Source organism: Gymnogyps californianus, chromosome 9 (assembly GCF_018139145.2).
Source record: "Gymnogyps californianus isolate 813 chromosome 9, ASM1813914v2, whole genome shotgun sequence".
Taxonomy (NCBI): Eukaryota; Metazoa; Chordata; class Aves; order Accipitriformes; family Cathartidae; genus Gymnogyps; species Gymnogyps californianus.
In genome coordinates this window covers 17,235,395-17,368,925 of record NC_059479.1, presented here as the reverse complement: position 1 = coordinate 17,368,925, position 133,531 = coordinate 17,235,395, and the positions used below count along the sequence as shown (strand labels likewise).

At 40.7% G+C, this 133,531-nt stretch overlaps 4 protein-coding genes across 5 annotated transcripts; 2 read left to right on the top strand and 2 right to left on the bottom strand.

Annotated features, from left to right (window-relative positions):
* Positions 1-22,533: 22,533 nt before the first annotated feature.
* On the top strand, positions 22,534-51,865 carry KIAA1210 (KIAA1210 ortholog). 2 transcript variants are annotated; one of them, XM_050901980.1, is made up of 11 exons: positions 22,534-22,605; positions 27,544-27,712; positions 32,405-32,534; positions 35,023-35,181; positions 36,240-36,305; positions 40,182-40,394; positions 41,513-41,615; positions 42,691-44,286; positions 45,050-45,201; positions 45,893-45,998; positions 49,720-51,865. In XM_050901980.1, exons 1-11 carry the CDS (start codon positions 22,539-22,541, stop codon positions 49,890-49,892), a joined length of 2,934 nt encoding a protein of 977 aa, XP_050757937.1. In that variant the 5' UTR covers positions 22,534-22,538; the 3' UTR covers positions 49,893-51,865. The 2 variants fall into 2 exon arrangements, with proteins under 2 accessions (XP_050757937.1, XP_050757938.1); XM_050901981.1 differs by lacking the exon at positions 49,720-51,865 and adding an exon at positions 47,281-47,360.
* A 16,864-nt stretch (positions 51,866-68,729) lies between these two features.
* LONRF3 (LON peptidase N-terminal domain and ring finger 3) lies at positions 68,730-89,796 on the bottom strand. Its single transcript, XM_050901510.1, has 12 exons — positions 89,157-89,796; positions 87,802-87,920; positions 87,081-87,203; positions 84,742-84,897; positions 83,099-83,342; positions 82,315-82,405; positions 78,981-79,095; positions 78,431-78,552; positions 77,609-77,767; positions 76,391-76,553; positions 75,388-75,537; positions 68,730-74,652 (listed from the first exon to the last, which is right to left on the bottom strand). The coding sequence occupies exons 1-12, from the start codon at positions 89,794-89,796 to the stop codon at positions 74,494-74,496; spliced, it is 2,241 nt and encodes a 746-aa protein (XP_050757467.1). The 3' UTR covers positions 68,730-74,493.
* A 6,849-nt stretch (positions 89,797-96,645) lies between these two features.
* On the bottom strand, positions 96,646-114,502 carry COMMD5 (COMM domain containing 5). The gene is made up of 7 exons (XM_050901658.1): positions 114,331-114,502; positions 110,897-111,057; positions 109,738-109,766; positions 105,740-105,790; positions 101,654-101,749; positions 99,737-99,812; positions 96,646-97,158 (listed from the first exon to the last, which is right to left on the bottom strand). Exons 1-7 carry the CDS (start codon positions 114,500-114,502, stop codon positions 97,057-97,059), a joined length of 687 nt encoding a protein of 228 aa, XP_050757615.1. The 3' UTR covers positions 96,646-97,056.
* A 296-nt stretch (positions 114,503-114,798) lies between these two features.
* Positions 114,799-124,295, top strand: FAM199X (family with sequence similarity 199, X-linked). Its single transcript, XM_050901956.1, has 6 exons — positions 114,799-114,995; positions 117,948-118,167; positions 119,945-120,094; positions 120,435-120,596; positions 121,722-121,982; positions 122,883-124,295. The coding sequence occupies exons 1-6, from the start codon at positions 114,808-114,810 to the stop codon at positions 123,051-123,053; spliced, it is 1,152 nt and encodes a 383-aa protein (XP_050757913.1). The 5' UTR covers positions 114,799-114,807; the 3' UTR covers positions 123,054-124,295.
* The last annotated feature ends 9,236 nt before the right edge of the window (positions 124,296-133,531 follow it).

Sequence of the window (133,531 nt, the reverse complement as noted above, 5' to 3'; positions counted from 1 at the left end):
GAGCAATAAAGCCTGCAGGCAGGACGTTCTGGGACCTCACTGCCCTTCTCTGAAGGTTAATGGTCACTTTATCTTTAGCCTTGTGTTTGCAGGCACTGGAGTCAGACAGCCTTTTCCCCAGAGCTGCGCTTCCGTGATTTCCCGTATTATTACTTCAGCCGACAGCCAGTGAGATGGTATCAGAGATGACCTCCGCTTTTGAATTTTTATTTCAGTTGCAGTTAAAATTCAGGATGTTGATGGTTTTAGGAATATTATTCCAGATGTGTGAGTCCCTGGTTCTTCTCTTGCTTATACCTGTACAAACAAATAGGGAATAATTCTGCTGAAGAGGTGGGCCTACATTAGTGCAAAACTAATATACATGGGAAGTCATTAAACTTGATTGCTATTCACAGCACAAGCATTAGTGGCAGTGTCAGTCTGATCTGTCTCCAAGGGAGCTTGGCCAGAGTGTTGCAAGGACATTGACTGAATCTATCCCTAGAGGGGAATTTGGGAAGAATGGGGTGTAGAAAACTCAATTCGTTATTCACATCATCTCAGGATATTTGTGTAGACTCAGGAACTGTTACCTCTGATGTTCGACATCTAGACTAGGCACTGGTCCATGTGCCTGTAGCTACATACTGTGTTCTCACATTTCTTTCCAGATGGTCTTGTATATTGGTGCCTGCCTGGACACTGAGAAGGAAAAGTTGTGTTGTTGGAACTTAATATTTTTTAACATGGTATTTTCTTAAGTCAGAATGTGTAGAAATAGAGCTCCTTTGTTCAGCTTCTGCACTACCCTGCCTTAGACAAAAGAACCACAGTTTCCCAGTATATAAAATATTGACCGTGCTAGTATTTTCACAGGAAATACCAAGCTCTTCCACTGCGTCAAAAATAATCTGCTTTTCATTCAGACTCATTAAAATCTTAGATTTTAGATTTATGATCTTGGATGAAAAAAGCAGATAAGTGAGAGGCAGCACATCCTGGCTATATTGTCTATGTATACAGCGATGCTGTTACTTTCTCTATAAATAAATTACATATTTAGATGCAAATCAATCCTTGTAGATTTGTAAAATGTCGAACAAACACTTCTATCTCTTTATCTGTATTATTTGTTTGGCAATTAATATTTTTTGTGACACTGAAGTCTGAGGTTACAGCTGTGATCCTGTTGCAAATCTAGGGGAAATTACCTTTTGAATGACACATGGCCTGACCTTCATCTTCAGATAATCCAGGAAGAGTTCACGTTTGACTGTGGGGACACAAAGAACAGATTTAGCATACCAGTATCTTTTTGGCCATATTTTAGAATTCAGTAATGCACTGGATACCAAGTGTTTATCTTCACTCTTTCCTCAGAGGTGAAGACAGTGTATTTGTGGTAAACTGCAAGAAATGATTCAGACTCAGAATTACCAAACACTGGAATCAAAGAGATTATATATATTGCTGCTTTCTTTGAAATATTCTTTTTATTGAAGGAGGTTGCAGGAATTCCTCTAACAGGGAATAACAACAACAAAAATCCCCCAAATCCCACACATTGTACACAAAGTGTAAAAATAGACGTAATTAGAGCAACATCCAGTAATTAGACTCCAGATCAAGTATCATGGCAAATTCTTCAGGCTTATATGCACGAATAAAAAGCTGATAGAGTGCATAGTTAGAGGCTCCTGACTACACTCTCTACTTTCAGTGTCAGAGGTAGGCTTTGACCCTCATTTTCCTCCTAATATTAATCACAGATGGATGTATAAACTCTACAAGACAAAAATCCTCTTATCTCCACTTCTTTGTTTTCTGCAGAGTACTGTGTTTGATTCCAAACCCTGTTTGTTTAAAGCTCTGATACTGCAGCTTTTAAGAGTGATGCATGTTTAGTTGTTTCTTTAGTACTGAAGGATTTTCACTGAAAATTTCCAAGCCAGACCCATTTGCCAGCCTGGGAATCTCACTTGTAAGAAAGCTGAATCCATTTCTGCTTCAGGAAAGTGTTTCCTGAGAGTCACGTTTATGTTAGCACATAGGTAAACAATCCACATGCCAAATGCAGAGAGAATGGTGGTATGGGAAGAGTGACTCGCACTGTTACGGTTAGATTTCTGTGCTGGGTTTATTCCAGGTTATAACGGAAGGAGTGCTTTACATGCAATACAGCTGGAAAGGCACATTTTTATAAATACTTGGGCAAGATCAAGTGCAGCATAAAATCTAGTCTGAAAGTTCTCAATTAACCTAGGCTTCATTGCTCAATGGTAAAGACAGGAGAACTGGAAGCTCGACTTGGATTCTGCTGGATTTGCCCCAAATTCCTCATTTGATGTCCAGACACTGACAGGGTTACTTTTTCAGAGTTAAACAAATGAATAGAAAATGTCAGTTGTCTGAGGGTATGCAGCCCTGCCCTAAAAGGAGGGGAGGGTCTGTGCAGCTGCATAGCTTCAGCTGCATTAGGGGATGCAGGAGGGCACGTGGTGCTCAGGCTGACAGTAGCTGGGAAAGGTGGAGAGAGGCAAAATAACTGAAAAGTGCAAAATGTTGCTAGGGGTACAAACGCAATGCAAATGTAAGAAATACACCGAATCTTCATTATATAGAATCCAAGTGCATATATGTCAGTATATGACAGCTCATCCCATTGCAGTGGTGATAGGGGGAGCTGCAAACCTCCTTCAGTGAATTCTCACCTGATCGACACTGTTTTTCGCAACAGCAAAACTTACCAGAGGAAGGCAGTCAAAATGTGACTTTGTTACAGTGACTAGGAGAGAGGGAAGTAGACTGGATTTTGGTAGAGGCTAAAGGCTAAAAATGACAGACCAAAGTCTGCCTTGTTAACAAGAAGTCAGTTCAGAGACATCAAAATATACAGGAAATCTGAAATGCTACGGTCTATCAGTTTGCTGTAGGATTTCTGCTCCTACGCTTACATTTGTTTGGTGAAAAATTCACATGAAACTTTTGTCCCTTTCTGAAAATAAATAAATATCAATAAAACGTCCATGTTTAAAGACAGTTTGTGAATCATGGGATTTCCTGACTGTGTGACATCTGGTCCATCCCTGCTGCTTTGCACTGTGTATGTGTCCTGATTGCATGCAAGCCAGCTTTGAATGGACATTTTGCGAAGTGTGAAGTGTTCACAATCTGAGAGCCGAGGAGGCAAGGACATGGTTAGCCGTTAGAGATCTAGTTGCAAGAGGCTGCAAGAAAAGCAGTAGATCTGTCGGACATGAAACATATTTTCAATTACTGGTTGTGTGTGTAGCTCCTGACACGTCTGCTGTCAGGCTGCTAGCATGTACCCTGTGTACGTGTACATGTGTAGGAAGTGACTGTGGAAACATGCCAGTGTTTTTTAGCGCTCTCTGAGTTTTTTTCCCCCATTGGATTACTAGTTGCTGTTGGTTATTTATGTTGAAGAGGTCTTTTTTGCAATGACACAGGTGAAAGTGCCTGTGAAACAAATAACTCGCTGATTTTAGGAGCTATATTTTGGTGAAAGCATTTCTCAACGATTGGGTTGCTGGGCCTTGCTCAGACTTGCCTCCCTCATTCCCTTTGGAGAAATTAAGAAACTTGTTGGGAAGTTTACCAGGCGCTGGGAGCTCTACTGCTACCTCTTTATCGCTGCCAGTACCACTGCGGGAGGGCAGCTTGCCACCTGGACTGCTTGTTCTGCCTGCACACTCTGGAGATGAAGCGAGGCGGATGTGGATGTGCAGTGATCACAGGAGGGTGGTGCAGTGTTGGGCTGTTGAGGGAAAGCAGTGACAGTGAGTTTGAAAAAGTCAATGGGGAAGGCCATAATTTTCAAATGAAAGTGGGCCTAGACTGGGCTATTTCAATCAAGCCAAGCCACAAACTTTAGAGGAAATCCGGATCTGATTCAACTTCCAGGTGTTTAAACTTGCTGTCTTCCCTATCTTTAAAGAACCATCTTTATTTTGCCAAAGTATGTATTCTGTGGTTATTTGGTGTTCATCTGCTTTCCAAGCTGAAAACAGCTTTAATTAATTAACTGGCAGTAGAGCAGCCCATTTGCTTTAGCACTTGACAAGTGAAGAGCTAATGTCAGGGCAGCGACTGTTCGGCTGTCAGACCTGGGGTACAGTGCATAACTGCTTACTTGCACTGATTTACCTGTGGACATAGAGCCATGATGTTTATCAACATATAAGATTTCAGATCTGTACCTAAAAAGCTCAGTGTGTAGCCATTTGGAGCTGTGCTAGTGATAAAGAGGCAGAGCAGTGAATAATAAATGCTACCATGAAGTGGCTTGGAGACTGATATGAAGATAGAGAATCAAAAAGGATTAAGTCCTGAGGTAGGGTAATTATTTTTAATGACTGTTTACTAGTCTGTGCTTCTTGGAAAGTAAGGGGGTTTCTGGATGGTGCAATGTGTGTTGCTAAACTGCCAGTTCCTGGGAACAGGAGTATGTTTGACCTAAATGGAACCCAACAGATGAAGATTTGCATGTTCAAGTAAGTAACTTCAAGACAAAAATACATGAAAGAAAAAAGAATAATGAAAGGAAACATATTCTGAAGGCAAACCATCTGAGGAGGTTAGGAGGCAGGGAATCTGCTTCATGTTAGCAAAAAATCTGAGCTTTTGAAGCTTGTGGGCTGTATTCTACACCAGTTAAAGTGATGAAATTCTTCCAAAGCCATCAGGATTACACCCTTCTACTGGCTTTAGGGATTGGGCCTTCCCACTGGAAGGCCATTTGATCTTTCTTGCTTTTAAATACAAATGTGAATTTCTCATGAGGTCTCCTTCATTTCTTACTATGTTTCCATTGGCAGCATTTTCTGAACTAAATGCCAGGCAGATTTCAGATGCAATCCTACATCCAAGGTTTTGTACATTAAGCCAGTCAGAAGGTTTCTCCAGTAATCTCCAGGAATTCCTTCTTGGTGGTTGCTACCCAATAACCAGAGCCTTCATTTTGACTTTTTTTTTCTGTGGGCTTTCTCTGATGGGTGGAGACTAATGCTCTCTAGCTAGCCTTTTTCTCTTAGGATTAGGAGTTCAGCGCGAAGTCATCGTGACAAATGCAGTAATTTAGGACAACAGCAAAACTCATTTTGGTAAAACTTCAACTAGTGTTACTGTATTTTTGCTTTTAGTTTGTCTTTTCCCAAGAGAGAGAAAGTGTATCTGCTTGAGGACAGGTTTGATTTGCAGTTCTTCTGTGGATGGCGTTGAAGTTGGCTGCTTGTAGAGGCTTTCTCTTCCCTGCTAAGTGGGAAACTAGACTAGAATATGATTTGGTTCCTGTTTGTGATGGCCCTTGCACTTGCTGTCATTTAGTATTTGTGTCATGGCTTTCCTTTGTGTAGGGGGCTTTATAGAAAATAGAGAAATGGAGTTGTGCTTTGATAGATTTCAAAGTTCTGCACCGTAATGAAACTGCTGTAGCCGAGTCAGTTATGGGACTCCTCAGCAGAGGTGCATTTCTCAAACTTCATGTCTCTCTTGTGGGAAAAGTGTTAAAATAAAATATTTTTTTCCTAGTATTCCAGAAGAACTGCTCCACCTTAGATCTGGTCTTGCTGCTCAACACCTTTAAGAGGAACTTGTATAGAAACACTCAGATAGTACTCCCTCTTACTGGCTTGCCAGACCCAAGTATTCAAATATTATATACTAGCTGAGAAATACATATAAATGTGGTTTTCTTCTGATCCTTTAGGAATGAGTGTAAATCTTTCTTTTGCAATTATGAGAGTTATGAACTTACTACATTTAAGTATGCATGCAGGTTTTTTTAATCAAGAGCTGAGGTTCTTACCAAGACATGCCACTCCAGGAACAGGCTAACGCTTTGTTACTGGCTGCTGATACTCCCTAGTTGTGTGCAGGCAGCACAAGCAATGTCTTGCCTCACCTCTCTGCTTTTACCTCAACAGAGATCATTGACAGCCATGATGCAGGTTCATTTCCATATGAATTTAATGCAATGTAATGTCAGAAATGTGTGCAGCTATGTTGTCCCCAGGGCTTGGGTCACCCCTGTGAATGAAGCTGCTTGAGGTTTATGTTCCCCAGCATTAAACCATAGCCATTTTCCTCCTTCTACACCCAGTGAGGGCCTCCTTAGTTGTGGTAGTGAGTAACAACTGTTAGTGTATTGTCAGAGGGCATCACCAGGCAGTATTTTTCTCATATGGGTGTGCTGGCTACTTTAAACTCCAGAGCTTTTTGCCTGACCTTGCAATATTGCATGGATGTTTGGGTTTTTTTTTTCCTTCCCCTTCTGTTAATGTGCAGAATAGCTTGTTACAATAGATTGTGATTTACAGTGAGATGGGATAATGCCTGTTCTGGAAGGTCCCATGCACCCCTTAAGTGCTGGAGAATGACTACAGTTTTTAGTGGTTATTTCAAAGATGTTGCAAGTATTTTCTGTAGCCTTTCTGTGTCTAAAAAATAACAATAACCATTAATCTCCTCAGGGCTTCTTCACATCCTAATTACAACCAAGCCTCTCATTAGTCCCACAGGGAGACAGAATCGAATGCCATATGGTATTTTACACTTAGGATGCTGTGCTTACCAAGAGCTGGAAGGAGACAGGAAAAGGGGGAGTTAACAATTCATAACCATTTATGGAACAGGCACAGCCCTCCTTGGACCCAGTTCAGCAGAGTCTGAGGGCCTCAGATCAGGAACTTTATCTGGCTAGTAATTGCATCGGCATGCTGGCTTTCTTGTGTGCGTGTGTGGGCATTTGGTGAGCAGGATACGAAGCTACAGAATCTTTGTGCTGGCATCCACACACAAGGATGAATTAAATGCACACACGCCTGCCGGGAAGGACCATGGCTGGATTTTACGGTTGCCTGAAAAGTAAAAAGTAAGTGCCATGCTGAGCCCTCCCCTCCACCTTTCCAAAGTGAGCTAAATCTAGTGGGTACTTTGAAATTCTTTGTTGTATTTCAGCAGCAGCACTGAACAAAATGCTTATGCCTTGAGACTGAAGTGCCATTCTTTGTACAAAAGTGCAAAAAATCAATCCTGGCTGAAATACCAAATCGGTGAAAATTGGTCATGTTTTTTCCCTTCAGAGGTATAAACATGAAATATTGAACAAGGAATTAAGAACCTTTTCCTGTCTAATTATAGCAAGAGGAAAAATGTCCTCTCCTTATTGATTAGCTGTATTGTTTATATATTAACACATAAAAATGAGACATACAGAAATGCACATTGGCTTTTAAAAAATGTTCAGCTAGAAATCTGGCAGTGAATGCTCTTTGAGAAATTTATGTGCTCAGTTTTTGTATAAGCAACCTGAGGTTTGTTTCTGTAATCGCTCCCTGTTGAGACATTTGGTGGTATTTAAAATAAATATTTTTTTATTGCTTCACTGACATATTCTGTTGGAGCAGACTATAAAGGGAGAAGAGAATGGGACAATGCATGTTAGTATTTTTGCTTTAAACCACCTTGAAGATACATTCTGTTTTTCCTTTGACATTCTCCCTGCTAAGGAATGGAACAAAATTTTCTACTGCAAAAACTTAACAGTGGTTTAGTTAGCAGACTGTAGAGGGCTCTATTCCTGTATACAACATGGGATTACAGAAAGTGAAAATGCAGTGAAAGGTAAGCAAAGTTGTATTCTTGAGGCTTAAGATGTGAGTGCTGATAGTTAAATGTATGGGTAAGTCCTGGTTAGCAGAGGGGGAAAAAAATAGTTCAAAAGGGAAGCTGGCAATTCACTCTTTCTCCTTTTCCCTCTCCTAAAGGTTGTATCCCTCATACCAACAGTTTGTCTCACATTACTCTGGTGGAAATGTGCATTTTCAAAGGTACACGATTCCTGTTGGATTTCAGTTAGCTTTTGCATCCCATATTGACTCTTTTCCTCCTTTGAAATTTGTAACAGTGTCTATGAGAGGGAATTAATATTTGGAAAGTAAGTCTGCCTTAGGTAAAGGGGGAGGATGTGATGAGAACTAGCAAAAGGGCTAAGAGTGAGTCCTGATGAAGGTAGGAGGATTGGCACTTGAATTGACAAAAAAAATCAGTTTACATTGTTTGATTTATGCTAAGTTGTTTTCCCCTCAAATCCTGCAGCATCTAATGCAGTTAAAACAAACTGGGAAGTCTGAGAGAGGCTATAAAGGCTGGGCAGATGAAGCTTCTTTCATGTGGCATATGATCTCTGCTTTCCTGGTGGATCTCCACCTGATTTATGAGGAACAGGTTTTTTTTTCTTCAACAAATTCTTCTTTCTTGTTACTCTTCAGTTAGGTCTCTACACTTGGTATATATACAGATTACATTCCTCAACCTGTTATTTCAACCCTGTGATGTGTTCCCAAGTGGATTAGTGCAACTATTAATACTTTGCAGTCTTTACAGATTTTATATGCTGCTTTGGCTGTGATTATTGGCAGTTAAAAAGAGTCTAAGACACCAATTGCAGTAACAGTGACGTTTTTAGCCTGAGATTACTTTTGGATGAAATTTGTTTGGAGTTTGACATGAAGTGTTTGTCTTTCTGGACAAATGGGTCATTGGAACGGCTTCCCCAAATCCTCACGTGGTCATTCGACCTGTAGGAGTTAGTTTGCTTTCTGAATGAAAGCTATTTTGGAATGAAATGACTTCTATGTTTTAAACAATTGCCTTGGGTGCCGGTAGGGATTTAGTCAAAGCAGCATAGAGCTCAGTGCAGGCCATAAAACCTGCCAGTGATCCTGGGAACGGAGTCCATCCAGGGCTTTGAGCCGCTGGGTCCAGCTAAAGCACCTGGGCTCTTTTAAAAGCTGCTTTGGGTAGTGCTGTCCTGTGCTGCTGTCACATTTACCCTCACTCCCCCACATTTTGCAAGGGGAAGCAAAGGCTGTGCCTTGGTACACTGTGATAATGTATGGCTGAATCTGATATTTGTGCAGAGTCCTGACCCTGTGCTTTGTTAATGTTCTTTTATGAGATGTCACATCAAAAAAAAAAACCCCAAAGCCTAATCCAGGTAATTCTTCATCACAGCCCCAATCTTGGCTGCTATTCCACTGAAATAAAAGTTGTAGATTGCTTTCATGTTTCTCTTTAACCAGCATCTGCAACCTGAATAATCTTAAATTGTTCTTCCAGTAAGTTTATAGCTCATCATCCTTGTTGCAAAGTTTTGTTGTGCTTGGTCCTAGTATGGTGTCAGAAAAAAATATTAGACCTGGACAGATATGATGAAGTTTTCTAAAGCCCGTGGAGGAATCTTTTCATACGTCTCTTGGTTTTTGGTACTAGCCAAATACATAGTTATGAGCTGAAAATGTGGTTGCTTGAATAGTAAGGTTCACTGATGGTCAATGCAAACTGCCAATTTCCAAAGACAAATATGGTGTGTTAGAAGCTATATAAAATATTTGGCTGAAGACTTTGCATGTCAGCTCAGAACTGGTTTCTATAACAGACTATAAGGAAATGTATTTAACTGGGCTGTACTTAATGTGGTCACTCAGGATTTCATGGTGCCTTTCACAAGCAATCCTGGAATTATGGACATATTTCAGTTTGAATGTCTTCTGCTATGCCAAGCTCTGCACTTCCAGTGGGATATCGTGGTTTTTTCTTATAGTCCGAAATTGTCAAAAAATGCTGATGTGCACTCTTATCCTGCAAAGAAGTTCAGCATTTGGGTAAAGTAAGTTGATCAAGGGATGCACCAGTATAATTTTCAATATATTTTTAGGTTGTTTGAGATGAAAGTCATTGCAAATGTAAAATGACGTTATGACCATGAAATCGAGTAAAATATGTTTTCTGGATTAGGTGCTGTTGCTCTCTTGCTGTAGCTTGCATTGTTGCCTGTTCAGATGAGTGTCAGGAAGATTTTGGTGTTCACTGGGATTATTGCAAAGATGGCATAGTGCTGTCCACCTGATGGATACCCAGCTAAGCTGAGACGTCTGTTCACTGCCTCCCGCACCTTCGCCCCAAGCCCTCTTGTTGGAGAGGCTCATAGGGGACAGTGGAAGGAATGCCAGAAGTCCCTTCATCCTTGGTGCGTAATACACTTTTTACACCTTTTATATCTGTGTGGGGTCCTTAGAGCCTTTGGTTCCCCATCCACAGCAAGCAGCTGCTGTTTTAGCTTGGACACTAGCAAGTGAATTGGAAGTGGTTTAAAGCTCCACCAGCTGCTACTGAAGTAGCAACTTGGCACTGTGGGGAACGGGGCAGTTTAAAACCGTTGGCTCTTCTCTGTCAGCAGCTCATTCGCCTCCTATGGCCTCTCTCGCTTTTTGGAGGCATGTAATTGCCGCGGGGTCTAAGTAGCTGTGTTTACGGACTGTCCACAGTACATGACGCATGACACTTTGCTCTTTGGCACGATTTTAGACATGGAGCATCTCTCCAGGACTCCAGGCTGTTTAAAGTGAGACACTGAGTTGCCTGGCCGTCCCTGCCTGTGGCATCCCCCAGCATACCTGGGCTCGGCTCGGCTCAGCAGCGGTCCATAGCCTCAGTGGGGCTGGCAGCTGTCTGGAGGCCGTGTGGCTTCGGAGTCAGTGCGTGCTGCCTGGGAGCTGTGGCAGAGCTGTGCCGCAGTCCTGCGGTGATCTGGGGGGTCTGTCTGTGTGGCCGATGAATTCTGGTGAGGTGAAATGCTTCCCGTGAACACTTTGGTATCCTGAAACATGTTTGTTTACCTGTCTATTGTACACCACTTTAACATAGTATTTCCCAACAAGGGCAAGAATCACTCAGTTTTTCAGTGGTTTTTTTGAGATGAAAACATCTGAGGATGAAAGGTGGTTCCTGCCCAGCAAAGCAAGTTCACCAGTGCAGAGACAATCCCTGGATCCACACAGGGGTGACAATACTGGGTTTCAAGAAAGAGCTTACGGAGGGTGCAAGAGGCAAAACATCGAACAGGAGAAGGGATGTGCTTTTGTGGAAAGTGGAGAGCTCTCCCAGCTGGGGCCAAGTCAGAGAGGGTGAGCTGAGGTGAAAGGACTCCCTGGGCATCATGAGTCTCTCAGGGGAATCTTTCAATACACAACCTACGAGCATGTTCCTGTACATGGCAATTATACAGAGTATTTGGACGTTTGTGAGCATTTTGTCTTCAGCTGACAGGGATCGTTCAGTGCTATGCCGGTATTAAATGTGTGGAGGCTTAAGTCCTATTTTCTTACTCAAGAATAGTAGAGAGGGTGAACAAAAGCAGTCAGGAGGTGGCAGAGCCATGGCACTGCAGGCAGTTGAGCACAGAGTACAATGGTGCTGTATTATTAAAAAAAAGATCAATTATTTCTCTTTGTTGATTCATTCCATTTGACTCATCTCTGTGCAAGAAGTTCAGTTCTGGCTTAATACACCAGTGAGTCACTCTACATCTCCCAGTCCTCCTCATACTGTTCATGCTTCTCTCTGGATGGTGTTTGTTTTAGCAGCCACAATGATGCGGTGCATTTGCTGGCTGTAGGCAGAGGAATTCCAAGCAGGCATGCCTGTTTCTTTGGTTTCAGCAGAACAGTCCTTTCCTTATCACCAAGGTGCTGAGTATTTGACAGATGTGCACCTCTAATGCTGCCTGTCCTACTTCTCTTGCACTGGAGCAAAAGCTTCTTGGTTTGGGACAATCTGCTGAATGTGATTCTCACTCTTCTGCACCATTTGGCTGTCAGGTTTTTTGTCTGCATTATTTTGCCAGACTGAGCCATGAAGGCATCTTATCATAATTTTGCCTTGTGTTCTCTTCTTATACAGAAACTTCTGCTGCTCAAGGTGTCTAGCAGCTTTGTACCCTTACAGCCAACTGGAGAGATTAATTTGTCATTTCCTCCTTGTACAGAGGTCTAGAAAGTTTCATAGCTGTGATGTGAAGGTCTAGAATTGGCTTTAGAAGCTGAAATCTGGCTATAGATATGTGGGACAAAAATGTAGTAGGTCCAAGCTGTACTTCCAGTAGATAACCTACATGAGCTGGTATAGGGCAGCTAGAGCTGATTACCAGCCAAACTTGGGAAAATCTGAGATAAGTCTGTCTGTGGGGAAACAGGAAAAAGACCCCAAGGTAATTCCAAGGTTGATTCTCCCCCCCCTTCCCTTTCTTTTCCCCCCAAATTTCTCCTAAGGGTTGCTGCTGTAAGAAAACAGTTGAGCACAAGGTGCTCTACTCTAACGTGATCCGAGCTTATAGTTCTGCATTAAATCTGTTGTAGTTTCAAGGTTGGTAAAACTATTACGGATCAAGGAGTTTTAAGCAGTATTTTGAATACAGCAAATACTAACTGCAGACTTTTTGATTTTTTTTTTTTTTTTTTTTGGTATCTTGTTGTTATATTATTCATAATTATTTGTATCAAGATAGCAGGTGGCCCTCCAAGGCTCCATTGTGGGAGTCACTGTTTAAACAACAAAAAAAGTCACTCGGTTGATATCCTGTCTGATATTGCTTGCAGATGCTGAGCTGTCACTGTTCATCGCTGTGTTAACAGTCAGGATTGTGCTCAACATTTCCAACACGATGTACATGAAAAAGCTGAGACCTGGGCCACACACATCATTATTCATTTTTTAACTGTATCATTATACTGGTGTGTGCTGCTCATTCATATAGGTGTACAGGTGCCAAGGTATTCTGCGGTCTATCGTATCCTGTCACCATGCTATAGCACGTTGGTATCTTTGTGACTGTTACAGGGGGTTGTAGCACTCTCAGTCAGAGCAGGGTAACTTGGCTGTGCAGACAAAGCCGCCTGATTTTGCTTTTTAACCATCTAGCCAGAGCTAAGGCAGCATTCCAGCTTCAAATTTTTGTGGTGGTTGTTTCTTTTGGCCTCCGAGTTTCAAGGATCTGGTGCTAATTAGTGAACTAAATGTTTGACTTTTATTCATGATGAATTCATTTATGCTTATTCATTCTCAGAAATATGTAACTGCGCGCTTTTGCCAGAGCTTGTAAGTATCACTCATCTAACAACACAGTTCTGATCCACACAGTAGTTCAGATGCAAATGGGATGTATTTGAATGCTCTAGCTCAGAATTATGATGCAGACATCGTGTTAATCATCAAGCTGTCTGTGTACGTGGAAAAATACAGATCTGACAGAGGTGCAAAGGAATTGTTTGCGGGTTCACTCTAGCAGTCACACTGCTTTTCATCATCTCAGTTTAGTGAAAAGAATGTTCCAGAAGTTGAAATTTCATTGCTTTCCCTTAAAAAATGCAAATTGTCGTATTGCTTCCTTTCTTGCAGCCTTGGTGTGTGTAGACCTTACAGAATGTCTGACCCTATCTGATTCCACCCCCCGCCCCTCCTACTTGTCAATACTGCATGTTTCAGTCCTTGTTGTCTTTGGTGTCACCCTCCTGGCTTTTTCTACTGTCATGTACCCTCTCTGCTCCCTGATGCTACCGTACCGCCTTCTTCAAAACACAGTTGAATACAGCTTGATATTCCATTGGTGCAAAACAGCATTAGCTCAGATAATCTTATTTTAGATGATCCTATTTTAGAGAAGTATTTGTGTCTGGAATCCCGGAGAAGTAGGATCCCTTTTTAGTGGTTACTCATACTAAAGAGAAAAGTCAGTAGATGCCCTTGGGACAGAAATGGCTCAGGGACTGCTTTAAGCACATGCATGATCTTGCCTTGGCTCTAACAGTTCTGCATGTGCTTCAAGACCAAGTGTACTTCAGAAGCTGCCTAACTTGAGGCTCCAGAGAGAGCAGCCAGGAGGGAAGAGCAGGGACGGCAGGAGGGTTCCTTTAGAGCAAAAGAAGGGAGACCCTCAAAGTTCACACACAGCTCCAGAAGAGCTCCTTCTGCAAGCGTGGAAGCTGCCCCAGGCCTTCCTTGATCAGGAGCCAAAATGGGGTCTGAATTCCAGAAATACCTACGGGCAGTGGGAACTCAGGGGGTTTAGTCAGCCAGAGACAGTATGTTTCAACATAGGAAGGAGCTGGCCTTGTTTTTAGTTTTGTGTGTGTACAGGCAGTAGATGTTGCCCCTGCTAGGTTTTGGGATTTCACATGAAGAGAGATTTCCTGAGCTTCCTGCCAAAGGCAGCCTCCGAGACCACAAAGCCTGCATTTTATTTGCTCTCTTATAGCCAAAAGATGGCTGACTGTTTTTATGACAGTTCGATCCTCAGAGTGAAAATTTGTAACACAGTTCGCCATGGAAATTTCTGTTAGCTTCTCCTTTTTTTCAGTGCACTTTGAATTCTTGGCCATTAAATACCTGTATTATCTGCTCTTGGAAGAAATGTGTCCTGGGAAGTTTGATCTAGCTGAAGATTTTTTTTATTTTTTCCCATCCTTAAGCTGCTCTTTAACCCACAAATTGAGGGATAAGTGACTGTTTTGGAAAAAACTTTAAAAAAAAGAAAGCTTTAGACATAGCCTAAAGTTGCATGTTTCAGTTCTGCCGTTCAGTTCGCTATTGTTTCAGCCTCATTTCCCCTGCAATATTCAGACAGCTTAATTTGGTAACAATGTCTCCAGACACTTTCTTTCAGGCCCAGGATGTAATGATTCTTCACATTTTGTGAGAATAAGATCTTGGAAATCAGTGTGAGACTCAAATACAGGGGCATGGCAGATATGCAGGCTACTCTTGTGAAATTTTATGGGGTTTGTTGTTTATCTTTTGTGTAGTGGTAGCCCTTGATAGCAGTGTCAATTGGTACGATTCCAGCATGCTGGCCTCCCATAGTGGAGGTACTGCTTAGCTCCTCCACAGGGCTTGTTAAGCTTTCCAGGCGTTCAGTGTGACCATCTCAATTCCACAGGTAAAGAAACTCAAGACTGAGCGATAAGTAACTCGGCTACTGTCAGCAATCCAGTAATTTGCCCTGTTATCCAGTGATAGAGCCAGGAAAATCAGCCAATTCTCCCAAGTCCCAGCACAGTAGTCTCTGTCTACTAGGATATGTTTAAAAGATGAGCTCTGTCTCAAAGATTTTTCTGTCTAAACTAATAATTGTCACCTTCACAGTTTGCAGATATTGGCAATTTCCATGGAGTTTTCTCAGACACACAGTTTTTCAAGCCCCTGTAGAGCATGTTGAAGCCAGCTGATGGTAAACTCCTTTCCTTAATTACCTTTTGCTGATCCCCGCAAAGCAGCCCATGGACTCCCAGGGCTCTGCATACTACAGGTCAGATATCAGTCATCTAACTTTAAGCTGGGAGGCCACAGGTGGAACAAAATTAATTAGGAGTTTGGAGAGGGGGTAAAAAGCACACACACAAGCTAGAAAACAGTGGCCAAATGTGCTCACCCCCCAGGGCTGGGATGGAAGATTATGCATATTTGTTGAATTTGCCACATGGAGAGGAAGAGACAGTAAGCTTTACTTCTATTCCCATACTTGACTGACATCTTGACTCTGCTAGCATGAGGCATGTCTGCTGTTTAGTGATAGTGGCTTGACATTTCCTGTTGCTTTGCTCTTGAAACTGTTTCCAAAGGCAGTAATGCTTACTGGGTGTAGCTCCCTAACTGGCAAAGGCAGCCTTTGGTTATACCCTTGTTGATTTTTTAAATGCACATTCCCCCTCCTTCCCAACTACTCCAAATGTATCCATGTCCAGTAGATCTGAGAGCGTCTCCTACTGCTGGCCATGTACGAGCTCTTAGCACGGTTGCTGGATGACTCTGCTGCTTCTTTTACTTCTTCTTAGGAAGAGTGGAAGAAGATCCTCATTCCAGCTGTTTCCTGAAATTTCCCCCGTGTGGTAGTGTGAAGAAAAATTACTACATGGGAAAAGCACTGACTTATTCCTATGCTAATACCAAATGGTACAATTCCACTGGGTTATTTAATGTACATTCCTTTAAAATGGAGGCAGTCTGGGCCCAAAATATTGGCTGAGCTCTTGTGTGTGCTTAGATCATGACTATGTTAGTGCCGGTCTTGATTTGAGCAAAGTTCTGTCACGTTTCGCCTGATTGATGCAGACCAGAAAATGCACTGGAAAAACTATGTGATAAATTATTATCAGTGATGAGCTATTCAGAAACATTTTACTTAGCTTTTGGCAAACAGGTAAATATTTGCTCTATTGTCTGAGCAGATACAAACTTGCAGTGGAGATCCTTGCACTGACAGCAACTACGCAAGGTCATGCTAATAAGCACTGCAGAGTAATTAGGTGTATGAGGGCGGCTTGAAGTGGCATGTCCAGAACAGGTTAATCTGTCTGGTATGGGTGCCAAGTGTTGCAAAGCTATGGTAGCTTGGACTTCAGTTTGGCCTCTTGAGCTGAATACAAACTAACAGCTGCTCTGCTACTGGTACCTGCCTCAGGTTTAAGGTAACACAGGTCTGTGTATGTATGCTGCAGTCGTGTCCCCTCGTGCAGGGAGACCATTCTGCAGTGATTTAGCAAATGGCATGACTGCTGAGAGGGAGGGAGTCTGGGGAGATGAGGCAGCACGCAGGGGACAGAGGCATTTACTCTCTCAGTTCCTGGACTGGTTACAGAGTGCGTTTCCACTGTTTTCTGTAGTAGCTTATGAATGTTTTTGTCTCATTTGCCCTTCCCCCTTCTTATCCTTTTGGCTTCTCACACAATTACAGACTGAGCCTATGTGACTGTATGAAAGGCATTTCCTCCTGTTACTTTTTTTTTTAAGTCTGCTTCAGCCCACCAGCTGCTTTCCATTAGTGTTACACACACACTCAGTAGGAAGGCAGCACATAATGCTTCAGGCACTGCTGAATAGCAGAAATCCTTCAGAATCGCTGTCAGACAGAGGCTTCTCAAAGCAGATTGTAGGTAAAAAGAGTTCAGCACATTGGGACCTGTCTTCTGGCAAGCCTTCTCGGAGAAGCCAAGGTGTGGGGAGAGAGGGTGGTGAGGGGGTGTTGTCTGAATGCAAAGTGTGAAAGCTGTGAATAGATCTCTTCATGTGAACGGTTGTTTGCTCTGGATAGCTCGTCAAGGGTAGGAGTTGAATGTTGTCTGTTGCTATGGGGAATTATGACCCCCCTACCTGATCCTGGGAGAATATTGTATTGATATTAAATATTATCTAGTTGCTTATCCAGACTTCCTGATGGCTACTATTGCTGTATTATTTGTGATCCTTGGAAAAGGACCTTAAACTTTCTTAAACTCTCCCTGCTTCCGTGAAAATTACAAAAGCAATATTCATTAACTTTGTAAACTCCTCCCCTCAATGTTATCAGTGGAGGCAGTAGCAAGAGTCCTAACGTAAACTGCTGTTTGTGCTATTCTCTTATGCCTACCTAAAACAGTCACGGTCTGGCTAGGGACATAGCAGCTAGGAGCTGGCAAAAAAACCTGGGAATTTTGTCCTAGAAATACTACACTCTAGAAGAGTACAATGGGATCAGCTGTGCAAGGTCAGATCCCAGTTCCTGCTGTCATGTTGGGTCATACTCTGTTTCAGCAAAGTTGTTTGTGGGATCCCACACTATTCAGCATGTTCCCTGACTGCGGACCTTGAAGTGCAGTTCGCTCGGCTCATTGCATGGAGAGCAAAGGGAGCTTTGTTTGTTGAGTTTCTGATACGCTCAGGGGATGTGAAAATTGAATAGAAATCTTGCTGGCTCTGCTATTGCTTTATGATTGGCTCTGAAATCCTGTTCCGTGGAGTTGCAGAGGGTAAACTTTACTTCACTTAACTGTCGTTGGATTAATGAGTTCATTCATAGTTAGCTTGTAGGGTTCCCAGAGAGGAAAGCAATCAACCACATTTTGTCAGAACAAAGTCCTCTAATGTGCTTTAGTAAGACAGAGTAAAAATTTAACCTGTCAGTCACCTTTTGCTGCAGAATGTAATCTGAATACTAAAGCATCCTGCATTCTGTGTTTTTTTGAAACTCGGTGCTCAGGAGAAATAGAGGGGCTTTCTCTGAGGTCCTGCAGTAGCTTGAAGTGTGTTCTGGGGGGAGGCTGGCTGCAGGGTGGTGGCCTAGAGGACCAGATGAGGGGCATGCATTTCCCTATGCTGATCCATCTTGCTGTGCAAAGTGTGTGTCGTGAAATCTGGAGCATAAGCTTGATTTCAAATAATTTTTGTAGCATGAAGGAAATTGGTCTTGAAAAGCTCCAGGCAAAAATTTCACCTCTTTCTCTTGGCTGCTTGCCATTGTCTGTCTTCTATAGGCTATGAAGATGCTAACTGAATGCAGTGCCTCATATTCTTGAGTCTTTATTTCCTCAAGCATTTATTTGATAGGAAAGAGGCTGTTCAGGGTTCAGCATCTCCTTTGATCTCTCTGTCATAAGGCCTTCCGGAATGCTTATACAGAAGCATGGGACTGAAGCTGAAGAAACACTAAAGGTGGGGTAGGAGCTTGCTTGCTGTGCAGTCTCCAAGTCTTCTGCTCCACTGGAGAGACAGCAAGGAGGCTGTGTCCCTTTTCTGAGGCTGAGCAGAAAGCATTTCTGTTTGTCTTGGGCCTTTGTTAAATGCAGGAAACTTGAGTCCTCTACCATGTTGACTTCCCAGGAGTCCTTGAATACACAAACCAAGCAGTGAAAGGGAATTGTCTTTTCTTCTTTTAGCATTTCCCGCCCCTCCCATATGATATACATGTTCAGTAATGCACTCAGCTGGGAAAAGGGAATGGTCGGAACACCACCCTGGGACTTTATTTCTTTTGCCCTGTCACTGCCCTCCCATCGAGCACTCCAAATATCTGTCCAGTTGCCTCAGTTTGTAAAAGGGAGACAAGGATATTTCTCCTGTTCCTGGAGATTTCTTTTTTCTCTTAAGACTCATTAGTTCCTTTAATGAATTGTAGAGCTCCAAGTGAATGCAACACAGTAGGGTTATTAATGGAAGTTTTGTATGGGATAGCAGGGAGCCTAGAGCTAAACCATCAAACCAGGTGAGGGTAGTGACGATTGCTAACTAGGTCCCGTTACGTGCTTTGAATGTAAGGCAAGCCCTGCAACTTTGTAGGAGTTTTACTGCTTTAAAATACACCCTGGCAATGCAAATAGGGTCTAGTAATGTCAGGTTTATTGTTGTGATTGAATCTGTATAGGAAGCCACTTCACTGTTTGCAAGTAATTCATTAATTCATAGGTGTAATAATCCAGCCCATCACCCTGTGCAAGGAGAGGCAAACACCATGTAGTCAATCCTTGCTGCTCTCGGTAAACTTTCAGTCTTTTCCATGGCCTTACACAGGAATTGCTGCAGTGGACTTACTGGGCCGGGCCAGGCCTGGCTTTTAAGGTGTCTAGCAGAGACTCAGCATCTTGTTTGTACTGTACCTCTACAGCAGGAGGCCTGTGCATATGCAGGGATTGCAAATGCTGTTTGAGAGAGGATTAAGAACATGATTAGAAAGTTGTAGACTGGGGAAATGTGCCCACTGTTCCACTTCTAGTGGGAAGCAAACAGTAGCTGGACTTGACAACTCTACTGCCTTGGCCGGCAGCTATCAGTCTGTCGCTGCTCTGCCTTGACTGCCCCCTCACTGAGGAGACAGTCTCCTTTATCCCTCTGCGAGCTCCTTCTCCCAGCTGTCCTCTAGCATCTCCTAGCCTGAACAGCGTCAGAAATACTGCTCTAAAGGCCATTTATTTAACCTGATATTTTTATCACTAAAAATCAATACGTACAGTATTTGTTTAAAACTTTGTCTCTAATGGCGTGATGCTCTGGGAAGGCTCACAGGGTGCACGCACATGGTTAGTACAGCTGATTGAACTGAGCATACATGGTATTGATACATCCTGACACTGCGTCTGTCAGCTGTTATTAAGGCCTGGAAGTGGTGAATGTCTGAAGGTTCGATCAGTTAATGCCTGTGCATGCATATGTATTTGTATTGATGGGTTTTTGACATCTTTTTCTCCATTACATTGATCCCCCGGCTAGGGTTTGTTGCTCAGAACATTTGCTAGCTGTTCTCTGTAAAGTACAACTCACTGCCACCAGAATTTGAATTCTAAGTGTTGTCTAATTGCTAACTTTCCTTCAGGTATGTCATCAAGCTTTTAATGATGGAACTTACACTTTGCTGTCAATTTTTTTTTTTTTTTTTTTTTTTTTTGTCATTTAGATAATTGCTAACTTAAAGCTTGGAAAAATCTGTGATGATTTCCCTCACCTCAAGTCACTGTTCAGTTCACTGGAAAAAGATGATACTGTGATGAGGTATACAAAGGCACCAAACCATTAGGTCCTAAATGGGGCACATTTGCAAACAACCGATGCACCCTTGCAATTGACACTTGATCTCCATATGCCCCAGAGAACTCGGCTATAAAATTGAGTTAATGCTGGAGCTGATTTGACTGTGAAGAGACTGCCTCGGAGCTGAACTGCTTTGCAATTATAGTTCTACTTGTATAAAAGAGAAACCAATTGGAAATAAATGCTTGCAGTTATAATAAACACAGCAGTCAAAATATCTCCAAAGGCTGGAAGGATTATGAGTGAGCAGCTGAGATGATCAAGTAATTTAAATAAATGTAGAGCCGGTGAAAACAAAGCTGGATCTGAAAGCAGCATTTTCTCTTGCTTTGATTTTATTGAAGGTGGGTAAAGCAGAAGTTAGAGGTCTAAATGAGCCAAATGTCAGGCCCACTTACATTCTGTGAAAATAAGTTCAAGTCTGGGAACTTGCCAGTTTGTCCTTGTAAATTTGTTGAGTGCTTTCTTGATGTTTTATTTCAAATGTGTTTCTCTTTCCCTCAAGAAAAATCTAACATAATCAATATGCATAGTGTATAAAGTTGAGGGGAAAAATTGGAACCAAATTTCTTTTTAATACAGAGTCTATGAGAAAGTCTGCTGATGACCACTTTAATCAAAGTATCCAGGAAATGCAGACATTTTCATGGATAATTGATGAGACATGGGGGAAAAAAAGGAGAAGAGTTGAATGGTTATGATCATCCAAAAGGGAAAATCTTAAGAGTCTTATTTTTTGTTGCTTCTCAATATTGTCTAACAATTGTTTCAAAAACATCCTCAGTGCATCTTATTTAGAAAAGGTATAATCAGTCCTGGTTGCTGCAATGACTTTTTCATTGATTTTTAGCAAGTTGAGATGAGATTGTTTGGAACTACAGTGTGTTAATGCACTCCTGTGTTCACTGCTCACAGGTGATCTGTTATAAAACAGAAGAAAACTGCAGTCTGTGTCCTCCGTTTCTACCTACAGTTCAGCAGCATGGCAGTCTGCATATCTGTGTGGCTAGTACAGAGAAAACTTACTCCGCGGTCTGTTCTTTTGCAGGAGCCCTGCCTCTTTTACCTCCATGGTCTGCTCCCCCCCCCCCCCTTTTTTTTTTTTAACAGTCCCATTGCCTCTGCCTCTGATTTTGTGCACCTTATCTTTTAAGGTTATCTGAGGACGTGGGCTCATGGGAAAGTCCCAGTGCTTTTGGGCATGACAGATTATAGAATGTGTGGGTGATACAGAAGAAATAGAATAGTTCACTGATTGGCCAAATTAGTATAGAATCATAATCTTGCTTGCTGTTGAGATACTTAACTTGACAGTATTGTTGTACTACTTTGAGGTGGAAAATTGTTAGATGAGGTCTATGCAGAAAAGGGAGCAGGATTTGTTTCTGGGTATTTTCATTTGCTTGTAAAGATTTCTTACTCTATAAGTCCTGACACAACATATTGGAACTGCTAACTATGTAAATGTATCACCTAGATATCTTCTGTAACAAAGGACAGTATTTATGAGCTGCCCTGCTAAACTGTCACATTTCCATTGTTGCTTGACATTTGTACTGTAACTCTTGTGGTCTGCTGCTTAATTCCTTTGTCTCTGACAGACAGCCATTTAGGAGTCTTGGAAAATACAAAGTGGAGCCAGTTAACATTGAATGATCTTAAAACTAGGCTGAACTTTTGTTTTCATCGGGGAGGAAGATGATGCCATCAGCTAATTTGGTTGATCAATAGCCCTGCTTGCGATAAGGTTTCAAAGCTTGTGGCTAAAAGCTGATTGCACTGGATCCAAAATAAATTTGATCTATTGGTTTCCACAAATGTAGCATAGCCCAGGATGATGCTTCAGTGCTGATGCTTAACTAATTTTAATAATGCTGACAGACTAGCCTGGTGCCTGCTGTGAGGACACTGTAATACATGAACCCTCGCAGCAGAGCACTTACTTAAGATGTTTTTTACAGTAGCATGGAGCTGTCACTCTCTAGCAAAGAGCAATCATAAAGGTTCATTATTCTGAGACTGGGAAGCATTACAGTCTTTGCTGAGCAAATTTAATGACATCTTTAATTAATGGAAACTTTGATCCTGGTTTCCTAAAAAGAGAGAGGTACTGGCAAGAAATTAGACTGGTTTGTTAGTTTTGGCTGGAGAAATAAGTGTTACTGAAAAATGAGGAAAAGTTCTGTGGCCGAAGTGCAAAAAAGTGTGCAAGCCATGTTTGTGATTAGCATTTGGGTATGCAGTTTCATACCTTTCAGAAAGGATCCAGCCATGTTCTTTCTTCATGCTGGGTGGGACCATATTCTACTGGGAAGTTGGACTAAAATTTAAGTGATGCTTTCGTCTTTTTTTTCAGTGACTATATCATGGCTACGGGGCCAACAGAGGTCACACAGTCACCTGAAACAGGAGAGACAGTTGAAGAGTGCACAGGTAAGCAGTTGTTCTCTGAATGTATAGCTGATTTGGAAGTCAAGATTTATTTTCTTCAGGTTGAGGGGTCTGTAGTGACTTGTTTTGCTGTGTTGTTTTGTTCTTTGTAGTGTAAAAAAAAAAATTCTGTGTGGCTTTGTCAGCTGGCAATATTATGGAAGGGATCTTTTAATGTGCAGTACTGGAGGGTTGTAACCTGATGGAGGATACTCTTTTCGATTCTGGCTTGGATTTTCAAAAACAGGACGTTAGAGCTTGAAGGGCTGATTGTTGTGCCTGCTTTGATGGATCCTACAGAGGTGGGAGCTGAGCCTGTTAGCCAGCCTCTGTCTGTGGGAGCCGTATCAGTATCCTCACTGCAGCCTCATTCTCTGCTTCTGGCCCCAGACAACCATTTGTTACTTCTTCTTTAATCTAGTGGCATGGGCTGATGCGAACAGCCATGAAGGAATGGAATAATAGGCGAGAAAGGAGGAAAATATCTTTCTTATGCCAAAGAGTTGTCTTAATTAAAGGAAATCCCCTTTGCCAGTGTTCAGACTATTCTTGAGGAGATAGATCAATGTGAAGAATAGCATCATGGCTGAGGCATTTCAGGAGAAGTGGCTGTCATATCACTTGATTTTTTTTTTTTTTCTTTTCTTTGGCTAATGTCTCACAATCATCTTAAATGTTTGAGTTTCAAAGGTCATCTTGCTTTATCCTTTAGAAATACATTTGGCACCATCAGAATATTGGTAGAAGAGAGAAGCAAATGGCAAAGTGACTGTTAGTTGAACTCTGCGTGGCAGATAGATAGGGGTGAAGAAAGTGTAATGATGGATGCTCAGCAGTGGCTGGTTTCTTAAATTTATAATCTGTTGTATCACATAGTCCAGTGCTATCCATGGCACACTGGTGAACTTGTGTGAAACCCACGCATGCAAATTTTGTACTCGGATTCTCTAGAAGATTCAGAAAATGGATCAAATTCTGACCCAGGTGACAGGGAAGGCAGGAGATGGCTTGCTGTCTTAAGTGTTGGCTCTAAACCCACCAGGAATATTTCTGTCTCTAACTGAACCAAAATTTAAAAAAGTTAAAGGCTGCTGCACTATTGCTCAAGTATTCAAGAGACACTTGACTGGACCTGGATAAAGCCATTTTAGGATCTTTTCTTTACTTCCCATGTAATGTAGGATTGCCTCACCTCTTCCTCTTCATAGCTTTAATTGGCTTGTGATGTAGAGGCTCTAGGAGGCTAAAAATGCCAACCTTCACGGTCTAGTCAATTAGATTAATTTCTTGAGGTTTACCTTATTGTATGACTAGTAGTAGAGGGCTTCCAGTGCATGCTGCTGCTTCTTGATGGCAGAAACCAGGTCACTGTCCAAAAACTGTCAGCACCCAATGTTAGCCTTACTGAATTCCATGATTTAATTGCCTTTCTGGCAATATCAGGTATTTTTTATGAAGCTAGAATCATGGTATTTTCTGAGAATCTTGTCTGGGTTTTTTTTTATCCTGTGGTTTTATTGGTGAAAGTATCTAGTCCTTGGAGTTGAGGAAAAAATGGAAAATGTGTCCTGAACACACCTGAGGAAGTCAGAGAGCATAGAAGATCCCCAAATTAACTGTTTAATTTAAATATGATAACTGAAGTCCCAAATCAGATGTTCCCTATGCTTTTTACAGTCTCAATTTGGCACTGGAAAAAGCATCTTTTTGTCTTCTCTCTTGTTATTGGGAAGAACCATGCAAAGAGCAGAAAGACACGCCTTAATTCTCTCTGTGCACAGGAGAAACAATGAAATAGGCAGTACACAAAAAATAAAAAATACAGAATAAACAAACTTTACAGAGAAAGGAAAATGCTTTTCTGTTATAGTGGGCTAAATCATAGTTAGCATAAGCAACTAATTTTTGGGAAAGCTTTTGCTTTTTAGGGCAGTAGCGTTTAAATTTAGTCTTTTATTTTTAATGCCATAAAATTGAAGATTGGTAACCGTAAGAATTCAAAAATCATGAGTCATTATTCATCAGTGGGTGAAGGGGAAATAGGCATAGTTGTCTGAGCTCGGATTTTCTCTCCTTGCTTTGACTGGATTTTTGTTATGCAATGAATTTTTTCCATTTTAAGTAATAAGATCCTCTTGTATATTATTAGTTCAAGTATCATAGAGCACTCTACCAATTCAATGATATGTTGGGCTGCTTCACAGTGCACTGAAATGTAGGCACCTTTAAATTAAATGTGGCATCCTTTTAACGGTGTGTGAAACCAGGGCATAACTGTTCGCAGCAGGAAACGTATATGAACACCGTCTTTCTGAACCATGTCTTCATTGCCAAATGCTCTCACATAGATCAGTCCCACAGTTTTCACCTGCATGCAGCACTAAGCATCTAGTAGTGATTTTATCTTTTTTTGCGTAATAATATGGCAAGTGCCCATCTTCTGGAGCTGCAGGGAAACTTACTGTTTTCTCATTCATCTGAAACAGCTGAAAGCATGCAGCTGAGCAGAGCATGGCTGAAGAGGAATTATTGCTGGAGGAGGCATGCCCTGCACATCAGTAATAAATTAGAGGCTAGAGAAGGCACTGAAGTAACTGATGTGTCCGCATCTGAGGACTCTGTGTTGCACAATGATACCCAAGTGTTGTCCTGTGCCAGCTGAGGTTTACTCACTGGCAGTGTTTGCAGATCCTTTCCATGGGCTCCATTCTAAAGTTAGCACCACTTCTGATCTAAACAAGTATTTGGAACAGTACCTTGGCAATGTTATCCTTTGTGGTAGGACTTCTGTCTGTTTCTCTTACTGTGTTTTGGGTTGTTTTTTTTTTTAAACATTCCCCTGGTTCTCTGGAAATACCAGCATCTAATTAAGCTCATCAGTAATACTTGCACTAGAATCAAACTTGTTTTCTGTCCATTCCACTGTCAGCTGACCAGTGTACGTGACAATGGCCTTGTTTTTCATTTTGACTGCCTTTTAAGTTGCAGAGTTCTCTGCATGTAGCACAGTCTGCCATTTTGTTCTTTGAGTCATTGGACTGTGTTAGCAGACATTGCTGAATTGATAATTTTGGGGCACTGCTTTCATGAAACTTCTAATCTTTTGTTTTGCTCATCTAAAATAAACCAACTCAGCTTTGACAAGTTTCCTGGGAGAATACCATATACGTTGTCTAATTGCTGATATGAATGGCAGTAATGGTAGGGAGGCATTTCTAAAGACTCTCTAATGGACACTCAACATGCTTGTTTTATTTGAGAGGCACTATGGTCTTCAGTTGCTGTGTGACCTGTCTTCTCTTACCAGTTCTTGCTATGAGTACAGCACGCAACTCATTGAGCCCCGTGAGAGTCTTAACAAATCCAAAAGCTTTGGGGTTAGCAGGTAGTCTGGGGCAGGCAATATAACCTGTATGTTTTCTGTGACTATCTCATTCACTTACTGCCTGATAAGCAGCAGTGGAAGATAAAAAGGTCTTCCACTGATAAACCCTCTATAGGAGTGCTGCATCCCATTATTATTCGGATGAGTAGGACTCCATTGATAGTGTTGCTCTGCATGGTTTGAAAGATAATTTGGTCTCACTGACAGCCCAAGTCACTTGAAAAGCAATGTGCAGGTCTTCCCTGGCTGCTACCGCTCTGCAGAGAGGTAGCCGTTTCACCAGTCCGTGCGGACAGTGTAGCAGCGTCCTTGTATGTCCTTACGCATGGTGCTGGCACTGGTCTTGAGAACAGGGAGGAGACAGGGTGAGTAGATCTCAGTATCATTGTTTATTTCTCAAAGTGGCTACTGTCTGATGCAGCTGTGCGGTGGCACAGTTTCAGCCCAGATAAGGCCCATTGGCAGAGATCCCTACACGTACAGGGCACACGTTGAGACAGAGCGTCGCCGACTAAATCATTGCCGGGAGAAGACAATAATTGTGTTGAAATAATGCCTCGCTTATGAAGGAATCCTCCAGCTGTGGGCATTTATTATGCCAACTGCTGTAAAGTATTAATTGAACAATGAATTTGGCTCAGATATGCAGTGATGTTATTGCTCTGTATACATATTTAAGTCAATCACAGGGGTCTTAGTACAATAGTTTGGCCCAAACCACTCCAAACTGACCCTTCAATGTAAGGGTCAGTGACAAAATGCAGCAGTTGTGTGCCGAAAGAAAATATAAATAAGAATGTTAAAGTATCTTAGGTTATTAAAAATGAAAGAAGTCAGTGATGTTTCATATGGTTTATTTTGTTCTTTTTGTATTTCTTTTCATTTGGACAATGGAAAATTGGAAATCAGGTTAACAGTTTTCTAATTGTGTTCTTAGGGCTGCTATGTTTGGGGGTTTCATGTCCTGCAGGGCAGTGTCTTAATTTAAGTTTGCTCCATTGTACTTGGAAGAGGAGTTGATTTTATTTTGGGGCAGTGGCTTAATGTGGAAACAGATATTTTGGTTTTAGAGTTTATAAATTCTTTTGTCAGTTTCACTCTTTTTGCCAAATGTTGAATATCCTTCAGGTGTTGTCTCCTTACAGCACTGAGTAAAGAGAAAGCAGAACTAAACCGAGCTAAGTAAAGAGTAATAAGAGTTAAAGACATTGACATCAATTTTTTTAATTGAAAATATTATCAAGTATGATTGGCATGATCGCTGTTCAGTTGTAGGTAGATACATTCTCTATGTAAGGTGTATTTTTCGTAAACTGGAACCTAAGTAGGCACCACTATTGTCAGCTTAATGCCAGTGTTGCTTTATAGGCAGCAAATGTAAGAATTGCAGCTTCACCTTTCACTGGACTCCAGCACTGAATTATTTACAAAGGAGCTGACTAAAACTGAATGGGCTGCTCTAGCTTTGAGGCTTCCTCCAGAATTTAAGAGATAACATTCTCCAAGCTAAGCAACACCTCCAACTTCCATAAATTTTCATTTTTCTCATGTTGCAGGAAAGAAAAAATCCAAATTTCAGACTTTCAAGAACTTCTTTGCCAAGAAGAAAAGGAAAGAGCCGCCACCTCCCAGGGGGGAGAGTAATTTAAAACCTAGCCAGTCCAGCAGCGATGTCAGCATCTCTGTGCTCGACACTACTGCACTTCATTCACCGAAGGAGGCTGGGTAAGCTGGCGGGGAGGGAAAATAAATAAATAAAAGCGGACCTCTCACAGCAGTAGGATGAAAGCATGAGTTGGCCCCTTAGGAGCAACCTCTGTCCAAGTTTGTGCAAAACAAGCCCTAATGCTGATGAAGGAATTTCAAGAATTTCCTCTTTCTTTGCTAGTGCTTCAAAAGCCAGCCTGGAGAGGAGGGGGAGAGCAGCCAGGGGCAGGGGTGATCCATCCTCTTAGTCTAAAACTGCAGATAGCCCAGATTGTTTTGATTGGTTTTAGTGTTTGAAATCTGTCCTGGAAGGTCTGATCAGCAGGAACTTTACAAGAGGATGATGATTGAGCAGTGCTAGTACAGAGAATACATGTGAAGTTGAGTTGCTGTTTTCTAGCATAAATGGTGCCCTCTGTCATGGCTGGGAAAGGGGAAGAAGTATTTTTGGTGTATTATCAGTATGAGATTGCTGCTTTAACATTCTTACGTAGCCATTTAGGTATAGATAACAACTGAAGGCTTCTAGTTTTGTGTCCGCTACCCCTGAAGGGCTGTGCATGTGAGTGAGGTTTGCAAGTCCTTAAGGTGTGTCCAGAGCAATTCTCAGATCCCTGAATGATGTTAGTTCAAAAACTTGCCTTTTTTCAATTAGTGTAGTACAAGCTATTAGCTTGCACTGCTAACACTGCTTCACTGATAACCTTAGACCGTCAAGCTACACAACACTTCATTGCATGTCTCTGAATCTGGGGTGGGACAACGCTCTGAACATGGTTATGTCTCTTGCCATGTCATGGATCAGTCTCTGGCAACCTATAATTTGGCTGTTTTCCAACTCTCCACCCACCTCATACTCCCCTGTTAGCTACTCAACCAGGCCTCTCTTGGGATTACCCTAGGCCTTGGGTTGTGGAGCTGCAGAATAACAGTGTGACAAAACACTGGCCACATCCTGTGGTTTGCAGTGTTTTGTTGGAGGGGACATTGGACGGGTGTGACACTGGCAGAGGGCATGAATAGGTGACTAGAATGGGACATGCTGAAATCAACATTACTGCTAAATGCTTTGTATCGTCAAGTAAGGCATTTGGTGGAGCTAGACACTACATTTCTTCTGGTGGAACAGCTTATAGATGTTACTTTCTCATGGGTGCTTGTTCCTCCTTGCCCCACCTTTCCCCGCTCTCTCTGTTGTGTTTGTGCAACTGCATCATGGAAATGATCTGTGAATGAAAAACAATCTCTTTAGTTTGTTTGTTAGCGTAACAGCAACAGAGTAACTGACCACACAGCCGGTCCCCTGGGGTAAGGGGAATTAGAGTGACTCAGCTAACCCGGTCCAAAAAGCTTAGGAACAGCTGAGCTTACCCCACCAGCCCATAGGAGGGATCTGGCTTAAAGTCAGCTGTGTGCTCCAGAGGCAGCGTGGGTGCAAACTCTTTTTCTTGCCCTTAACCAAGTACTTCAAGTCCTATTGCTGTTTACCTCAGCACTTATCCTCCAGTGATTATGAACTGTTTCGCAAGATCAGAGATCAGGAAGTGAGTAAAACCCTTCTGTTTTTTCCCTTAGAGATAGGATTAGATGGACTATCCAAAAAAATTAGAGGATATGTTTGTGCTACTTGAAAACCCTATCATGTCCAGACCCTGCATGGCATAAGCATGCTTTGTAAGTACCTAGAGAGACTGAACAACATAATCCTTTGGAAAACCTGATCATGAAAGCCAGTGGAAATACAACTTGTGAAGGGTTTATAGCAGGACCCTAAGCTTTGCAATTTCTGGCATGCAAAATATCAAAACCAATCCTAGAACAATGCTGCTGTTTGTTTGTTCTTAAGGCAGAAGCACTGATATTCTTTTTTTTCCTTCTTTCTTTTTTTTTTTTTAAACTATGTAATCTTTTTAAAATTTAACTTTTCTGAATACTAACCAGAGACCAACCCCCCAGAAGTGCCAAATGCTTCTTGTAACAGCCAAAGGGATGTGCCCAGATGTCAGGGTGCTGTAGGGAATCAATGGGATTGGGCATCTGTGAAGGGGAAGGAAGCATTATGTGCCACTGCTTCTATCTTCCGAGAGGCATGAGTTTTGAATGGAAATGGAAAAACTTTGATGGCAAAGTTAAAGCATGTGCCACGGACTACCTCTTTTCTTTAACATCAAAAGGATAAAAGACCTTACATAGAGGAAAACTGGGTCCCAAATAGTCTTATTCCAGTTAAAAAGCTTTGAGCAGGAAAAACTGCTGGGACAATATGTAAAATTGTCCTGGTCTTTGTAATGAACACTCGCTCCTTTGGCAGGCTGCAGTTGTTTTTGAGAAAGCGGCTGCCTGAAGGAATTGTGTCACCTTTCTTCCCCCTACCTCAAACACTAATAAGAGGAGTGGGGTTGCAGCAATAAGAAGTGGAAGATAGCACAGGCCATGATGAGTTTAGGAGCGGCTTTATTGCTGGCTGTAGAGTCCCATCATTTCCTCAGTCATGGCAGTTCAAATGTTGCTACACATGAATGAATTGAGCATTTGTATAGGGAAATCAGTGTGGAGATACAGTGGCTAAATCATCTCGGGGTTTAGCTAACAGTGCATCTTTAGCTTCAGTGCAAATATAAATACACTGCCTGGAATTATGCATGAATGTATATTTGCATGTAAGAGACTCATCTGTACTAAAGTTGCAGTTAATTCTATATTTAATCCAATGCTTTTTTTGTGACTGCCAGAAGAAAATACAGTAATTCTCTTGCAAACACATATGATACATATGCAGAGAGAGAAAGAAAGAAACAGATCTTGTACTGGCAGTCTCAAGAACAAGGAAACCTCAGCTTTTATTGGTAAAGAATTCCAAGTAAAGGAAGTGAGGAAATCCCCAATTAAAAAGGTTAATACATCCTAATGCACGTGCATTCTTTGCAGTAAATAAAATATGCCAACTAATAATGAATATACATTACAGTAAATAAAAGTTCCATGACACTGTCTTTCTGAATGCAGTAAAATTATGTCTTGCCCTTATAGAGTGTCTTTCATGCTGAAAAGGACTCTAAAATCAAACACACAAAAAGATGGGATGGCTTCATTCACTCTAATGATGAAATAAAGCAAGTGCCTTACTTGTGTGTAGAACTGCTGTCCTATAAACTAACACAGACATTAACTATTACATATAATGGGAGGAAGCACAAACTCTGACCTGTGCTGCGAGAGAAAGAGCTCAGATTGTCTTCGACACAACATAAACATAGAGCAAAATTATTTTGCCCTACTGTGAGACTTGGCATAACTGTATACTGATTGACTACACCTTTGGGGCAACAGGAGGGTTAGTCAAGCAGACAAAGGAGATGATGTCTCTGGAGAGGTAAAGAAGGGAGATGCAGGAGGAAAAAAAAAAAAAAAAAAGAGTCATTTGTTTGGGGGTTTTTACATGGTGTATTTACTTTATGAAAGTTCACAGTCTTTCAGGGCTTTCTTCTAAATAAAGAGAGAATCTGGGGTTAGGCAAATAGCAGAGACCTCTTCTATTTGATTTCCTTGCAGAAGAGTGTTAGACTTACTGGATTTTCCTTGCCAGAGTTCTGTTCCTAATCATCCCCTGTTACCGAGTCAAACTTTCAGAGGCAATAAGCATTGCCTGCATGGCAGCTGAGCCAAGGAATCCTTGTAACTTGTGGGTTATGAGGCTGGCAGCCAACAACATGAGTATTCTCTGTTGTTTTCCAGTTAAGTGCTAGAATGAAATCCTGGTAGAGGCCATCCTTGTGGTCTTTTAGACAAAGTAATCTACAGACAGTGCCTGCCTGTGCTGGTGGAACTTGGTGAATAAAAGGTTTGGAGCCTTCCTTGTCGTTCCACCCAAGTGCAAAATGTGCCCTGCACAACCTAATAGCCCAACCCCAATCAGGCTCAGTTGATTACAACTCAGTTAACAGCCGGTGTGGGAACTCATCAGTGCTTGGCTGGGCTGAACACCCAGTAAGCACAGAAGCAGGGCAGGAATATCTTACCCGAATACTTTAACTTCGCCATGGATAGGTATGTAACTGTGGCCATGGACACTTGTCCCCATCTACATTTTTTAATATGCTTGGCATCTGGTGATGTTCATGAACCAGGTGAACAGAACTGTTTTTATTGTTGGACCTGAGAGGATTTGAGTCAAGTTTGTTAATGTAGTGGAATTACATTTTTTGCTCGCATTTGCAAGAAGGGGAAGAATAATCCACAATCTTTGGCAGGTACGACACACACCAGGCTGCAAAGGTTGTATCCTGAATGTCTTATGCTAGGCACATTGCCACCAAAGGAGGGCAGGGGGACTCCTGTCGCCCCCCCTCTGTGCTGTAGACGTCTCTCAGGGTGGCATGCATCCAACTAAAGCTCAACATCTGAATTAGTCACCCTGGACTCCCTCTCTAGTCCACAGAGACTGGCCTGTGTGTTCAATGCAGATGCTGAGTACATCTGAAAAGAGACACCTGCATTCGATCAGCATCCTAAAAAGTGTTTCTTCCTCCCTTCCGAGTATAAAAGGAGCTAGCAGCGACTACCTTAGACAGCTAACGTGCAGAAATCTGAAGTTAAGTGAGATGCGTCCCACCCTGGCCTCTTTATGATTCCTCTGCCCTGGTGAAGTAGCGCAGGGAAGTGTTGGGAGGGCTGTACCCAGTGCACTGACCACTCTTTCTTCCTTCCCAGGCCCAAAGGAAGCATGGGAAACAAAGCCTTGTCCCATGACAGCGTCTTCATTTTTGAGTCTGCACCAGGAAATGTGGCAGGTGACATGTTGTCTCAGGAAAACATACCTGGAAGAGTGAAAACTTTGCAGGTGAGAACATGTTCCCCTCATTCATGGTACTGCTTTGTATTAGCTGTCTCCTAGGAAACTCTGTTGCTTGATTCCTCTGCTGTGTGCCTTCAGACTTTGTTGACTGAAGTGTCCAAAGCCAGATTTACTACTTTTGGATCTATTCTGCCTCTTGGAAGCTGCGTCTTTGAGCGGTCCTGGTGCTTTCCAGGTCCATGCTCCTGGAGGACTGGAGCATGTCCTCCTCCAGTGGGATTTCCATTCTTCACTTCATAGCTACTGCTTTTGGGTTGAGGCCATTTATTTATACTGTAGCATGTCCCTTACACAGTTATTCTTTATGTATTATTTATATGTTATTCTTTTTGGCAATTCTGGCTGTGATGTTTTCACTGTACATGCTAGCACCAGCAGCTGTGTAAGTGTGTGGGATGATGGATATGTCAGGGCACTCTTAGTGACAGCTTTATTTATATCATTATTCTTCTGATCTCTGCCAGCAAAGGATACTGTATTCTGCTAGGTCATTTCCTTCTTCCAAGGCACATACTGAACCCTCCTTGACAGCTCCCTTATCAACTGTTGGTTATATTAATTGCATTTAAATAACTGCCCAGCTCAGAGCATTGAGATAAAAGTTTAAGGTCTTTCCAGAGCCTGAAAACAAGCTGTTGATAAGGCAGCCAAAGGCCATTGAAATTCTTCCTTTGCTCAGTGTGAGCTTCATGTTGCAAAACACAATTGCATCACATGTTAAGTAATAGAAGATGCACAGAGGGACTTGTTTCTCTATAAGACTGCAAAATAGGCTAAGCTTCAATTCAGGGTATTTTTTGTATAACAATAGGAGTAGCAGGAGAAATCATGTTTATATATGACAGAACTTTGTTGGGGGAAAAAAGCTCTTCTCATGCTATCTCCAGTCCACTGTGCCCTTTCTTCGTCCATCCATCATCCTGCATGGTAACGTGATACTGCCAGCACTATTTTTATAGCCATAAAAGACAGCCTTTTTCTGTGAGCTTGACTCTTGTCAGAATAAAAGCCAAGCACTAATAAAAGCTGTTATTTTCTTAGCAATGTAAATTAACTTCTACCAGTAGAAGACAGACTGTAAATTCAGAGTTTCCCCCACAACACTTTGCTGTCTGCATGTAATAAATTTAATAAATCAAAGATGAGAAGTTGTGAAAAGAGAGAAAAGCAAAATTGACTTTTTCTATTCTCCTTCCCATGAAGTGCACAAGTATGTTGTATGTCTTGTTTTGCCCCTATATCGCAATCTTTGTGCAGTTTGTCATCAGTCCTGCTTTTGCAGATCGTATCGGTGATACTTCTTTGATTGCTGTGGGTAAGAGGGCCAGAAAGCTGTTTGAACTGGGGGACTGGTGGATTAAAGGGTGACATTGTGCTACCATGCGTGGCTGTTAGATCCATAGGAATTACATTCCAAGTGAATCTTGCTGAATAAGAATGGCAGCTATTTAGATCTATTTTGCAGAAATATAAATGAATGCATAGCTTGCAGAAGAGCACAGAATTAGGCCTAAAATTTCCCAATCTGGTTTAATAAGCAAAGAAACAGAAAAAACAGGTCTGCATATTTATCTTGGGAATATTCAGTTGAGACGTTTTTAGTTGAAGGACAAAGTTTCTGTTCAGACCTTGTTTCTATTCCAGCTTTGACATAGCCGACAGACTTAAGCCAAGAATTTTAGTAATGGTGTTTCCTGAGATCTGAACTTTTTTAGTTTGAGGGAACATCTGGCTGCTTGTGAGTTTGCAGACTTTGTTTTATTTTTCTAGGGTCAGGGCCTGCCAGAGCATTCTTTTGTGCAATCTTGGAAAAGAATCCCCGTACTCCTTTACAAACAAAGTTGTTCCTGGCTGCCGCTACCATTCTTGCTGTAGACAGGACCAGGATGTGATGCTGGGGAAAATTAACAAGCAATTCATTAGGGTGGACCAGAAATTGAATTAAATTGTCTTTGTATAAAAAGTGGGACTCAGCTACTTGTGCGGGAGAGGGTGGTGACAAGCTCTCAATATTTGGAAGGGCTTTGTGAAGGAAAACTGACCACATAAACCTGAGGTTGGGAACTGCTGACTGACAGTACTTTGTGTGACTATTTGGGACATCCGGATACATGTAATTATTTAAAGAATAATTAAATCTAGAATTTTTAAGGTTTTAAATTTAAACTGAATTAAACTGCTGTAAAACCAGAAAGAAATGGTGAAATTTCTGTCTTTGGTAACTTACTGAATAAAACTGGTTTTGATTTTAATTTTATACTGAAGCCAGTTCTAATGATGGGTCCTTGATGAATGTAACTAAATAAAATTTTATTAATGGCTATTTTCTGTAAATAGTCTGTTTCTTCAAGTATTTCTGTTAACTAAGAGATTCTGCTTGCCTAATGGGAGCAACTGGGGTAAAAGTGTCCAAAATGTCCCCTATATATAATGCCATTCAAAGTCTATATTCTAAATTTCTTTTCAACCACAGCTTCAGTTGCAGCAGAACATCAGACTTGGATCGCCTCCTCTTGTTATAACTGGAAAGAAACTGGAAGATGCAGGTGCTGTTTCTGAAGATGATGGCTTACCTAGAAGCCCTCCTGAAATTTCAACCCTTCATGAAGTTCTGACAGATTCACCAAGCAAGGTATAATCATTATGTCACTTGAGTGACCACCTGTACAGAAAAGATAAAATCTGCTTGGAGAAGGGGAAGACCTTTTTGCTTGCTTGTGATAAAATCTGATGGTACAGATCAGTCAGAACTAGAACAAATTACCTAGGTGGATTATGGACTTGTCACTGTGAGGGATACCTACGAAGTGGCCTTACAAATACCCCTTCTGAGTACAATTTTTTATGCTTTTAGGTAGACCAGTGCTGGGGCAGTTGTAACCTATATCATTAAGGAAAGAGGAGAGAAATTCAGTTGATATGACAACTCTCAGTGCCTTTGGGCAAGGCAGTTTCTCCTCGCAGGTCCGTATGGCAGAAAGCATAAAAAGTCAATTATTCACGGGTGAGTGTTGTGTTACTGTGACTGTTCCACTTCCAGTCCAAGAACAAGCTGAGGTACTCACACTGCACGAACGAACTTCCCATGTCTTCCAGCTTCAAAGAGCTGGAGAGATTGGTGGTTTCCTGCGCCTGTGAAAGGGGAAGAGGTTTTGGGTATTTTAAAGGTAGTGAGGAAAACAAAAATAATGGGGACTGCAAGAGAATCTTAAACAATTACTGGTTTTGGAATGAAATAGCTCAAAACTAGGGCAATATTAGTTGAATTGACAGAAAAGTGAAAATCCTATGAGTCCGAGGAGAGCAGGTCCTGATGGGACTCAGAGGGGGGTTGGGTTATCTTCTTTCTTAGGAATTGCCTTCTCACAGCAGATGCATGACTTTGGACTTGAGTGAGCATGTGAGCATTTGTAAATTTGAGGATCTTGAAACAATAAGCCAAAATAACTTTATAAAATGTATTGCCTTGTGGTCCACCTTCATGGCATATCTCATAGCAGGATAAAGCTTCCCTACTTTATGTTTGATCCCCAGTGAACAAATGAAACCTGCTCTGTGAGGCAGGGACTCAGTGACTCTTCCTTTATCTTTCCTCTTGTGTTTTCTCATAATTAGCACTGGATATCCGGTCCCAGATAATTCAATGTGATACTTCCCTTGACTTACCCTCTTCCTTATTTTATCCCACAGTCCTCCAACCCTGTTCAGCGTCATAGCTCTTTGAGTTTAGGCGGGACAGACAGTGAAGATGAACAGGTAAATAGCTACTTTTCCTGCTAATAAACTTTCCTGAGACAGCATGTGTGGTGTCTGTATGGAGCCAGTACAATAATCTTTTTTTTTTTTTTTTTTTTTTTAAATCTATTCTGGGTACGGTGTATCCTAGCAAACAATTCATAAACAGTCCTGAGTGATGCAAATGATACTGAAAATGTACCTCTGACAGAGTTTTGAATAAGAACCAAATAAAGAGAGGTAGAAATCTACTGGTAAGTGGTTTGTGTGAACAGCATAGTCAGCTCTGTGACACAGTATGAATCTGTAAAGTTACACAACAGAAAATTGGACAAGGCAAAGCACTTCAATTCCGCTTCCATGTCCCAGTGCCCCAATACCCAACAGCAGTGATAGCTTAATAGCACCTGCCTGACAGCAGTGGCTTATGAGGAATGCCCTGCATCTCTCTTATCATGGGAAATAATTGCAGGATCCGCCCTTCCTGATGCCAGGTATTCCACAGGAAAAGGTCTGTGTTAATTTGCAATTTTCTTTGGATGATAAGTGACCATCAGAAGCAGCAGGTTCTGCTGTCAGACCAACACAGTCTATTCCTTGACCAGCTCAGAAAAATTTACAGAGGTCATATTTTTGGAGAGGAGCCTAGAGGATCTTCCCCTTGACTGTCCCTGCTGCTTGAAGCTGAGCTGAGTTCCTGCCCATCTCACGCTTTCAAGACAGGCCTGCAAGGTTTGCTTATATTGCCTTTCTCCAGTGTTAATATAATGTCTGAAAGACCAGTCAGACCACAGTTACGCCAATGGAGTCTTCGAATGCCAGTGACAAAGGCAGCCACCACTCCAACAGAGCTGATTCGATTCCTGGGATAGCCCTTGCAATTGTATAAGCAAAGTAATCTGCCATTTAGCTGAGAAGGGGAATATTTATGGGTCCAGAACAGCTACGGGCCATTTTGGCCTAAGCTTTGCAGTCCTCTGTATGGAATCCCTGTTTGAGAAGCTCACCAGAGAGAACACAATTTAACCCTTTGTGAAACTGAGAATAATAGCCCATAAGTAAAGGGGAGGTAGCAGGGTACCTAGAAGATTCTTTCCTGATGAAGGGGGCCTTAAGCAGCCAGGGCAGCATCTTGAGGGTCAAACAGTTAGTGCCAACCACACTGCTAAGGAAGCTTTCCCTTTCACTCTCTTTTTGGCCGGCCTTTGAGAAGGGAGAGAGCAACCTTTGGGCAAGACCAGCTCAACTTCCCTGTCCGTGGTTGAGATCAGACGCTCTCCTCCTCAGTCATTCCTAGATCTTTTGCTTTGGAGATAGAATGATAAAGCAATGTCTCCCCCTTGTAGTAGACTACTAGTCACACAACTTTAGAGGCCCAAGTGATGTAGGTAACTTGGATTGTTATTACTTTTAATAACTTCTTGTATATATTTTATCTTTACTTCAATGTACATTTTATTAACTCATCTCCCATTTTATATTTTGACTAAAATGCTTTGTAGGCCTGCATACTGTTTTTTCCTTACAATGCAAAAAGCCCTTTTCTATCCAGTTCTGAAGTCTTTGAGCTCTTTCAGTCTTCCAACCTCATCTCCTATGAGAAAGAAAGACAGGAGAAATTTTTTTCTCTCTTCTGTATTGCACAGAATTCCCCACTTAAAGGCTCTTCCTTTTTCTCCCAACTCACTAGGAATCTGGCCAGCTTCTCTACAGTACTGTGTATGTTCCTTTACCCAAATATTGTTCTTAGTCAGCAGTTTGGCTTAGCAGAAATCTTGCCAATATGTTTATCCAAAATAAAAACCCTTTTCCTAAATAATCGTCATCTTTTCAGTAGCTTTTGAAACTATTTATGTCATACCAGGATTTAAGCTAGCAGAACACAAGTTGTTAAACTGAATAACCTCGTCCCAAAGATGAGGACAATTGTGAAAAGCACGAAGAAATCTTCACCAGTTATTCCATTTAACAATGTTGTATATTTAGTAAAGGGAAAAGAGGATTTGAGTCTAAGCAATCTGAAGTTACACACAGTGTAGTGGTTTACGTTTTACTATTGTATTGATCTTGCTGCAGGTGATAGTTACTTCATTTCTTTGCCCTGTGCTGCTTCACTGGGATTTCCGGGAGCTTCATGCAGCTGTCACCTCTGTGTGAAACCCTGATGTGTCACCCATGTAACTTCGCAGTGCCTTCCACATTTCTAAATACACACTTTCTGACTAATCTAAAGCTAAATGTGAGGCTATCACTCAAAGTGAGCAGCAAGTGACTTCACAGAGACATTAACCAGCATTACCCTGCCTTTGCCAGATAGCCTTTACGGAAATCTAACTTCCTTGTTGGCATCTTCAACCCGGATTGATTAAAAGCAAAACAGGGCCTCAGCTTGTGGGGCTGAGGACAGTGTTTTGGCACAAACACTCTTTAGGAAATGGGCCTCCTAGCTGCAGCATTCTCCTTGTGTAGGCTTCTGCATCTGCCCAATAACCAACAAACACCAAATTTATCTTACACTTAAACACTGATGTGGAAATCTTGTATCTGCCCCACTGTCTTTGAGAGAAGATACCAACTGTCAGTGCTCACAGAAAAAAATATCCTGAATCCTCAGTGGAGTAGGGAGTTTGCCATTTTTGTCCAGCAGGAGCTCAGATACTAGCTTCAGGTGTTTTTATATTAAATAAGCACAACTGTAATTTTATAATTGAAAGGCGGAAGAACTTGTATGTAGAAATGAGTAACAATGTTACTATTTTTGTAAGTTCTAGTGGTCCTTAAAGGTTTATCATTAATCTTGTAGAATTATAACAATAGTTAGCTTATTTACTAGCTGTGTTCTCTTTCATAATGTGTAAATTTTTCACGAGAAGAGTCTGTATCTGTCATAATACATTCTGTTGTGGTTTATTTCAGATCTAGGAACTAAAAAAAATTCAATGGAGAATAAGGAAATTAATTTTAGCTACCTTAAACACAAAGCAATGTACCTGGACGATTTTTGTAGATCAGATGGGAAGATGTTTTCATTATCTTTAAAACTTCATCAGCATACATGTTTTAAATGCTATGTTATATCCTAAGCTTAAACAAAACTAAAATCTGAATGCCAAGCACAGTTAAATGGCTGTGTTTCACCTAGCTTTATGGCCAAAGCCAAAATAACAGGTATGTTATACTGAATGAAGCTTGTTTGGCATGTCTGTGAAATTTTGCAAGTGTTCCAGAAAGCCTGGTCCACATTTCAAAACAGTAACAAAACCAGTCAAACTGCATATTTAGGGGTTTCTCTACAAACACTTCTGTAAGCTCTTTATTTTGATAGCATAATCTAAGGTTACTGCTGTTTAGTTCCCCAGAGCAGCATTGCTGTCTTGAAGATGGTTCTGGGATACTTGTTGGAGGGAAGCATTTGATTTTCCTGGGAGAGTGGATATTAAAAGAGCAAAGCGTCTATGGTAACTTTCTTAGAAATAGAGATAATGAGGAGCAAGCATCCATGCTACTTTTGTGGCTTTTTAATAACGTATTCCTGCAATGTGTCACGTTATTGGGATGAAAAGGCAGCTATAAAAACTGCACCAGTGTCTCCTGCTGGTGCATACATATATTGCAAATGGTTTTTCAGATAAGAACTGAGAAGGGGACAAGCTGAGGCTTTTACTATGGGAGAGGGAGAGACAGGTATTTCTCACTTTTGTGTAATTTACAGCTGAACACACAGAATTGAGTAATCTCTATGCAGAGATTACATTAGGCATGCATTTTAAAGTGAGGATTTATGTCCAAAAATACAGCCATTTCAGGCTTCTGAAATGGAATGAACTAGCAAAAGAATTTTCTCAGAGATGTGGGGAAGCCAAGCAAAATGTATAGTGACATGTTTGTGTTTTACAGATACCTTCTGGAGCTTCCTCCAGGCCCATCAGTCCTTCATCGTCTGCCACTGTGGGGGCCCCCGGTTCACGAGGCAGCAGCTTCCTTCCCGTTGACTTCACCATCCCTGCCAGTCCCCTCGGCTGCCTGGACACCTCAGCAGCCAGGCACAGGATTGCCATAAACCCCCGGAAACAGAAAGGCTTTACCAACAAGAATCAACAAACCCCCCAGGTAAGTGTTTTCTGGAAAAGAATCACTGTGCAGAAGGAAATGGATGTGGATTTTTAATTATTATTTTAAATATTTTTTAATTTTTTTTCTTTCCTATCCACATTCCTTTACTTTTTTTTGTTCTTCCATTGGAAGAAGGGAAATCACCTATTTTCCACCAGCCAACCAACCAGCCAACCAAAAAAGACTTAGAAAACTTCAATATCATGGGAGCTGAAGAAAAGTGCAACTTTTTTTTTTCTTTATTTAGCCAAAAAAGTTGTGGGTTACACTTCATTTGTAAAAACATTCCTGTTGTTTGAAAAACTAGTTTTCAGTTTTAAGGAAGCCTAAGTCTATTTCTGCAAACAATTTCAGATTAGCTTTAACTTAATTTTTTGTATGTCAAAGGAAAGACTGAAGGACTTTGGGAAGGAATGTGGCTCTGCATGTGGGAAATTAGGATGAGACGCTTCTCATCCTGGCTTCTAGGAAACACATTGTGAAGATGAAGTTCACCAGATAGAAAAGGTTGTTGAGCTGGAGTGTGACAGAAATAAGGAGTAACGCTTCTCTACTGCATGTTCCCCTCTCCATCAGAGAATCATGCATGAAAATCTATCCTGGAGTTAGAAGTGCCGTGTCCTAAGAAAGGGAGGGCAGGGGGGAGAAATTCAGGATGAGTGTAATACAGAACGAGGTTTTCTTGGAAACTTGAGCCCTACAGCATCTTTGCTGGATGTTCTTTGTGCTGCAGCTGGTACAACTACAGTGCTGAAAGAGAAAAGCTAGTTGTGGAGTGTCAATCAGAGATAGCAGAAGTGATGATAATGTCTCTGGCTTGGTCTGTTCTATGCCACCAGGTAGCTTGGGTGATGTCTTAAAAACATACTTGTTCACTCAGAATATGTCAATCCCAGAATGTTCAGCTTCAAGAGAAATCAATGGGCTGCCTTTGACATTTTAAACATGAATGATTTCTAGGTTCTTAACTGGAAAAGTACATTACCCACAGTGTTGGTAAATTACAGGATGGGGGTTTTCTGTCTATGTTTTGAGTATTCATAAACATGCGTGTGTATAAAATACAATTTTTGTGCATTGTTGTTTAATTAAAAGATCTTACTGCACCTCATTAGGTGGAACAGCTGGAAAATGAAGCATGTCTTCCTGCAACTCCAGAAAAGAAGGGAAATTCAACAGAATTATTTGAGAGTGACCAGCATAAAGGTGATTGGGAAGGTAATGAAGACTTATGTATTGCTACTTTGGGTGCTTGAACTCTTCTACATAAGGCTGACAGGACCTATTTGAATTGTAAGTCCTTTCAAACTAGGCATCTTTTGGTTTTATATCATAAAACCAATCCTGGCTTGCTAAAGTATGATGGAAAAAGTCATGTACTCCACTCAACACAGTGGTGCTGAAATGGTGAACTTTGAAGGCAGCATTAAAAAATACATGAGGTGAAAGTACCATGTTCAGAAGTATCTGTTCTACACAGTTGGCTAGATCTCATTGACTGGGGATCCGAGTTCCCTGAAACTCAGAAAAACCTTAACCTCAGCATTGTGTCTGTTATGTGTGTAAGGGGACTTTAATTGGCTTGTGTTTACTAGATCTTCCTTTGCCACCTCTCCCCTTATCATTTGAATAATAGCTAATTGGCAGTGGTAACACAGTTGTAAATTGTAAAAACAAATGAAATTTCTCCAAAACAGCACCAAAGACTTTTCTCTTTAGCACTGCATTACAAATGCGCTGGCTGATGGTAATGCTATAGTGTAGTGGGAATGAGGGCAGACTCAGGACCTGATGCTGTCACACATCAGAGTTCCTGTGTGTGCGGACGCATCTAAGCTATCCGGATGTTCAGCAGCCCTGCTGGAGCTAGAGGAGGCAGAGCTACCTGATGCTGAGATGTTCAGATTAAATACAGAAAATCCTCCAGATCATTCTAGACAGCCTTTCTAGGCATACACATGAGGAAATGTCTAGGGAAATCTGGCTAGTAGTCTTACAACTAGGGGTATGCACAGAAAAGAACTAAACAGCAGCTGATTTGGTACACCTTAAGCAGACAACAACTTTCAGTCATTCCTGGGATTAGGTATGTTCAAATTAAAAACTTTATTGGTCTCCTCACTTGGACAGCCCATTTCTAAATACGCTTTTAACAGCCTTATTTATCAGACAACAGTGCCCAGACGTGGGGAGCTCATGCTAAATGACTGCATTGTCTGGAATGAATTACTGATACAGATGGTGCTTGAACTGTAACCTCTAAGTGCATACTCTTCTCCTCTGTTCAATATAGGGTTATCAGCCCAGGTGGGATATTGTGCAAAGGGAGGTGGTTCTAAGGAGACGCCAGGTGTAAAAAGTCCCACTGATGCTGCCTGTGACTCTCATGATTCCACACTTGTGGCAGAAGACTCTTGTGCTTTGCTGCAAGAGAATGCATGCCTTCCAGACGTGGACCATCACTGTAAAGCAGCTGCACCCCTTCTGAGACCTGAGCCTTCTCCAGTGAACCTGGAGGAACACTGCAGTGCAAAAGTGTCGTGCTGTTCAGATGAGTCTGCTGATGAATTGAAATTACATCAGCAAAATACCAATACTGAAGTATCTGCACTTCCAAAATTGCAACAAATTGAAGGAGAAGCTGTTGTGTTTCCAGACATACTAGCAGCTGACTTGCTTAGAAATGGTGTGGAAACAGAGGGCATAGATATATTGGCAGATGTTGCACAAAGGTCCTCAGTAAATTCTGTGGACTCGAACATCAAAGACCAGGAAAAGGGGGATCCACTGTTTATTGGCAAAGTAGAAGCCTGCTGGGGTACTATTAAGAATCAATCCAACCACGCTGTCTCAGATACTGCACCAAGCACTTCACAGGTTGCAGTAGCCGATTCAGAGTCGTCTTCTGACATCAAGACAGTGGCTGTTTTGAAGCCTGAAAACTGTTCAATAACAAGAAATGACAAAGAAGCTTGTGCAATAATGGAATTTCAGTCATCCAAAGGCAATGCAGAAAAAAAAATAGACACTGTTGCATCTGTCTCGGAAGCGGGTTGCATGCTACCTCCCAGTAAATTGGAAGTATGTTTTAAGGCAGAAACTGTTTCTGTTTCAAAGGGTAACCAAGGCAGTCAACAGGCCAACACATCATACGTTTCTGAAAAACTTTCCATTGGATGTCTTGTCTCTTCAAGTTTGGCTGGCTTGAAGAGTAATAGCTCTTCCAACGATGACAGTAAGGAGTACCAGATAAGCAGTACAGCTTCTGACAGAAAACCAGTGGAAGGCAGTCGATCTTCAGATGAAAATGTGAAAAGTCCACTGAAGACTGCTTCTGCTAAACCAGTCAGATTTACCATTGCACCAGCATGGCAAAGATCTCTCTCAGGGGGTTCAAATTCAAAGGAAGATTCCTATAGCAGAAGTTCCCCAACATCCCCTATAAGACCAGAGTTGTTTGAAGGAATGACAAAAGAACACACGCGTTTTGATGCAGTCATCCAGGAATCAGCAAAAACCAACTCAGATAGATTTGATCAAGATTGTAAGGACAGTGATTTGCATTTGAATTCTTCTACGGAGTGGGCTGACCATGAAGCACAAAATGTTGAAAACCCATTTGGGGTTAGACTAAGGAGAACATCTTCTTTACTAAAATACCAGAGTGAAAGCCGTGCTGAGTCTCCAAAGCTGATCCCCTCAGCTGTTCCCATTGCTTCTGCTTCAGTCAAGGAGGATCAGAAATCGGTGGGCACTGGGAAGCCACCTCCAGGCCTTCCTGTCAGCACAAAATCATTTGTTAAAAAAACAGACCTCCTAGAAGACAAAAATCCTCTGAAGACAAGGTCAGAAGAAGTGGCAAAGAAGCAAAATGGTCATAAACCTTCAGGTATTTATGCTGTATTTTTATCTAAACATTGTAGAAAACAGTGGTCATGTAGGAACCTTGGCAGAGTGGCAAACAAAAGATAAAAATCCTCTTGACGAGGACCAAATTCAGCCTTGAGTTCGTCAGCACCATAATTTAATTGGCTTGATGATTTGGCCAGTCAAGAGAATTCTTGGCTTATCTTAATGAGAGGTGTGTTCGAGCAAGAATAACAACAAAGTAATAGCTTAAGGGCCTCTGAAACATTTCTGGTATGACCTACTTGTGCATGTAGTTGGAATTTTAACACAGCTTTTTAAAACTTGCTGCTGTTTTGTAGTTAATTTTCCAGACTGCAGCAGCTGAAACGTTAACTAGGAGTTGCATTAGGTATGATTATTTTTTTTTTTTCTACAGTCACTTCATTTAAAATATTTAAAAAGTGAAAAGGCAGACTGTATTTTACTGCCTACATGAAAAAATAATGGTTATCATACTCATTTAATCTGCAGTGTAAGGATGTTATTTCAAAGGCAAAATCCGGTTCACAATGATCGCAGTGGGAGTTCTGCCATTGACTTAAACGGAAGCAGAGTCAGGTCAAAAGCTCCAGAATAAACAGAAAAACAGTTACTGCCAAGGACAAAATCATCAGGGAAGGTAATCTTATCTCCGCAGTGTTCAAAGGGTATTACAGATGCTGAAGGATTTAAAACACAAAACACTAGCTTTAGACTGACTTGACCTAAATCCCTTCTTTACTTCAAAAATGCTTCTTTTGTAGAAAAAGTCTCCTCTCCACATTTGGAAACTGCTTCCTCTGAACCAGTTTGGGTCTCCGTGGCAAAACTAAAACAAAAGGGTTTCCAGGACCACCCTCTTGCCAAAGAACATAAAGCTGAAGGCAAAGCTTTGACCAAAGTGGATCAAGAGGAGGTAGAGTACCAAGTAATGTTGCATGGGTGTGAATCGTGCACCAGATTGCCTGGGTACTTTTGCAAACTGTTCAACGTAATCTTCATGGGAGGCGCGTTGTGAGCACTACTCAAATAAAGATTTTCAGGACTGGCCTCTAAAATGTATTGAGACAGACAACTGATGCAAGTGAGCAAACACGTGTGACTATACTGTCACAGTGATTCGTTTCAGAGGTGGATCGTCCTATATGTTCCTTTGCACTACTCAAACCTGAACCTTGTCAGAGCTTGCCTGTTGCCCAGAATGTATTTATGTAGCCCAAGAGCTGCTTTGAGTTGCACTAGCTTCCTCACTGTTAATGACCTACAGACCGCATTCACTGCTCTGCTCTGGAGACTGCATACTGAAAGTTTGGCTTTTCCACTGACTCTTGCACAAGTTTCTTGTGCAGCTTGGGCAAGTTCTTCAATTCCCCATCCGTAAGAGAGAGAGGATAACTTGCCTGCATGTGAAGTAACCCTGTATTTGTAGCAGCTGTCTTCCTTCTTGCCTTCTCCCTCCCTCCCACAGGATGTCCCCAATCATCCTTGTCTGGCTTTTGCTGCATTTCCACAGTCAGGTTTAGAGATGTTGCCAGGGCGAGCTTTATGAGTGCCAGTGGCTAGCGGGTTTCTTAGTTGCATTCTTTTCTTCTCTCCTCCTTTTGTAGCAAGGGATCTGTGCTAGTGAGAATGTACTGAAGAAGAATATGCCTTCCAGCTTGAGCTCTCAGGACAAGAAAACGCAAGTGAAGACCAGTGTGTCTGCTGCAGCAGGTATTCTCTTTCTTTACATCTTTACATAGTGGCTACAGTTTACACCAGTTAAGTAGTGTGGGTGGCAGGTAATGGGGGGAGATAACTATGTTTTTGATAATCAGCACACTTTATATAAGGCCTGTTCAGACTATAGTTTGCGTATAAGTCAACATATTGGCTTGCTCACTCAGCAGAGAAAGCAAGTGAGGAACACTTATCTCCACTGCCAGTTCATGGAATGGCATATAAACAGTATGGTGATTTATTACTGGCAAAGGTCAGTACTAAAGAATAGCAGTTGAAGTTGGAGAATGTCCAGAAGAGAGCAGAAAAAGGTCAGGTCTTCTAGACCTCCAGTCAGCCAGGAAATACTGATGGGAGTGGAGTTGTTTAGTCTAGAGAAGACAACTTAATTTGCTGCAGAGGACAAGACTAGTCTTTATGCCCTGTACGAGCTTAAAATGCACAAGGCGAGGTTTAGCTTAGACGTTAGGAAATACTTTCTAACAATAAGAACGGTCAAGTGTGGAGTAGCATAGGTTGCTTACAGAGTGTGTGCAGTTTCCATTGCTCGATGTGTTTAATAAATTATTCTTGATACGTGTTTATCTAGGTAGAGTCAGTTCCACCCTCAGGTGAACACAGAGGCTCGATGGCCCCTCTCCTGCCCTGTTAGCTGTGATGCTCTGTAAGAAGGATGCAGGGGAAGAGTGTGACTCAGACATCGTGACTCACATACCTCTTCCAAGGCTACTGCTGGGCTGCAGCTTATCCCTTCCTGCTTACTCAGTGTGGTGCCAAACCTCAGAGACACGTTCCAGCTAGATATAGATAAACCAGTTCTTCAGCTGTAAAAGCATATTGTGCTAGCTGAAAGCTACTGATTTCAGATACTGCCTAAGAAGATAAGAATGCCCCGCTGTGTCAGAGCGGTGGCTTTTCCATTCCAGGTTCCTGTTGCTGACACTGTCAGTAAGAGATGCTGCCTAGAGAGAGCGCATGCACCTAGCCACTTTCCCCTTATAATCCACCAGCATCCAGAATTGTTGTGTTAGAGATACTAGGGGGTACCTCTGTGTCTGCTCCCTGTAGTAGTTGTTTATAGAGCTGTTATCTGTTTTCGAATCTACAGGTCCTACAAAGTAAGCTTTCTCCCTTACTACAGGTAGCTGACCAACTGAGGCTGTGCACCAACACAGGCTCTGATGTCAGTTGCCAGCCTAACTGTGTGTGTATGATTAAAATACAATAGTTTTTAAAAAGGATTCTGTTACAGGCCTGCTTTGTCTTATGGTTTTAGATGCAAAGTGAGAGATGAAACGTAAACAGGCCAAGATTTTTGCTCAGATTAGAAGGTCTTCCTTTGAAAGGCTGGCACAAACAGGCTGGATTTCTGTGTGTTGAATCATCTAATCCTTGGAAGCTCAGCAGCCTTCAGTTGAAATTCAGAACTCCGCAAAGTACTCTGCTACTCGTTTACTAGAACTTACACCACTTGTGGTCCTTGCAGCAGAATTACAAGTTTTTCTGCATCACCTCTTCCCAAGAATTGGCCTAGTTTCCTGACATCCAATGACTGTTTCCTCCCCTCTAGGGATGCATTTATAGGTATATTCTAGTCTTCTGCTCCTTGAATGTCACAGAGAGCTCTGACCAGTGCTGATGTTTAAGGAAAACACTACTCCTCTACTGCTCAGAAAACGATGCCCTGTTGTTTAGGAAATGTTCAGCACTGTCAGCACATGAGTAGGAAATTGGGAATCACAGATGTAAACTCTCCTCTTCTCTGATTAGGTTCCCATTAGCACAGCCAGCAATTTGTCTAGGTGAAGATGCTGTTGGTGGAAAGGATGTAGATTTAATATCCAGAGGAGTTATTAATTTGGATCGTGCTTTTTGGCTTATGTTAACTGTTAGCAGTTTTCTTGATGGATGGTTGAGGTTTTCTGTGCAATGCATACATCCTGCACAAAACAGCAAGAGCCAGGACAGCTCAAGGTCAGCTAAATTTGGAAGAGAATTCCAAGAAATCAGATCCTTACTTTACTGCGTGTGACTGTTTTGTTACTGCTGCGTGGCAGCCCATGTCATAACCAAGGGAAGATTACTTGGCTTGCCTCTTCTCTCTCCCACTTCACCCTAAGCATGGTGAGGTTTGTCCCAAAGCCTATCTTCCCTCAAATAGGCATGAGCTACTGTTTTGGGGTTTTGTTTTAGCTTGTGCTGTTGAGAGCATGCGAATGGCTTTAGACTCACTTTTGCTTATTTCAAGAAGGAAGTCTCCCAAAATGTGAAAATTCATTTCCAAAATCAAAATTTCAGTAACACTTAAATTCCTACATCACCTTAGATACTTCTGAAAAATTTGCTGTGTAGGTAGAGCTGCAGCCTGGTTTTAATGGATAGTATACTTCCTCTAGTATTCCTAAATATAGCTTGCCTCCTGCAAGAACTACCAATGAGCCAGGATTTTTAAAAGACCAGAGACCTCCTGAGTGGAGATAGGGAACTTCTTTGGCTTTGCTCAGGAGCGTGACTGATGGAGCTGAATCAATTTTCCATTGATTTCAGTGCAAGCAAGATCAAGCTTCTTGTAGTTAACATTGCGTAAGTCCCCATGTGGCCTCTGTTCTTGTGCTGGAGCACAGCAGCCTCATCAGGCCTGCCACATGCCACGCACAGGCTAATGAAGTATGAGAAAAAGTTCGAATTTTCTCAGTTTGCCTTACACACAGAAATGAAGTACTGCCTGGGTTGAAATGTATGGAGAGAGCACGATGTTGAAAGACTTGCGAACCGTGTCTCGAGAAATGAGAGCTGCATCCGTTCAGAGCTGCATTCGGTGAAGCCCCATGCCAGGCTGTCTGCCTGAAGACATTCATCTTGAAAATTTTCAGAAAAGATGGATGGAGGAGGCCTTTTCTAAATAGTAAATCAAAGCCATACAGGGAGTTTATCTGTATTCCTCCATCCTTTGTGAGAATGACAGGCTTGTGTTAGGCTGCATGAAGAGGAACACTTAGCCCACCTTCTTGGCTTACGAGTCCAAGAACATAAAGCACTGGCTTGATCTCTAACTGGTATTTAATAATATTGCTGGAGCAATATTTGTGCCGGCAGTGAAGACTGAAAAAAAAAAAATCTTTAACACTTCTCAGTGTTGAAAAACATACACCAGTTACTTTTAACCCCACAGCAAGCCTGGGGTGATCCTTGCCCTGCAGATATTTTGTTTCCATTTTCCTGTTACTCAGGAGTCTTATTCCTAGATTTTCTTGCACTCACAGAGCAGAATAAGCCTGTGGAACTCCTTGCTGTGCACTGTCATGGAAATTAAGAGTTTGAAAAGATTAAGAAACGAGTTAGCCAAGAATATGAATTAAAAAAATACCTGGGGCCGTAGTCTCTACATGCTTGAAGAACTTTGAAGAACGTCTTCATTTATCAGGGCTTAGACACTTGCTGTTGGGACTGAGAAGAAGATTCTTTTATGGGCAGATTATTCACTAACAGCTTAGTATCAATTTTTCCATTGCAATAGCTAGTCCTAGCCATTGTTGTGGCTGGACCAGATAGTGCTAGCGATACCCAATTTAACAATTCCTCTGACTTATTTTTGAGTCACAGACATTCTGGGCTGTAAAACAATTGCTTTAGAGAGAAGGAAATATTACTGGCAGAAACTGAGTTTTTAACTCTCTAGCCTTCTGATGAGTGATGGATGTCTTGTTGTTGGCAGGTAAAGTTGGACCTATTGCTCAGGAAGCATCTGTGATTCCTGCTGTTGAAAAGGAAGCAAGACACTCCTCTAACCTGCCAATGACACCATGCAGCCCTGCTGAACCACCGTGGCTATCTCTGGCCAAGAAGAAAGCCAAAGCATGGAGTGAAATGCCCCAGATTGTACAATAGCAAATGACATGAGCATCCTTCTTTGTATTGCCAATAGCTGCGTTAACTCCATTTAATCTGTTCTTTACTGTGACCATTTTTTTGATAAATAAGAGCCTTAAAACATTTGATCAGACTGTTGTATGTAAATACACAATGAAGAAATACCATTGCAGGCTTAATTTGAAGTATTAGGAAGCTGAGCATTTCCTACTACCAAATACTAGGAAAACTTGGTCAATTTGTTATATCCTTACACATCTGACAGTGATGTTCTAAGAAGACATGCTTCAGGCTTTTGAAACATTTCCCTTGTTTTTAAAGTCTCCACAGACCATACAGTATTTTGTGCAATGTGGCTTTGGCTAAGAAATTAATGTATGCTATAAAATAGATATAATGCTGGGCACTGACACATCATGACTCACGGGCATTGACGTCATCACACTTAGTTCTCTAATGCTCTGGGACGGGCAGTCTGACTTTGCTTCTCATTGTTAATGGATCTGTTTTGTGATAGCTGTAAGATCTAAAGAGCATTGTGAGTTGGAGTAATTCTGGCTTTTGGGTGATTTGAAGACACAACGCTGTGGGTCTTGTGCTTTGCTCATTGATGCCCGCTGGAATGGCCCAGAGCCACACACATGTTCTTTCCCATGCGCTGGAAAACCACCACACTCTAGCATATAATCTGCTTTTGGTTACACCTTTGGCAATCTGGGATAATTTGGGCATTCTACCAAAAAAAAAGTCCTTTCTTTAATTATGGCAAATAGTGATTTATTTTTTGTGAGATTCCTCAGCCAATTGTCTCTCTTAATGAGTGTGTTGGCGATGGGAACTATTTGCTACCTAGAAGGCGGCATCGTGTTTTCAACAAATGCCACTCTACTCTCCATGTTCATGTGGATGTGTATTTAGTCAGTTGTATTTAATATTAGTGATAAAAGGGGCATCTGCTGTCCTCTTTGCCTCATCAGTCTTCAACCAGTAACTCAACATTAGTCTAAGAATGTGCAGCTGGGAAAGGATTATTCTCTCAGGGCCTGGCCTTGCAGTCACTTAAGTTGACAGAAGTTTTGCTATTGACTTTGAAGGAAGCGGACATTTGAAAAAGAAGCTTTGTAAACTGATGTTAGTGGCTTAAAGGGCAGTGGCACTTACTGGTCCTTTTCAGTTTTTGCAGCATTGCACATTTATGTAGTTTTTGTTTACAGTCAGTGCAAAATTTGAAGGCTGACTTGGCTGATGGACAGTTTTTAGCTGGAAAGTTGGTAGGTATTTTTAAGGGAGATATTATCTATTGATAGGATTAACTGCAAAACAAAAAATCTGGTTTCAGATCACTCAGGCAAGACTTTAATCTGCCAGTCTTGGCCTGAATTTAATATGTAGCTCTTGCAATTTGAAAACAGTATTGATTAGGAGCTAGACTGTGATTTTTTTTTTTTTAATTTTTTTTTTAATATAGGTGAAAACTTACTCACCCAAGTAGGCTCACTGAAGCTATACATACTGTTTCTTTTGTACTAACACCAGAAAGAGTAAGTTTCACGTTGGCTTGGTAATCCATGCCTATTTTACTACTTGTTTTTCTCTATTTTAGGAAGCATATCTTCTCTTACAAAGAACTGAAATATTTGTATTTCTCTGAAACTTTTGAGTGTAATGTAAATGAACATACTCAGCTTTGATTCCTGAAGTTTTGTACAGCTGCCATCCCATCACAAGCTTACTGACCCTGTGTAAAATATGTGCATTTCTATATTCAGCGAACGCTCTTCTCTTTTTATTAGTGTGGATTGTGATCCTTCACCCAAAGTACTGCAAATGATACTATAATCTCTCTTTCCCTGTGTTTGCTTTTGATCTTAATATTGTTTCTGTCTTTTATGTTTGGTATGTATATATGTTTTTGTAATCCTTGTCTTGAAGGAACCCCTTTTGTATTCCATTCCTGTATTTGGTTTACAATTAAATGCTGTTGCCAGTGATGATGGTGATAATTCCTGGGAAAAGAAGAGTGATAGATGGCCCTCATTCATTAAGGAAAAAATAAAAAGAGGTCTTTGGTCAATATAGACTCTATATATGGATATACTACATAGATCTTCTTTTGAGATGATTTTGTGTGGCCTAGGACTGATCAACACAGCTGGTCAGACTAATGAACTTTTCTAAATCTAGCTATTTAAAAGTTTAAAACATCACCAGAGAGCTGATGGCTCTCCTTTTGTTCTGGAGTTATTGCTCCTTCAGTACAGGGTTGGCTTGAAGGCTAGCACTTGTGGTCGCAGGAAGCCTTGTAAATACTCGTTTGAATGTGTTTTGGTATTGCTAGCCAGCTGCTGTAAGACATTTTGGGGTTGCTTTAAAAAAAGAAGAAAAACACATGAGAATCATGATGTTACATTTGAAATTTACTTGCCTTCGGGATTTCTGAAATTGATGTTTTCAAGTTTCTCTCTGCAACCAAGAGAACAAAAAGCATGTAGAGAAAAAATCAAAACTGAGTCTCATGTAATCACAAGAGTTTAGAAGATGGGGTTTTAAGATAAACATTGAAATACCAGTGATTTATTGATGCATTTATAGAAGTTGGTAGCTCTATTAGCATGGCTTTGATTTCCTGTTGTCCTAGTGTAGTTTTTAGGTGTTTGATCAATGCAAATAACTAATATAGTAAGCTCATTTTGGGTGATTATTTCTAGACGCAGTCACTGTCTTTGGAAATAAGCTGTCCTGAAGCGCAGAGTTCATTGCAGAATGTCACTGTGAGGTTTTATGGCTCAGGATCTTTAGTGGAGAATGTAGAAAGCTGTCCCTGAAATTCCCTGTGCACAGTACAGTGCCTGGGGTTTCAGCTGACTTGGTGCTGCTGTGTGACAGCAGAGGGTGCTAGTGCCATCCCCGAGGAGCGCAGAAGGGTTCTCGGTGTTATCAGTATGCATTTATCTGTGCACTACCACAATAAGGAGACCGGAGGCTTTCATTAATGCAGAGAATTATGCATTATGCCATTAATGCAGAGAGGTCAGAAGGAGAGGTGTATTTCTGTTTGTGATTTGATGGAGATTGTGGAGCTACAAAGCATGGAAAAAACCCTTTACCTTGTTGTTACAAGAAGCCCCTGAGAATTGGTGACGACGATGGGGAAAGGTAGGTTACATGGTGAATTCAGTCATGCAGTGGGGCCATGTGGGAAGATACGTGAATGTGTCCAAAAAGAGCATTGCAGTTTGGCATTTTAACTCTGCTGCTTAGAACAACTGCTGCCTCGCTAGAGGTTGATCTTCATCCCAGCCAGATGTAGAATCGGATGATTTTACAGAAGAGATTAGAGAGACAAACAGCAACTTGGTGTGCATGTAGCTGTAGATTACGGAGATTCCTTTTGCTGTAACAGTGAGCTGTAAAGACTTGGACTAAAAGAGAATCTGTTGTCATCTAGCTGGTAATTAAGTGGGTTGGTGGACAAGAGGGAATGAGTCAGTTTAAATGAGGGAAGAAGACTCCAAAATTTCCAAAGCTACACACTTCTGCTCTAGCACAACACTTTTATTACGAGAATCTTGTATATACATCTCCTTAAATAGACCCAAAGAATAAATTCTAAAATTCAGATATAACTGAGGAGCCAATACTCATTTCAATTACCATACTTAAAAGGAAAGTCTTAGAATAGTGAGGAAAGACTAACCATATTGAAAACGCTAAACACTAGCCCTTTTCACATTGGAAAGTTTGGCTAGAGAGGGCCCCCCTAACTGGTATTACATTATGTCTTTTTAAGTGCTGTAGTCTAAAATATTAAATGCAATTTGTTTTGAAGTATTACAGTAGAAGTTCTCCGCTTAGAAAAGCTGTATTTCCTGAGTTTGTGCCACCTGCTCTGTTAAGTGCTTTTGAGATCAATACAGGAAAGATATTAGCCTGTGAAGATACTTTGTCCTTTAGAACCGCTCCTGGAAGGTGATACATCTGAACGATACTGGTAATGAGAGATGTGATTAGCAGCCTAATAAATAAGGCAAACATCTCTCTTTGTCTTTTCCTGTAGTGTGTGTTAGTCTGCCTACGTTTTTGTTAGAGATTTATCCTGGTTATAAGATTTGACAACCTCGTCTCATCAACCGTCACCAAAATGTTAGTAATGATGATGTGGAACCTCTCATATTTGGGGAATCTGAGCATCTGTTTAGGATTCTGACCTTGATTTCTTGCTTGCTGTAGTTGTTGCATTCTGTCTCTTCTATGCTGTCAGGAGGTATTGCACCCAAAGCATCAACATTTGTTACAGGCTATTGTTGTTATGGTCTGGGTTAGTTCTTGCTGCAGAGGTTGACTGAAACCTCTGGTTTTCATTGAAAATGTTTTTTAATGTCTTTTATGGAAGTAGGCCGGTGAAATAAAGTGTAAATTCTGAACTTGGAACACAAAACCATGCATCTGCTCAGAACAAAAAGGTTGCTCAGGTATTTCCAGCTGGATGGATGAAGGGGCATGGCTGGATGAAGGTGAATGGCTAGGGAAGAATGACAGTTCAAGTTGAGAAACAAAAGGCTTAGAGCGGGAAGCTACAATTCAAATTACTCTTCCATAGTGGGATGTGTCTAAGCCCAAGGAAAGGTATTGAAAGGGACCTTTAAGTAGTGAAGCTCTTCATGCATCTCTCCTCTCTGCACATGAGGAAGCAGAACTTCGTATGTTCTTGTGAATGAATGGAAATACATCAGAGATGCCCACTGCCATCCGCAGCTTTTTTTTTTTTTCCCTTTCATTTGATGCGGTCCATACATTTCCACTTTATTTGTTGCAGAAGAGGTAATGCTTTGTTACCAGACCTCATTCCTTATTCTGAACCACATTAAGCAGGTGAGCACCTTGACTGCACTGCAAGTCAAAGCATGTTGTGATCTGCTGGTCAAGTCCACAGCAGTGCAGCCCTTTAAATGGAACGGTGGTATGATCTGTGTGTTAAAAATGCAGCTTCTCAGAAGTGAGCTAAGCCAAAGTTTAGCAGCTTCCCCTGACTTGAGGGGCAGATTATTGACTATGGAAAATGTGGGATGCTATTATTATTCTTATTGTGCTAGGGGAGATTTAAAAATAAGCTATTTTAATAGCTGTTTATTTTTCAGAGGCAGTTAAAAGAAGAAAAATCTAGAGGCAGATTATCTAAACAGGATTATTAACTGTCAATTCTTAGACTGATCTATAAACCAAGTTAGTCACTAAACAAGAAACAGGTATGAAAATGGCTGAGGCATGGAGTATTTCATTGACATAATTTTGTATGATGTAGAAACGAAAAGGCAGCGAGAAGGGATTGATTGACACGAGTAACCTAAATGGAAAAGGTTGTTTGGTACCTGAAACTCTCATTCCAGCCTTCCTTCTATCTGCCTCAGAATAGTTCTGTTAAAAAAAACATAGCTTCTCTCTAAGCATTCTTACTTTTCATTTCTGAGATCAAAACCACTTTTTACTTAACCTGTTTTGTAGTCAGCTATATTTTACAGAAATCTGATGAAAAGCTGACAAATCCAATATCAGATACCTGTTAATACTGGCAACACTGCCGTGTTCAAAGTTCACCCTAACCTACTTTGTTAAGCTAAGACTTCGTTACATTTTCCCTATTGTACCATTCTGGCTCCAAATCAGTTGTGATTTACAGGTGTTTTTCCAACACAGAAGGGTGAGGTTAACTGCTTTAAAATTAGAAGCTTTCCACATTGCTCAGGAATATGTTTCTGTGGCATTGAGGTAACTTTTTCCAAGTTACGCAATAAGTTCATTGTAGCAACTGCAGCAATGTATGGGAAAGGGTCAAAGTCCTGGGGCTGTGTTGTGTTTCCATAGAGTTTAAATTACATGCAGCAGCCTTCCCTAATGATGTCATTGGCACCGTTGAGAGCTAACAAAGCAGGAGAAGATGTTGCTGGCTGGCTCCTAGCGAGTGGGTCGTTCCTGCTGTGCTAAATACCTACGTCATTGGTGATGTGGGTAAATGGAGTAAAGTGACATTCATTGAGAAGCAATGGAGGGGTGATGTGCCCCCCAAAGGTGCAGCATTCTGCTAGTTGTGCATGTGGGATAAAATAACTTCACTGGACTTCGTGAGCTGTGGAAGTATGTTTTATTCATACAGGAGTACATAAAGAGACTTTTCTGTCACAGCTAGATGTACAAATTAGGATGTATCTACATTAAACTAGAGCTGTGTTTTAAACACAAGAGGCATTTACTCAGTTTGGATCCTGAATCATACATATTTCAAAGAGGAGGAATATATATCTGTTTTAGTAGAGCATTTCATTGGTAAAGGGAGTTCTAGCCAAAGATGAGTGACCTGATCTCTACTTGCATGAAAGGAAATCGGAACAGAACCTCATTTTATGGGTGGTTTTTTTCCATTTTGACAGGACGATTTATTACATAAGCATTCTTAGTGTTATGATCCCTTATAAAAATAACTGTCTCCTTACTTTACATTGTTTATAAAATAAGAGCTTTGGCTATGAGAAGTACCACATACTGTGGTAGAATAATAACTGGGAATATGTACATTGCATGTAAAATGCTAGAAGAATCAACATAACTTTTTACTTGCTATGTATTTAATAGTTTCAGAGCATGACTTGCTACTAAAGCCCAAATTCTGCAAAGTACTCTAGCATGGATCAATATGGGCTGGGGCTTGTACTGACCATGTGTGGCCTGTTGAAAGGTAGACTACAGGTCTAGTCCTCTTCTTGACTGGCCATAGTGGAAATTGGATTTGGGCCCCTTCTAAGAAACGTTTAAGCAAAATGGAACAAAATCTTTCAGAAAAGTGTGTTATTTTTTTGATAGTCAATCATGTCGTGCAAATTCAAGCAATATAACGTGGGGATTAAAATGGCATGGGCTGTTGTGACAAAGCGTAATGTTGCAATCTGGAGTCCAACCACCCTTGGGTGGGGAAAAGTTGAGTGTTACCGCTCGCTCCTGGGAATCCAAGTCTGGTAACCAGGTCGGTGTGGCTCTGGGGCTGTGATCAGTCTAACACCTCTAGGAGACGTGTTTGGCTTAGACTTGCTGGGTGTGAAGGTCTTCACTTATTCCTAGGTAATGCACCCCCAAATGGTGTTATCTGAAGGATCTGATGACATCAGTCAGAAGTTCCAAGCAAATGCATCTTCCCTAAAGCCAAGTTTGATAAGTCACTTCCGAGAGTCTTTTAAATCCAAATGAAGAGTAGCTGCTCCACACAGCGTGCTTGCATCAGTGCCAACAGGCACCCTGCTCTACAGTACGTTTTGCTTTACTTGCAGACAGAAGCTCCCTACTGCAATACAGCAAGAGAAATGTTTGTGCAGCTTCAGTTTAGGGACTCTCATGAGTGACCTGCTGCCAGTCATTGTCCAGACGTGATCTCTGGTGTCTTTCATAGTAAGTTTAATTAATTTAGTTCAGTGGGTTTCCTATAGCACAGGTGGCCTTATGACTGCATGCCACTGATTTGGCCCATTATGTTCAGTTCACGTGTAGCAACAGTCTCATTTGCAACTTCACCAAAGTCACTGGAATTGACTGGAATGTAATTTGTTAATGCTAGTTTAGATCTTATTCCGTCTTTTTTCTTATGGATTTCTCCTTTGATGGCAGTGGCTCAAAAGTGAGATCATACAGACGTACTGCCATGACTAAATCATTTTTAGAGCATGCCACTCCTTTATAAAGACAGTTTGTATCCCTGGAAAGCTAATGGCATAGCAGAGGGAGCTGGGATGGAGCGGTGGGATGCCTGGACCCCTCTGTGGAGACTTCAGGTGTGCCAGGGCCTGTTCCCCTCCCTGCTTCACCTTCTCTGCCCTGGCCAGCAGTGCTGAAACCTGGCTTGGGTGCAATGGGGTGAACCAGGGGTTGGCACATCCAGTCTCAGCCCTGCGCTGGGGGCTGCTGTGGATACCAGAGTCTCACAGTCTGAGCCAGCCTTGAGCTCTGCTGCTGTGGGAGGGTGGCAGTGCCTGTGCTGACTGGGTTCCACTCATGCTCTCCCCGGCCGAGATCAGTGGCTCGGCTTCCTGCAGGCACTCTGCAGGCGGCTGCCGTCTCGCAGGCGCAGAGCCTTGACATTTACTTGCTCTCCCCTTGTGTTTCCCTTGCTGTGTTGATGTAACCAAGGCCATTGCATAATAACCTGGTCTTCAAAATGAATTTCTCGTAGCTTTTACCATGTGAAAGAAGTTGAGCCAGCAATGCTGGCCGTGTCCAGAGCCAATGCTGCTGGAACATCTGATTTCTTTGCCTTGGACAGGCAGCTTGTTAGTCTTCTCACTCTGTTTAATAATGGGAATTTTAGAAGCGTGCACACACACTTTTGCATTGACTGAGCAGATAAAACCAACAATTTTCCAGACAACTGATACTTTTGCTGGACTTTTGCATTTGTTTTTATTAACAGTATGGGTCTGTAACCACAGTACTGCAGCAAAGATTTTTCCTTTCAGGGAGTGACTTAAACAACAACAGACTTTATGCAATTTTCCAAAGAAATGTAAAATAACAAGAAGGATTTCAGTGCTAAGTGGCGCTTTGGACTTTCTTTCAGATCTCGGGAACAGCTCTGTCAGTCAGGAACAAATCTACTAAAGCCAATGGAATTAGTTTAGTCTAAATAAGATTATAATTGGGCTTTTTTGTTTCTGCATTGCTCAAAAATAAATCTCAGTAAATAAGTTGGGGTCAAGTCTCCTACTAGCTATGCCAGAACTATGCTGAAGTTGGGGGAAATTGCCCCAAATTCACACTGTCTGATAGTCTACAGTGAAAAAATGGTTGAATAAATATCTGTGTTTCCTAGGTAGCCCTTTCAGAACTTGACTTGTAAGTATTAGCTGTTTCTTACTAAAAATACTATTTTATTGGCTTCTTTGAGTTCCTTGATGTCACTGCAGACATTTCTTCCACTGAACTTTCACGAGGTGGGAGATTTCACAGGCCGACCACAGCTAACTCGGCTCATGTTCAAAGCTGCGGGGATGTGAGTTGGCACCAGACGGGGTGCCACCACGTGTCACCTGTTGTACAGCATTAGTGATGTAATGCAGTGCCTGTGGCGTAATGGCTTTTAAGTTAGAACCGACTGACGTCCGCCTGACTCAGAGAAAGCAGAGCAAGCTCACATCTCCCTGCAAAACACGGCATAGGCATTTCCACAGTCACTCACAGCATGTTCTTCATTTATGTTTACATTGATGGCGGACCCAAGATAGAAGCTACATTTTGAGCTAGATATAAAGTTCTCCAGAGTTCAGCAAGTATATGAATTAAGGTTTTGGTTCTGTGTGTTGTGGAACTGTAATTCAGATGCACTGCTCTGGTCCAGATCTGGATCTGAACTCCCTCAAAGCTTGGGGATATTTGGAAGATTGTTTTTGTTTTTAAACCCATGCAGTTTTCTAGCTCTTATAAACTGTGTTCATTTTGGACTCGGTCTGTTAATATACAGCCTAGTAGCAGAATAGCAGCTACTATCAACATGTAATCATAAATATTTCTACTAATAGCCCAAGCCTGACATTCTGACTTTAATTTATCTGATTATGTTTAATAATAAATTGTAGTAATGCTTTGGACATATTTTGTAACTGGTGAAGCTGCTAATCAGTTTTGCAAAACTGGCATTCAGTGGGCGAGGGATTTACCTTGCTTGAAGGCAATATTAATTCCTGGCTAAAAAGATGAATATCTTTATATTTCTGGGATGATCAAACTAATCTTTTTTTTGTTTGTTTTGTTTTGGTTTTTTTTGTAGTGCAGTGAAGTATACCATTATTGGTTTGGAAGAAATTGATTTATGGGAAAAGGTTCATTTACCACATGAAAAATAGTTTTGAGGTAGGTCTTAATTTATTTTGGCTTTCTGAATTCTTTGAATTGATCAGTTGACAGCTGTATGCTTAAAGCACAGAAATGATAGCTAAACTGATGAACCTGTGACCATTTATTGTAGCAGAAGTAGCGAAGTGCCTGTGTGTCTAAAGCTAACAGGCAAATTTTGTCTAGCTAGGAAGGGCTGAAAATAGGAAGCCGGTTTCCATTCTGGTTTCCCTGAGGAGTGCGTGTGTGTTTTGGCTCCAAAGAAGGCAGGGAGTAGACATAGAGCTTTTGCCTTGTTTTTAGGAGATGTCCCACTTTGCTCTTACTTGATACCTTGTTGAACTTGCCCAAGGATGTTTCCTGGGACATGAAAGGGCTGCAAATTTGCCTCCTAGCACTGGCTTTCTGTAGAAGCTTGTCCAGCATGTTTTCTGCTTTTGTGAGACAAGGCTTTGTGAGACACGCAGGTCCCTGCAGGACTTGTGGATCTTTACCTTTGAGCAATGTGAAACGATGGTTTCGCATTCAGTGCCTTTGCTGAACTATCACTGATGCAACCTGCCTCCACAGAACAAGCCCGACGTAAACTTTTCTTAAAGGACTGAGGAAAAAAGTTGGTCTCTGGCAATGAAATGCTGTTTTTATTTTAGGCATCTCAATGTATGAGTGAGGAAAGTAATCTGATTAGCACATTTGCTACAGAAATGAACCAATGGGAAGGTGAAAATATTAGTAAAAGACAGAGTTGATTTATACTCAAACTGGCCTTTAAATTTGCAGTATATGCTGTAAGAACATGCTTATATAACCTCTATTTCTATTCATAAAGGTTTATGTGGGTCTATATTGAATTATGCATTTAAAATTAATCCACTGAGGCAGCCCACTGAGATGCCACTTCTCATTTAGTAACTGCATTAAGGACTTTGTGCTTCATTTAGAAACTGTGAGAAGCTTGCTTTGTGCTGTGGAGAGGAACTGGCCTGCCAGATTCAGACTGGCTATTATAGGGGGTTTAAAACAACCATCTCTCTGTCTCTCTCTGAGTTACCAGTAAAACTCTATTCTTGACTCGTGTGACCCAACTCATGCAGCTTGGCTGAACCTGACAAACCCAACCGACTTGTGTCAGATTCTTAGAAGAGATGAATGAAGATTTTCTTCAGCGGTTGGGAACAGCTGATTCTGCCTTTGCAAGGCTGTGGGGACCCAGATTGAACAGACGCACACATTAGGTTTTTATACCAGCAGCTATAATTCAAGTTTATTAAGTGTCTTACTTGTGTAGTTTTCCAGTTCGTCAGACATTGTAAAAGGCTCAAGAGCTCTTCCAGATGTTTACATGGATTTTGTTCTAAGAAATCTTAGGCTCTTAGCTCTTCTTATCTGCATTCTCCAAAGTACAATTCTGCTTCTAAAATGGCTGCAAAATGGTATTGTGAGGCTCTGTGTTGTGTCTGAATTAAACTTCTTTAGCTTAAAAGTAAAAGCATACCAGTTCTGCATATTCACACTGTGATGTAAAATACAAATTGAGATATCTACATGGCCTATCTCATTCATCACGAAAAATGACTTGTTTTGGGTATAACTGCCTTTATTGATTCTGGACAAACCTGTTGTCTTCCTATTCTGCTTTTGGTTGTTACTGTTTTTATTACTAAGATAGCGCTTTGTGGCCTTAGTTTAAAAAAAATTGCTAAATACCTAGCAAGCCTTTCCGTTTGTATTTCTCATTCTGCAAACTGTGGTCATATTGCCAAAGCATTCAAGCGTCTCCTGAATATTTAAGAAGTTAATTTTGTGAATACTGAAACTGAAGAAGTTTGCTCTCATACAGAGTTGTGTACCTTCTCTTCCATATTTCCCACCGCATCTGTCCCCCTGTCCCTTGTGCCATCCACTCTACATTGCAGCTAGTCCAGAGCCACCTGGCAGCTCACCACCTCCTCTGTGTGCGTGTGTGCGCGTCTGTGTTGGGTGACTGGATGGCAGTTTCAAATTTGAAAGGAGGTGGTAGAAATCTCAAAAAAATTAGTTAAAAATCAGACACCTGGTTCAAAACTTATCAGAGATCATGGACAGGCAGTATCATATTGTAAGTGAAGCTTCTGTAGAAAACCAGGGTAAAGTATAAGTAGTTGTAAGAAGAAAATTCTCTCATTTTTGCATTCTGTCTCCATTTACAGTCAGCAAACAGAACAACTTGTTTGGTTTGCTGCTTTATTTTTGCGTGAGAGAATTAATATGTGTGATTTACTAGAGGGAAGCTAAGTTGAAGAAAAGGATTTTTATGTAAGTACAGAAAGTGCTTAGTTCCCTGATCATTTTTATCTGCTAAGGGATTAAATTCCATAGTCGAGATTCAGCTGCTATAAAAATTTTGTCTCTTGCATGTATGACTGTGCTGTATTAGATGAGAACTTCACTGCTGCAGGGTGTCATGCAGCCAGTCCCAGAGAGGACTTTGACTATCAGGGTAGACACTTTAAATGAGATTCAGCAGGTAAGGTAAATAACATTTATATATAATGATCTTCTTTTAAAAGAGTCTTTCCTTTACCAGATATGCGACAAAATTAAGGCTGATACTCTCAAAGTTATTTAGGTGTGTCTCATTAATGCAATGGAGAACTGGATGTCTGAGTATTTGGGGATCTGAAGTTAAATTAGAAAACAATGAACATCTTGAGGAAAATATTATCAATGATTAAAACAGATCAGAAACATCTTTCTTTAAGTCTCACCTCATCTCATAAGGACCCCTCATAGGTTTATTTGTGTTTAGATTAAGGGTAAATAAGCACATAAAATTAAATGTTCGTTTTAATATGTAAAAAGCAACTGGTTGCATAACTGTCGAGTTATGAAACCTATATTTTTGTCGTCTGCATCCTGAACATCTGTGGCCTATATTTAATTGCAGTTTTCATCTTCAATTTGAAGAAACAATGTTTAGCCTGAAGACAAAAGTGATCTGTGTAGTGAAATCAGCTAAATAGTGTGGTCGAGTCTCACTTGCTAACAGAAAAGGCATTTTTATACACATTCTAACTTAGAAATTGTATTCCTTTGATAGTTTAAATACACTTAAGAATACTCTGATGTTCTGAGCAGCGTGAAGAATGGAAGTATTAAGACACAGAGGGATTGTAACTCAAGAGAAACAGGTGCATAAGGATAGAAATGTGGGGCCATATTGTAGTATCAATTTTTAAGCAGAAATCCATACTGATTCCTGTAGGGAGTCATTCTGATGAAATATTGATGAAATGATATGATATGGCCCATGGGCAGGAAATAACGAAATGTGGAAAGTAAAGCAAGCCAGTACAAGTAGGGAAAAGAATGTGAAATGCAGAAGCAAAGGGAATGAGCAACCTCAGAAGTAATGCTACTGAAAAATCTGGGGAATGATGTAGAAGGAAGGTTATATGTAGAGTGGCAATGTGATAATCTCATCACCTTTCACATAGCAATGCATACTGCCAGATAGCTTCAGCCCGATTTGCAGCTGCAATCTATATTTTGCAGTTGGTCCATATAATGGACCGGATGAGATTTCTGTTTCAGTCAACCTCCGTTTTTTGACTTGTAATTCAAATCCAAATGCTAATCTGCATTTGTGACTCAGAAATCTCTAAATGGCATCCTTATCATAGAGGAAAAAGATGGAGCCTTCATGTAGAAATAGAAAGGTGAGGTTTGAAGAATATTCATTACAGTCTTTCAAAATACTGGTAGTCAAAAACTTCTGGAATGTTTGCATTCAGTTTGCTTCCACTTCATTGTAGCTGTTAGATTCAAGGTCTCAATAGGCTTCTTAGCCCATGTCTGAGTTAGAAATCAAGATGTCTGTAAGTGTACACTGATGAAAACAAGGCAGGTTATGCAGTTTTAGTTTTAAAAAATTTCTGTTGTTTGAAGTAAATCTTAGACGGGGTTCCCAGGTACAATCTTGATGAGATATCTTGTGGGAAAACTACAGTTTGCTCCGAATACAATATACTTTATTTCCACAGAGGTAAGGAATTCTAAACCTCCAGTTTCTGCCTGGACATCTCATGAAATAGATAGGTGGTCTGTCTGTCTTAGGATAGGCTGTTCAGTAATGAAGGCTTGTTCATAGCCATGGCATTAGAGCCTCATCAACCAGGTATCCCAGTTAACTGAATGAAGGTGGAAATATTTCCCTCTGCTATTAAAACATAGCTTCTACTAGTTTTCTGCCAGAGACATATTAAGTATTTTATTTCGAGAGTTTTCTAACACACCACCATTCATTTCCCTATGTTGGATGTGTAGATTAAAAAGAACAGGAAGGAACCCTCAAAACGTAGGCCAATAACACACATATGTTTGTGCAGCCAGCAGTTCCCTTATTTAAAGAGAATGCTCTAAGAATTAGATTTCATAATTTTCTGAAATAGCGAGGACATTTAAAGAGCATCTGTGGATTAGTCTGAGTAAGTTTGTTCTGTAAATTGCTTGAAAAGAAAACAGACTCTTCCTAGGTATTGCAACAAATTGTTCCCAGCACTTCAGCTTAATATGCTAAATGAAAACTCAGAGGAAGCGACACAATATTGGATGAACCTGTTTCAGAACATTGGCTCAGGCCACAAAGCAAGTAATTAACAAGCTGAATGAAGCATTTAAACCCACGCCTTATCATTTATGTAACTAACCTTTGAGTTTTGGACGCACTGGTATGCTGCAGTGAAGCCTACACAGTGATGCTTTTATGTGTGTGTATTGAGCAAATGGGAAATGCACACCCTGCCATTTGTTTTTCACATTTTCAGCACTTAACAGAGTTCTCTGGCTGAGTGATCTTATATTGCAAAAATGTACGCCTCTTGGTCCTTTTTTCTGTAGCGCAGTATAAATCTAGATGAGTCTCAGCCTTGTTATGTGTGTGTGGGGATGTATTCTACTTTTAAGGGTGCTTTTGAGCTTGTTTAAAGCATCGTTAGTAGCACTAGAACAGAATTAATTGAATGCCACTTTTCACCAAAGAAGTGAGCAACAAAAAGAGTGGCAGGGGATTCTGCAAACTCCTTGTTTATGGAGGCAGCCTTCACAAACAGCTTTGAAAACAGAACAGGAATGCTGTGAACCGATGAGGTCTGAAAAGACGTCGTTTCCATCCTTGTAAAACATCTGTTTTTCCCATCCTGAGAAATGTTGGGCATGTTAGGAATACTGAGACTGCTCGTGACAACATTAGCTTCCTATAGAGCAACTGAGATTTAAGTGGAGTGTAACATCACCTCTGCACTCGGGGAATGAGTCATTTTGCTTATTAATTCTCTCACTTTCATCTCTCCCTCCTGTTCTTTTCCCCATCACTTTATAACCAGACTTATTTGGAACTCTTGTAAGACAAACACCATTTCTCCTTGACGGGAGGGAAATAAAATAGCATACTTAACATGGTTATATAACACACTGCTACGCATGCCTAAAATGAGGTCATTTTGATTAATATATTTATCTGGTGTGCAGCTGTAACAGGAGATGTCATTGTGATTAAAAGAGCACCATTTTATTTAGTCTCTTTGCAATAGTGTTCAGTTTTTGTAACTAATATCCCCAAACTTGATGGGACTTATTTGTTAGTTAATGTCATAATTTGTGCCCTTGGGCTATGGTCCTACCCCTCCAAACCTTGGAAAATCTTTATAGTGTGGAAACACAACTTCCTTTCTCTCTTCTTTCCTCTGTCAGAAGTTAGGTAAGAATTCTGCAATAATTATTTATTAGAAGTAATCCAGTAACGGATACATAGAAGCAGGAAAGAGAACAGAGGCAAACTGTGGAATTCCTTAAAGTTGAAGATACTGCTGGATGATGGAGAAAGTAAAAAGATGAGATGAGTGATAAAGCCAGTTACAGTGGGCTGGGAGAAAAAGCTGAGCAGCACGCTGCAAATGGCTCTAGTATTATCTATTGGAATGAGAGAACCGGTAGGATCTGCTTTTGGAAAACAAGCAGATGTATTTTTCTTTTGGGATGTTGAACTGCCATTCTTCAAAGTTCTGACGCATCCGGTTCTATTTCGGTTTGATGACTCCTAACTAGACACGTTAGGCGGCTGCTGCTCAGAAGCCAGCATTTAAAAACACTGTTTTTCTGTTCTACTCTTTCTGGCAAAAAGCTCGTTATTCAAGTGCTTGCTCTAACCTTTAGTTACCCTGCTTGCATAACTGGAAAGCAGCATCCCACCATGCACTTCTGTGACCCAGTTGTGCCTTTCCAGTAGTGACTTTATGATATGAAAGGTGTGTCTGCCAAATTGCTACAGAAACATTTACTCTACTGACCCTGATTTCCTAAATATTATATAGTCATCATTCACTAAGGAGTAAAAAACAATGTAAAAGCATGTGAAAAAAACCCAGTTCCACTATGTTGAAAATCCTTGTGTATGCTCTTTAGCCTTGATAGTGCTTGGGCTTCTCATTGATAAAAAATACTTGTAGAAACCACTTTTAAATCATTAAAGCTTCAGTAATCTTTCAAAATGAATTTTAGATGGTACATTCAGTACTTATAGTCACAGTACAAATCATTGACTCATCCAAGGAAGAGCCTGAATAACAATTGCTTTGTTGAACTAACTTACAGTCTAAATTGTGATGTTCAGCATTCACATTTTCTAGGCTGTCTGGAGACTTGCTGAAATCCTTCCACGTTATCGTGTAATCTATTACCATGTATTCTACTCATGATAAAACCTCCATGTGGACGAGACTGAATTTCTAATATGTCACATCATAGAGAAAACTATTTATTACTAGCAGTACTTTTACAAAATCTTTCTGTAGCTCATAGAAAACACAAAAAAGGCATGTGCTTGGTTTTCTTTTCCATCACATAATACAGCGTAAGTCAGTTATATAAATAAAGTCACTTACATAAATAGCTTAATTCTCCTTTCATTTATGGCATTATAAATCAAGAGCAGATCTACTGAAACAAAAGATGTTACGCTGGCATAAAACCGGTATTTACAGCATGTGCAGGCTTTCATTATATAGATTCTTGCAGCCAGTAATTTTTCTGCTTTAACAACTTGAAAGCCATCCTATCATAAGATGTAAGCTGTTCAGTATGTGGCAGCTGAAGGCTAGTCTTCATAGCAAATGTTGCTCTTTATGTCAGTGCTCTGTTTTTCAGGTGGCCTCTGTATATTAATTTTTGGTATCAATATACAATTTATCTGGTTAGTTAAAAACATAACATTTCTGGTCAAGAAGGCCTGATGACATTACTGTTTACTAGTAAGCATGACTTAAACTGTTCTTCTATTGTGTAGTTTTTGGAGAATTTGGTATTAGTGACAGCTGATAAAAATCTCTGAAAATTAGAACTACATTTTAAAAAACCCAAGCCCAGCCCTGCAATAGTTTAGCAATGCAGTTTCTATTCTTCCTTCATCCGTACATGTGGCCAAGAGGATGACGGATAGCATACCTTATGTTGTTACTGAGTGTGAGTAGTATGGAGTAAACACCAGTCAACCCATGACTGCTATGGCAGAGGCTAAATAACTGTTAAATTAAGAAGTCAGCTCCATCTTCTGAAGACAAAAACGTTGCCATACCTTTCACTCAGTCATACAGAGAACCACAGCACATTAAGAGATGTTCCAGGATTTGTGGCATCTCATTCACAGAATAAAAAACATATTACAGCTGAATGAAAAAATTTTCAAAGCTGTGGCAGGTAACAGCCAGGAGCTATCGTGTGGCGTGCCCTTCCCTTTGCTCAGTATGGCACACAGTCCTGATCCAAGTCCCAGTGAAGTCAGTGCAGGTTCTTGTGTCAGGGAACTATACTGGGAAGCAAAGGCTGACTGGAATAAGTAGCTTCCCTTGAACTGCTTTACATGACAGAAATCATTAGCAGTTTTGGATGATCATTTTAATATGAAGCATTATGTAAGTGTAGATGACTTTAGAATATTTCAAATATCATTTGAATAGATCTGTGTAGGTACACTGATGAGAACACAGTGAGCAAGTAGTTGGGAAATAATTTGCTATCCTATATTTGGTTTAAATTTTCTCTGCTTTATACTGCTTCTAAACACCACTTTTTTTATAACCATTCTTAAATCAAAACCTAAAATTGTGATTTAAAAGGAATAGTTTAAATCAATGTGCTCCCAAGCAAAGCTTCAGTTTTGACTATTTACTATTTCCTGATGGAAAAGCACTTCAACCAAAACACTTCCTCTACTCAGACACAAATCTATTTTGTTATAGAAAACAGCAGTCTTGACATAATTAGTTGTTGGCTTACCATATACAGTCTTAGCCTGTGCCCTGGATTCTAAAATAAATACAGGGCCTGAACAAGCTTATGTAAGAGACCAGCAAGCCAATCTCTGATACCAGAAGCGGCTGGGGCTTAGGCAGCAACTCAGAAGCATGCCACATCTTGCTTAAATGACAAGGCAAAAGGAGCAGCCCATACGTATGTAACTTCTAAAAATTTTGGCAACTCCTACACATTTTTAGTAGAATAAGAAAGGGAGTCATTCCTCTCAGTGTTAGGTTTATGAATAAAACTATTCTCTAGCTTTTTCTATACAGTTCCTATGGAACTTCTTGTTAAGGGGTCTTCACTGAAAATAGTCCTTTCATCGCCTCACAGATGCAGCTTCAGCACAGCTAGGATTCATTCTTGCCTGAGACCATAAATGAAAAGGTATCCTGGTTATAGTTTTAAATCACAGAAACCTGTAAAGCAAACAGTAATGCATGAGAGGTACCAAAGTCCAGAGGAGTGCAGGGTAGTGCTGTAAGCGAGGCCCTCTTCAGTTCCCATTATTCTTACTTTACTACAGCAAAGAGGGAAAAAAACACTTGCTGTCCAAACCTCATAATTTGTAAAGGACAACTTCATTCCTATGGTTTGTTTCCTTCACATCAAGTGGTGTTTTGTGACTGCAGGATCTAGGATTTGTTCTTTGTTCCTTTATCTAAAACACCTAAAAAAGCAGCTCACATGTAATATTTGTTCACCTCTGTAGTTCTTTGTTATGCAATCCAAAGAGTAAAGAACACAAAAATTTTAATTAGCAAACAACTCTCCACACAGACTTTGTTGGTACAACATAGTTATAAGTACATCTACAAACACATACAGGTTCTTTGGACTATGATTTTTTTAAAATATATTTTATATGACAATGTGAACAAATCTGGAAAAAACAAATTACTTCAACCTTATGTAGAGGTAGCTGAACAGTACTCCGTTCAGTGATATGAGAGTATAACTTAAGTTTCATTTCAAGTTCATTACAGTGCACAAAAGGATGTTTTACAAACAAATGGAATATACAAGTCCACAAAGCTTTTTATTTAAAATGGCTTGATAGATGTATTTCTGGCACTCTTGTAACCACATAGCTTGATGGAATTAAATTGGACAAGTATATGGTGCCAAATTAAGACATCTTACACAGATAGTCTTTGCTCCTCATTTTTGTACTTCTCCCATTCCTCACCAGGGAATTATAGACGCTATTACATTGTTTTTGCTACACTTCTGCTCTGTAAACCTTTGTTCTGCAAATTGAATGTAAAGATTTAAAGGTGCATACTTTTATATTTATAAAATATATGGCTATGACTCTATTAAAAAGCTCAAGAATGGCAATAACAGAATACAGGCACTTCTATGTGAGGGTTACTTTAGACCTTATGAAACTCCAACATTAGTAAGCACTTCACATGATACCTGGATGAGTAAGTCAATGTAATAGTTCAGGTTATTATCCACCATTTTAATCCTGTCTAAGCAGATTAGTTTCTTATACCCAGACAATATTTATTTAGCAAAGTGTTTCAAAATAGTGACTTTGCTGAAACTACCATTTCTCTGTAGCTGTAAGACTTTCAGTGATTTACTGGGCTTTGGAATAAACCCCAGATCCTAAACTATGTGCTGCACCAGTTACAAGTTAGGTTGTGAAGCTGACAAATTGAGAACTAAGCAGGGGTTGAAAGTAGGGGTTGAGTTCATTTGATGTAGGACTCAGGGGAACAGGGAACACTACCCTAAGTGCATATAGTTCCATTGGGTTTTTATGCACAACACACCTGTAGTTAATTTACACTTTTTTTTTTTAATAAGAGTTTGTGAACGTGTTCTCCATTCCTAAACATTGCATTTAAATATAGCTCCTGTCTGTCATTAATTTAAACACCAGCAAAACTTCAGCACCAAGTAGAAATCATTAAAAGGAAAATTTTTCACAATGAGAACAATCAGCCATTGGAATAATCTCCCCAGGGAAGTGGTGGATTGCCCAACATGGGACACTTTTAAGACTCAGCTGGATAGGGTGCTGGGCCATCTTGTCTAGACCGTGCTTTTGCCAAGAAAGGTTGGACCAGGTGATCCTTGAGGTCCCTTCCAACCTGGTATTCTATGATTCTATGAAAAGACCATCTAAAACAAAACTGAATTTTATAAAGCTCTTTCTCTACAGCACAGTTTAAGCCAGACCTGCTACATCTAAATCCACATGATTTTTTTTAGATTAAAATAATCTTTGGATTAAGAAATCTATGATTCAGGTGTTCAGTAAGTAGTCATACAAGACAGAAGGATAGGCCAAGCAATAAGTCAGCCATTCAGTATAACAGCAGGTATCTCTTATTGCTACAAGGTAATGGAAGATAAGATATCAGCATTTAAAATAAAAAAAAAAAATTAAAAAAATTAAAAAGAGGAACTCTTACAACTAACACCAGAATGTCACTTAAGACTTAGCATGATAATGGCCTATCACACCATTTTATCTTTTCATTATTAAAACTACTGAACTACTTTCCACAACTGTGTCCAAGTTCACTGTCAAGTTTCATGATTTTTCCTGATTAATCCAGTCCTGTCTCAGGTTTACTTTCAACCAAGTCATGCTAGCCAAGATAACAGCTATTTTCATGGAAACATATCCCCTTAAGTTATTGCTAGACAAAGGAGCATATAAGACACAGCAAAGTTATTTTGAGTGTCAGAAGTTTGTCTATATATGGGAATGAAAAATTAGTATTACTTCCTGCAGAAAACTTCTGACTGTTTTTAATTAGAAACCATATAATATATACGTACAGGGATTTGGAAAGGTGATACAGCCAGTCTTTGTTATTTATTTTAATGTATTTTGTTAAATACTTCATTTACAGAAAAGTGAAGAGATTTCAAATTAAGAAAACTATATCTTACAAATGCAATTCTAAAACTTTCAAGAAGTCTCTGGGAGATGTTCAGGTGATATTGCCCAGGAGACTGGCATTTAGTTATAGTTTGATCTATTCTTGGTTCCCTCTCTGCCCCCATTACAGAAGACTTGCTTTTCGTATTCCTCCCCCCCGCTTTGTTTTAAAAGGGGGACTGATCACATTTCCTTGGAAATAAAAGAAAATTTCTGTTAATTTTAGTAATCCTAACTCAGTGATCTAGGGTCAATGGAAATTGACTTCTTTGAAGAACTAGCAAGAAGTCTATGCATTACTTATGCCCTCACAACAAAGATTAATCAATGCTTCTGGCCACACAGGAAATGCAAGTTTGAGTCATGATTTTTTTTTTTTTTTTTTGAAGAGATAAGCAAGACTGGTTATGGGACTGGATTTGGTGTCTAGAAAAATGTGAGAAGCTTAAATAAAATACTCCCCCAATTAGTATTTTATCTGATCAATGCTGTTTCTATAAAGTGAAAGTATTTTTAAAGCTGTTCAGTTGTTTATTCACACCTGTAATAAATGTTGCATTTACATCCTTGTACTGATTAATACAACAACAACAAAAAAGTCAGCAATACTGTGGCATAACTAGAAGATTTTTTGGTTTTTAAACCTCATTACTGAAACTTTACTGTCTCAACTCACTGAAGGCTAAGGCTACTCCTTGTCCAGCTTCTCCTGGACAGGTTTGTGTTCTCTAGCAAATCTGTTTCTCAGTATTTTTTTTTTTTCTTCTTTCTGATGGAATTTGCAGACTTTAGCCATTAATCTAGGATGTGTGGCCATGGAACAGTCCCAGACAGAATGCTACTGTACATATACAGATGAACTTTCTTTATGTGTTCAATTTGTTGTGCATATGCAGATCAACTGTATGCATTACATGCAGTAGGTCCAGTGTTTCCAGGTTGCAACAAATGCACTGGGCATTCATGATATAGGGCATGTACATGAGTTTCTGCTTAGGAAATGCTGGCAGCTTTACTCAAGGCTAAGATAAAAGACAATATTCACTTTTAAAATCAAGGATTCTTTCCATGCCAATTTCTAAATCAACAAAATAGGCAGAATATGAGTATGTAGAAGACGTAGCATGCAGGAAAAAAGAACAACATCAGTGAGAAAACAGTTTAAAATAGGTATTTTCTCACAGATAAGAGTAACAAAGTGACAGCTTTTTTTCTATGGGAGCAATATGGGCCCCTTATGTTATGCAATAATACATAATGGTTTAAGGAAGAATTGCATTTAATGCAGCTTCACTTCCAAACAAGTAGAAATCACTTCGTTATTGACTTATGAAGACAAATGCCATAGCAGGTGTCAGCCATCATACACTTGTTATTGTTCAGAACATGTATGTATTTCTATACATTGTTTACAGAGAAGCATGTAAAGTACCACCTATGGAAGAAGTGCAGCAATCTAGCAGTATGGAAATAAGTTGTAGCGTTTCTTGAGTAGCTCAGTGCAAATACAGGATACATATTCCATTTGCATCACAAGGTTGAAACATGTTTGTCTTCCATTTGTTTCTTTGGTACCCTTATGGAAAAGTTCTATAGAATTTAACAAGAGGGGGAACAAAGGTAGTTTTATGGAAACTTAACAGTATGGAAATTACTTTTAACTAAGAAATATTTCTGATGAGATGATGATGGAAAAACACACGGAAAACTGACATTAAATTCTACTGCATTTTTTCATAAAGGCATGGAACAGCAAAGAGTGCTATCCTGGGTAAAAAAAAAAAAAAAACCAAAGAAATTTGTATAATTCTGTAACATTCTCAATTCAATCTATTTTTTGCCACTGAAAAGGAAAACAGCAGTTTACAATAAAAGGCCCAGTTCTGCTCACATTGAAATCAGTGAAAGTCAAAGTCCCATGGAGGCAAGATCAGTCCCAGAAAGTGGTACACTGAAAGCAATAAAAGCAGCAAAACAAGTATATGAACTGTTGATTTAAAAAAAAAAATCAAAACCAAGATACTTCCTATTCTCATTTCTGCCCTATGTTTACCTGCTTTATAGCTAGAAGTAATCACACTAAAATTCACTTGTTTTCCTTGGGGGTTAAGTATTATTAGCAACACTACCCAATCTCTTAAGAGAAATGCAATGGCTGGGTAGAGATTTGAAGCTAACAGAAACCTGAAGACTAGGGTGAAATAAATAGCATTTATTACAACATATTCCTTCTCATGTGACACAAACTGCCCTCTGAGTCCTACAGTTCAAAATAACTCCCCCCTCCCCGCCACATACACGCACTCCAAAGCCAAATCCCACCAAACAATTAAAAGAAATAAAACTGATCTTAACAGCAACAAGAGTTGATGGTTAAAAAAAAAAAATCTATGTAGTAACCTACAATGAAATGATACCAGTACTTCCAGTTTTCTTTAGGAGAAGCCACTTTTCATATATTGTGGCTCTTTCTTTGCAGTTGTTTGTAGCCGTTACCCATTCTTGCAAGAAAGAGTTGAGATATAAATTCAACTCCGAGTTATTCTCTGTTCTGTGAAAAATTAGGGGATAGATCCTTCTGTCACCACTATGGCCAATTGCCCCTGACATCAACTGATCAGTACTTGAATTTACCCAAGCACTTAAACACTCATGCTTAAGGTTAAGCATGCGCTTGACTGTTTTGTGATTACAGGAACCTAGTTGCAAGCATAGGATCAAGCTCCAACAACTGTGCTTGAATTATCTCAGACATAATCTCTGTATTCAAAGACTTCATGGCAGGCTGTTTCAGGGGGGGAAAAAAGTTCTTCTTAGGCTACAGTAGAACTGGGGATAAGTAGAAAAACATTCAAAGTATTTGAACACAAATATCTGAAAAATTATCAAAGCAGTTGCTTGTGCACTGCTAGAATCATCATTTTGCCCCCAGTCATAAATGCAGGGTACGAACACTATAAATAAATAGAGCAGCTCACTTTCCTTTAGAGAATGAACACATAAATAATATACATTTTGAAACAAAAAAAATCATAGTGCAAAAATAAATTATCAAACGGAAGTTGTGAACATTATTTTACACAATGCTATATAAAACCTGAACCATTTGTAATAAAAGACTTTGCAGTTCACTGAAATAATGCATTAACATTATTATTTCTGCTTCACATTAAACTGCACAGTTTATCCTTTATCCACTAAAAAAATAAAAACAAAATAAATTAAAAAACCTCTTAAGCTTTTTAAAAGGTTTATGGCAAACGATCACTTTTTGTTCTATCACATTTGTTATTAATTTAGCAGTGCAGTGATTGAATAATCATCTCAGAGTTCCAAATGGAAACTACTGTAGTATCCATAAACATCCCTTGCTCTTTATAACTCATTTTCTTTGAAATTCAGGCTTGAAACATCCTGACACTCAAATCTGTAAGACATTATTGCAGTTAAATGAAGTTACAAGAGACAGTCTACAGTCAAGTACTGTGGGAGACTTCACAGCTCTCCTTCTCACCATCACCGTGACCTTGTACGAGACATGAATGTAAGGACACGTCTGATGCCATTCAAGCGGTCTTTGAGGGATTTCATGGCAAGGAAAGGGAGTTGAGCTCTGTTCTCAAGTGGAAGGACAGCTAGGACCCACCAGCACCAGGCTGGCCCGTTAGGGTTAGCCTGCAGTAAGGGAAAAAAATAGAAGTTAGGATACATATAGATAGTAAGGTTTTGGTTTTGACAATTTAACTTTGAAAACACAGTATTTTGATAGCAATTTAGCAAGCAGGTAATTTCATTGCCAACCTAATGGCTTGTGATTACAGGTTGGCTTGAAACAAGTTACAACCAAGTTGCACCTTTCCTAAAAATAGGATGTTGAAGCAGAAGCAAGATGCATTTCTATTTCTAGCAACAGTTTATAGGTTGGGCCTTCTAGATTTTTTTTTTTTTTTAATGTATTTTGTTACCACGTTGTTATTGACCCAGTTCTTTGGGATTCCTGCCTCCCTTCTTCATACTTTATGACACTACTTCATATTTAGTTTCTGTTATATTCTGTTATTTTAGGATCCCTACCATTTGCAGTCCTTGAACAAGAGTACCAGGTTTCCTCTTGTCTATTTTCTCTCAGTCATTTAATTGGGGGAGTAGAGTAGGCAAAAAGGCATTTAAGTCTCCTGAGATCAATACAGTCGGTTAAGTAGTCTCAGGAAGTTACCAACATTAAATACGAGCTTTTTGTTTGCAACTGTGCTACCACTGGTGTATGGCAACATAACTTAGATACTTAGCTTATGCAGAATAAATGAAGACTATTCATATTTTCATCTTAAAACTCAATGCCTCCCAGCTTATCGGATATCCCTGCTATTTTTGTCTCTAAAAGTTACATAAGCCACTGGTTCTGGATACCTGTGGGTCAGGATCCTTAGCTGGCATTGGACCAAAGTGACTGAGAATTCGGCTTTTGAGTGCTTGCTTGAGGGAGTTAAACCACATATATGCCTGATCATAGACAGCATCATGGAGAACAAGTAATGCAGCATACTCTTGTCCTTGCACCTGAAATGAGTCAAGAGAGGGGGAAGGTTACTGTTAGTTCAGTCTGCATGTTGGGGAAGGCACAACATTAATTTTTAGGATTTTCTGGCTGGGTAGGGGAAAGGAAAAGAAAGAAAAGCATGCCGAGAGAGTTTTGGGATAAATCCTGCAAGCTAGTTTGGTGTGTTCCCCGTTCTGCCCACCACCCCATATCAAACATTTCACTTTCTTACCCTATATTCTAAACCAAAGATACCTATTTGCAGAACAAGCACTTTCTGGATTGCTATATGAAAAAAAACTTTACATAAACATCATACAACACAGAAGAAAAGATTATGCAAGGCTTTTTTTTTTTTTAATTATTAGTAGCTCAGAGTAGACATTTTATCTTCCTATTGTATACCAAAAGCTCATACATCACCCAGAATACTTTGACTACCTACATATATATATATATATTTTTTAATAAGAATTAATGTAAATAATTTTGAAGGTGTAGTGGACCCAATCCTGCTCCTTCTTACCTGAATGGGAGTTTTCTAATTGGCTTCCATGCAAATGGAGGCAGGTTCCCCCCCACCCCCTTATAAACTGCAGTTATTCTGTCTAGAAGAGCGGTAAGATCTCATCCTGGATTCACGTAGTTTTGTCTTCTGCTAAAAACCTCTAGGAAAAACACTCTTCAGTATATGGGCAGTGTGTGTGCATGCTTGTGGAAAACTATTATGTTTCCCATCTTTAACCATGAGCAGTTAGTAAATACCACAAATTTGTTTTACTAGAAACTGTTCTACAAAACAAGAACTCACTGAAAACATACATGCTTAGAACTTCACATGTAACAGTTTAAATGAAATATTTCTAAATTTACCTTTTGATCCTCAATGTACTCAATATCCGCTGTATTATAGCCATCACGCTGGCTGTGCTGTATCACCTTAAATCTCCTCTTGCCAATGCTGTCTACAACAGAGCGACCATCAGCAAAGAATTCAACATTTCTTATCTCCAGAATGCAGCCGTAATCTGCAAACCTATTGAAATCAGAACAAAAGCAAGTAAACAAGTCTTATTCTCTCCACCCTTAGTTTCACAGAACAGCCATACAGCCAGTCCCTACCACAAAGATAAATAACCACTGTCAGCTCATTTCTATTGTTCATAGTACTGACCTGCTGTTGTTCAAATTATTCCACAATTGTTTTCAAAACTATCAGGAAGATTCAGGCTGTCTAATCTGATTAACACTAACTGCATGTTTTGGAATACAGGGAACATCTTATGAAATTGAAAGTTATACAGCTCAGAAACACACTTTCTCCATAATCCTAATATGTTCAGTCAATTTGTACAGAAGAACAAGTGCAATTCAGAATATTAGAATTATGGAAGGACTATGAAATCTATAAAGAAAAAAGTTTTCCCACGATTTCAGCAGATTTTACTTCGTAGGCGTGTATTTTGTGTACATCATACTTTTTATAGTGTATACATACCCTGTAGGTATACACCATAAAAAGAAGGGAGGAAAGCTAAATACAGAGACAGACATTAAGGTCAAATTACCTAAGACTGACTGTAAATGGCTCAATGTAAATGCTCAGCCAGTCCTTATGAAGGTCCTATTGTACCTCTGCGGCCTCCACTGTATTCAGAACAATGAGGATATAAATGTATCCCAATAGCTTAGCTATTCTTTTCATAATTTAAAAAAACCTAAACCTGCCAACACACCTTACTGCCATTTGAATTTGATTTCTTGTGCCAAAGCATTCAACAGATTTCAAACCAGGAGAAAATACACTTCCTTTTCATGTATTACAAGAGGTCTGCAGCTCAACTTTGTATAATACACACTAGCTATGTGTGTTTCAAGAAAAATGGGCAGTCGTATTAGTCAGAAGTTAAGTGCTCAAGAGAGACACTTCAGTCTTCTCAGTATCTTTAACCGGCATGATTAGGAAGAAACTTTCTCTACTGGAAAACTATCACAGATATTACAGCCATGGACCTTTCTGCACCTCTCCAAAGAGACTTGCTCCAGACTAAGTGGGGTACATCACATGGTCCGAGTATGCTGCTCACTCACCCCTTTACAGGGTCGCTGATGCACATTCCAAATTGTTTGGTGCCAGTCTCCATGCACCTTCGAATCATCAGGCGATAACATGGCTCAAAGATGTGCAAAGGGCATGGGACTGTAGGATAAGCCATTGTGCAGACAAATATAGGAACATTCTTATTTAGGCTGTAAGAAAGAAAAGACAAATCAGATGTGACATTTTACCAAACTACTGAGAAGGTATAAAAGACATTTTATGCAATAACATATTCTTTAAAATTATGGTATCTTTAAATAGAGATTATAACATCTTTAGAATAAAATTCTTAATGAAGTAAAAACTAAAATTATTTTTTCCCTTAATTGACTAGATATTATGGAAAGTGATATACCACTTACTAGCAGAATTTTTAGTTATGCTTTCTGGTTTTGCTAGTGAGAGCATTAATGCATCTGTATTATTGCTTTTATTTACTTTATTCTCCTTAATCCCATTTCTTCCCTACCCAGTACATTCCAACCCCCAGCCTGTGCGACTACTTCCACCTATTGTCTCATTCTGTGGCTTTCATGAAGGGCCACTGAAAGCAACCACAATGCTTTATACTTTGCTTACAAAGCAACATTCTGGATTTCTTCTGCTTCTGTTTATTGTTTAGCACAGTGTCCAGTTTTTATGCTAACTCAAAGCACAATTTCACCTGGACCCTGTTCTCTTTGAAATCACATGATACCGAGCAAGAAGCTCCTTTGTCAGCATCTTAGCTCGTGTTCCACAGCAGCAGCAGCCATTCATCAGCTAACAGCAGTAGTATTAAAGATTGGATTTTACATAAATGGATTACATACTTGGAAAGCTCTGCTATTTCCTCTTCATAAATCTTTCTTCTTTCAGTGAGTTCCTCTGGAAGATATCTAGCTATTAACTCCTCCATTAGTACTGTTTTACAGTATTTCCTCATAGCCAAGCACTGCAGTAAAAACACACGCAAGCAGTTATAGATAATGTCTAGCATTTCAAAGTGTATGGTGCCTATGCACAACGTAGTCATTTGTTAGCTCCATCTTCTTATGTCTATAGCAAATCAAAGTGATCTTTTAAGCTTGCACTGCAACTGAAGAGTAGTTTATTGAACTATTCCCTATGTTATGGGCATTATCTTGGGAAATCTGGAAAGTAAAATCACCTACAGATTTTCTAAGTACAGGTCTGGCCCTTCAGTTTGAACAGAGGAGACTATCCATGCTTTGTAAGTCACAAGAGCGTTTTAGAAGTCACATTCTTCTTAAGTTATGTAATATTTCTTTTGAGTTGGGAAATACCAAAGGTTTCTAAAGGTGCTACTTGATCCCATCCTGTGCCCTTGAATTTATGCTGAGAAAATCCAAGCATCATTACCTCCGAGAGCCCTTCCTTGCAGAGAGGACATTTTGGGTTGTGATCCAGGCATCTCTCAAGACATTTGAGACAGAAGGTGTGTCCACAAGGTGTAGTGACAGGTTCATAGAAGAGCCTAGATTGGAAAATCCAAAACCAAAAAGACAACAATATCGTATACCAAATTAAAAGAAAAAGCTGCTACCAAAAAAAGCTGTATTCATTCACTAATTTAACTACTGACTACTCCAGGGATAAAGTTATTCCTTGCTTTTCATTTCTTCAACGAACTTTTGTATTTATTCAGCCTTCAGACTTTCTTATTGCCACCTAACATGAAAGACAGCCCATAAACTCTGATTTCAGTGAATGAGAGAGAGAATATTGTCATTAACTTCCAACAAGCCAGGATTTAATTTTCCTCTGTGTGAGCAATAAATAGAAGCAGAAGTTGGACCACCTGACTTTTTCTAATGAAATTGAGCAATAGTTGCACAAATATTACTGTGGAAATCATGTGATTACTTGTATGTGTAGAGCTAAGCACAAAATAGCTATTTGCAGTAACAGCCCACATAAATGATTGCAATAAACTATTATTGCCAACTCTAATGTGGACTTGGAAAGCAGTTTTATTGGAATAGACAATTTTTAACCTTCAAATGATTGCTTTTCTGGAAAATGAGTGACATTAGGTTCATGTTTCATCTAGAAAAATATTTAAATACACAAGGCCAGGTCTTCAAAGTATCATGGTATCTAATCTTTACCCATTTCAAGTACCTCTGTGACACTTATTTTCATGTAAGGATTTTTTACTTATTATGATTACGTGATATTGCAAAGTGATGTTTCCTTGCCAATTAGTACCTTAATGAGATTTAAATATATGGATTTTTTTTTTTAAATAGAAAACATTCAAAACTATAAATTAAGTTGTTTGGCATATACTATATTTTACAACATACTATCTAAGCATTTTAAGGTCTCAAATATTAGTCTAATTATAATTTAAATGAGTAAGTTTACTTTAAAATACTACAGTTTATCAAAACAGTAAATTGTTATACATGTGGAAATTATACATATGTAAACCCACATTTATTAACATCTTTAACAAGATGAGTGTATTTAAGAACGTAATTGGCTCTTAACAAGATTGCCATAGCCAGTTTATTAAACGTCATTAGTTACTTAAATATTGACATTTAAGCAAGGAAACATATGAAGAAGTATCTAAAGTACCACACCTATCTTATTGCAACTTGACTGTATAATTGAAAACCCTTGTTAATCGTTTCATCAACAGAAACCTCACTGCACCGAGGCTACCTTATTGCTTTAAGCTATGTAAAATACTGAATTCTACAATATGTTTCAGTAAGCACTGGTTTGCATATGTAATTATTTAGTAGTGACTTACTTGATCTGAAATGTTAGCATAAAGACAAGAAATTCCTGTTAAAATGCATAATTCTGCTCTAGCTCTCATGAAAGCCGGCAGCAGCTTTTTCCTAACGGCTCTAAGGGGACCTGGACCAAGCCTCATGACTTGCAGAAAGAAACACTATACACCAAGGTTTCTCATGACATCACTTTAAGCTGTTGTAACAGCAGAAACTAAATATTCACTCCTGCTGAGTAATGCTCCTTCGTTTCTCACCACTATGTTGCTTTGACTATTACTTTTTATTTTCTGCTTGCTCCTGGAGCAAATGTAGATCAGTAACATTTTGGCCACTCCATCAGACAAATAGGTTAATAACAGCTCCTGCAGTTAATTGTGAACAGGTCAGTAGGTTACTGGGTAATTAGTCCAAAGCATCTCAGGATCCAAATCCCTAAAATACTTCTGAAGAACATGGCAGGAAATAGTTACAATCAATCTGCATTAATAGCAAGAAAAAGATCGTGTGACAGCTTCCCTTAGCACAAGCCTTCATTGTTGCAGTGATGATACAAAGCTAGCATCCTTCTAGATGCAAGGCCTGTATTTGTGATTGCAGTTACAAGATCAGCATCACCATCCTCTATACTGTAAGGGAATCGGCAATCCTTGAGCTAATTCCTTTACAAATGTATGGTAGTCTGGCTGTTTCTGATTTAAGATAGAGGATGAGGAAGTAGGGCTAATTAACTTTATTAAAAACCTCTGAAAAATGCTTTGTGGACATAATGAACATAAACATGCAGACTCATTAAAACCAGCTAAGACTAATTGTGTGGCTTTCTGTTAGAGGAAAGTTTTGCTCTTAGCAGTATCAAGTGTTTTGACAGCTGTATAAACTTTTGGAGCACATTTCAGCTGTAGGCAGAGGGAGAGGGGCAGATCTGATTTATTCCAAGCAGAAGCGTATCAAACACAGCAGTTGTTCCACCAAAGGTTTCAGTTTGTCTGAAATAAATTGAACTGCCCGCCCCCCCGCATACAAACAACAAAACAAAGCAAATCCAGATTTCTCAAAGCACAGGCCTTCAGAAATAAATCCATGAAAAGGCTATCTGCTATGTAAGAATTTAAAATACAGTGCAAAACTAACCCCAACATGCATTATTGATAAATCTGGGTAATTAAAAAGACAAACCTAAGCAACACTCACTGCAGAGGTGAAGACCCCTGTGAAACACCTTCCAAGTATCTCCTTCTAAGTCAGTAACAAAATGTCACAGGTATATTTGCCAAAGTTAAAATGTTTTTTTTACAAAACAGGTAGTAAAATAGATGTAGTTGACAACTCCTACTGGTTTTATCAAGTCATTGCTGTCCCCGAGAATAACTGTTGTTTAACTGGAAGAAGAGATCATTAAGCAAATGGAGTGATGGCCTTAGTAAACTCAGGAACACATCTCTTAAGCAATAGAGGAAAAACATGCTCTTGTTTGCTTGCAAGATCCTGCCATTGCAATAGCAGCAACACAGTATTTTACAGTCAAACTTGGAATATTCATTGGATGTGGTCTCTTTAGCTATTCTGTGCATTATGTAACATCATACAGGGCTCTACAAATTCCAAAGGACAAACTGTGGCTTTGTGCACTATGTGTGTCAGTGGGTGGGTGTGTGTAAGTGGTGAGAGGAAATCTTTCAGACACCTTCACTAACATGCTTAACCCTCGCATGACCTTATGTGCCCTTTCCCAAACAATCACTAGCCTAGAGCAGATCAAAAAGTTCCTATTCAGTGTTCAGAACCAAAGGTCTAGAAATGCATCACTGGAGTAACAATTATAATAAAAACAAATTTCAAGTCAGAGGGAAAAATAAGTACCAAGTAAGCTAGAAAACCTCTAGGTCATAAAAGGGAAAGAGATACAGCTTCAGAGCTAAAGACAGCCATGAGAAAACGATGGATACCTCATACATAGGGAGCAGTCCAAATCTGATGGATCCACAAATTCAAAAGGAATATGTTGTCCAGTACTATTTCCCTTAGTATCAATTGTATCTGTCAATAACAAAAAACATATTATAACGTAATTGGACAGAACTATGTAAACACAATGGTATTGCATGTATCTACAAGCAGCATCTGACATTTAAATGTGTATTGTATATACTTGCAAGTTACTGAACCATTAAGCATCATTACAATAATTTCTATGCAAAGCATCAAATTCAGCCTTGGCACAAATCAGCATACCTCCCCTTAATTTTGATGACATTATACCCACTTACAGAGGGTTGAATTTAGCCTTGCATTAACAATTAATGTCAAAACATTTTTTATTATTGTTGGAAGTCTGAAGTGAGACAAATTCTTCAGTCTTACCATTGTAAATACATCCCACAGCATGAAAACAAGGCAGAGATCATGAACAAACAGAATTTGTGCTTTTAAACAAACTTCTAAAAATTGATCCAGAAACTGCGAAGACCATGCGCAACACTGATGTTCCTTAAAAGATTCAGAGCTCTGCTGATAAACAAGCACTTGACCCAACCTTCTTAGCCCCCTTTTTAGACTAACATAATTTTTTTTTTAACACACAAGGAAGATTCCACATCATGCCCTGATTAGACTAAAGAGAAAATATAAAAGCCAAAGTGTAATTTGGACTCTCTTCCTCTAAGTTTTATAAAAGCAAAATTTCCACTGATTGCATGCCATGGAACTTATCCTGTTCGTAATTAAACATACCTTTCTTCATCAGTTTGCAGGGTACCTCAGCGTTTCGCATCTCCTCTGAGCAGCACTTCCTTTTCAGGAGGCTGCACTTCTCAGAAATGAGAAAGGTGGACTCTGGCATGGAGGTGAGTTTGTTCTCCTCCTCTGAGCAGTCCTTTTTGCTCTCTGTAATTTGTACAGATTTCCTCAAACTACCAGAAGTAGTTACATTTGGTTCCTCTTGAATGGGAAAACCCTTTTTCTGTTCCACATTTACCTGTGTGAGGAGAGGATTGACATTAGACCAATCTTCCAACAACTTGGTAAGCAAAAAACCCCAAACCTGTCACAAGTCTTTACTGTTACAGATCACCAGGAAGGACTTTGTAGGTCAAGAAGCAACAGTTTGAGAATTGCTGTGTCAGGGCCTGATTTTAATGAAAAAAAAAAAAGCGAACTATTTCCCCCCTATCTCCCCCAGCCCCGCCATGACACTGAATATTTTCAGCCCTTATGTGGGGCATTATAGCTTGGTCATGAAACTCGATTCAGGCAGAAATGTGCCTATATCTCAGGTTAAATATATTGTTACCACTTAACCTATGGAAAAATGCATATTGTTTATATCAATGCTGGTATCACCCATCAAAACAACCAAAACAATGCAAGTTTATTTTAAGGAAGCAGTATAAACACACAAATTTAGAACAGAGAAAACGCACAGAGCTTCCTTTAGCGAGACAGATTTCTTTCGCAAAGGATAAAACGATCAGTCTTTATCCCATTATGGCTACAGAACAACCTGTGAGCAGCCATTACACAGGACATCACCTATCAGCTTGTCACATCAACTCCCCAGATGAACCTGAAAGCAGATACTGTGGATTGTGATCAGGAGCTGTGGTGATGGGTAACATGCAGAAAGATGAGTGAATTGTCCCTCAAATGACTTCATGAAAGGGTCATACAAAAGGATTTCTTGTCAGAATATTCTAATAGCCTTTCCAGAAGGCAATGTCACTGATTGTTCTTATCGGTCTCGACAAGGCTACTCAAAACCTACCATTTTTGTTTGTAAGGACTAGGGAATTTTTCTCCTACATATACAAAAACCTATCCGCAAAGTTCACGTTTCAGTGAAGCAAAAGTGGTCCTTACAAACCCATGAATGTAAACCTCTACAGCCATTTACCAAACTATGGCTGTGAAACCAATCTTAGTAGCTAGTATATCTTATGTGGCTCTACAATAACCTCTAAGCAGCGTACAGAATCTGAATGCAGGATGATTTTGTCACTGACATCATCAGTTACAGTTCAAGCTGAAACCCTAGATTTTAGCATTTCACAGCTTTTGAGGGTATCTCAAACCAATCTTCAGAGGCCCTTTCCCACTACCAACTACTTGGAAGAGCTAAAGACAGTTACGGGAATAGAACCCACTCAACTCTGGCATAAAATTTATCAGAACACCAACAGAGGACTTCTATTAAAAGAAAAAGAAGTCAGATAAAGAGACTTCAGTAAGTCAGCATTGTTTTGTATCTTCTGAAACTCAGTAAAAATCTGAGAAAATGTATCATCCTATCTCCCAGAGGTGAAAAGGAGAGAAGGCTTCCCAATGTGAACATAAAACACACAACAAATTAAGAACCACACATCAGACTTGATCTTTACCTTGAGCAACCTTTGTAGGTTATGGCTGGTGCCTCCAGATCCCACTGAATTTAGGAGATTCCCCTTTAATCTAGAGTGATGTGACAACAGCTGCAGGATATCAGGTAAGTGTTCCTGAGCATTTCCCGGGATGAGTGAAAACAAACTAAGTAGAAGCTGTGATATAAAACAGAATACTTCACTGCTTAGTTCCTTCCTTGCAACCTCTAAATGAAAAAGCAAGTAAGGGAATAGCTGAAAGAAGCATCCTTGATTTTGTTAAAACCATTTAAAGAGCCCTTTAGACTAGGGTAAGAACAAAAAGTGCAAGAGCTAATGCAATATAGGCCAAACAGACAGCAAGAGACGTTTTCAGAGTTAAATAAGCCCATAAAGTTATTAACCATTCTCTGCGATGTGACACACACATGCCTTTGTCCTCTTTGTCCTGCAGTTCAGAGCTCACCAGAAATTACTAACATCTTTCTTAAATGTTTTTTGCTGCACATCAGAAGCTTTCACTGGAGTTTACTAGTACAGAAAGCACTCATCTCACAGGCTTAATCCAAGTTCAGTTAAGTAAATGTCTCTGATATTGTAAAGCGTAGCTATTTTTAATTCACTTATGTGAGAATACAAAAAAATGTAGGCAGTAGAAAAATGCTATTTCTTCATTTGCTATCAGAAAATAAGTGAATCTGTTTCAAGTGGCAGCTTGTAGCCACTTGTACAACATAGCTTATCAGATGATTATTTAAGGAAAGAGAGCTGAATGGAAGATTCACACTTCAAAAACTAATTTCAACATACTAGTGAGGTGATCCTGCTGATGCCTGAGGAAGCCACATGACAGCTAAGATTTCTTTTTAAAGCCAAAAAGGATTCCACAGGATCACACTATGTCAAAACTAACATGGACAGGCAGTTAATACAAGCAGAACATCACAGCTGTACCCGAAGAATTTGGTAGAATGTAGTATGTCATTGTTATGCAAACAGCCTTGGAAATGACCCAGTAGAATATTGCATCATGGATGAACTCTGTGTCTGATGAGTGCATGAGTAATTCAGTCATAAGAAGCCTAGTTTTTCTCAGAACCCCACTGCTCAGAAATTAGGTGTCTTGGATAAGGCTATTTGGAGTCGGAATTTAGAAACATATCCATTTGTTCCTGCTCTTTTTGCTCTAGTGCACAGGAAGTCTCCCAGCATGACTATGAGAACAAATCATGACACAATGACAGTGAAAGACTGCATGGAACCCACTGGGAAAAAAACCCCAACCAAACAAAACCCCCAAATATCAGTGACAAAAAACTCACAGGAGATGGAAATCTCAACCATATACGAAATGAAATAAAAATTTGATTGCACTACAGCCATCCTGGTTATACTCTCTCCGTCACCTTCATGAACAGTGCTTTACTGTAAGAATTCTACTGTGCTTTTAGAAAGCCTTATGTATTACAGCACACAGAAACCCCAAAGCTCCCATCCCACCAGTGATGGAGAAAAGCGTGAATGCACTGCCACAAAAGAAAATTCAGTACAAGGAAAACAGAACTACTACATTTTTATTACCATAAGCTATCACTGCGACACTGAGCCTTTTAGCTAAGACAACAGAAAAATGGTCAGATGTCAAAAGACTGATTCACAGGAAATCGGAGATTTGAGGGGTGTGCAAAACAGAGCAGTCTTCACAAAAGCCTTTAAGAATCCACACACCACATCTTAGGCTGCTACTGAAAAAAGCCTCACTGCAGATCCATTTTGTTGCTTATATAGCATTAATTATTAGCAACCTTTAAAAACTAAACAGCTCTTCTTTTGTTGACTGCTTCCTTTCACGCCTCCTTCACACACTGATATTCAGCGCAGCACGACTGGCGGTAGGAAGAGAGCTGCTGCTCCCAAGTGGAGTTTGACGGGTGCTGCGTGTTGCATTCTGCCAGTCAATGGCCTGATACAACATTCCATAGGAACTCCCCCTCTTCTGCACTCTGTCATTGGTAATACATTGCCAAGCCAGGAAACAGATTAGCAATTTGACTATAGAGAATCACAATAGTCTGTGGGCGGCAATTATTAACAATTCAGTTTTACTTCAAATTTGCTGATGCTAATACCTTGAGTAACTGCTTCCACATAGCGCCTGCTGAGTATGTTTTCTTGCTACCTCCCTATCTTCAAGTAACCAATACACGTAACTCAAATTTGAACAACAGTCTGGATATGTGTCTCCATCCAGCTCTTTGCAGTAATGAGAGAGAGGGGAAAAGAGAAGAAAAATTCTTATCCTCCTTTATGAAAGGCCACTGAAAACAATAATGCAGTTCCAGATGATTTAGGGAACTCACCTTTTGTGCCTCAGACTTGGCCGTCTTGTTCCCAGTATCTAGAGCAAGGCAGAATAGAAACTCTCTTAAAGCTTCTTCTGTTTTCCCCAGATTAGCTAATGCTTGTCCTTTCCTTAGGTGACCCTGCAATGAAACACATCCATAGTTGCGGCTTTTGTTCTTTTGTCATGAGAATATGCAGTAAAACCAAGATGAAATTACAAAAGGTCTTTCTGGAGAAGAAGTTAGGTGGGGAGAATCACTATAACCATCTCTTATACCAAGACACCACCAGCATCTGGGTTTTTAACCACAGCAGTCCTGAAAACTCTGACAAGCAGAACTAGGATATTCTCTAACTCAAGCAAGTATGATTCTGACAGCACCTGAGCCCAACTGATCTTGGAGAAATCTACTTCCCCTACATTAATCTCTTAAAATAGTCATTACGTCCTTATGGAATGATATGAGCACAGCATTCAATTTTTAGAGAGAGTTCATGAACTTGAGATTCATCCAGGTCAAAGACAATAGCTTTAGCTCATCCTCCAGGATTATCACTCTCTTCCTTCACCCCAGGAAGCTCAAGAGTATCATGGTTAAATGTCTGTAAGTCACAGGAGCCCAAGAAGTTACAGGACTTAAAGCCTCCCTCAGATTCAGCTGTCTGACCATTCTAACAGTTTTCCATCAGGGTAGTATCAAGGTTTTAAAACAAAGTACAACTGGAGTCAGAACTTACTTTCAACCAGTATGGCTGGAGTCTGCATGCTGTTTCTGCATCATGCAACGCATCTTCACAAGCTTTCAAAGTAGAGTTAATCTGGGACCGGTTGCTGTATAGTAAGTGGTCATTTGGAGCTGTAGGAAATAGAAAAATTGGTTGATTGAAGTAAACTAAAAATCAGTTACATAAGCTTTATTCCTTACTTTTTTTTTTTAAAAAACACATGTTGGTGCTTCCAAGTTGTACAAACCCACAACATATGCAGTTTTTAAATAACTGTGTACTAAATGAAATCTGGAAACCTCTTTGGGCCACTCCAGACAAAATGTCAGCTATGTATTATATAACTGCAGGGAACATTGCATAAATAAATGCTGAGAGGCTCACACAATAAATTACCAGCTCTGACTGAGGATCAGGTGGTTGATAGAAACATTCAGGAGACATCTAAGGCGGCAAGAGGAACGCTGCCATACTGTAGGGAGGAGTTTCAAAATTTTTAGCATCAAAGTTTTAACACGATACCTAAAGGATCTTTTCGTGCCATAGCTCAACACAGGAAAACAAGTGACAACTACAAGAATCAGATAACACTACAGCAGTGCGGATAAAGTGATCTCCCAGTTGCACACGCTGTGTGTTGTAGCATCAAGGCATAAGGTGTAGTGGATTAAGGCTGTACGCTTTTGTTTGGAATACTCTTTCGTTGAAATGAAACTCTTACCCGTCATACCTTGCCTTTAATTTCTACTTACTGCGTGCAGCGTTAGTCGCTTTTCCTCAAACCAGATTAAAACGGCCGCACCCCAAGTTCTCCCTGCACAACCCCTGTAGGCGCTTACAGCCATGGGGCGAGGAGAGCCGGCCGGCTGCGCGGGAGCCTGCCCGGCCGCGCCCGCCGCCCGCCACGCATGCCCGCCGCCCGCCGGTGGTCGCCCGGGACACGCTGCGCCCCGCGGAGCCGCCCGCCCAGAGCCCTTCCCGCGGAGCGGCGGGATGCCCTGGGCGAGGCGGCCCGCTCCCTCCGGGCTCCGCCGGTTACACAACGGCGCCGGCCGGCGGGGAGCCCGGCCCGGACCGCAGGCTCCGGCTTACGCAACCGCTGCTCTCCTGACCCAGTTTCACTGCGGGCCGAAGAGCCCCTGCCTGCCCCCCCGCCCCGGGGCTCCCCCGCCACCCGGCCCGGGCGGCGGCCGCCCACCGCGGGGAGCCGGCGGCAGGCGGGAGCGCGGCCCCGCCACAGCGCCGGGCGCGGGGGCTGCCCCTGGCCCAGCGCGGGGCTCGGCGGGGCGAGACGCGCCGGAGCGGCGGCCGGCGGGGAGCGCGTCCCCCGCGGCGCTCGGGGAGAGGGGGGTGGGGGGGGCCGTTACCTAGGCTGACCGCTTCGTTGTACTTCTGCAGGGCGGCTTGTAGCTTCTTCTCCTTGTACAAGAGGTTCCCTTCGTGCCGGAGCTGCGAAGCCTTCACTTGGCAGGGGAACCACTTGGCCAGCAGGTTGCTGAGGATGACATTGACCCGCAGGAGCTGCCCGGCCGCCGCGCTGCCCTCCTCCTTGCACAGGACGCAGCGGGACTCGGCCGCCCGGTCCCTCTCCAGGCACTTTTTGCAGAACGTGTGTCCGCAAGGCAAGGAAACGGGCTCGAAGAGGAAGCCCTGGCATTTGCGGCACCTGAAGACGTCCCACTCGCGGGGCTGCGGGGGGCCGCTCCCGGCGGCGGGCAGCCCCTCTTTGATCCGGACGCTCTGCGCCAGGCACTCCACCAGCTTCTCCAGCTGCTCCGCCCGCAGCTGCTGGTGGCGGGACGCCAGCTGGTAGAGCGGCAGGGCTTCGTGCAGCCGCCCGCCGTAGGCGAGCGCGTCGGCCCGCCCGAGCAGCACCTGCCACTCGGGCCCCAGGCCGCCGCCCGACAGCTCCAAGTTCGGCGCCTGCAGAGCCCCGGCCGCCAGCTGCAGCACCAGCTGGGGCTCCGGGCGCTGCTGCTGCTGTGGCGGCGGCAGGTGGGAGCCCATGGCGGCGGCGGCGGCGGGCAGCGCCTCTAGCAGGGCGGGCGGTGCGGGGCACCGGGGCGCGGAGGCAGAGGGGGCGCGGGCGCGGCGCGGCCCCACCGGCCCATGCTGCTGCCGCCCCGCGCCGGGAGCGCCCCGCGCCGCCGCCGCTTATATAAAGGCGGGCACGTGACGCCGGGCGGCGGCGCTCATTGGGCAGCGCCCGCAGGTTGTTACAAAACCAGGCGGTTTTGTAACGCGCCGATAACGGCCCCCGGCCCGGCCCGGCCCGTGAGGGGGCCTGCCCGCCGCCCCGCCCCGGCCCCGGCCCGGCCCGGCCCCGGCCCGGCCCCGGCCCCGGCAGCCGCCGCCCGGAACCCCAGCTGAGGTCCCGCGCGGGTGGGGGGAAGCCGGCGCTGCCCCTGTGGGTGGGCCGCGGCGGCGGGCTGTGGGGGCTCGGCCCGGGACGGACGGGAGGGGGCGTCCTGTCAGCAGCGGGCAGGCCGGGCCGGTGTGAGAGTGCCGTCAGGCGCGGAAGCAGCTCCGCCTCGGCACCGCCCGCTGCTGCTGTCCGCTTCGGTAGGTCTCACGCACAACCGAAATCAGCCGGCACTCGCCGCCCTCCTCCCCGACAGCCCGGCGCGGGCTGCGTTTCTCCGCGGGCGCTGTTGGGTTTGGCAGAGCCGTGCACCAAAGGAAGGCACCCCGCTGGCAGCCCGGGTACACTGTGCTTAAAAGTTACGTTTGACCCGCTGGTCTACAGTGACACCACGGTGAGAAACTGAATTCGCTCCTGGGTTTGGTGTTTTGGTACCTACGGTAATACAAAGAGATTTTGAAAAACCAGAATGCCATTTCCTGCTAGAACTGGAATTTTAAAGGCTGTAGTTATACAGTTAATTGCTCTCTAAGCGAATCTACATAGTAGTGAAGCTATTTTAATGTCAGGTAATCATGCTTTTAGGACAAGTAAGCAGAATATTCGAAGGAAAATGTCATGTTTATTTGGTCATGCAGTGTGGCATATTGCATATATACCTGTCCGTGCCAGGTTCTAGATAAAAAAGCACATGCCTTATGATGTATGTTTGTTTTATTTAAGACCAGCTGTGTTGACCACTTAAATCTGCACATTCCCACCTATTTTCCTTATATGAAAGGATTGCACTAGTCGTGTAACTTCGTGCTAAGTGTAGCCTAGGGAGAAAATGACTTGTGCTACCACAGAATAGAAGCAGTTGTTTTAAAAGAAGTTGTCTGATTTTTTTGTTTGCAGTTTTATGCAGATCTACAGTTACAGTTTCTAGAAATGTCCATGATATATGTACATACATTTTAAAATACTCTAAAAATATAAGGCACTTTTCACACTGTCTTAAAATCCACTGCAGAATTTGAAATTTCTGAGGATATCCTATTACTGATACTATTGGCCTCCTCACAAAGCTCAAGAGAGGGGAGGAAGGAATTAATTTCCCATTTCTTACTTACAGAAGTGTCTGGACTCCCCAGCTTAGACTGTGTAAGCTAAGGAGGTATTAAGGGACAAGCCCTGCCTATGGGGTTTGAATGGGCAGGACAAAAGATGGAAGAAAGGAGAGGTAACATGACTTTTGTAAGACCTTGGTTAGAGAGGATACTTGAGAAAGTTTAGATGAACTTAGATTTAAAGTGAAAAACTAATTTAAAGCCGCTTAAATTCTGGATCTTAACTCTTAATAATATACACTTTAATAATGAGGGCTAATTTTGTGATGTTTATGTGTCCATGTGTAGGCAATCCTTAAGCTTATACAGAAGGTCAGATATATACCTGGAAACAGAAGCCAGCCGTCAGACCCTTCAATTGTCTTTGATTCCTATGATGCTAAGACATTTTGCACCTGCCAAAAAGTTGGCCCCTGTCTCTAGTGTTCTTGAATCTTTAAAAAAAAAAAAAAAAAAAAGTTCAACATCTAACCGTTGTTCCCAGGCAAGTCCTTTAATTAGAAAAAGAAAAAGGTTAATTGAATAACCGCTGGTTTCAGTAATTCTTTTTGCCATCACTTAAGTCAGACAATAATCCAAAGTATAGCACAGCCTGCCATCAAATAATTCAAAGAAAGGTAGGACAACTGAAGCACTTAAAATTTCAGTTAAGCAATGCTTCAGAACAGTTAGAAAGAATTGGCGTTTGTGCTCAGAAGTATGGCGTTTTCCCACTAGACTCAAGCTTGCTAACATAGACTTCTTGTTTTCCAAACTACCATGCAAGAAAAACTCATACTATAAAAGAACAAAACCCTTAACAAAAAAAGAAAAAAGAAAAGAAAAATGCTTTCTTGTAGCCTTGAGGTCAACAGTTGTCTCTATTGTAAAACTATAGTCTCGGCAACCCCTCAGTGTGTTATTTTATAACCATTGTCCTGAAAACCACTATGAGTCAAAGCCTATTCAAGCAAGGGAAAGTGATATAACCACTGGTTACCAGTAGCAATGCAATGACAATCTCTCTATCAGGAATACGCCACCAGTATTTACATAGTTACATAGCAGACACTTAAAGAGATAAGTCATGGTATAAAGGGAGGGTTTCAAGCAGCACATGAATCCAAGATAGGGAATGGAAATAGATTATCATAGAAAATGTAATAAGCATTTGTGCTCTGAAAGGAACTTCCACGGTTTCTATTTACAATGTATGAAAGCATCCGCAGGGCTAGCTGACAGTCTGATCACTTGGGACTGAAATGAGTGTCAAAAAAGCACTGTGAAATGTACTTCTGGGAATTCTCTTACACCAGCAGGGACGTGGCTGAAACATTTCAAGAGAAAAGGGCAGCTGTGCTTATGAACTACTCCCGTGGTGGCAGCTGTATGCTTAGGAGGGTTCAGAACACAGACCTTTATCCAAAGCCAGAAAACGGTTAAGACCTTATCATGGATGGCCTATGGGCAACAACTCTGTGACTTCTTCGGGGAGAAGGCAGCTGGCTCTGCCTCTGCTAGTTCCTGGTATGTGTGGTGTTTGGCAAATGTTAGTACTTTGTGGGGTGTGACAGGTACAGAGTGAGCCGTACAGTCCCTAACAGCAAAATATTTTAAAGCCAAGATACTAATTTACTGTTCACTAGAAGTCAAACAAGTACAAAATATTTGATTCTGACATCAGGCCCGGCTCTGCAAAGACTGTTTTAGCAAAACCAGCTGTGTAAATTGCATGTACATACTCAGTCTAGATATGCTGGGGTGTTTTTATATAACACATCCTGAAAGCATGGAGTTTTCATACATTCATACATATATTCATGGATTTGGAGCAGCAGTGGGTCATGACGTGTACTTGATTAGAAAGCAAAAAAAGCAAAAGCAAAAAAAAAAAAAAAGCAACCCCCTACCTATCTGCATTGTTCATGAGATCAAGGACAGATTTATCCTTCACTTAAACAGAAGAAGTTAAAACTAGGAGGTGACTCACTCTGCAAAAGCACGTCTCCCTTGTATGATTTTTCTACAAAGGGAGGTTTAATTTCTTCCTTTTAATGACTATGAGCACAATACTGATCTTCTTCCAGCAGTTAATGCCTGGCATAACAGGCAGTATGAGAGCATGACTACATTCTTCAGCCTTCTTCTGGAGCTATAATCTGCATCACACTTTGAGACCACAAAAACAACCAACAAACCTGTTTCTTTCCCCTCTCAAAGACAACTAACCCAAGTGTGAAGTTCCGACCTACTAGTCATGCTGACAAAGCTCCTTCTCTACTTGAAGTAGGGATGTGAAAAGTCACATCACAAATACAGCCACAGATGGCTTTTTATTTTCAAGTGCTCTGCACATGCTGTAATAGTCCATAGGCAAGAACAGATTTGGACTGATGGCCCATGGAGTTGAGCCAATTAAAAATATAAAAAAAGAGGGAGGTCTGACCATTATGTCAGGAAGCTGTGCTAACTTACGGTTAGAGAACAGGAAGCGAAGACATGGGAGTTCCTCTGTTATTTTGCCACTGAATCTCTGAATGACTTCTGGCAACTATCTTTAACTCTCCTTTTGCATTCTGCCTACTGTGACTACTCCTGCATGCACTGGGCATCTCTGCTATGACACACACGATTTACATTGGAGAACAATCAATCAAGTTCAAGTTCTATTTTAAATATGTTTTGACACATTAATCTTGAAAGAAAAGGCATAATGTTCCATATACTATAAAGGAAATGAAAGAAAAGGTGTAATGGAGAAATTTATGTTCATATGCTATGGTTAGAAAATCGCTAGAATTAAGACATTCACAAAGACATTATCCAGTTTAAATAAATGCATGGCACCATCAAATAGAGAAGGCAACTGGATCACTGGGGTTTGTTTTTCAGGGAAAACTACCAACAGAACCTGTGAAAGGTCCTTGTAACCTATTGGTCTGTGGACAGTGTGTAATAAGAAAAAAACCAGTGCCCTTCCCACGCAAACCTCCTGCCTCCCTGATTGATGACTGACTAGTGATCAGCTTGACAAGACCGCGGGACCGACAAAGCGAGCATCCCATTCAAGTTGTATCTTTCACCACATGATACAGAGGGGGATTCGCGGTACGTCCCTGAAGCATAACCAAACCTAGAGTGAGTTGGGTAAAATCGTTTCTGTTCAGACATACCCGGATTCTTAGGTGGTTACTTTTGTTCTGTATTGGAATGAAAGGGCTACAGTCAGAAATTCAGTGGAATTCAAATTCCAGAGTATTTTAATTGTGAAGTAAGAAGGTATTTTAGTGTTGAACAAATATTTAATGCATAATTCACCATGAAGTTCTGAGAAACCTAACAATAATTTGAAGGCTCATATTTTATCAAAACTGAGGAACTATCCACTAGCCACTCCCACTAGCCATTTTGGTGACAACTGCTGTTTTACTGAAAAGCTAATCTGTCAGAAGGAAAGCCCAAATTAACTTTTTTTAAGTACAGAGGAATGAAAATCCCAAGTGTTTAAGTACCTCTCAGTGTGCATGGTAAACCTCCAATTACAGTAAACTCCTGCTTAATGTGCAGCAAGACAAACTTGAGACTAAGAGGTCCACCACCCCTTGCAGAGAACATGAGGAAAACAGTTAGGAAGCCTTTCCATTTCTGGAGAACATGGGCAACTGCTGTTACAGGAGAACAACTGAATGAATATATTCTGTCTAGAAGGTAAAGGTGTTTATGGATTCTTCTACTCTGACCAGTGAAAAAATACTTTGCAAATGTCTTGAGCAATAGGTCATTTTATACCCATGCAGTGTTCCGTTTGTCTGAAAAGACTTCACTTATGGTCTCAGTTGAGATACCTTTCCAGTTTGAAACCATGTAAACCTAAACATTCAGAAGGGAAAGGTTATAACAAGGAACAGAAGAATGTATGTTTTGTTTCACAGCTTGTCATAACGTGATTCCAGAAAGATGAACAAGCTTGACAAAGTAAAACCAAAAAGAAAACATCACATTAATGCAATCTACAGTCCACTTGAAGTTATAGGAGCTAATTCCTTTTTATATGCTTTGATGTGACCTGAACACAGTAGTTAAGATGCAGTATGGATCAAACCTGGAAGTTATAGATGAGTAGCCTACAAAGCAAATGGAACATGCAGCTTTTGAACAGTTTGAAATCATGGCTGATAGGTTTATTTGAAACTACAGGACACATTCTTGCACAGGTTTTAAAAGCTTTCTGGACCACAGCTATAAGAAGTCTTTTCTTAAAAAGTATGACAATGAAGTCTTTTTATGCCTGTTGTGATTCTTAAAATCCAAGAGCCAAGTCATCCTTTCCTACACAAACACCTGTGGGAGTGTAAAAGGCCGCCTGAATCCACGATTTTAATTTCAGTGGTTTTCTGTGGGGAGTGAGGAAGTTCTACAATCATAAAAAATGAGAGAGGAGAAGTATGGGTGGTACTACTGAGGTAGAAACCCTGAAAGCAGCTAGAATAAGCCAATGGTTAACAATGGTATTGGCGTGTGCTTTCTAAACTACCTTTGACAGCCAGATAAATCCGATAGTTCTAGGGCCCATGGCCTGTGCTGTCTTTGGGCTGTTGCTCACGGCCTCCATGTCCTTGCTGCTGGGGTAAAACTCGTTCAGGCAATGATTAAGGAATGCATCCCTTCTTGGCAAAACTCTTAGGGACATACTTGTGGTCCCATGGCATTTAAATGAGACTTAAAACATATGCTTCAAGTTAAGGGAGTTCTTCCAAGGTTTACTCGTGGGGCAAAGAAGTAACTTAGAATATTTCAGTTGGAAGAGACCTACAATCATCATCTAGTCCAACTGCCTGACCAATTCAGGGGCTGCCTGACCAATTCAGGGAACTTCAGCCTATGCTTAACTGTTTTCTTGACCTGGGGGCTTGGATATCCTCATACCTGTGACTTTCATCCCAGAGGCTGAATGCAGCCTCTTCATCCTGGGGTCTGACTTGCACTATTAATGAGTATATAGCTGTAGTGGTCTACAAGATTACTGCCTCCTGCTGTTCGCTATCATCGCAGTGCCAGAGGTTTCTGCCCCGTAATAAGTCAGATGATTCCGTTCACATCGAACATATAGGAAATACATGAAACAAGAGGCAGGCATTTCCAGTTAGGAAGCTATGAGATTACTGCTATTTAGCCCATTCTGATCAACCAGATAAAGACTTAGATTGCACTTTTCCACTTCTGCAATTCCATGGAATTAGTTCTGGAAGCTCAGTCGATACTTCTTTCTTGATCCAGACTTCCAATTTTCTTCAAAATTATCCTTTAAATATCTGTAGCTATACCTCAGTCACTTAGTGAGAAGCCAGACAGCAATTTTACTTATGCAAAACTCAAGTTCACATTTGTCATACTAGAGCACAGGAGTGTTTTTTTTATTTTATTTTTTATTTGAGATATTGCAGAGCTTTCTTACGATACACATTGATGGGGCTTCCGGTAGGAGGCTTTCAAAAATAATTAGTGATGAATCATAATCAGAAATAAATGGCACTTTCATCTATTAAGACAGTTATTTAAAAAATGTTTTGATGAATCACGCAAAAATGCTCACAAACAGCATTATACTTTTTCATAGATATATTTTTTGTTTTTCCTAAGTCTTATGAAAAGAGCTTGTGCTTTCAACACTTGAATCGAAAAAATATTTACAGCAGACATCATAAATGCTACACTGCAGTTCAGACAGGCAAAGTGGTGATGGTCCCCTGCTTTGCCAGTCACAAAACACACTGAGGGTTTCAGATCTGTTCTATAACTCCCAATTTAAAAAAGTGTTCAGTCCTGAATCTTCAGTATGCTCCTTTTCTCCAAATCATTCATTTCCTTCAGTATAAGGGCAACATTGTATCTCAGTTCTTGAAACTTTGCAAGTGGCACCTGAAACAGAATATTCATGTTAGAAACATGAAACATCTTAGGAACTTTGACTAGGGCGTGCCTATGGATAGGGAACATTCCACAGTGTCAGCCCAATCTTTCTTAAAATACTTTTTTTTTTTTTTTTTTTTAGACTTAAGACAAAGGATTTGAGGTTAATAAAATTCAGTTAATTCAACTACATCATCTGGGTGAAAAAGGAGAGTGGGAAAAACCAGAAATAACAGCTACGTGGTAGGTTTTCTATACTGCCTGATGTGAGAAAGGAAGTACACCAGAATGTAAACTGATGGCTGCTGTGGTGAAGTAAGAGTCATGGATCGGAAGGAAAGATAAAGACACCTGGAAGGTCATGGAGCCTACAGAATTCTCAAGCAACAAATTCCAGATATTCTGCTTGTCCAAACTTGCAGGAGAAAGGAATTGAGCCTCAAAGCAAGACACTTGGCAGCAACCTCAAGAGCAAAGAGGACTGGGCACTGTCTGTACGCAGAAGGCAAAAGATTTTGATTAAATATACAAAACATTTTCAACTGTGCAGGAGACTAATGGGCTTTCCTTTACCATTTCAAGCCTGAGAAGCCAAATGGATGGAAATCTATTATCTGTTAAGACAGAGAACCACATCTAGAGCACAGGCACAGGCTGGGTGACACAGATTAACATTACAGCAGTGCACAAACACATGTGCTCACATGAGTACCAAGCGCAGTCTAGCTAGTCCCAGGCTGCTCTGCAGGGCACTGCTTAATTTAGTCTACTACTTTGACTACATTGAAGACACGCAGTTCTTTTGACAGAGTCCCTTGTCATCCTTCTGCCTACTGTAGCACAGATATCAATTATGTGAGAGGAATCCAACATCTGATTTCCATTTTCCACATGCATCAGAAATGCATAAAAAGACAGCATGTCCTTTTCACTTTTGACATATATACAACAAAACTCAAAATGCTGCAATTCCCATTGCTTTTCAAAAAAATCTTCATTGTCAGAAGTCACACTGCGATTAAAAAACCAAACCAAACCAAACCCAACCCAAGAGCCCAAAGAGTGTAACTTCTCCCTGTGGCATACACATTTTAAAAGTGTTCGTAATGGAATTACCTTCTGGACTTACCATCTTACATAAGCCCTGTTAGTTAGCAGGACATTCTGAACGTGTCCAAATGAAAGGAAACTGAAGAGCTAAGGACTATATTTGCTTGCATATAGTACCTCGAACCAAAACACAGGTTTATCCCAAAGAGCTACTAACTGCGGGAAGACCACTCATCAGATACAGAAATCGTGTTTACAGCCAGATCTTTGGCATTCAGATCTAAGCAGCAGCAGCAAAGAGCTGAATCTAAGAGAAGCACGTTGTTTGCTATCAGATACCTGCACTTCTGCGCATACTGGACAGGCACACCAACACATCTCTACTGCAGAACAGCAAAGGGTCTTCCACAGAATTACAACAAAAAAAACCCTAAAACCAAACCAAAACAACCAGGAACAATGCCACCAAGACTAAGACTTGACATTATATACCAGGAAATAAAGCCTCAAATATAAACAGTAAAGAATATATACTAGTTTTTATTCTCACAAGTGAAACTTACGCTGTTGTAAAGGGTTAACCTGAAGTCCATGGCATCATTTAAGTTCCATGGAAGACCTCAAACAGAGCATACGGGATGCTCTGAGCTAGACTGTCCACAGAGCGGTGAATTTGATCTCCTGTGAAGTGACACCCTCAACACTTTGCAATGTAGCACAGAATTTGTGCCTTCCTCAATAGCTGCCTTCTTGTGAAGCATTGTAACAGTAAAATCAGTCCACCTCTTTCAACCCACAGTGCTTTGGTGCTTCCTCCAGACTACTACTAACACATGAACTGAAGCCAAAATCTGTACAGAGTTCAAATGTAACAATGCCTGCTCTGCACTGAATTCCTGTATGCACCACCATGTTATTTATAGAACAAATAGCATTCCTTTTCAAAGGTTAAAAATATGGAAGAGTTTATGCCATCTTCTGGCAAGCCTTTACGTACAGCGTCATAGATACTGCCACTGACTAATTCTGAGGTAAAAAGCAAAGCGGTTTTTTTACTTTCTTTCTAGCAGCAAGAACTCTACTGAAGAAAAAGAATACAACTACCTCTGCCACAGAAGAGAATGTTACCATTCTCTACCAAATGTAGGAGGTTTAGAAGTGTATCATACATTATATAAACTACCCCAGTAATTTTTCTGCCCTCGAGAGCCACCATCAGGTCTGAAGGTTACAGCTGATAACAAAACCATAATTTTTAATCAAACCAGATATTATGCAACAGTGCTTTTCAGAAGTTAATATTCTTCTAACAAATGAGGTTTCAGCAAAATGTGTGTAGGAACAAGGCATGAAATGATTTTGGTTGGCGTTTCGTTATATATCGTATGCGGCTACACTGAACATGAAGGATTCCAAAGCAAACCAACCAATGATAAGGCATTGTTTACAAAGGCTTTAATATTTTATGTAGTAATTCAACTTTCTATAAAGAACTTCAAGTGGTTTCTTTTTTATTTATTATGACAATCAGACTTACTTCAAAGCGATGAGCTGTCCCATCTGAAAGCTTCATCATCATTAGAATGGATGGTTGAAGTGCACGGGCCAGTGAACTGAAATTATTTACATTATTAGTATTACAACAATAGACATCAGCAGTGTGATGAGTACAGCACTGTACATTAACAATTTAAGATGTTCATGTAGGCTTTACATAGAACATGAGTAACTTCAATCCCAGAGGCCTGTACCTGGGCTGGCTGGAAACTCAGGAACATAGGAGTCCTGTCCAAGTTACCTCAGTATTGAGACTAAAAATTTTTTTAATAGTTTAGTAACTGCAAGTTTAGGAGCATTTTCATTCTACATAATAATCAGTTTAGTGGAACTATGAGAGGGATAAGAGCTGGCCAAGTACTGGTAGTAATAATGCACAGTTTTCATATGCAGTTTACCGTGTTGCATTAATCCTTTCCATCCCTTCATACTTTCAACTGCCATCTCATTTAGGGAATCAAGCTCTTCCAGTCTTCATCCTAAATCTGTGGATTGTTATTTTATTTGATGACCCAAAGAGGGGACATGAGTCATTCTTGTGCAGCTTCCTTCAACCAATGTTGCCAAAGCCTGCTCAGGTACTGACAGGCGTTACAGCCAGAATGCATACCTCTTCGCAGAGGCTATTCCTGGATGATAAACAAGAAATCCCAGGAGGCAGGTTGACTGGAAAGGAAAATAAGAGGAAGGAAAATGGAAAAGGATAACGTATTGCTCCTGTGTTGTTTGGAAAACAAATCATAGGATTTGCCTGCAGCTTGCAAGCATTGTGCCTGAGGATGTTTAGCTGTACATTTTGCTCTCTTATAGGTACAGATTTTTTCTGCATAGTGATACCTGTGTGGTGCTTACAGCACTGCTCATCTGAGAGTCACCTCAACTAGGAGCTTGTGGCCATTACTATTTTCATTGGGAGCCTTTTTTCTTAATTTCAAGAAGACTATCCCTGATTACCCATGGGCCTCTCAACTATGGCAGCAAGAGACTGCACTCTCCCTTGGATGCAGGTATTCATGAATGCAATATGAAGTTACTCAGGCTAATAATTTATGCTACTGACAAATACTGGATCATCTTTCAATTTCTTTCACCCTGGTCCGTCTTGGTTAGAACTAGACAAAGACTAGGAACAGCACAGACAACAGGTTTCTGTTTCCTTCTGGCTCTAGCCAAAGATCTATCCCCCAGCTGCCTCTGCTGTGGCAGATGGCAAGAAGCTATTCACTGCAGGCACAGAGAGGATGATTGCAAAGGCCTTTACTCCTGTTTTGTGAAAGAAACTAGGAGGTAGATCAATGACCAATTGCATAACGATGGCAGTGTAAAGGTGCTGTTCTGAAGCCTCTCTTTGTAGGCTCCACAGCAGACTGTACAGGTGATGGAAAGTCATTTTATTTAACACGTGCAACATACAAATGATAGTCTACTTGAGAAGTTGAATAGATGATTTCTCTCCCCTGCTCCAGTGAAACTGAGAGCTTGGCTGGTTGCGTCAGGCTCAATCCATCTAATTTATTCCATCATCTCTGAGGACCTGTGGAGCTGTATCAGCTCCATTAAGTTCTAAAATATTGAAAGAAAGACTCAAACTTTGAGTGAAATGTTTCTAGCACAGAGGTTTTAGAGATCAAAACAAATAAGGAGCCTAAAAAGTATCATTAGAAGAAGATGAAGGCAGCAGCCTGTTGGCAGGTCCATGTTAACAGCAGTAACCTGTATATAAACTGACTTCTACACTCAGTTCAGAAAATCCCCTCCGTATCTTACCATTTAATGCTACATGCCATCCCTAACAGCAAGATACATTTTAACACTGTTAACATTTTTAAGCAGCACAAGAAGTCAGTTTAACCTTGGCAAAATAATTTCTAGGGTCATGCAGGATTCTCTTTTATACCTTGTGGATATAGCTACGTCCACTCTCCACTTGAAGTCCTGGACACTTGGCAGCCTACTTCCTTGTATCAGAGCTGTGCCTTCGGAAGCAGGACGCCTACAGAGTAAATCAGAAATGGGAGACTGAAATGCAAATTCATAAAAGAAACAACAATCTAAAGAGAAAATAAGATTCCTTAGAACAAACCTGTCCAGAACTTGTTTCTGTCCTACATCTATCCTCATTTAGAGAGGTCTGAATGAGTGGAGGTTTTGTGTATTTAAGACAGCTGTGCTCAGACTACCCACTTTTCCTATGTTTAACAAAGGTCCATGTTAAAAAAAAAGAGACCAAGTGACTCTGTGTAATTCCAGTAAACTGATGTCACTATAAAGATTAGTAAGAGTCATTGTGGTGCCTGGCCTATCTGTTATTTCAATTATATGCAACTGTGAGGCATAAAAAGGGATCTGCAAATATATCTTTACCTTCATGCAGATCCAACAGGAACAAGCAAGCAGGAATGGGACAGATGACTTGAGCAAAAAGGTTGGAATAAGGTCACTGTGCTCTTTCAGCAGAAAGCATCTAGTATTAGCGAGCAGCAATGTTTTAAAATATAATAATATTAGTGTGTACTTTGAAGCATACTTTAAAAAAAAAAAAAAACCAAAACACACAGTGGTTCTTCCTAATCCAACATAATTTACAAACTCTAAGTTCCTTATGTAATGTTCACTGCCAACCCCAGCACAACCTTCAAGATTTTTGTCTAGTCTAATGTGTAAGAAACCAAGGACTTCATTTATTACTCGTATTGCAGGAAGAATCAGGCTGATCAAGCCTCAGTTTGACAGTGATTAAACTTCAGATGGTTGACATTCTTTAAAATTTTAACAGCATCTTAAGCTCTGGGTAAGTAAACAAGCCAAATCTGATACAAAGACGTTAACAACCACCCGTTTTTATATATATATATGCAGAAATATCTTCAGAGTGAGGTCACTCAGCTGGTCCATTCAGGAGCTAGTCTGGACTTCATGTTAGTTACCTTTTTTTTTTTTGCTAAGCATCCCATGTCTCTGGAAGTTATTTACGGTACATTTCAAAGCTACTCCAGTACTCCTGCTAAGGGCAGGATAAGAAACATTACATCCTTTATCCATGGTGCTAGACATAATCTAATTACAGACTTTACATCAGAAAGGAATCCTCTGCGAACAAATCAAGGACTGTAGGAATGATAGTCTAACATCCCTACTCAGGTTCTTGTGCGCAAGTTAGCTGGTGCCTTTACAAACTGCCCAGAAAGATTAATGATTTGGTAAGGTACACAGGACTGACAGGCTGAGATCCTCCAATACTCTTGCATTTAGCAAAGGCAATGGAAGAAAGAATCTATCCTATTTTGGGGGGGTTGGGTGCTGTCAGAAGTGACACACATTCCTAATAGTATGGCAAAGGAATGAGCAGAAAAAAATAGATCAGCTGGTTCTGACTCACTGAAGTAGGTCACCACAGCTGGGTGCAACCATGAGAAGCTGGAGTATAGAACGGTCATTAGCAGGGTTAAACAATAAGAACAGGCCTTTCCCTCAGTGGCGAGCTGCTGCCAGAGTATGGCTTAATTTGGGGAATGCCTAAAAATAGCCACACTGCTACCGCTTCCTGAAGACACGCTAACTCCCGTCAATGGAAGACAGTCCGTTCAGTGCAGCACCAGCATTTGGGGGGAAGAAAGAGGAGAGAAAACAGGAAGACATTCGAGTTAGTGGTGGTGGGAAAGGTCAGCAATGCCCAAACAGAGGTGAAGCTTCTGAATATTGTTAAGCTATGGCATTTCTGTGGCCAAACCCCAAAGCTTTAGTTCTGGTCAGGACTGCACTTCAGTACCATTCCCCCAGAAAGACTCGCGGCTTTTATAGCTTAGTTTAAGCTTCTGTCAGCACCTTCCCAGCTTGGACAAGATCACAGCTGGAACTGCAAGAGTAAGGATGACAGAATGTGCATAGTGGCCACCATACATCCAGAAATTATACAGGCCATTAATCAAACCATTGATTTCTAAGAGGAATAGCAAAATGGAACAGGAAAGACTCAATGGATCTTATATCCAAAACCTACAGACTATAATTACATTTTGTAAACACTCTGTGCCAACAGCTGCAATATGCTGTCAGCACATAGTGCAGAAGGCAGAAGTTAGAACAAGTAAAGCACCATGGATCAGCTAGAGATCATCCAAACTATACGTGGAAAGGATGATACACCTGGTGACAAGAACATCATCTGCCAAAGGATGCAACAGAAGAGCACTCGAAAATGAAAGATTAGAGAATTTGGAGCAGCAGCTGACCTAACATTATCAAAACTAAAGACAAATTCTGGATGGTTCCCTATGCACATAACAAGACATGCCCAGCAGGCCACTGAACAGGGAGAATGAATAAATTGGTATGTGTGAAATGCTGACAAATGGCACACAGAACGCACCCTCCTGGTAGAAACTAAAGCTACACTATTTAAAAAAAAAAAAAAAAAAAAGCAGTACATTTATTATAAACATTCAGAGAGGAGGACGTTAGGGTTATCCTTTCCCTTAAAAAAAAAGTTCTAATTTCATGCAGTTATTTGATGGTGTCAATGTGGCAAGTTTTTCTTTCCTTTCAGTCTATATACCTTGATGGAACTGTGGGGACACAGAAATACAAGTGTCAAATTTCCAGTACTTCAGAGCTGTTGTTTAGTGAACAAAATTGCAAAAATAGGATAAGATGCCAGGAAAAGTATTAAAAGGGGATTTCTCTGGGTTATCTAGCTCATACTGAATTTTTGATCAGAGGCTAATACTTCTCCTACCATCACAATCATATATATTTACAACTCAATAAGCATATGTATGATTCAGTGTTACATTTAAGATTATAAAAGCAGATCTGTCTAGAAATCAAATCTGAGGTGCTCTTCTCTGGTCTCAAAACACAGAGCAAGATTACACTGGATAATCACAGCTTTCAAAATGAGAAAAAGCTAAATTTTCCAGCATCGTGATTTCACAGTAGAAAACAGACAATCATGCATGCTTCAAATGACATCTAAATTTATCTTCTTTCTCCACTGCAAACAATATTTCCACTTTGCAACCATGAATTTTGCATTCTTAACACCTATAATTCAAACAGAAGAGCAAAGAATAGATGAGAAAGCTGAATTTATTTTTACTTCAAGAACCTTTAGCTTTAAGCCACAATCTTAACCAAGGAAATGAAAAATATTTTTAACTTTGGTAGCAGCATTCAGACCCTTGTGAGGGTAACTGAAATACCACAACTATGATTATCAGGATTCCATGCAGAATATCTGGAGCAGCGTTGGGTTAGTGCTGCTATGTGCTGAGTGACCTCAAGTTTCAAGGAGGAAAGTTTTGCATATGCAAAAAGTTCAAGCAATTTCTAGATGTAGGATAAGCTAAATATGGTTGAGCAGAGAACCATATAGAAAAAAGGAATCCCTAGAACGGACAAAAGAGATAGGCTGTTCAAAAAGTACTTGATTTAGTACTTCCTCTGGAGCTACTGAGGTATACTGCTTAGAAAATTAATTACAGCTAGCAGAGCACTTGATATCTCATACATGTCATCAAGTCACCCAGTGTGAATTCCCAATTCAACTGTACATTAAGACTTGATTAAATGCTATCTGAGAAAGCTTCCATGAACCACAGCATGTAGAAGCCATACGTATTCTCAACAAAGCAAGTCTTTCACTTTTGCTCTAACTTGCAATGATAACGATGATAAAAATGCTTAATTCTGCAATGCATTTTTCATCTGTAGGTAGTGATGCACCTCACAGGGTCTTTAGAACATTATAAAAACTGATGGGTGATGATCACAGAAAAATTGAAAATTGGCATGAAAGCTACTTACTGCATATATAGCCATGCATGATGGACATCACGTTACGTTGAATCAAAATAATGGGACAAATCTTGCTCTCATTAATTTAGAGAATTTTGCTGTTCCTTCAATAGGCCTGGGATTTTTGTCAGCAGAGCTCTGTGCAACCCTGCTGGTTGCACAATGCACGATACATGAAGATACTAACCTGTTACCAAAGACTATACTGGAAAAGTCCACAATGAAATCTTCTGGTATCCTTAAAGAGAAGAGCAATACAAAATAGTTAAGTGTTTTGTAACCACAAATATACAGCCTTAGCTACCAAAAAAAAACCAACCCCCAAAAAACCCCCTATAATAGAACACAGAAAATGTGTCAACATTTTCCATCTTCCATTGCTTAAAATTGCCATCAGCTCTTACATAAGCATTTCAGTACTGATTCAGTCTAGGCTCTCAATTGGCCGGCCAATGTTTTTATATCACGAACCCTAAAAACTGTATTACATCTTCCTGTCCTACCTAGTATGACAACATTGAGTTTCAGAAGAACCCAGTATTTGCTTAACTTCTCTCAGTAAAGTCAAGAAAAATTGTACTGATGGCTCTGACAAGTGCAGAAGGCAGGCCAGCAATACATGCTTTCAAAAATCCCAAACCTACACATTTCATTTCAGTTTCACCTGAAGCGTAATGAAAAGACGACAGAATGGATTGCTCCCTCAAAAGTAAAAACAGAGGCCCTTGTAGCTCAGATTACTTACAAAAGGAGCATATCTAACATGGGGACGACAAGCATAGATTTGATGGGGACCATGAGAACTGGTCAAATAGACCAACTCACACTCCATCCACCCTATGCCTCTCCACTACTTTACCATTCCTCTGACACTGTTGTTGCCTCACAAACAAGCTGCTGTTGATTTCAGTTCAATATATCAGGCTGTGAATGGCAAAGACTGCAGAGCAAACACTATCCATTCAGGTGCCTTTGCCACAGGGACAGTAACCTCCTACAGAGAGGCAGGTTGGACAAGTGGGAGAAGTAACTACTTCTGCTGCCACAGTTAAATCCAGCACTCAACACGAATCAGCACCCAGAGACATTACTCACCAGTGGCTTGAGATACACAGCGGTATATCAAAGAAAAATCAAAGCAAACAAGGAAGTTACCTGTCCTAAAGGGCTTACAGTGTCTAATGATGGGAGAAAAAACAACTCATCAACTCACACAGTCAGAAGATGAAACAGCAGTTATTAGAGCTTGAATTCTTAATGGAAGAAGTGGGGTTAAAACACATTTTTAAATGGTGCTTGGATAAAACTAAATTCCTATTAGCAAGGTAGTTATCTGAGGCAAACTGGGAAGTGAGGAGGAGCGACTAGACAGTGCTTTTTTGGCTGCACGTGTCTGTTTTTCTTTCAGAAGAGACAAGACACTATTTCTGCAAACATTACTTATACTTTCCTTGCAAGTGTATCAGGTAACCATCCTGATGATGACAGAGTATCCTCTGTATGTAGTAGAATAGCCGGAGACAGGGGGTTGTAATATGATTATTATGATACCTATCACAATACTTGCTGGACTGTAAGAGAAAGTGTTACTAAACCAGAAGCATTAATGCTACCTTTGAGCTTGCATTATTTTTGCTGTGCAGTTAATGATTTTGCTGAAAATTCTGTTCCTGGCTCAAGCAGCTCACACGAGGCCAGTCACGCACTAAGCAGATCAGACACAGCCCATGGCACAGCTCAGGCCTGAGCTACAGATGGCAATCAGTTTTCAAAGGAACATTCTGAGGAAGGGACTCAAAGGGCAAGAAAGAAGGTGTGAGGATGTCTCAATCCCATGTTATTGGCCTGAGCCATAAAATAATTAAACAACCTGAGAGGGGAGGGAAAAAATAGCACCCACAACTTAGAATGAATTTATTCTCACTGGCTCAGCCAGTCAGGCCAAGAAATAGGGGATATAGAATGGCAACCCTGTGAAACCAGTAGTACTGATCTAATTAATCAGAAGTGGGCATGTCTCCCAGCCTCTCTCTCTCCACCAAAACTAGAAGCCAAGACCAGCTGCATCACCAGGAAATTGAGAATTACAAGACTTTATATGGGTGGAATTAGTCCCATCTTCAGCTTCACTGAAAGAAACAAAATAGAATGCAGGAGAGGTAGGAAAAAAGGTAATTTGGCTCAGAGCTCAAACCTTTTAAAAGAAGACACAACAAAAAAAGGGAAATAAGCCATTTTTCTGCCTTAAAATGCAAAATACCTGCCCAAACACTGGGTGCCAATAATGCCAAGACACTGCTGTTCAACCGATTACATGTGTTCTTCATGCCCATGATCACAGGATGACCCACAGGAGTCACTGCAGAAGGATAAGTGTCTGAATGTAATTAGTAGGTGCCTTACAAACACGCAGGTATTTCATCTCCAAACCCAAGTGCATTGGGAAACATAGGAAATTACATTTCCCATAGGAATCGAAGATGCTAAAGATGCTACCAAATTTACTAAGTATCATAGCTTGAGAGTAGAATAAGCTATTTAGTCTTCTAAAAGTCACCTTGAGCCACAAGGTGAAGAGAGCTACTCACAGGAAATAAGACTGTCAGAGATGGAATTTAGGAAGAGTCCCAATAATGTGAGAATCACGGGAGCGTAGCAGCAACGAGCAGCCCGTAAAACATACAAGTCTGCAAGCAACACAAATGCAGTTACCTGAACTATTGCTGCTATATCAGTCGTGTTAACTAGAACAAGATGAAAAAGATTTATCAAGATACAAAAGATAGAAAAAAGATCACCCAGACTGAAAAGTGTCTTCATAGTTCCATGAATAAACCATAAAGTGAGAAAAAAACCCAAACCAGCTACAAAAGTGTAAGGCATTAAAGCGTGGTCAAATGACAAGGACAGGGCCTGGGAGGCTGTATGTCTGGATACAGCCAGTGTACACAGCCAGCCCAGCCAGTGACGTCTGGCACTCCTGTATACCAGCTTTCTCCACTACTCAACAGAGGAATATTCACCCACCCCCAGAGAACCTGGCATGGAGCTTTTAGTGCTCTTCATTATTCCTTAACCACACTGAACACATTCGGTGTGCACCTCAAAAAACACCAACTCCCACTGGGTCAAAAGCAAGTCATTGGTTTCTTACTGACCTACTTTAACCTGGGTGTGAAGTCCATGATGCGGCAGAGGAAGCAGCTTGCATTTTAGCTCACAAGACAAAAGGCAGGCCAAACTCCAGCACTGAGCTGCAGACAAAATCGTATCAACTAGCAAGGCACCTTTCCTCATGGCCCCAATTACACCTTTCACCGATTACACGTCTAAATCTGCAGCTTTAATTTGCCTGAAGTTGCTCATAAAGTAAATTATGCTTATGACTCCGCAGAACAGAGTCTGAGGAGAAAGCCAGTGTGCAGGTTAACAGACAAATAAGGATGAAAAAAGAAGAATTAGAAACATATCTATCTATTTCTCCTAGGTAGCAATCAGAATGCTAAGAATTATGGGAAATTAGCATTTTAAAATAATTGAGCCTTGGTGCAGAAGTTTCTCTAGAGATGAAAACATCAGCTGCTGTTATTCTCTCATTGCTACTAAATATGGAAATAAGGGAACTCTATAGATTATTAGCATCTGATGTCTAGCTTTTAGGATATGAACTTCTACTCTGAACAGACTGATACAGATTTTGACTAAGTCTGTAACGTTATGCTTTCTTGGGTAATGGGCAGGAGAGACTGTAGCTGAACAAGGTGGTAGGATTTCACGAACGTTATATCATTGGCCTTTCAAAGAAGAAGAAAAGTAGGGCAGTTTCTTAGCTTCTGAAATGTTACCGCTGTCTTACCAAACATGTTAAAAAATACTGCAGGGCAAGGTGGGGATGGCAGAGAGAAGGTCACTCACATTTGCATAACCTACATTACAGACTAAATTAGACCAATCTCTCCAGCACGTGAAATTTACTGCTCATGCTCAGTGCTAAATCAAGTCTTACACAACACCTGTTTTTTTCCTCTGGCTTCACATGACATTTGGCAACATATGTATTATGTGTTATTTACAGGTAATTTTTATACCAACTTTGTTGTGTAAAAAAGTTGATTTGGGGAAGCAGTTACATAAAAGTTATGAAAAAACAAACAGATTAAAAAAACCAGGCATAAACAGACATACCTGAGCTCCTTTAGGTCTTCCTTAAAAACCTAGAAAGACAAGGAAGGTGAAGTTTTACAGGATGTAGCCTTGAAAGGTTCTTACCTAGTGAGTTAATAGTGGTTACTTGCTTGGTATCTCTCCCCGAAAGTTTTACTCTCGAGTGCCAGTAGTTTTGAGATGACAGGTTACACATTGAGAAGAATTTCCAGAAGTGTGCAGTCAAGTTGCGAGAAACTAATTTTAAAGACCTAAATCTCTTGGAAGCCTTTCTTTTTGAAAACATCATTCCTGCCATTTCTTTTATGTAGCTATCCATAACACAGTCTTCTTTCAGAGTAATTATGTACCCTTATTCTCAAATATGTTTTGCAGTAACTTGTTTAAACTATGACAACAGACAGGAAGTGGCAAAAGATAAGCTCTGAATACTAAAAGCATACTTTCACTATGTTTCCTGCAATATATGAGCTTTCCCAGTATGCCTGGGTAAATATGAAAACAGCATCTTAAACAAGAGAGAGGTGCTGGAAGCCCAAAAATGGTTCACTCACATAAAAATAAAATGAGAAAAGAAAAAATGTAAGGTAAAGTAACATGAAAAAGGAAAGAAAATAGCCATGAAGAAGGGATAGGGGTTGGGAACATGGCAGATGTATACATATTCACACAGAACATCCATAGCATAAGCAGAAATAGCACTTCCTCCCAGTTTCCACTAGATTGTTCTGGCCATAAGACCTTCCTTCCTCTATGGCAGAAGTATGAAGAAAGGCAGGCAAACAAATATGAGAAATTCTAAGTGTGGACAAAATGAGTGGTATGTGTGAACACACAGGGTGAGAGAGCTGATGCCAATGAAATAACACTTTGCAATGGCTTCTTTTGGGGTTTTAATTCAGGAGCGAAAACAAACGTGCACAGTAAACAGATGCTGAAGCAGAAAAAGATTCAGGAATCTCTTTCCCAAAGCTTAAATACCCTTCCAAAAAGCTCACTGTAAATCTACCCAACAAGTAAAATAATAAGCTGTAGATTTTTACCAGTTTCTTCCAACCACTTTAACTTGGAGCAACATTTTTATGTGCAGCTCCCCACCCTGGCAAATAGGGTTTAGATGGTAACTCGCGTCTGACGCAGCTTTTAACTTATCAGGACTCCAAGTACTCCCAGAACTTACTTCTTGTTTGAAAGTTGATAAGGGGAGTCTCAGCGCTTCTCGGAGAAGGGTATACATGCCAGAAATGAGGAAAGCAAGTTGCTCTTCTGAGAGATTAGTGCTTTCTGCAATCAGCTTGACAGATTCCTTGCAGTCTTTTCCTTCCAATGCATTAACAGTGACTGTGAATAAGGAAGCAAAGCAAGATCCCTTTAAAAAGAGGAAGACCTGGAGACCGTGAACATTAACATAAATATCTCTAGGATTTTACTTGACTTAATGTACTGACATTTTCCCTGATGTGAAACTGTCACTTCAGGTCTCTGTAAATACATCTGATCATCCACCACCACAGGTCAGTCTCACAACACTTTACCAAGAGAACTTCAATGGATTAAGCTTTTGCATTGTAAAATCGAAGATGTTTTCACTGTTGAAATTTGTTCCAGTGGGATAATGCAAAAAAGATAAAAAAATTCATCACTCATGAGTACAAATCCAACTTGAGCTTCTATCAACAAACTTGTTCACGTCAGAAGTCTGCTTACAGCTTAATTACACTTCTGATACACAGGATAAGAGGATTGAGAGAGTAAACAATTCAACACTGTTCTCCAATGTTTTACATAATTAATTTATCTTGCAATGTCAGCAGACACTAAGGATTGAATGAGCAAGGAGACAAAACAAAACCTTCAAGTTTTGTAGTTTGCACAACTGTTGATAATACAGACTTTAAAGGAAATTACTGCTAGCCCATGTGGCAATATTATCCACTAATAAGTGGTATGGGTTTATCTCAATCTTCATCATTCAGTTAGTCTTCCTTTTCCATAAATGCACTGGCTTATATAAATTTCTGTTGTCATGTCAGCATCTGTCCCGCACTCTGATCAGTCTGGATGGAGTGCTGGAGCCACAGGAAGCCCCACTCTGGATAAAAAAAAGATTACTGACACAATCCCATTGCAGGATTGGGGCATTAGATTCGTCATTTATGATGAGCCATATTAGTGCTGTGAATAAAACATGAAAAGTTAAAAACATCCACCAAGTGTTACTGAAAGCCAACACTAAGAGATTAGCTTAATACTAATGTTGAAAAAGAAAAAAAAAAAAAAAAAGGAAGAGTTTTAATCAAACTGCCAGCCTTCCTTTTGGTATTAGGTGAGTTCCACTGGCTATCATCTTCTAATTCTGGATAAATTCTCTTTCCTTTTCGCATTTTTAAATGCACACCAAATTCAGTGGTGAGTCTTGGGTCATCCACGTGGCTGACTGAATTTGTCTGGCACTATCTGCATGGCAGATTTCGCACAGAGTAGCTAGGATGTGCAAAGTGCTAGTACCGAGCTTTCCACGCTGTCTGAAAAAGGCTCTGCTCTACGACAACAAAACGGACTTTGAGAAGAGTCTACTGGAAAGGCCAGCACTGAGGCCTGTCTGCTAGATCATGCGCAGAGCAGGAAACAGGTTGCCATCTACTTACCTACTGAAATACAACTTTGATCTGTTTCTTCAAAGAACAACGGGTTGCTTATAGTTTTTAACTAGACAGCTTTAATGACAATATCGGTCTTCCTTCTGTTGACCAGCCCTAATAACTGGTTAAAAATCCATGTCTTCTTTTATAACCTACCTGCATTACCCTAGAATACAAGACTTTTTACTCAGTATAGCTCAGGAAACTCAGAAATCTCAGCTGTACCAACATTTCCTACAGTCAATCTGAGGGAGAAAAAAAAAAGAATAACCCAAAAACATCCCAAGAAAATCTCACTGCTGGGTCATTTGCTCCTAGTAGAAGACGCCTGCGGTCTCAAACTTACACTTGCAGTTTAGCAGAGCCTGCAATAACACTGGCTGGATAACCCTGAGATAATGGTATATGCAGTTTTTATATAATGAACTGAGCAGGCACATGAAGCAGCATTTCATTTTTTGTATTAGTTATTATTTAGCAATAGAGTAAGAACAGCAGCCTCAAAAAACTAACTTGGTGCAAGTGCCAGAGCAATTTAGATACACTCTTGAACTCCATCATGCCTTCAAAGACTACTAAACCTTCAAAGGAAAAACCGCTGTCCTGCAAGCTGTTAATCACAGACCAGCAAGAGCAGAAGACGACTGGAGATTTCTGCCAGCCCCGCATCACCTGGGGGCTGCCTCCATCCGCGCTGGGGGACCCGGGCACTGGGGTGAACCAGTGCGGAAGGGTGACCTGCCCCGGCTTCAGCCGGTTTCGAAGGACTGCTTGCTCCCCCTACAGCAGGGAGCATTTATTGCACGCTTAAGTGTAGGCGATCATTTACACCGAAATTAAACCCAGATGGGGCTTAGGAGATGGTCAGGCTTCCTGGCACTGACCCAACTGTTCGGTCTCCGTTGTCCCTGCACTAGACAGCAAATATGGTTCAACATCTGTATTTACTTTTGTCCCAAATGCCTCTGCCTATATGTAGCTTTATTGCTTTCAATTATTGTAAGGAAACTCGGGATACGTTGCTCCATTTCTGACACTGTGCAGCAACACTTTTAAAGACAAACCAGCTACCAGATGCTTTGAGTCCTTATTGATTCAAATCAAGAAGAAAAAAGGAAATGAAGCTAGCTGAGAGAACGTGCATGTAAGGATCGCAGCACTACGCCATGCTGCGCAGCAGTTGGTCTCCTCTCAGCTGGCCACAAACAAGCTGTGCTTTTGCTCTGCTAATCAAGTCTTCTCTTTGATTATTCTGTGATTATTTTGCATACAATAATTTACTCAACCGAGTAACTCTGATTTTGGTGGTCAAAGGCGCCTTGAGAAAATCTCACCTGTCTTGCCTTACCACAGGGAGAAGCCTCACAGACAAAAATCAAACAGGCAGAGTATTTTCAATCTTACAGCCCCAACTTCAGTAAGACACCTGCACTTTGAGGTTCCTTTATTTTCTCCTGCACGTTAGGAAAACATCCATGGGGTCTCTGACTTCCACATGCCCTACACAATCTGACAGTGACTCGACCGCTGGCTCTGCGACTGAGGGATGAGAGAGGAATGATTTTAACAGCACTCGGTGCGAGTTTGGGGGCCATCCACAGCTGCAAAGCTCCGTACCTCATTTTCACGGATTTTACAGAATTTTAGAATACAACCAAGAAAACCCGTCGTTGTATTTAACCCTCAGCTTTAGCTTCCTGCAGGGAAAAGCAATGGGACGCGCCCCACGAGAGCTGCAGCACGGCAGGGGAGAGCAGCCCCTCCAGCTGCCCTTGCCTTCCCAAGAGGATCCACGGCTTCCTCGAGGAACCCGATGGGCAACATCGGGTCTGGCTGGGAAATCCCTCCCGTCCCTCTGCGGCGGGGCAGCGGGGGCCCCTCCCACGCCTACACCGCACGAAGGGCGGCGGGGAGCCCCGGGGCAGGGCGAGCCCCGGCTGCGTGCCGAGGGCAGGCCACGCTCGGGCCCTACCTTTGAGGAGCCGCCGGAAGGCCTCCTTGCCCACGTCCTGCACGCCCCGGGCCATGGCCTCCACCTCGGCCGGCACCCGCGGCCCCAGGAAGCCGCCGCCGCCGCGACCCCCGCCGCTCTCGCCGTGCCCGTAGGCCGCCCCCGCGGCCTTACCCGCCGCCGCCGCCGCCATAGCAGCGCGGCCCCGCCGGGCGCTGACGCGCCGCCCCACGCGCGGGGCGGAAGGCGGAGGCGTGTGCTGGGGGCGGGCACGCGTGGGCCGCCATCCGCCCTCCGCCGCGGCAGGGGGCGCTGTGCCGTCCCGGCGCGGAGGGTCGGCGCCGGAAGGAGCGCGCCGCGCCGGCCGGGAGGCTGAGGCGCATCCCGGGACCGGCCGCTTCATGGCGGCGCTGGCGGCTCGGCCGCTGCGTGCGTGAGGCGCTCGCCTCTTTCCCGCCGCCGCCGGGCTGCGCCGGAGCCGTTCCCGCTCCCGCCGCCATGACCGAGGAGCCGTACGAGAAGTTCCTGGCCCCCGAGGAGCCGTGCCCGCTGCTCTCGCACCAGCACCCGCCGCGGGGCGGCAGCTTGAGCCTGAGCGAGGAGGGCTGCCTGGACGTCAGCGACTTCGGCTGCCAGCTCTCGTCCTGCCACCGCACCGACCCGCTGCACCGCTTCCACTCCAACAGGTCCGCTCGCGGCTCCGCCGGGCCCCCCGGCCGCTGCCCGCCCGGCGGACCGAGGCGGCTGGGCCGCGGCGGCTCGGTGATGCCGGGCGGAGGGGGGGGGGCCCGGGGCGGACGGGCGGGTGGCGCGGGGCTGAGGCGGCCGGAGGCGCCGCGGCGGCGGCTGCCGCCCCTCGCCGGGGACCCGTCGGGCTGCCCCTGAGGCAGCGGCGGGGTCGGAGCTGCCCGTGCAGGAGGGCCGTGCTTCCTTCCCCCGCGCCCCTGCCGGGTAGCCCGGCCAGCAGCTAGCAGCTAGCAGCTTCCCTGCTCCAGGTAGCCCGCTCGCACGCCCCTGCTTGGGATACCCTTCCCTTTGGCAGGGCTGTGTATGAGCTTAGTCTGGCTAATCACATTACAGTTGTTCGTGTGAGCTTGGTCGTTTTTTAAGATGTGTTTATTCCTTTCCAAATTTCTTAAAGCGCAGTTTTGAGCGCTGTCGGGTGGGCAGCTAGAGACTGGTGTGTTTATAATAATTAGAAGCAGGCCTTGCGTGGACACCAAGCAAACCTGTAGAGGTTCAGAATGAGTCAGGCGGCTTGGTGACTGCACCAATTCCTGCAGAAACATTTCCATCCTATGCTAGTAATTAAGGGCAAATTATTCTGTCTGTAATTTGTAGAAAAGGTCTATTTTAAAAATGCAAATGCAGCTCTACAAAGAAATTCCAGTTGTGCTTATAAAATCAAAACCAGAGTCCTGCTTACCTAAGAACCTAATTCTGCTATTATTTATGCATAGTATTAAACTTGAATATAGCAATAGCTTTTTTTTTTTTGAGAACAGTTTGTGAGACTTCAGTCTTGAACATATGTGCGGGATAGTTTTAGTTCCGGTTCCAGAGTTGCAAGATACTTTTACTGGTTGTTAGTGTTTCTACTACCCCATAATGAAGAGTGAATAATAAGGTAATCTTTCAATTGAATTTGTATGAAATCACGGAAACTACACTTTAAAAGTGTCATTCACAAGGGCAAACTCTTAATTATAGATTCTTAAATGATTCAGCATGAAGAGCCTTGATCAAATATGATACACTTTCATGATATAGTTCTTATATTGTAAGACCCAATTGTGACATGAGTGGTAAGATGTATTCATAGCATATCTGTAAGATAAATGTGTGATATTCACAAAATCGTATGATTCTCTTTGTATTGCCTTTCACTTCTGAGTGTGTTATTCAGGCTTGCTGATTTTACAAACCCAGGTTTGTAACCTGGGCATTTTGAGTGGGTATTTCACTTCTTTGGGCAAGGACGTGCCCTGTCTTGCACTGATTAAGCCATTACAGATGCACGGCTCAATCTGTGGTGTTTGCATAAGGCTTTCTAATTTTTAAAGTTATGAGTAATTTTAATGTAGTTCCCACTTCTTGTTAATCCAGTTCACCCCAGCAAGTACAGCAGGCCCCCCTAGGTATGAGAAGGCGAGGGCTGACTGCCAGTACCTGCAATGATACTGCATACCTGGAGTATCTGTGCGTAGTTGGTTGGTGGTAGAGCCTCTGTACCTCATCCTGTGTTCTGATGGGTCTGGAAACTTTGTCCACTCTATCTTTTCTTTCATCCCTATTTCATGAATGCTGAAACTGTACTAATGTTCAAAAGCATGCTGTGTCACTATGCTCGTGTCCTACTCTATACCGATTGATTGCCCTGCCCCCAAAGTCTGTACCAGTATAACATTGCACGTGTATAAGGGATGCAGAAACGGAGGGAGGGAGGGCAAGACCTCCTGAATCTGCTAAAACAAAAGTTTTTGAAAAGTCTTTAACATTGGATAAATTCACTGCTGGCCAAATAGATGTGGGAGTGAGTCCATCACAAACATATTTAGCCAGCCTGGTGTGCAGCTTAAATAACGATGGTGAGGACCAGCCTTTCTGGGTGATGGCATTGCTCAGCTTTTGTGGTTGGATAGAGGAATGTTTTTCTAGTTAGCCAGCCTGAAGCGGGTAGGCTGATGGAACAGGAGTCGATTGCATGGATTTGTGTGGTGAATTTTAGAAGCCCTTTTCAAATTGTTTTGGCCATATTGCAGTGCTGTGCTGACTCATAGTTGTCTCGACCTACTTTTCACCAATATGTAAAATAAATCCAGAAATGGAGACTGATTTCATGAGCTTGTTAAATTCTGACTTACGCTCATTAGAGTAAAAAACCTGTTCTGTGAAGTTTGAGCCCTCAATTACTTTCCTTTAGCAACAGCATTAACTAGCTTTTTAAATGAAATTATGAGGGGAAAAAAGTGTTTAGTTTTGGCATGGTAGCATTTTCACACAGGTCATTTTCCCATCTTGCACTGTCTCATTCCAACAGCAGGTCCAATATTTTTGGCATTCAGAGTTGAAAATAGTGAATAATGGAGCCTTGGGTAGATCCATAATGTGTTTCCTTATTAAGCCTTAGTTTTGTGTGGGATTATCAACCTAGAATTTCTTTTTGGCTCCTATTTGTCCTGAAGTCCAATTGATTTACTTCTCAGGTTTGCTTATGTCAATTTACATGGAAGTTTAAATATCCGAACTTGTGGGAAATTATATTTTTAGTTCAGTGTATTTAAAGAAAAACAACCAACCGACCAAAGAAAGAAAAAGACAATTTACACACTACAGGAATCCTGGCTTTGGGGTGGAAACTGTTAATATATTAAAATAAAGGTGTAATTATACTAACTGTATATGGATTTTTGCCTTGCTATTTTTAATGTTGAATTCCCTTTGGTGTTGTTTATGGACCTTTAAAAATATTTTAAAATAGAATACTTCAATTTACATAATTGTAATTTCAATAAAATCACTGTATAATGTTACTGACAAGCAAAGTGGAGATAGTTTTATGAGGCTTAAAAGAAATTTTCAGGACACACGATGCCAATATGTTTGCTGCTTTCTATTTGTTTTGTCCTGTTTTGCAGGTGGAACTTGACGTCTTGTGGAACCAGCGTAGCCAGCTCGGAGTGCAGTGAGGAGCTCTTCTCATCAGTTTCAGTTGGTGATCAAGATGACTGTTACTCTCTGTTGGATGACCAGGAGTTCACCTCTTTTGATTTGTTCCCCGAGGGTAGTGTCTGCAGTGATGTCTCTTCTTCTATCAGCACATACTGGGATTGGTCAGACAGTGAGTTTGAATGGCAGGTAAACTAGTTCCACTGTAAATGTAAAATTTTGTATAGACTGTTAAGTGCTGGGTTTAGCTTTAATTGAAAAGTCCTCAGCATTTGTTTCTTGGTAACTACTGAACGTAAGAGCAGATATCTGAATCTTCAGTGATAAAGAACATGTTTTGTTCCATTTTATTCCAGCGTTCTTAATCTGGAGGAGAGACTGAAGGTCAACTCTTCAAAGAGGGATGCTTACATATTATGGTAGTTTGGTTTTAGTGACCAACATGTGTCTTGTAGCCATGAGCGTAGATCCTTTGTACTGAGGATCTGCCCTGCTAGTGAAATCTGGTTATAGATTTCTGCTGCCAGTGATTTGGTCATATTAAATCTTCCTTTGGAATGGAGCTGGCACCTAGGTAAAGTGTAGAAGCTCTTGCCATAGCTTATTTCCATCTCTTTTTCTGTGCCACTAAGAGTACAGAGCTCACTTTTGTCTCACCAGGATGGGAAAAGCGTGAAGGTGAATCACATCATCCTTTTTCCTAGTCTGTATTGGATGCAGTCCTGGTCTAGGTATCTCTAGTTTGTGGTAGTCGTCTTTGTTCAGCAGTTTTTCAGTTGTGAAATGCAAATCTTTTTATATATCATAGACTTAAATTGACTTTTTATATTATAGACTTAAATCAACTGTGAACGTATACAGAACTTTGAAATAGAAAACATGAAGCTTCAGAATATACTGAGGAATACTTCTAAATTTTGTCATAAAGCTTAGTCAAAGCATGTACAGAGTCTTCTAAGTGCAGTATAAGGACTGAAAACACTGATTTCAAGAAAGCACAAGTCCTGTTCCAGAAGATGCAAATGAACTTAAGATAACATGACTGAGATTAGCTCTGCATTTCTTACTGTTTCAGTCCGACTGCTGGTCTCTATGTGTATTGTATCACAGAAGTTACAAGTGCACTTGTATAATGCAGCCTGTAGGAACACCTCGGATCGGATCCCAAAGATTCAGAGCTTCATTGAGTTGTGAAATTTTAATTGCCTGATAAACTCGGCGATTGTTTTGAGAAGAAGCAATTTCCCATGTCTTAGTTAGCTGGCAACATGTTCGATTAGTAACTAGCTTTTTCTAATTATTCTTTGTTTTTTAAAACAAACATTTCTTAAGAGACATACTTGATTGGACTTGTAGAATTTTGGAAAGACTTTTTTGTAGCTCTTTATGGTGTTATCTGGCAGAACCTGAGCATGAGTAATCCAACTGTCACACTTTAACTAGAAGTGCATTCAGAAATTACATGTCAGTTGTATAAATGAAGCTAGCTAAAGTTCTGCAGTTGCTTCCAGGAAAATGACAGTGATTTTAATTGAATTATCTTGTGTAATTATGGGGTGTGGTATAAATTACAAAGCTACTTTGAAATGATCTTCTTTAAACTAGACTTATGCTTTAAAATGGGAGGTTTAGATTTAGGTTTGGATTGTAATGGACAATTTAAACTGACGGAGAAGGGAAATTGTTGAAATGCCACATCATTCTGCTGTTTTCTTAAATTGCAAATTTTTAAAAAGAGGATTGATAAGTAGAGAATAGTGTGAATTGAGTTTGCTGCACTTGCTGTTTGGAAGATTCAAAGGTATACTGCAGGGTTATGAGTAATTATTAAGAAGTTGTTAGAGTACGTAGATAAGCGATGCTTTGCTAATTTGACAGTATGTTTTAAATTGTTAATAGTGTTAGAATGATTTTAAATCTGCCTACTGTATTCTAAGGCTTTGTTCTTTCTCTTGCATATTACAAGTTGCCTGGCAGCGACATTACAAGTGGGAGTGATGTACTTTCTGATGTTATACCTAGTATTCCAAGCTCTCCTTGTCTGCTTCCGAAAAAGAAAAACAAGCATAGGAATCTTGATGAACTTCCATGGAGTGCAATGACAAATGATGAACAGGTGAAATTGACTTTTTTCTTACGTGAGAACTGTAATATACAGAAGAACTTTCAATTACTGCCAAATCTTAAAAGGCATACTGATTGCTGTAGGTGTAAATGTAGACCTATGCAGTACTACTTGATTCTTGAAACTAAGTCTTCTTGTCTTTTGTATCTGTAGTAGGCAGTTTAACGTGTACTCAAGTTTTCACTCTGAGGTTTTGACGATACTCAATAAGGCTAGAATCGTAGGAAATGTGATATTTGAGCACATTTTATTCTGTTGGTCCTTCCTTTTTTCTGTCACTCATTTAGAATCAATAATACTTTAAAATGACCTGCCTTTCTTTGGGTCCTAGGTTGAATATATTGAATATTTGAGTCGCAAAGTCAGTACAGAGATGGGCCTTCGAGAGCAACTTGATATTATTAAAATTATTGATCCTACTGCTCAGATATCACCTACAGATAGTGAATTCATTATTGAATTGAACTGTCTCACAGACGAAAAACTGAAACAGGTGAGTTAAGGTTTGTACATTTGACTTTGGGGTTTCAGCATCTGATACGTCTTGCAAAACCTCGTACAGGGTTGTGATCAATTTTTATACATAATCATTACATATAGGGAGATACACTAGAGCACAATATTGTCATTGAGGGAAAATAGAGTTCAAAAGCATATTGTATGTATTAAACCTGTATACGAAAGGCTGTGGTTGTATATACTCAAGACGTGTTAAGTCTAAGCTGGCGTGTGTGTAATGAGTTATGCTGTGGGCCCAGTGCTGCTTATGCCAAAGTGTATTCTACTTCATGACCATCAACTGGTTGAGGATCTTCATTTGGTCACTGAATATAAACTAGCATTTAAAACTCCAAAGGATTGGAATTTGTTGGGGAAGACCATAAATTTCACGTAAAAAGGGATACAGAAAAATGCGTTTTAAAGATGTTACATAATACAAATTATAACAAAGAAGGGTACCTGGTTGGTATGGTAGATATATGCTACTGTCGTCTTAGTCTTTGTACTATTGTGATGTGTTGTTGGGGAAAAGATGCAGTATCCAAACAAGCTGGACTCCTCAGTGGTGCTCTGTATCTGTGATTATGATGAGGGTAAAGATTGAAAATGGAAAACATTCACTGCTCTTATGGGCTTGGCCTATTTCATATTTCAAACATTTTATAAGTATCATTTTAAAGTAGAAAAGTACTGCTTTCCTTACACCCACTTTTGTTTGAGTATACCTAGCAAAATAAAGGGGTTTGATACATTAGGTAAACAACTTAGTTCAGTTGAACTTGACTGATATTCCTGTTTGGTGTTATAATAATAACTTATTTTTATGTAGTAGAAAACTTGCGGGGCAGGAGAGGGGAAAAAAAACCCAAACCTTGTTACTTAGTTTTCGTCCTTCCATAATGAAGTTAATATTATCTTCGTTCTTGGTTAAGTTCTCTTGATGGCTGCCAGATGGCTTGGGATTTAAGCAGTCACAGCAAAATGTTTTAAAAGACTAACTGAACTGATCCAATAACTTGATCGTTATTAATCAGCAAATTGTGTTTTTTCCATGAAAAGGAGTATCTCGGTACAGTATTTGTCAGGCTTTAGTAATTCTTCTGTCTCTGTTCTAAAGGTGAGAAACTATATCAAGGAACATGGACCTCGCCAACGGTCTGCAAGGGAAAGCTGGAAGAGGAGTAGCTACAGTTGTGCGAGTACCAGTGGTGTGAGTGGTGCCAGTGCCAGCAGCAGCAGTGCCAGCATGGTCAGCTCAGCAAGCAGCAGTGGTTCTAGTGTTGCTAACTCCGCTTCAAACTCGAGTGCCAACATGAGTCGAGCGCACAGTGATAGTAATTTGTCCACAAGTGCTGCAGAAAGAATCCGGGATTCAAAAGTAAAGTTTCTAATTATGTACATGTGTATTAAGCTGTCTAACTTGTTAAGGTTGCTTATGTGATCTTAACTGGGATATTTGTACTGAAGGAGCATGGTTAGTAACTGAGGATCTGCTGAAGTTATCTAGCTAAACCAATGCTAACTGCTTCCTCTGACATGACCATAAGGAATTTAAACTTGTGCTCTTCCATCGCTTCTAAGTGAAGGCCTGATGTTTGTATGTAGTAGATCTTCTCATTACTTTTGTTTAGAATAAGGTGAGTGGGGGTGCTTACGCACCTAACTTAATTCTTTGAATGAACACACCGTTTTACCAAAAAAAATTTATTCAAGATTGATCAACCTAATCTAGGCATAATTTCTGGATAGTAAAGACTGTCTTGGTTGTGGGTTTTTTTCCCAACTAGAAGTTTCATCAGGCTTTTTGAATCTTCTTCAGTTTATTCTTCCAACATGTCTCATGAGATTACTTGGTGAGGAGTGACCTACTGAAGCATGTTTCAATTAAAGTAGTGCTGTGGCACTTGTCCTGTCTCCGTAATTTCAATTTCAAGTGTGGAGAAGAAGAGCAGTTCCTTCTTGCTCTTCAGCCTCTCAGGTTGTTATTGTAAGACTGTAACATTTCCCCCGCAATAAACATTCTTCCCGTCAGAGACTCAGGTATGCAACATCACAGGGTGATGTTGTGCCTCGTAACTCAGACGTGGTAAATGGTCTTGATATTTTAATATTAGATACGATTTTGGATGAATGTTTGCACCACCTCTGAGAATTCATTTTAATTATTTTTCAGAGCAGACATTATTTTAGAGGTTAACTAGTATTTGCCAGCTTTAAAGGCGGTTTCTTGTCTACAGAACAAAAATCTTATTTTTTTGTCTCTTCTGTATTTTGACAGAAACGTTCCAAGCAACGGAAACTACAGCAAAAGGCCTTACGCAAGAGACAGCTGAAAGAACAAAGACAAGCTCGTAAGGAAAGACTGAGTGGATTATTTCTTAATGAAGAAGTGCTCTCTTTAAAAGTGACTGAGGAGGACCATGAAGGAGATGTGGATGTTTTAATGTGACAGGGATGAATTCATCAGTGTTCTTTCTAAGCCTTAAATGTATTATCCTTATTGTTTACATATATTTTTTGACCAAATTTTGATTAGTGTTAACAATATAAACCAGATCTTTTCTAAAGTGTAATTTTGGTAAGAAGGTCTAAGTATTGAGTAACTTCAGCTTTTTGAGACTAATTTTGCAACAAAGACTTCAGAAACTTAACTGTCTTCTGAAAAGCTGCTGAATAGATACAATTTTAAGGACATTTGAACTCGGCTAACATGCTAACTTACTTGCAAGACCTAAGTCTAGGGGTGCTTTTGGATGACACTAAGCATGCATTACTATGCTTCAGCTTTTTTGTTTTTTTCCAACTTAGAGTTAATATTACACTTGGCTTGTTCTGTCTTCCTTTGCAATTATTAGGAAGATTGTTTAGCATGAGGAAAAAATATTTAGTTCTATAGAGGTTTCTTCAGTCTTGCTCTTGCATCATACAAAAAGTACTGTGATAAATCCTTTTCTAGAAGTTGCGATTTAACTGAAACTACACAGAAAACAAGAAGCAGGACTTCCAATGCAGGGAATCTGTAACACAAATAATGCCTAATAATTTAGTTCTTTAGGAAGCAATTAGAATTCAAAAAAACAACTTGCAAGCTTAGTCTTCAGAAAGTTATTTTGCTGCTCAATATCTTATAGTATGATTGCTACTAATGGTTGACCAGTACATCCCTAGTATTGCTATGAAAAGATTCAAATAAAAACATCTTTATGCATTGAAAGTACACTAATCTGCAATTAAGTTGTCTAGGACACTACTTAGAATAGTTAAAAATGCTATTGGAAACAGAAGTGCAAACAAGTGGCACACAACTGTGGTGGTTTTTTTCCCCAGAAGCATATCGAAATAGATTCATGTTGTTGGCAGGAGAACTTAATTAATGCAGCTGTGCGTTTTAATTGTATGTTTAGCTGAGGATGTGTCTTCTGTGTGGGTTGTTACACCATTACATGTTTCAGAATTCCCCTTTTGTTGTCTATCTGCTTTTGAAATTTCTCTTGCTAAGAAAATGAGGTAAAATGGTGGCTTCCAGGTAAGGAGGTAAAAGTAGTTCTAACCTTTTTCCTGATTCTGACGATCTGTAAGGTGACTTTTGTCTTCATCTTGGAACTACTTGTTACAGAACTCCTTCCCCCCACAGCTGAGATAAAAGTGATACTTCTAAATTTCAATGTGAAACTTAAAAGATTATACAAGTATTTTCTAGTTCTGAGATTAGGAAGTAATTTTTCATTGTCTTGATGCTTCATTACGTTCACGTTGCTCTTGTGAAGTAAGGAGTTTGGCAGTTTTAGTGTGGCCACAGGTGCCTGTAATTGCAGGATACAGCCTAATCCTGCAGAATTGCATGATCAGCTTTATATAGGACTACTCACGTTCGTTTTGCACGTCCTGCACAGACTTGTTAGCCCTGACAGCTGAAGTATTTTTCTTTCAGAAGTTGCATTCCTTGTAGCGTCAAAATAAACTGACCAGTAAAATGCCTGAACAATGGCCTCTGAAAGGGCTTTGATAAGAAAAAAATGAGGTCTGTAGTCAAACTAGTATGTGTGAACTTAGTCACTCTTACTGCTGCTAGACAACAGGTACCCAGACTTGGCTGTTGGCTGATTAAAAGCTATGTAATGTCATTTTAAACTCGAGTGTTAGCTAGCCCATATGGCCAGTTATTGGGCCACTAACCACAAATGACTGTTACCTGTCAGTGTTTGCTTGTACTGCACTATAGCTGGTTGATGCCTCCCTTCCTCCTGTAGAAACAATACCAAAAACTTCTTAACAGTATACACGTTACTGAGAATTTAGTGACTTAAATCTGGAACTTCTTTTAAATATCTTGAATGGAAGAAAAAATTGAATTGCTGTCAATTCAGCGAATTTCAGGGTGCAGTTGTTGAACTCTTGAAACTTACCATGGCTGTAATGGATGAATTCATCACGAAACATTTCACTGTGTGTACACTGTCACAGTTCAGTACAACTTTTTATTTTCTGCAGTGACTTTGAAATATGACTTTTTTTTCTGAAGAAAAATGCACACTTAATACTGTAGAGAATTGAGACTCTGAAATGAATTGTAAGAAAGGTGCAATATCTCAGCGTGGTGGAGCATGAAAGTGTGTCACTTTATTCTGTTTCAGCAGCTCTTCAGAGTTTAAAATCGCTCAGGCTTTGTTGAGAGATGACCCCCTTGTTTTGATGAGGTACAGTTCTTTTTGGTCACCTGTCTACTAGCTTCCAGAGATCGTGAAATGAGGGAGGATAGTATTTCCATCTTGATCTTAGTGTGAGCATGTAAGTATAAATTAATCCAAGTGATTAGATGGGTCCAGTTCCTCATCTGTTCCATTGGATGAAAAGGTCCTGGGTGCCACAGTAGCTGATTGTGGTATGTCGGCTCCAGCTGGGTACTTCAGTCACTTGTGTGACAGTTAAAACGATAGAAGAGAGTGGATTTTCAGGGGTTCCATGGTCATAATTTCTAGCTCTCTCATCTCGTAGTCCCAGCATGCTTATAACCGGAGAATACAAAACTCTGAATGTTCTGATAAGAATGCAGAATAACATCTTCCTTACCTGAGTGCTGTCTTTGCCAAGTACTTGGCGTTGCAGAGAATCAGGCCTGAAGTAGCTGTGGGATTGAAGAGTTCTCACATACTTCTACGTGTTTGGGTTTTTTTCCCTTTTCTCATCCTTCTTAGTTCCAGTGACACACTCATTTCATGGAGGGGGGAGGTGTTTTTGTCAGATTCTTGTCTTTCCCTGCAATATGCTATATGCTTACCCAGGGAAGTGGTTGAGTCACCATCCCTGGAGGTATTTAAAACACGTGTAGATGTGGTGCTTAGGGACATGGTTTAGTGGTGAACTTGGCAGTGTTAGGTTTACAGTTGGACTCAATGATCTTAAAGGTCTTTCCCAACCTAAATGATTCTATGAATTTGTATTGGGTACCCGTGGCATTAGTCAAACAGTTGGAATTTTAGTTAAACCTGGTCTTGCTGATTGGAGGGTTGGCCATTGTGGCTACCGCTTTGTTTTACAGGAAGTTACCTACAGATTATTGGGTTCAGATAGATAAAGCAGAGTAACAGACTTCTATTAGTACTTTTTCAAAAAAGAATCAAATATCTGCTTTTTATTCATAGATAAAAAATGTCAAGCTTAAAAGCAAAATAGGGACAAACAGGAAAAAGCTCGTAGTTGTATGGCTCCATGGGACTGAAGCTGTATATCTAGGTGCTTTGTACCCACTGTAATATGAATGTAATCAATTTACACTCTGTAACGTTAACGGTTTGCTTCCATGGTAACTTTTTCTCTAAAAAGGCTTAGAAGGAGCACTGAAAGTCTGGTTGCAATAGGACTGTAAACAATAGAGAACATTCTTTTCTAATATGATTTTAAATATGAGGAAGAAATCTAGCTGCCTGACAAACGTGTCTAATTTTTGTGTGTGTATCTAATGTCATCCTTTGTCTCTGTTAAGATAATATCTATTTTTCTTTATCTGGGAAACTGATTAAAAGACGGTTATAATATGCTCAGTATGGGGTGCTTACTAAGAAGAGCAAGAAAAGTCTTTGCAAGACTTTCCTGGGCTTAACTTTTAGTTCTCATATTGTGGTTTGAAACCTGTGAAGATCATTCTCTGGGGAAAAAACAAACAAACCAACCTGCTTGAACTTATTCATATGCATTTACATCAGAGTGCATATACAATATAGAAACAGATAAAAATGGCAATATTTACTGTTCATCTACACTGAATGGCCTGAAGCCATTTCTTTTCTCCTAACACTCTTTCAGCTTTGAAATTAGTTGATGCATTGGTCTATAAATATTAATAAACCTGACTGTTTTGGGGGCTCTTGAAGTTCATTCTTATAAGCCAGATTTTCATGGCAAATGTTGTTAGATTTATTGGTTTAATGTTCTTTAGCTTACTGATCTTGCAGTTCTTGGGCATAGAAAAGACAAGTCAACATGCAATTTTCCATTCAAGGATTGCAAAGATAGATTATTAATCTAACAAGGGCAAATCCTGGTAATATTCAAAGCTTGTCTGTTTTGACTATTAACTCTGACTAATCATACTTGCATTCTCTCTCATCTGGCTAACTTTAAAACACTTCCAAATTACAAGTAAATTCTTCAATATAAAAAAAATAAATTGTAATGTTGAAGCCTTGAATATAGTTCATAACCAAAGCAAGGGGGAAGTGGGGTTTTGTGATTTTTTTTTTTTTTTTTTTTTTTCCCCCTTTTTGGGGGGAGAAATGGGGGTATAGATTAGAGTATATGGTACTGCTTAAAATGAGGGTTTTTTTTTTCCCAGGTTCTCTGCTAATTGTATTGCTAAAATGCACTTTTGTATAGAAAACTGTCCTCTGTACATTCTGTATCTACTTTACACAATGTTTATAGAGATTTTTCTGAAGTTGTGAAGGATTTACTGAAAGCTGCAATGCTGGTGACTGATGCTGTTGACTTCAAGTTTCCATTGTATTTGAAAATAGTTACGTGCATATTGAAGTACAGGTTGGAATTAAAATTGATGACATAGCAAAGATATTCTGATGAAACTATGTGGTATCTTCTTCAGAGCAGGGGGACTCATATATAGGGCTTGCATACTCTCTGTTCAGGCAGGGAGTACCAATGAAGTGGCACATGTTGACTGTTCTTTGTGACAGAGAGCAAATGGCTCCCTCCTTAACTAGTGTGGTTTGTTACCCACAAAATCTGATCAGAATTGTTTCGTAGGAAAACAATTATTTGTTGTGAATGATATAACCCAAGATCTTGTACTGAAAGCTGTCTGTCCTTAGTTTTGACTTCTGTGCCAGAAGATTTTTTTATATATATGCTATATACTATATAGCTGTGGGCATAGGAAGTCTAATCACTTTTGTTGCCAGCAATAACTCTGAATCTTCTGCTGTCACCCTCAGTACCCATAGCCATCAAACCACTATCCTGTGATGTTTAAAATCCCTAATAGGACTTATAAGCTGACTTATAAGCTACCATGCTCTTACAGTTCATCATGTAGGCACCTGTGTGTTGCTATTGGAAATCCAGATCTCATTTGCTACAGCAGAAGCAGGTATGCTTGGGAATACCAGAAGTTGCAGTGATGCACACCGAGACATGCAGCACCAGCAAGGACACGGCAGTGGCAATGGCTTTGCAATCACCAGTGTTTGAGTAGGCTACAGCGAGGACACTTGCCAGCCTGTATGTTCTGTGTTTTTCCCTGAACCAAATTTGCCGTCTGCAATACTGAAGTTTCAAGTGTAATGTTACAAAAATTCCTTTTTCCCCTTGGAATCCAGCAGAAAAATCCTGAAAACCTGAGAAGAGAATAGCTGGCATAAGGATGTATTTGTCAGTGTTCAGAAAGTCTCCTGCAGCATCTCGGGGATCTAACCTGCCTTGTTCATCCCAGCTAAGGCTCATCAAAGACTTACGGAAGCTGATTCTCATCAAACACTTACAGAAGTTAAAATTGACCGAGTGTTACCATCCCAGCCTGTTTCTGTAGATATTCAGGGAGGGAGAGGGACAGATGAGGGCAGAAACACTGCATATCACAGCAAGTCTTGTCAAACTGTCGGAGACCTTTAATTGTTGTGGAGTCTGCGACTGGGAGGCTGCAGAGTGTAACTGCAGAAGCTATTGCTCTCGGGGTGCTTTGCCTTCACTTCAGCAACCTGCTTGGCTTTTTTGTCTGTTTTTGCCCAAAGGTGAGTGACAGTGCCGAGTGTTTTGCAGCAAAACAAACTGAAATGTTGCCAAGGACCTTGACCCGTTGTGGTCGCTGGTAGTAAGGACTTATTGCTCCCTGGGTAGCGACTAGAAGCTGCAGGGAAGTTGATGCTTATGCTTTCTGAATCACAGGGTCTCGGTGAGCTGGTCTGCTCTGCTTTGGACTTCTGAACTTTCCCAGTAAGTCCTGTTGCAGCAGTTCATTACCGAGGTAACAGTTGCATGGATGAGTTGTTACACCTCCTGGCAAACAGCTGCCTATCTGTCAAGTGAGGTCATGTGGTCACAACTGAACACTGCATGTTGTGGATCTCTTATTATCCTTCCTTAAACATTTCTTCATTTATCTCTCAAGTGTATCAGGTTTCACTGCAATGAGAAAGTCTCGTTTGATGGCCAAACACTACGTGGGCACAAGCCAACCCAAAATTTCCACATTGGCAAAACAAATTGATAAACTTCCTTTACTAAATTGATAGGGAAAGATGGCTTTGGCTATGATCTTGCTGTCCTCAGCCCTCTCTTACTACTGGCCTGAACTGTACACTTGATCCAAACATTTCCCAGTACAGAAATAGTTACAATCTGGTTTCCTGAGATCCTTTTTAAGTGCTCTGAAGTATCTCGTGTCCTACCGGATTTTCACCTTCTTCCAGAACACTCATTTCTTGTAAATGGTTTCTCTGGTGCTGAGATCGAATTTAAATTCAAATCCACATTTCTGATCTGAGACCTCATTTCATGTTCTTTTCTATGTGCTGCAGTGGCTTGCACTTGGCAGCATCACTGGTGTAAAAACTTGTTTCTCGTAACATAGACCACGTTCCTGAGGCTTTAGTGTAATAATTCATCTTGGCTGCAGAGTCAGTCTAATGCTACTTCAGTTGAAGTACCTGCTGTATTGCTACAAAGTTTCTCGAAGAAAGATTTATTGCTGAAGCTGAGATTAGAGTTTGACCACCAATTTGCTGCGGTTTTCACGGAAAGTAACTCGCTCGCCCAGGTATGTTGCCACTAGAGGGGGCACTGTAGTCATCTTACTCGCCTTGGAGACCACAGCTGCCAACGTTGCTTTGCTACAAACGCTTTCCTTTATTGTTATGTCCTATTAAAAAAAATATTAGGGGGATTTGCTTCTCCTCTTATGCTATTTCTGAAGGAGGAATGTGTCTGTTAAGAGTTAGTTTTACAATAATAACATTTCCAGTGACTAAGGAAAAAATTTGCTTTTTCTGTTTGTGGTGATTGCTAATTCCTGCCTGGTACTGCTTATTGCAATGGCAAGATGGAAGTATATTCCTGTTTAGTGTTAACTTTTGTATGCATACTGTATTGCTGCTTTAAATTTCCTGGCCTCTGTTTCAAATTCAGCCTTCCTCAATGTGGGCTGAGAATTTTGCAGTTGAAAATATTAGATGATGATAGAAAACAGTCAGCTTTTAATGCGCTAAGTCTCATAATGTAGATACCCGTCTGTCCCTGGGAGGCAGGGGAGAGAAGATGTAGCTTGACTACCTTTATTTTTTTGAATAATAACTTCTGAATAGGGCTTTGGGGCTTCCTTCGGAGCAAAGGAAAATACTGCTTCAACGGGAGCTGTTCTGTAGTTAAGTCTTCCCCCCCCCCTTTTTTTTTCCTTTCTCTCTACTTGTCTGACAGTTATTGCTAGCTTTAAAAAAACCTTATTAATGCGTATTATAACCACAGAGAACATGTGAGGAGTTCTCCCTGGAATCTCAGGTTCATTCTTGGAAGTCAGGCTTTTAATGATCCTGTGCAGAATTAGGAAGGCTTTGAGCACTCGTACATGATTGTGCAGATATGCTAGTGACTCATCCCCTTCTAGCTCTGTGTCAGTAGCTGTCATAAAAACAAAACGCAAAAGGAAACACAAGTTCTAGTCATCAAGTGAAATACTTATTTAGACAAATCTTTGCTCAGTGTATGGCTTATAAGGTCTTTGATTTAAAATTGTCACATTACTATCGTAGAGAGATACTTTCTCATGTTCAGTTGGGAAACTGCTGTTGGCAGGCCTTGAGCATGCTGGCAGGTTGCAGGGTGATCTGAGGCAGCTTGCTGGAAACAGTGTGTCTGGTCCTTGCATTAGCCATGCTCCCTTAAGAAAAAGCAGTATCTTCTCAGTTCTAAGTTCTTTTCACAGAAGCATCATCATGCAAATCCTGTGACCCAGCGATGTTCACCTTCATGGCGTACTTGCCTGCTGTTTCTTCAGTGCTGGGAGAACCGATGTCATCGGCCTAGTACTTTTGAAATCCTGGACTTCATGTGCACATGCACTGTATTTCTCCTGATGGCTACAGCATGGCCTTGCAAGAAGACAAGATGCTTCTAATCATCAGTTGGTTAAATATTGCCATCTGAGTTTAATAAGCTGCGTTATACCAGTATATCGTCAAAATGTGAGTTGCCTTATGTCTAGCAGCGGTATGCTGCTTCTGCTGTGGAGGAGTTGAGGTGGCTTGGCGCTCAAATGCACTTTTCCTTTGAAAATGGGGAACTGATCTGAAGGGTTGTTAGTTCCACTGTGACCATGGTGTAAAGTTTCTTGTGAATGCTTTGCTTATCCCTCCTTACTGATGGCTTGTAAATGGGGAAAAATACAGAGCAAATGGTCTGAAAGCTGCGGTGCCAAGTTCAAAACAGCACTCTAACGCCTGTATAGATGCCTGTCTGTAACGTGGCTCCTGCGAAGGTACGCTTCCTACTCGGGCTCTCAGTAGCAGATTCTTAAGCCATTAATTCTAGGATATCTCCCTTAGGGAAAATGTGTGCCCAAAGGAGCACTACCAGGAGGGAGTAAAGTTTTAAATTACAATTGCAGAGTAAAGAGCTTTAAAATGTGACATATAGCTGTTAATGTCTACATAGCACTCTCAACTTGTTTTTCTTGTCACCTAGTTCCTGTCTATACTTCCTGAAAACAGTAAGTAGCAAGTACAACATGGCAGTTCATCACAGGAGTTGCTGAAAAGATATTTTTAATTCACTGTAGACCCTCCTAGTTATTCAGGTAATTCTCCTTTCTTGGTATTTGTTTCCATTCCTAGTTAAAAGGCAGTTGATTTAGTCCTTGCTTTCTTTGTTCAGTGTAGAAATAAATAATTTGTCACAGGGTTTTGTTTCACCTTCCATTGTGCATAGTAGGAGCAAAGGAAGAGCCGAGACAAGTTCATTTTAATAGCTGGTCGATTTTTCATGTATGGACAGCTTCTTTCAGACATAGTTTAGATCACTTTGTAGGTTTGATGTCTCCTGCATTCAAGAGATGTCTAAAGGTGTAATGCATCAATTACTACCTTGAGGAGTACTGGAAGTATGCAAGAACTGTTAATGACAGGTGTATTCTTTGAGCAATAAATGCTCCACATGCAGGACAGTTTTGTGCATGTCCAGAGATCTTGTACTTGACCTTTTTCCTAAGCCAGAGCACAGTCGTGTCTTCACTATCTGGCCAGTACTTTCTGGCAAGAGCAGTGTGAGCTGCTTAGCAGTTACTATAGATTATTTTTGCTTAGGACCTCACAACTCTTGGATGGTTTTGCTTGGCAACTCCTCTCTGCTCTACTAGAACGTAGACCAGCTTGGGGACCTCGCCATCACATCCCTTCACTAACACTGCTACACTGTGGAGAATCTAACTGCAGTGTCAGTGTAAACCTTGTGTTTTCCAGATAGCTATGTGATTCCTAGTATTACAAATACTGCTGAGCAGAGCGAAAACGTTGTGTGTGTTAGGAGGGTCTAAAAACTTGTGAATTATGGTGCTGACTATGACTTTCACCATACAGTCACGAGTATATTTATTATATTCAACTAATGACTCCCTCCTGAAAGCATAATTGAACACTAAAGTTGATCAAATTGTCATGTATTTACTTAATGTTCTTTAAATCATGTTTGATATTGAGCCAGCTCTGCTTTGAAATAGTTCCTGCCTGGTAGTACAGGGATCCAGGGCCTGTCGTGTCTAGGACTGGAGCAATCTTTTGCCCTGTAAAATTACCCTTTGTAGGTTGGAAATGATCACTCCAGAAACAATTTATATTGACAGATTAGGTAGGCAGATAAAGATATGTGCATGAGTCTATGCGAGTATTTAATTTCATTAAATTCAAGGTGAGAAAAAAAAGCATTATGGTGCCAGCAAGCCTTTATGAAGTTTCAAAGAATATTTTTTTCTGCTTAATATTTAAATAAGGTGAATTTATTTACCAAATAGAAAGTATTCACAGTGTGTATGACTTATAAACATGTCGCTCAACAAATCCATGCACTTCCTCCTGAAACAATTTAGGTCATAAAACTGTTTGTAGAAGTTACAAATGTTAGTCGACTGAAAATGAAGCAGTCTAAAATCTTAGTACAAACCCATTTGTGGACTGATAAACCCATTTGCAGACTGATAAAATGAGTGTAATTTATGGTCTAGATACCTTATTGGCATATGTGTTAAAATTCTGGTATATGTCTATTTTTCTTAGTATTGCATTAGCTGTAATTTCTATGTAATGCTTCAATTCATTTATATATTTGCACAACAGACTATCAGATAAAAAAGTGCCAAAATGTGTATAAGGAGGTCATCACTTTAGCTTAATTGCGCACAAATTTCCTGCAGACTCTGATGCTTAAGACCAA

Coding starts and splice junctions, on each gene's coding strand:
- KIAA1210 (XM_050901980.1), top strand. CDS start 22,539: ATGGCTACGGGGCCAACAGAGGTCACACAGTCACCTGAAACAGGAGAG. Junction 44,287..45,049: donor AAATGGTCATAAACCTTCAG/GTATTTATGCTG, acceptor CTTCTTTTGTAG/AAAAAGTCTCCTCTCCACAT. Junction 45,999..49,719: donor CAGTGTGTCTGCTGCAGCAG/GTATTCTCTTTC, acceptor TGTTGTTGGCAG/GTAAAGTTGGACCTATTGCT.
- LONRF3 (XM_050901510.1), bottom strand. CDS start 89,796: ATGGGCTCCCACCTGCCGCCGCCACAGCAGCAGCAGCGCCCGGAGCCC. Junction 87,921..89,156: donor CAACGAAGCGGTCAGCCTAG/GTAACGGCCCCC, acceptor TATTTCCTACAG/CTCCAAATGACCACTTACTA. Junction 74,653..75,387: donor CTAAGGATCCTGACCCACAG/GTATCCAGAACC, acceptor CCCTTACTGCAG/GCTAACCCTAACGGGCCAGC.
- COMMD5 (XM_050901658.1), bottom strand. CDS start 114,502: ATGGCGGCGGCGGCGGCGGGTAAGGCCGCGGGGGCGGCCTACGGGCAC. Junction 109,767..110,896: donor TATCAACTTTCAAACAAGAA/GTAAGTTCTGGG, acceptor TTGTCTTTCTAG/GTTTTTAAGGAAGACCTAAA. Junction 105,791..109,737: donor GAAGACCTAAAGGAGCTCAG/GTATGTCTGTTT, acceptor CTTCTCTTTAAG/GATACCAGAAGATTTCATTG.
- FAM199X (XM_050901956.1), top strand. CDS start 114,808: ATGACCGAGGAGCCGTACGAGAAGTTCCTGGCCCCCGAGGAGCCGTGC. Junction 114,996..117,947: donor CACCGCTTCCACTCCAACAG/GTCCGCTCGCGG, acceptor CCTGTTTTGCAG/GTGGAACTTGACGTCTTGTG. Junction 120,095..120,434: donor CAATGACAAATGATGAACAG/GTGAAATTGACT, acceptor TTTGGGTCCTAG/GTTGAATATATTGAATATTT.